Source organism: Chiloscyllium plagiosum, chromosome 9 (assembly GCF_004010195.1).
Source record: "Chiloscyllium plagiosum isolate BGI_BamShark_2017 chromosome 9, ASM401019v2, whole genome shotgun sequence".
Taxonomy (NCBI): Eukaryota; Metazoa; Chordata; class Chondrichthyes; order Orectolobiformes; family Hemiscylliidae; genus Chiloscyllium; species Chiloscyllium plagiosum.
Window position 1 is genome coordinate 60,582,795 of NC_057718.1, and position 131,322 is coordinate 60,714,116.

The 131,322-nt window shown below is 39.8% G+C and overlaps 1 long non-coding RNA gene across 2 annotated transcripts; it reads left to right on the top strand.

Annotated features, from left to right (window-relative positions):
* Positions 1 to 58,775: 58,775 nt before the first annotated feature.
* LOC122553232 lies at positions 58,776 to 118,098 on the top strand. Of its 2 annotated transcripts, XR_006312655.1 has the most exons (4): positions 58,776 to 58,988; positions 60,302 to 60,394; positions 110,974 to 111,031; positions 116,537 to 118,098. It is a non-coding gene; the product is annotated as an uncharacterized LOC122553232 (long non-coding RNA). The 2 variants fall into 2 exon arrangements; XR_006312656.1 differs by lacking the exon at positions 60,302 to 60,394.
* The last annotated feature ends 13,224 nt before the right edge of the window (positions 118,099 to 131,322 follow it).

Consider the following 131,322-nt stretch of genomic DNA (forward strand, 5'->3'; position numbering starts at 1 on the left):
GCAGTGGTGGACTCTCCCTCTTTATGGGCATTTAAACGGGCATTGAATAGGCATATGGAGAATAGTGGGCTAGTGTAGATTAGGTGGGCTTGGATTGGCGCAACATTGAGGGCCAAAGGGCCTGTACTGCGCTGTATTTTTCTATGTTCTATAACTTCCCTCGTCAGCCACGGCCACCGATGGCTCGTCCGAGGATCTTTCTTCCTTTTTGGGATGAACTGATCCTGCAACTTCTGCATTATACACATAAATATCCGCCATTGTTCCTCCACTGTCATCCCTGCTAAGGTATTGCACCATTGAACTTTGGCCAGCTCCTCCCTCATAGCTCCATAGTTCCCTTTATTCAACTGAAATATTGTCACTTCCGATTGTACCCTCTCCCTCTCAAATTGCAGATTGTAGCTTATTGTATTATGGTCACTACTTCCCAATGGCTCCTTCACTTCGAGGTCTCTGACCAATTCTGGTTCGTTACACAATACCAGATCCAGAATTGCCTTCTCCCTGGTCGGCTCCAGCACCAGCTGCTCTAAGAATCCATCTCTGAGGCACTCCACAAAGTCTCTTTCTTGTGGCCCAATACCATCCTGATTCTCCCAGTCTACCTGCATGTTAAAATCCCCCATAACAACTGTAGTGACATCTTTGCGACAGGCCAATTTCAGATCCTGATTTAACTTACATCCGACATCCAGACTACTGTTTGGGGGCCTACATGTTGCGCCCTTGGTCCTGACCACTGTTAGGAGGTCTATACACAACTCCAGTTATGTTTTTTTTGCCTTTGTGGTTCCTCAATTCCACCCACACAGACTCCACATCATCTGACGCTATGTCATTCAATACCATAGATTTAATTTTGTTCTTAACTAACAAGGCAACCCCACCCCCTCTGCCCACCTCTCTGTCTTTTCGATAAGTTGAAAAACCATGGAGGTTTAACTGCCAGTCCTGACCCCCCCTGTAACCAAGTCTCTGTGATGCCTACTACATCATAATCATTCACTATTATCTGTGCCATTAGTTCATCGGCTTTGTTACGAATGCTACAAGCATTCAGGTAAAGTGCCTTAATGCTAACATTCTTATCATTAGAGATATTGGAAGTCATAAGATGTCCTAAGTTATCCTCCTTTTTGTTGCATTCCTAAACTGCCTCCAGGTTAAATCCACCTGCGTACATGCAATCTTCCTGCTTATCTTTCCATTTAACTCCATACTCCCTGTCGCTTTCACTTTCCCTTCCCCCCAACTCAGAAGTTTAAAGTCCTACTGAACACCCTATTTATCCTCTTCGCTAGAACATTGGTACTAGATCGGTTCAGGTGGAGACCGTCCCAACGGTATAGATCCCCCCGGTTCCAAAACTGATGCCATTGCCCAATGTCACACCTGATCTTGGAACACATCCTGCCAATGAGTAACCCGTGACTGCACAAATATAGAAAGTGATCCCGAGGGTGGCATTCAGTCCAGGATCTGAAAACTGCTGAAGGAACATTGGTTTAGGATTGTCACCTTAGACAAGGTCAGTTTGCATAATGGGCAGGATGAATGTACTGGAATGAGAGGATCATGGCTTGATCTGTGACATTCTCTTTAGTGGACTTGAAAATCCTTTAAAATGCTGAAGAAACTAATTGATCCACTGCGTAATGCATGGAAATACCTGAAATAAAATGGCACCCACCTTAAGAAAAAAAAATGACTTTGTGCAGCCTGGGAAAAAACATATTCCAGACTATTTGACTTAAAATGCAGACTGTCTAGTTCAAAAATCAGATGAAGAGCAATTCTGTCAAACAACCTTACCAATCAGCAGTAAAAATATAACAGCACAAACATAGTAAACCCAGCACCTACTATCTCACCCCTACAGTAGGCACACTACAGAATCAGTGAAGCAACATATAAATTAGAGACAAATGTAGCTCCACTCTAAACCACTTAAGATAGATTGAAGACATTTTAAAGGATTGCTTGCAAATTAGCCTGCAGTGGAGTTTATAGGGGATTCATGGAAAATAATGCAATTTGTTGCATCTCAACTAAAATAAGGTTTGAATTGAAAGAAGCTACAAGGTCGATTTGTGTTAGGTAAAGCAAGCAGCAGCCAAACATTTCGAAGAAATTGCAGATTGCATCATGGTTTTAATACCCTTGACATTGTTATTTGTGAGAAACAGAAATTATTTTAAATCTTGTAGTCAATATTCTTTCATGAGGCAGGAAGAAAATGGTCACAAAATGCCAACCATTCTCTCCAATATTTGCAGATGAAGAAGTCTGAGGTAGCTTCCTTTTCAATCACATTTTCTCATGTTCATTGCATCACTTTGAGCTGATCACTCGTCACAATATCATTCTTTCTGAACAAGTTGCTTACCAAGCACAACAGATGCTGATAATCTATTTCAGTTGGTAAGAAGTAAAGCTATTAACTTATGCACTTATTAAGAACAGATATTGATATTCCAGGAAAGGGTTATTGTATTAAATGACTACTCATTTAATTATAACACCAAGCTGCTAATTTTGCTGTTTCTATGCACCTTCTCACTGAGAAATAGCTAAACTAATAAATATTGGATGTAATCACCTGGTCCAGTCATCTAAATCAGAATAACTCTTAACCTTTGAACCAGATGTTCACCTGTTTGAGTTCTACAATTATCTATCACATAAATAGAGTTTGCACCCGGAACAAAAATACGCTTTTGCTCATATTGTGAAGTTTGGTCTCCCCTGTTCCTATTTAAAGATTCAGTCTAAGGTCAAAGATTAGCCATTACTATATTCAGTAGCAGAACAGGGTCAAGGGATGCTGTAGCCCACTCTTGCTCTTATTTGTTATGTTCTTATGTTACATGTTAGAACAACAGCAGCTTGCATTCATATAGCGCCTTTCCTGGAGTAAGACATTACAGGCTATTTAAGGCAGGTGACCAAGGGCTTTGTCAAAGAGGTAGGTTTTAAGGAGTATCTTAATGGAGGAAAGAGGGGAGATAGAGAGGTTTAGACATGGAATTCTAGAGCTCAGGGTCTTCACAACTGCAAGCATACTTGTCAATTGTGGCACAACAAAATCAGACGTGTAAAATGCCAAACATACAAAAGGAGAGTTTTCTGAAAACTTGAAAATTTGAAAACAATCTGAAAGGAGAAACCAGTAAGACTTGTGAATGTCACAAACTGATTTAACTGATTTTGTGTACCATAAAATGGAGCTCATTTATTTATAATTATTACCGATTTTGCACTCTGGGATGGAGGAGAATTTTAAAATTGAAGAGTTGCTCAATTGGGAATTATTGTAGATAAGTGAACACGGGGTGAAGGATGGAGAGGACTTGCTACAAGTCAAGAGAGGAACAGTCATGTTTGGATAAGTTCACCTCTATTACCAGTCTTGGCTAAAATGAGGAAGAAAGGGATGGAAAGCCGTCTGAAACAATTGGATGATTACTCAGCAATTTATGAAAGAAAAAATGGTTTCACATTTTTGAAGCTGTGGTATCATCACAAAATTGAATATAAGCAAGCGTTTATCCAGTAAACTCTTAAAACTTGTTTATTCTTGTCAATTATCCTCTATCCCCCAACTCTCCATCCCCACCCAACCCAAAAGTACTTATTAAAACTCAAAAAGCATTCTCCCTCATTTGTATCTGGTGTTCTCGATAAATAGGAGGAAAGCAAGATTATCCAAGAATTCACCCACTGCCTAACTTGTCCTGAAGCTTTGGGAAACAATTGACTTTACCTATACTCCACCCCCATCATTAACATCAAACAGACACTGAGGTACCCCATCGCTGAGAAAAAAGTGTTAGTATTCCATTGGTAATACAAGCAGTTGGACTCCAAAGCTATTTTATATCAAGTAGAATTAATCATACACTATGAACTAAAAAAAATGAACACAGTATAAGCATAAAGTTTTGCTCCTTCTGCTTTTTTAATTGGCTGACTATTACCATCGTTCATCAGAGGACCATTGTCTGCACGTAAGAACAGCCCAGTTTTCCCTCGCAGTACACAAATTTGTTTGAGGCTATCCTTTCACAAAATTCGAATATTAATGGTCTTAAGTAATAAAATAATCTATTTTGTAAATGTGCAGCAGTGTTTGTTTAGAGTCCCTTCACAAAAAAGGGATAAACTATCACCAGGATGCTTGTCATTTGTTTTCAGATTCAAGGTCTAAATGGATTTGTCTGTAGCTGCCAATGTACAGTAGCTCACAATAAATGCAAATTCAGTTGATAAACATGGTAAGAAAAGGCTGCAATTTAATCTGAAGTATGGCATTCATCAAAAACCGCAAAAAACAATATGCACAATTTCAGCATATTTTTAATTCACGAATTGTAAGAAATGGGATATCACCCCCGCCCCCAAGTGTTAAAATTAAGCTGCATCCATGTCTGCTCTTTTTAGTTCTTAGATTTGCTACAAAAACAAATGATGGCGCCATCTTGTCTGCCCCATGAACATTGCAATAGAAATCTTAAGGATATGTTTGACCATTTTGGTTAATTCTTGGAGCAACAACTTTCCTACATGCAACATTTTAAGAAAGAACAAGCATACTGGTAAGCAGAATTTATAGAGCCACTGTGTATTTGTTTTCACTTTTCAAACAATGAGATAAAATGTTTGTAACAGTTAATTTTTTATATCTGTCATATCCCTACTTCAGAATACCTTAGACTCATGAAAGTTCAGGTATATATTAGCTATAAGAGAAAAAGGTTTTGTGAAGCATTATTTTTTAAATTAAAACATAGATCCAACTTCGTTATAAAATACAATCAAATGTAAACCATCTTCAGTCTTATAATTAGAGTGAATTATTAACTTAGATCTGTATTAGCACAACTATAAGCTTCTATTGATTAATAGCAATGGGTTCAAATTGAACTTCTTTTCATCTATATTAATAGAACATAGAGCAGTACAGCACAGAACAGGCCCTTCAGCCCATGATGTTGTGCCGACCATTGATCCTCATGTGAGGTAAACCTAATGTACAAACCTTCAAATATCTGTGACCATATGCATGTCCAGCAGTCTCTTAAATATCCCCAATGACCCTGCTTCCACAACTGCTGCTGGCAATGCATTCCAAGCTCTCACAACTCTCTGTGTAAAGAACCCGCCTCTGACATCCCCTCTATACTTTCCGCCAAACAGCTTAAAGCTATGACACCTTGTGTTAATAATTTCTGCCCTGGGCAAAAGTCTCTGGCTATCAACTCTATCTATGCCTCTCATTATCTTGTAGACCTCAATGAGGTCCCCTCTCTTCCTTCTTTTTTTCCAATGAAAAAAGTCCGAGCTCAGTCAACCTCTCTTCGTAAGATATGCCCTCCATTCCAGGCAGCATCCTGGTAAACCTCTTCTGAACCCTCTCCAACGCATCCACATCTTTCCTATAATAGGGCGACCAGAACTGGACACAGTATTCCAAGTGCGGTCTAACCAAAGGTTTATAGAGCTGCAATAAGATCTCACGGCTCTTAAACTCAATCCCACTGTTAATGAAAGCCAAAACACCAAATGATTTCTTAACAACCCTGTCCACTTGGGTGAAAATTTTACGGGATCTATGTACCTGCACACCAAGATCCCACTGTCCCTCCACACTGCCAAGAATCCTGTCTTTAACCCTGTACTCAACTTTCAAGTTCGACCTTCCAAAATGCATCACTTTGCATTTATCCAGGTTGAACTCCATCTGCCACCTCTCAGCCCATCTCTGCATTCTGTTAATGTCATGCTGCAGCCTACAACAGTCCTCTATACTGTCAACGACACCTCCAACCTTTGTGTCATCTGCAAACTTGCTAACCCATCCTTCAATCTCCTCATCCAAGTCATTAATAAAAATTACAAAGAGTAGAGGCCCAAGAAAGAGCCCTGTGGAACACCACTCACCACTGACTTCCAGGCAGAATACTTTCTTTCCACTACCACTCGCTGTTTTCTGTCGACCAGCCAATTCTGTATCCAGACAGCTAAATTTCCCTGTATTCCATTGCTCTTGATCTTCTGAACGAGCCTACCATGGGGAACCTTATCAAATGCCTTGCTGAAGTCCACATACACCATATCCACCGCGCGGCCCTCATCAACTTGTCTAGTAACATCCTCAAAGAACTCAATAAGATTTGTGAGAAATGACCTGCTCCTCACAAAGCTGTGTTGACTGCATTTAATCAAGCCATGCCCTTCCAGTATGGTCATAAATCCTATCCCTCAGAATCCTTTCTAACACCTTGCAGATGACAGGTGTGAGACTGACTATAATTGCCGGGGATATCCCTATTTCCTTTCTTGAAGAGAGGAATTACATTTGCCTCCCTCCAGTCCGCAGGTACGACTCCGGAGGATGCAAAGATCTTCGCAAGCGGCGAAGCAATTGCATTTCTCGCTTCCCAAAGCAGCTGAGGACAAATCTGGTCTGGCCCTGGCAACTTGTCAATCTTAATGTTTGTCAAAATTTTCAGCACATCAGCTTCCTCAATCTCTATCCGTTCCAGTATGTGTACCTGCTCCTCAATGGTTTCATTCCTACAAGGTCCTTTTCTTTAGTAAAGACAGAAGCAAAAAACTCATTTAGGGCTTCCCCTACCTCCTCAGACTATATAAAAGTTCCCTATGCTATCCCTGATCGGCCCTGTTCCTTCTTTGATCATTCTCTTATTCCTCACATATGTGTAAAATGCCTTTGGATTCTCTCTAATCCTTCTTGCAAAGCCTTTTTGGTGCCCCCTCCTGGCTCTCCTCAGACCACTATTGAGCTCCTTCCTCACCTGCCTGTAATCCTCTAGAGCTGAGCAAGACCCTTGCTTCCTCCACCTTACGTAAGCTTCCTTCTTCTTTTGATGAGAAGCTCCTCAGCTCTCGTCATCTAAGGTTCCTTTATCTTACTCTTTCTTGCCTGTCTCAGAGGAACATATTTATGCATCACTCGCAACAACTGTTCCTTAAACAGTCTCCACATGTCTATAGTGCCCTTTCCATGGAACAATTACTCCCAGTCCATGCTTCCCAACTCATGTCTGATAGCATCATAGTTTCCTTTTCCCCAATTAATTATCCTCCCATTGTGCCTGCTTCTCTCCTTCTCCATAGCTATGTAGAATGTCAGGCAGTTGTGGTCACCATCACCAAAATGCTCTTCCACTGCAAGATCTGACACCTGCCCCGGCTCATTGCCGAGCACCAAATCCAAAATGGACTCTCCCCTCGTCGGCCTGTCAACGTACTGAGCTAGGAAACCCTCCTGAATTAATGAAGACAATATTCTGATGAACTGGTAGCTAAATGAATTTGTTATGAATGTATCAATGCAATTGTGTACTAATTCCATTCAGTACAATTTCACCACAAAAAATAAAAGGAAGGTGACTAGATTGTTAATTTTCCCAGCATATAAATTGCTTATTCATTTTACAGCTTTCTGAGGTTCAAAGTCATGGCACACAGGTTGCTTCTCAATCCTGAGAAGAAGTGAATATAGATGCAGAAGTGTGAAGCATACACCAGATTTTACATTGTTGTGGATTGCCTCCTTCCTAGCTATTAACAGAGGTCTAAGTGGATCTGTACCCATGCAGAGCTTGCATGTGCTGATTCCAAAAGTATTAGCAATGCTTCAGTGTCACACATTGAGGTCAACATCAAGATGACTCCATCTTGCTCTTTTTGCCCCATTAGTTGCTTGATGGCCTGTATTGTACTGTCACTCCCTAATCACATTCTCCTTATTTCATCATAACATTAAATTGGTAATTTTACAGTCCAGTTGATTCGACTTAAGAGAATTCCTTACAAATTCATATTTCTATTGTTGAACAGAAATTGGAAAACTCACAAGTGTTTCTGTTTACCATTATTTTATTCAGTCTTGTGACCTGAATACAGCTAGCTGTAAATTTCTGTAATGGGGATTTGTTCTGCCTGAATTAGACCTTTTAGTATGTTTATATCCTAGATTACACACATTCATGCTCATGTTCAATAAATACCTTTTCATTTTTAATCAAAGTATGGCAAGTTTGCATTGTAAACAGCATTAGTTGCCAGGGTTTTGTAGGATGCAGTTTACAAATTGCTGCCTACAGATAAATGCCATGTGACCGTAAGATTGAGATACTCATAATGTCTTTAATATCACTTTATGATGGCAGAAGCAAGAGGGTGTGACCGTGAGGCATGAAGGTGCGGGGAATCCACCATATAATGGTGGAGGAGTTTCAGCCCTTTATTTTGAACAACAGATGTGAAGTACTTAGGACCTGGGTGGCTCAGATCAATGTTTGCAAATTGATGGGCAAACTGACCACAGCAGGATATCTTACAAGTAGGTAGTCAGGGAAAAAATAGTCAGGGAAATAGATACAAGTCCTTGCAGCCAATATTTGCAGTTACAAAGGTTGCCTGCCTGGTGCCAGTTGCTATGCCATGAAGGAACCCAATGATGTGAGTCACACTGGAAGTGAAATTCTGTTGAGAGGCTTTGAATAGCTAGGGTCAAAATTAATAGCACAGATCCTCAGAAGTCACAAGTCTCATTCCAGAAATAGATAGTAACCTTGGGGATAAATAGTGAGGAAATGAAGGAAGTTAATATCAATGGAGAAAATGTATTGGAGAAATTTAATTGACTAAAATGCAAGAGATCTATGAGAGTTGCACCCTGAAATTCTAAAGGAGGTAGTGACATCACACTGACTTTTTTAATTTTCCAAAACTCTACAGGTTCATGTCTATTAGAATGGATGCTGACAAATGTTGGGCCATTTAAGAAAGGAGAGAGATTTAAAACAGAGAAGGACAGAGCAATTAACCTAAAATCAATGGTTGGGAAAGTGCTGGAATCCATTATTAAGGAAATCCTAATGATCATTAGAAACAAGTATCATTAGAATATGTCAACATGTTTCTTTTAATCAAAAACGCATCCTGTTTGACAACATTTGTGGAGAGAAGGCAGAGTTTATGTTTTGGGTCCAGTGACTGTTCTACAGAACGGATTGTAACTGGGAAAAGATTGGTATATATATGCTGAAAATGGGGTAGGCGAAGGGGAAGGAGTAAACAATAAGGGATATGGAGACTAGAGAGAGAGAAAAACAGTTGGTCAGACAAAAGAATTGGTAAAGATCAGCCTCGGAGAATGAGTCGCTGCCAACAGGTCTTCTAGTAGTTGACAATTGGCTGTTTGTGGTGGCAACCCATATGAGGTCTGGTGTGTGGGGTTTGAAGTAAGGACTTGGGAGAAGGTGCTCAATATTGAATGCAGATGGCTCAGGATCCCCCATTTGGATGCCAGGCATTATCATCACATTGCTTCTACCTCAAACACCCCATTGTCAGCTACTATTGGTGCCCATTAGCAGTTATTTCTTGTCCTAAGCTGACTTTTACTCACTCCTTCATTGCTCAACTGTTTTTCTCTTTGTTTGGTCTCCATCTCCATTTATTGTTTACTCCTCCATCCTCCTTCCATTCAACATCAGCATATATACCAAACTTTTCCCAGCTATAACCAGTTCAAAAGAAGAGTCACTGGACCCAGAATGTTAACTTTGATTTCTTTCCACAGATGCTGCCAGACCTGCTGAGTTTTTTTTCCAGCAATTTCTCTTTCTGTTTCAGATTTCCAGTATCTCCACTTCTTTGGGTTTCTGTTTTATATTAATAGAGATTTTTTTATAAGTTAATTATTCTGTCATGTGACTGCAGCAGCGAATAACTGTCAGAGGCCAATTTCATAAAAGTGAGAATGAAAATTGAAAGTTGAGACTTTCATTCTGAGATGAATTGTAACAACTGTACTAACTGTTTTATCTTAAAGTACCTTGTGGCTCTCAAGCTCTAAGCTTTTAGCAAAGGTTTAGGAATATACTTGATCTAGTTCTGCATCTCTGAACACTGATTGGAACATATTTGTCTAAATTTGTAAGGCCTATGTTGAACTGCCAATTCTTTAAGTATCAGCAAATGCCTAACCCTTAGATTTTTGAACCTGAAGAGATGATTGTTACTTTGCAGCAGGGGCACTATGTTTGGATTGGAAGCCATCAATGTCAAGAACAACTTTTTTTATTTGTTCACAGGACAAGGACGTCACTGGCTAGGTTAGCATTTATTGTCCATCCCTAGTTGCCCAGAAGACAGTTAAAGGTCAATCACATTGCTATCACATATAAGCCAGACCAGGTAAGGATGGCAGTTTCATTCCCTAAAGGATATTAGTGATCCAGATGTGTTTTTCCAACAACTGGCAATGGATTTGTGGTCATCATTAGATTTTTAGTTCCAGATTTGTGTTAAATACAAATTCCACCAGCTGCTGTGGCAAGATTCAAACCTAGGCCACCAGAAAAATTACCTGCTTCTCTGTGTTAACAGTCCAGTGATAATATCACTAGGCTACTGCTTTTCCAGGTGTCCGCAATTTTTGTAGGATGACCTCTAACATGAAAAAGAGCAGTAGTTTCTTGGGATATTGTAAATCCTACATTTGTTTCAAAAGCTGTGTTTTGGTTAAATGAGAGGAGAGGAGATCATCGTCTTCAATGGAAGGAATGCATGCCATTTGCAGACTCAGCCAAGATTTCCTTTTGGAATAGATATGTGCGGACTTCTGAAACTTTCTATCTTAAACTATAAAGTTACTCCCTATCTGCATATTGAGTATGCTCAAAAGCACCTTCTAAGGATAAATACTTTCAGTCATTAATTGTATAAAGCTATGTCTGTATAATTCATTCCAGAAGTTTCTATGAAACCCATAAGGGCTTTCTCAGCTCTTTCTCAATTCAACTCTTTCACCTTTTGCCTGGACTTGAATATGATCCAGACTGAAGGCAGTATCGTTTGTTCTCACAGCTTCCAATGTTACTTTACACACGGAAAATAAAAATATTCACTTTCTGTTAGAAGGAATAAATGTCAAACAGATTTTCCAGAATTGTTGGATTTGGAACTTGCTACTTTTGAGAACGTAATCTTCTTAGTGGCAGTGAAAATTCAGCAGCCAATCACAATGGACAATTCAATAATTCAGTATTGATGTTTAAAACTTCAAGTAGCCATTTAGTGGGGGAGTTTTCAATTTTAGCTGAAAATAACTGAATCACGTAAGAAAATACCTTTTTAAATGTACAGTCAAAGTATTCAAAATATATTTTGAATGCCTAAACCTAAAGAAATTATATAATTTCAAGATAGTAGTAATATAGTTAGAAGTAATAGTGCTAAATTACACAGGTGCAAGTATTGACAGAAGAATGTTTAAAAGGATATTGCTACCTTTTATGCCTTGAGCTATGCAGAGATGAGTTAACAGGCTATGTTGTGTGAGTTGAGTAAGCATTACTGATAACCATTGATTGTGCTCTATTTTGTTTCCTCCTTGGGTAACAACATCATCAAACAGGCTGAACAGCACATCGACATCTGACAAAGCTGATGACATAATCTTCCGGAATGTGCTGGGTGCCGAATTTAATTCACAAGGCTTTCTGTGGCATACCCACCTTTGCGTGTCTCAAAAGCTGTAAACATATTGATTTTGTTCCACTAGTGGCGTCTCATGTCGGTTCCACAAAGAGTCTGAGACATTTAATAATATTGATAGTTCCAAAATAGTAGGAAGTAGATAGTCTTCTGGAATGATAGCTTTGTTGACCACCTTAAATTCAACAGGTAGTCTAAGTTTGCTGTTTTTATGTTGATTAGGTTCAATATCCACGGTCTTAGGTTGATTCACTCAATTACACTGAGTTGTTTCAGCTCGCATGACACTTTGGCATGGTTTGTAAATGGCAATGTTCGCAAATTGTGCAAGATTGGCAAATTAATGAATCACTGAGGGAGCATGACAGTAACACTTAATCTTCCCAGATTGGCTAAATAAGGAAGGATTCTGGCTCATATAATCTGGGCCATTGATCACACAAATGATTCACACCAATCAGCAATTTTTCCATCATAAGGTTTCTGATGCTGGGTACATAGAACGTGAATCTATCTATGGTGATATGTTTGTAATTTGATGGAATACAATTCATTTCCAAAATTGGAATCATTGAGTCGTCATAAATTTGAAGACACTCCATCTCAGAAGTGAAGAAAGGTTAAAAAAAATGGTAAAATGTGGATGTAAATGTGAAACAGAAACATTCGCTCCAGCATTGAGGAGCTGACTGTGGTTTCAACTAAGCATTCCTCAAAATCATTTTGTGCTTTACCTTCTCTGGTAATGTACACATTCCATTCCTTATTGTCAGCAGAGTTTCCTCCATATTTGAAACCAATAGAATCCTCTTCTTCTTTGACACAAATAGCTTTTCAAAGTGATTCCACTTTAAGCTGAGCCAGGAGGAACGAATTGAACTTATCTGAAGTTTGCCTCTCCTTGAAGATCAGCTGCTGACCTTCTTCTACTTACTAGGATATCCTCAGTGGCATCAATATTATATTGTGAGAGCTGATCATAATGTTGTACTACCTTGTCAATTGTGGAGGAATAAACAAAATGTGTTCAATGTGGCTACATAGTGTTGAGTTCATGGATGAGTCTCCTAGATCAATATATTACACAAAGATGGTGAGGAGGCGAGGTTGGGATTTTTTTTATCACTGTTGAGAAATTGAGGGTTGAAGAACTGTGTAACCCATCTTTTGAAACTGTGAACGCTTATCTTTTGGAAGTTTACTGGTCTTGAAAGATTGCTCCACTTGCAAGTGTCCTGTTCATGAGCAGCTTAGTGAGACAGTATGGAATGTTTGAATGAGAACAAGGGCATATTTTGAGCTCAATAGAGAAATCAAACCCTAAAAAAAAGCTGATTGAAGTAATTACAAATAAGGGCTTCACTTTTGACTGAAAGAAAATAAAATAGGAGATGAAGGTAAAACAAATGTCATCCTCACCACGATGAGGCCAGTGGCTTTTGATATAGTGTCCAATCAGTGTTACCTGAGGGACCCTGTACTATGGAATACACTAAAATAAATTAGATTATTATGGCTTGGCTAAGAATCACACTGAGATTTGCATTCCATCAAAGGAAATGGTTGCCAAGTGAGACAGTAGCAGAGTGCATTCTTGACCTAAAGCAATTCTCTTGCCACTGTGGGTGTTACATTGTTAAAAATGATTTAGGAACTGTACATTCATGTGTATGTCTGCAGAAGTATCCAGAGTACTATATCACTCACTACTGCATTACAGTTTGTGTGTTGAACTAACAAGGTATTAGTCCACAGCAAGTGGTGAGATGTCAGAAGCACTAGCATTTCAGTCTCAAAATATGGCTCTTTGGTACTTCTGAAAAGCACAAGATACAGTTGATGGCTGCAGTTGTCGGTGAGCAAAAGGCAAGCATTATAAATGAAATAAGTGCTGAATTAAATTGAGAAAAATAAAAGCAACTCAAGTTAATGCCAGATGGGAAGAAATTAACAGAGTGTATGATACAAAAATTAAAATAGATGCTGATAGAGTAATGAGCACACATGCCCAGTTCATGAAGCCAGTGATGTCATCGAGGTATTTAAGAATTTAAAATATAAGTTCAAATTGACACTTGGTAATTTTTGAAAAAGTACAAGTGAAAAGGAAAGGGTCAGCTCCATCCTTTTGTGGGCAGGAGAGAAATATTTGGGTATTTTTAATCGCTGGAAGTTGAGTGAGGATGATAGAAAAGAAACTAGACAAAATTCCAAAAACTTTCAGCACCTAGCTCCAGTCAAAGTCAAACACCGATCTGAAATTCTGAGCTTGAATCAGCAATCATATGAGCCCTGTTAATACAGTAAATTTGTTAGTGAGATTGTGAAATGCAAAAGGCACACATATCTTCAAAGAAATAGTGAAAACTCATTTGGGGCTTTGTACACCCTCAAATACAAAGAAAATTTTGCTTTTCTATCCATTCATGGGACAAGAGCATCAATGGCTAGTTACAAAGGATAAGCTTGCAATACTAAGGGCTATTGACACTGCCAAAGCACAAGAGGAGGCGATTGCCTAGTGGTATTATCGCTGGACTGTTAATCCAGAGACCCAGGTAATATTTTGGGGACGTGGGCCTACAGTGTAAAAAGTGGAATTTTAATCCAATAAAAATCTGAAACTAAAAGTCAAATAATGACCATTGCCAATTGTCAGAAAAATTGCCAATCTGGTTCACTAAAGTATTTTAGGGAAGGAAAATACCATTCTTAACTGGGCTGGCCTACATGTGACTCCAGGCCCACAGCAATGTAGTTGACTCATATCTGCTCTCTGGGCAATTGGGAATGGGCATTAAATGTTGGCTTAGCTTGTGACGCCCTCATCCAAAGAACAAACAAATCAAACCCACAAGTAGACAAGTGAAGACACTGGCTAAGCAAATGGCTAGCCTTCAGTTAAGACAAGGGTTGATGCAATTAAACAGCAACAATAAAATGCACACCAGACAGAGAGGAAGCTGTTCACAGAGTTTTGGACAATGACATGAATCCACAATCAGAAGAAAATGTCCTGGACATGAAAATTATAGAGATCATGGAATGCCCAGTCACTGGAAAAGAATGAGCAGAACAAAGAAAGAAAATGGCAAAGCACCAGTGTTATGGACCAGGCCAGACCCCCTCAAACATTTCAAGAAAGTAGCCCGGACCCTAACTTTGCTCGATGTTTTAAGCAGGTTTATCGTGGATATTCCAGAAGTGATGCAGCTGGTCAAACCACTTAGTTTTAAACAAAACATAATTTATTTGCAAGATTACCAAATGAAACACAAACAAAAGAGAACCAAATGTAGGATAACTTTAGATATCCGAAAACCCAACAGATTATCCCAACATAATGATGCGGTTCCAAATTCCTGCAACAATCCCCATAAATACCCCTTGACAAAAAAGGTAAAATCAGACACAGGGTCTTACAGTAGAGACAGAGATGGCAGAGAGATTCAGCACGGAACACTTCCTTCCATGTAGCTGTTTCTTCGACCAGCAGCTTCAAACTGAACTGCTTTCATTGACCAGCCAGACTGCTAAAAAAAACCAAACCAAACCCAACCAGAGAGAAGCTGAGCTGGGAGAAGTGGCCACTCCCCTTTCATTCTACAAGTTTTTTTTAAGCTTAAAATCTTCCTCAAGTAGATTAAGCCCAGACATTTTGGAATTGCTGCTTTTACAACTTCTCTGAGAAAAAAGCCAAGGACAGCGTCACCTTGTTAAAGGAGCAGCATCATCACACCAGAGAGAACAAGTATGAAAAGACACCAAAGCATCCATGCCCTGAAGATGATGATAGTTTTGAGAACACAATAGAGATTGGGCTGAATTTACCCAGAAACCAGCTAATTTTGGGGATTTTCATGAATGGGGCTTCCTTTGTGAACATTCACAAACCTGCCTTATTCACCATGCACCAAATCATTATTGTATCCCACTTGTCATATTCACCCCCTCACCACAGGCAGATATACTGGGCACTGCCAGGACTTCCTGCTTCCAGCATCATCAGTGAAGCCCAGCCATACACTTGGTCAAGTGTTGGCAGTCTGCACTGTCTTCATCAATTGCCCCAGGCATGTTAGCACATAGGGAAATTGACACCTCGCTTTGCTGAGCAGGACCTGGTGGGTGAGAGGTGTGTGTGCACGCTATCCATGAACATGCCTTGAGATGTTGGTGCCTGGAGTCCAAGACTGGGGGGGGGGGCTGGAATGTGATGGAGGAGAAAATGGTGAGCTGGAGTTGCTAATTAACTCCTCTGACTTTCATGTTGGGAATTGTCACTGTCTACTTTCTATCCAGCACTTAGTAAGATGGAAAATGAGCTGAGATTATGTAATAGCGACATAGTAACATGCGCTAATATATACAGATAAGCCTCTTGCTCCTCACTGGCTGGAATCTCACTTCAACATTGAACAACTGGTTGGAAAAAAGGGAGATTTTGCTCTGAATGTCAGGAATCTCCTTATTGCAATTCGACCAGTTTTCTTTCCAGTGCCCACATCAGTCAGCGACTGGGAGGTTTCTGTCCATAGGAAGTATACCACGGTGCAAAAAGTCTGAAAGTGACAGTCACCAGAGAAAAGAAATTCACAAAAGCATTTAAAAGTGTGAAAAAAAATCAACGACCATAAGTCAGCAGCTGAAGCTTGATACCAGTACATGGAGTAATATCGTCCTGCTCAGACTACACCAAAAAAACCTGAATGAAATATAGTTATCCACAGAAGGATGTTGTGAAATCAGGCAGTGTTTTACTGGTGGACTGTATTGATACTGAGAATGAACAACCACAAATGATCCAAATCAAAGGGACACATAAAGGAAAAGACATGATCGACATATTCTAAGTCACTGGAACCTAAGATTCCGAGGCGAAGAAGCAGCAACAACCTGGGTACATTCCCCCCCCACCTCTCCCCCACCAGTGAAAAGTATGCTCTAATCAGAATCAAGAAAGGCCTGGTCCAAATGTATCTAAAATGTTTTCAATAGATAATTTGATCATTTGAAGACTTTAGTATCACGTTGCTATTGCTCTAGAGAAGGAACCAATTAATCATCCCCAACACAGAGCTGAAAGGAAGGCTTAAAGCAGAGCTCCAAGGGATGGAGAAGAACAAGAAAGTGATTCACAGAGACACAGCGCCTACAGATTGATTAAATTTCTTTCAGTGAGAGAGAATGCAAGTGAACAGCAGTACATTTATCTGTATCCCAAAAATCATAATCAATCACTTAGAGAAATCACAACTCCATTCAGACATTGAAAAGTAATATGCCAGCATTGGTGAGTGCAAACACCTTCAGCAAGTCTGATACTTGAAATGGCTACTGAAATATGAAGCTTGATGAGGAATCTCCACTGTTGACAACAATCGACGTGCCCTTTGTAGATGAGAAGATCACGAATGAAGTCATGTGGAGAACCAAGAAAGCTGGGACCAATCTAACTGTAGAGAAATGGATTGTGAAGGTGACAGAATGCCACTTCTTTGGAACATTGTAAATATATTGAAAAAGGCAAGCTGAGTCCTGATAATGGCACAACTATCTTGGATATGGAAGTTTCAAGAGGTGAGAAAGGGTTGAGAAGCTTTCTTGGCTTGATCTAACACATGAGACATGCCTCATATCTCAGAACAAACAGCAGGCTTATGAGGACTGAAGAGACAAGATGTTGACTGCTAATCACCACAGTAGCATGAGAGAAGGAGCTTGACCGCTCATGGTCAGGGGACTATCCAAGTACAGTCCAGGAAGTGGGCAACAGTCAGTCCTGTCGGGAAACACAAGCAGTCAGGTCTTCGTGTACCACTACTCGAAGCTCCAAAAACAGTGGTCAGAGTCTGAGCAGTCATGTAAAGGGGCTGCTCATGGAAGTTGTCAGAGATCTGGGGCAAATGAAGTAAAGGAGGCCCATCTGTCGATCATTAAGAATGGTCCAAATCGGGCCTGTAGAGGGAAATGCAGAGGAATTTGGAGAGGTGATAACAAATCATGATGGTCAATGGGGTGTACACATGCGGGCAATGGACATCGGGGACAGGTTAGTGCATACTACAAAGGATGTTCATACAGGATGCAGTTATGTGCATGCTAAATAGCAACTAGGCTGAGAGAATGAGGTTATATGTGTGAAGGAATGTCTGTCATGTGGGCTATTTGCTATGGACAGCATGGCCTCATGGCTGGTGTGCCATAATATTGCTGGAGAGGGTCAATATTGTATTGTGACAGTTGTCCAATTGCACAATTAACTGAAGCCCTACAGTGTGGAAGCAGGTTATTTGGCCCAACATGCCCACACTGATCCTCCAAAGAGTATCCCACCCAGATCCATTCCTCTACCCTATTGCTTTACATTTCCCCAGACGAATGCAGCTAACCTACATATTCATGAACACTATGGGCAATTTAACGTGGCCAATTCACCTAACCTGCACATCTTTAGATTCTGGGAGGAAACCAGAGCACCCAGAGGAAACCCACGCAGACACGGGGAGAATGTACACATTCTACACAGACAGTCGCCCGAGGCTGGAATCGAACCTGGGACCCTGGCACTGTGAGGCAGTAGTGCTAACCACTGAGTCACTATGCCACTGGGAAACTGTTTTTTTTGGCAAATATCACTGGGTGACGAGTTGGTCTATAATAAGTATGTGGTAAGGTAGGGCTAGAATCATGGAATCGTGGAATCCCTACAGTGTGGAAGCAGACCATTTGGTCCATTTGATTCACACCTGTCCTCCAAAAAGCATTCCATCCAGACCCATTGCTGATCTTATCCCTGTAAGCCCACATTTCCCACGGATAATCCATCCAACCTGCAAATCCCTGAACACTGTGAGCAATTTAGCATGGCCAAACCACCTAACCTGCATATATTTGGACTGTGGGAGGAAGTTGGAGCACCAGAGGAAACCCACGCAGATGCAGGGAGAATGTGCAAACTCCACACAGACATCATCTGAGGGAATCCAGGTACGGCACTGCTAACCACTGAACCACCATGTCAGGCCTAATTGATGCCACAACGATTGAGTAGCTAGTTAAGGTGCCACTTTGGTTAAAAATATGGTGAGAAAACTCATTAGATCTCATGATGGACATCCCTTCAAAAACTCAGATTTAGCCAAAAATAGCCCAAAGTAAAAGGAATTGCTATACTGATGAGGCATCTTTTTTTTAAAAAAAGCGATGTAATATTGTTATATCATTCTACCTTTTAAACATTACTGATAAATGGGATGTGAGTGTACTGGGCTCAGACAGGATTTACTACCATTCCTAATTGCCTTTAAGAAGATGGTAGTTTTTGAACTGTCAATCCATGTGCTGTAGGACTGTTAGAGAAGGAGTTCCAGGATTTTGCTCCAGCTACAGCGAAGGAATTGGAGCTTGCTGTGGGTGGTGCTCACACACACATCTGACTTTCTTGCATTTTTTTACATGATAGAGGTTGTGGGTTTGCAGTGCGCTGTCAAAGGAACTTTGGTGAGTTGCTGTAGTGCATCTTGTTGGTGGTTGACAGCTGCTGCCACTGTGCGTCAGTGATAAAGGGAAGTGAATGTTTCTTCAGATGGTGAATGGGATGCCAGCCAAATGGGCTGCTTTGTACTGGATAGTGTCAAACGTCTTTAATGTTGTTGGAGCAAAGGGCAATGCATTTCTGACAGTTTGCCAGGATAGCTTAATGCCTTATGCACAGTTAAAACAATAAATAAATATGCGACTTGATTAGAAACAACAGGGCAATTAAGAAGGTGAATAGCAGTGATGGGAGTCCAGAAGATGAGTCAGTTCAGATTTGTGGAGATAAACAAATGATAAATAAGGATATTGAGGATAATAATTAGCCACCATCTACCAGTAAAAGTGAGATTCCTAATTTAGCCAATGGGAAGGTGTTCAATAAGATAGATCTTTCAAATGCATAATTGCAATGAGAATAAACTGACAAGGTCAAGGAATTGCTTGTTATTATTCATACAAACAAATGGTCGTATCAATATGAAATCTGGGTGCCTTCTGTTTGCAGTGGCCTCATGGATCAGGAGAAAGTGAGGTCTGCAGATGCTGGAGATCAGAGATGGAAATGTGTTGCTGGAAAAGCGCAGCAGGTCAGGCAGCATCTAGGGAACAGGAGAATCGACGTTTCGGGCATTAGCCCTTCTTCAGGAATTCCTGGCTAATGCCCGAAACGTCGATTCTCCTGTTCCCTAGATGCTGCCTGACCTGCTGCGCTTTTCCAGCAACACATTTCCACCTCATGGATCAGGTACTAATTGGAATGAAAAGAGCGTGCTGTTTCAGAGATGACATCCTTATTAGCAGTAAGGTAGAGGAAGGGCACATTGTAAGGTTGGACGACATCTTACATTGACTTCACGAATGTGGCACCAATGAAGAAAAGCACAAGGGTTTCTTAATAGTGTCGGATATAACATAGCTGGATCATCTAACAGATGGTGAATGTATCCGCCCAAATGAGGACAAGGTTGAGGAGATTTTGAAAGCTAGCAAACCAGAGAGATCTTTGAAAATTCATTGTGGTTGTTGTGCATTATTTCAAATTCAACCTCAGTATAGCTAGTAAATCCACTTCACTCTATCGATTGCACAAAGATGGAATAGATTGGGAGTGGTCTGCATTTGACGCTATTTTGGCTCACAATGAAACCAAGAAAAAAATTGTTTCAGTATGTGATACCTCCCCATAATAGTCAGGGTTGGTGTTAGAAAGGTGGTGTGGAGAAAATTCTAGTTTTTTTCTTGGTGTGGGTTAACAAAATCAGAATGAAGTCACCCATAAGATGTTAGTGGTCATAAATAATGTTACAAGTTCCTCAGTATCTGTGCATGAAGAAGTTCACTTTGTTAACTTACCACCAAGCCCTTATGACCATATTCAGGTCACAGAAAGGTATCAGGATGGCTTCAGAGATGGGCATTAATTTTGATGTAATCATTAATTTTGATGCCTCAGCAGTGCAATGGTAAATATTATAAGTAAGCTGATTTTACAAATGCAGAATTTTAAAAAATTTCCTAGGAAGACTGATTCATTCTTAGCCTTTGACTTACTTGTGAATTACTCTGCATGCCAGAGTCTGCCACAGACATTAGTGAAGAAACTGACATGGTGCTTAGTGAAGTATTCAATTATATCATGAATGACTGGCCTAAGCAGGTAATGAGGAGAAACTACAGGATTGTTTCACACATAGAAATGAACTGTGTGGTAGATTGGAGCTATCACTTTTAATATACTGGTATCAGTTGCAGTTCTGTGCTGTCCTTGTTTTTGCTGGGTTTTGTTTTAGTTAAATCAATAGATCCCAGAGCAGTAATGATGCAGGATAAGATGTATATTTTTGTACTTTCACTTGGACATTGCACAAAGATGAAAATGAAGTATCAGAGAATCACCCAACACTAAGCTCAAATTAAGATAAGAGAGCCCTTACAGAATCCATTGTGTTGGCCTTCTGGTCATTCCAATGTTAATAAAGTCCAGGAGGTCCTATTAACCGAATGCATATCCTCACCACTGGACTTTACTCTCTGCTCACCACCCAAGCAACACTTCACACTGAGGTGGTAAAAACAAACATTACTTCACAATGTCACTGTGACCTAAAGTAGTTATTTGCAAACACATCTCCACTTCCATCAGATATCCCCCTTGGCCCTGCAAAAGATTTGTAGGGTTTACATCCTCTCAATCCATCAGAATTTCAGGGTTATATAGCTGATGTCTCCAATGGCAACATGAAAGATCCAGTTGCATAAAAGTTGAGAACTGTAGTGATCTTGACAGTTTCAAACAGTCGTCCCTATGGTTGGAGGTCAAATTCTAGGAGACAGCAAAAGTCTGTCGCTGTCTCCCTATTGTAATGAGCCTTTGACCCTGTAAAGTAGGTGCGCCTCTGCCTGTAGATAGGGTTTGTTTGTAAAAGCTGGTAAGGGCAGTTCTCTTGTGATTTCCTCCGACCTGCCTCACATCCCTACTTTCATCTACTCTTTTCTTCGAATAAACAAAAAATCTGAATTCTCCTGGAAACACCAATCTCCCAAAGTACTATTGCTGCAACTAGAAATTTGACAGGCAAAATTCTGTGGCTCAAATTAGCACAGAAAGAATCACCCAACACTAAGCTCAAATAAAATGGCACTTTCAGAGCTTCTTTTCAAAACACGGTGGCATCCATTTTAAATGACAATTTCTGAAGGATCTCGGAACACAATATATGCCTGTGGGAAAGGAAAATTCTGTTTGGAGCTTTCAAAGATTTAAATAATAAAATGAAGCTTTTCCCTGTTTTTACAACAATTTGTTTTTAAAGATCAAAACTCCCAATCTACCCTCACTTTCCTTTGTGAATGTCCTTATAAATCAAGTGCACTTCATTTATTCTTTGGTGAAACATTATTTGCATTGATCTTGTAATAATTCCTGCTATTTTGAATCAGATCTGTTGCCAAAAAAAAGATAGTAACTCCCTAAATTCTGTCACCACTTGCACAATGATTGCACCCTTCAGCACTACCCCCACTGGGTAAGAAGAGATTAGTAAGGATAGAGCTAACAGGCAGACACATTCTGGGTGTCTTTTGATCCTAATTGACTGTCCACCAGAGCTCTGCCCAAAAATCAGCATAAAGGCCAGTGGAAAAATCACAGTAAGTGAAGTAGTTGATTTTCCTTTCTATTACAAGCAGAGTTTTGCTGCACAATAGAAGCTGTGTAACTGAAACAGCTCTGTGGGAGCTGATTTCTGCACTCTGTGGAACAAATGTCATAGTGATTTCCCCAGCTTATCAATATTTCTGTCAGCTGTGAGACCCAGTAGTTCTGTTGGTGTAATGTGGAGGCTGAGATGGAGACATATAAAGCATGCTGAGAATTTAACCTGAATCCTTAAATACTGGTGAATTTAACCTGAAGCTGAGCTACTGCAATGCCAAAAGAGCTGATTTTTAGAGTTGACAGTTGCATCTGTGAATTTCCTAACTTAATGACCTTCCTATCCAATGATTTCTGAGACATAGCTTATGCAGATACATGAAGTCATGGAAATGCTAGAAGACAAAAAGAAAATGCCCCAAAGCATATAAAGTTGTTCCAGAATTTCTTGAATAGGCAACATTTTATCGAAGTTCACTATCCTCTTAATCAGTTGCAGTAAATTTGATTATCCTTCCAAAGATCCTTCCAATATCTTTTTAGAAAAAAACCTTATATTTAATATAATGCCTTTCATGACCCAAAATGCTTAACAGCCAATGAAGTACTTTTGGAGCATAGTCTCTGTTGTGATATAGGAAACCTGGCAGACAATATGCACACAACAGATTCCTGAAGAAGGGCTTATGCCCGAAACGTCGATTCTCCTGTTCCCTGGATGCTGCCTGACCTGCTGCGCTTTTCCAGCAACACATTTTCAGCACACAACAGATTAACCAAGCAGAGTGTTAATGACCAGATCATCTGTTTTTGTGATGTTGGTTGAGGGATAATTATTAGATGGGACATCCAGCTAAGGGACAACATTTTAGTGCAGAGGGTGGCGTGTGTATGGAATGAATTGCCAGAGAAAGTATGGAGGCTGGTACGATAACAACATTTAAACAGCATCTGGATGTTTACATAAATAGGAAGGGTTTCGAGGGATATGGGCCAAATGCTGGCAAACGGGAATAGATTAATTTAGGATATCTGGTCAGCATGGACATGTTGGACTGACGATTCTGTTTCTGTGCTGTACAACTCTATGACTGTGACTCTATGACAACTCCCTCAGTGCTGCATCACAATGTCAGCCTGGACTTTTGTGCTCAAGCCCTATATTGGAATTTGAACCAGGACCTTGTGACTCAGAGTATTGCTAATGTTCGAGCCACAGTTTACTAACCTGTATTATATGATGAGCAGAAACAATGGGGAGCTTCCTCCTTAAATTAAGATTAGATTAGAAGTAGAATAAATTATTAATCGGTGTAACTGCGAAATAAAATAAAACATAGGCATTAATTGTCCCTGTTTGCAATGAAAGCCTAAAGTATTTTATTTCGCAAGAAAGCAGTTACCATTTCTGGTGCTGCCACTGTACACATCGTTTATAAATTTCTTTCAAGTGATGCCCTATACCAACTCCACATGCCATTATTTCCATGTTCAGGACTGTAATCTATGAAGTCACAATTAAGAATGCACATAAAATCTGACAACATAGAGGGTCAATAACATATCCACACGATGTGGACCACTTTAATAATTTTTGGATACTGTGGGTGAAAGTCCCATAATGTTTTGGAATGCGAGAGGTACGATGACGAATGCCAGTGGCCATCAAATATCTGCTGTTGCTTGCCATGCACCAGGCAATTCCTTGCATGAGGAGAATAGAGCGGGTGTGGCATTGGGAAAGGAGACTACTGTGTGAATGGGTCAGCAGCACACCAGGAAGGCATGTCTAGATTTGTGCAACAGTAAATGACATTTTGTATGTCTGAGCACAATTGCGTTCATTTGATGTTTGATGTGTTCTCCAGCATTGAAGAACTGTTATTGCAATGAGGTCATGCTTTATTACAGATATAAGACAACCCTTCCCTAACCATTTCATGATGGATGCTTCAGGCTTTCAGGCACCTTGTGCAGATGAACTCAAGTATTTACAGGCAGCTAACAATTACCCAAGCAATTTAATTAATCTCAGTACCTATTTACAATGACTACATCTTATGACATTAAAGAGTACATCACCATTATATGTCATATCGTCTGTCCTCATAACAGCATATCTACCAATATATTGTAGCCATACCCCAGAGATGATATATTGGGTATGGATCAAAAAAACCTGCACTGGGTAAAGGAAGTACTGGATTAAAGATTCTCCATACATGAGAAATACACAGGCATTTGACTTGTACACTCAAATCTCAAGTATTATCAGTGTCCTCTCCAGAGATGGTTAAAAATTGTCTTTATCTACCAAAAAGGAAAACTTTCCACACATAGCAAACAAATCTTGAGGATTTTGCTTTTTATTCAAATAATTTTCTTTCACTTTTTGAAAACCCACAATTTTCAAATTGCACAGAGTAATACCTGATTGTAAAGCTTCAGCAGTTCTTATGTCATGCTTTAACTAAATTACCAATGCTCTGAATTCAAAAGGTATACCTGCATTGCTATCTTGGCCTTTCCCTGAACCTTCCAGTTTAACTCACTACTCTTGTCTGATCTTGCTGTGCCTGAAGGGAACTTGAAACTTGGTTGGTAAAATTCCAGATGAGGCGCATGCAAAATTAGAAATCCAATTGAGGCAAGTCAACACATCAGGGAACGTTTTTAAAGTTATTTTTTACCAAGTGAACGTGAGAACATAAAAATCCAAGAACTGGAGGTGCATATCTTTGCATGCATCCAGCAGAGCATGTCAGTGCAATGGTATAGCACTGGTGGGATTCAGCTGATGCAAAGTATAAATCTTAAAAGATGGGAATGATATTAATACATTCTATAAGCACAAGGACAAGTCTGAAATCAAGGTAGCTAAATTATTTTGAAATAAATGTTATGACCAAAAAAAAATATGATACATATCTGCATGTATTTTAAAAGTTGGTCTAAATCGAAAAGAATGGTAATTTTAATGTTGGAAAGAAATGAACTAAAAATATGGGGAGGAAACACAAAGTGGTAACAAACAGGAGTGAGGAAAGGCCACTTGACCCCTAGAGCATACACCTTCACTCACACTCACCATAATCCTTTAGTATCAAAAAATCCATTGATTTTGAACATGAATCAGTATGAATAACATGGATGTAAAGATGACCATCAAAATGGGCACTTGCACATGCAGAATGGGTAGGGTAGTGTCAGTTATCGACAAGAGGTTCCGTAAACCAGAATGAATCTGTAGATATCTGACTGACATTACTAGGCTCTCTGTGTAATGATATTGCACTGGCTGTGCATGTACTGAGGGCCCTACTGAATGCACTGAATGGCCAAGCATCCAAAACTCCCTGGGATAGAGAACTGAAAAATCCACAACATTTTGATTGAAGAATGTTCTCCTTATCTCAGTCCTAAAAGGACTGCATTAGACACATACTCACCAGCCAAGGGAAGCATCATTCCCCCCACCTTCTCTATCAATTTCTTTAAGAACTATATTGGCTTCAATGACATTACTTTCTTCTAAATTCTAGGGAATTTAAATTAGACTATATTACCTCTGATTATAGGGCAATTCTCTCATCTCAGGACAACTCATTTTCATTGCAGTGTCTCTAAAACATCCTCCCATAGTTCAGGATAAGTAAGAACGCATCAGGTGTAATCTTACCAAGGCTCTATAGAAATTTGGTAAGGTTTCTTATTCTTTTGGAATATTGGTAATCAAATTATTTGTTAACTCAAATGTTGTACTTGTAAAACATCTTCTGTGATTAACAGGCAGTCAGACCTAGAGCCGTCTACAATAACAAATAAAAATATCAATATTCCCTAGGCTCTCAGCATTAAACGAACGTTCTTCTTTTCAATTTTCTTCCCAATAGATTTAACTTCAATTTCTTCATATTATATTCCATTGAACACATCTGTACATGCACAGAGGTCGTCATGTAGTAGTAAATGTTAGTGGATCAGTAATCAAAAGGCCCAGGCTAATGATCTGCAAAACACAAGTTCAAATTCCCCCACAGCAACTGATGTATTTTAAATCCAACTAACTGAATATGAAATTAAAACTAATCTCAGTAACTTTACGAAGACCACGAAGCTATTAGGTTATTGTAAAAATGATAGGATCGGAAGGAAATCTAACATCCTTATCCAGTCTGGCCTATAAGTGGTTTCAGAGACATAGTAATGGGGTTGGTTCTTAATACCACTCTCAAATGGTCAGCAAGCCATTCGGTTGTACCAAACTACACCAGGAAAAATTAAAAACAAAAGAAACTTGAAGAACTACCCAGCCTCAACCAAAGTTCAGGAAAGGACAATATCACACCTATGTCAGTTGACCTCTAGTAACATCTGAGGGCTTATGACAAAATTGGGAGTACTGTCCAACAATCTAATATTGGCATAATCATATTCACCAATCATACCTCACAACCAATAATCCAGAATTCCCCATCCCCGATACCAGAGGCCGATGTATAGTGGTATGTAGTCAGGTGAGAATTGCACTGGGAGTCTTCAACATTGGCTTAAGACCTCACAAACCTTCATGGTATCACATCAAACAAAGGCATGAAAACATGCTGGTTGCCATCTAGTGCCCTCCTTCAGCAGATAAGCCAGTACTCCTCCATGTTGAACAATACTTTCAAGAAATACTGAGTGTAGCAAGGGTGCAGAATGCACAACCATAACCCATGACCCAGGCAAATGGTCCAACATGTCCTCACTCCACCATCAAGCTGGGGGGATGAAACCTAGTTCAAAGAGGTGTAATTAAAAATCTGTCTAACTCAGCTTTAAATATCTTCAATGACCCTAGAAAGAATTCCAAAGACTAACAAATTTCTAAGTGAAAAAATTCCTTGTCACACCTTGTTTAAATGAGGGAAGTCTTAGTTTGAAACTGTGCCCAAGTTCAAGACAACCTATGAGGCTGTGATAGTCTCACATCTGTGAATTCTCTACGTCCTCCGCTTTAGGAGTGGGTGGGGAGATCAGTGTGGTGAGGAGGGGGAGGATTGGAAGAAGTAAGGTTTGTGAAATAAACATTTTTTTTTGACACTACCATAGCTTCAAAATGAAATGTAAGTTTCAGGCCAGTGCAACTCTGAACTCAGCAATCCAATACCTGAGCTATGGACAAAACCAGGGTCCTGTCTCAGAAAGTAAAGCAAACACAAATGCTGCATCACAGACTCTAACTTTATAGCTTCAAGCCAACTGAGTAATCAGTGTGTAGTGTGGAGTATGGAAGATCATACCAGGAATATGTACATGGAAATGATGTGCCAGCCTGATGATGCTATGGTATTTCTATGCTTAATTATAGGATCCTGCAACACAGAAGGTGGCCATTCAGCCCACCATGTTTGAATACCAACTTGTGAGGGAACATTCTAATTTAGTTCCACATTCTAGTTATTCTAGCAACTCTTCCAAAAATGCTGTAACGTAGTGCTCTTCAAACCACGAACTGCAGACTTAAAATTCTACACAGACACACGGACCCCACACCCAGGCATCTACACAAAAATATGCATTACTGGCAAATCCTTTCTAGCTTCATGCTACATTAGCACCATTGAGATCTAGAGAGCACTGAAAATTTGCATTTCCCATTTCCATTTCCTATTTTTATAAAAGCTTCTGCCTGAAAGTTATATTCTTGACCTTGTTTCCCACTTTCTAAATTAAAGGATTTTCACTTTACATTAAATATAAAATACCAATATACTAAGTAATCCACTAATAAGATTATTTTTTATTTTACTACAAACCTAACTACAGCTACATTGATGCATTTTACGCTGTTCCTTCTTTCGTCTTGCTGTTCAGTTACATAAGCATGGTGAGTTCTAAAGCTGCTTACTGTTTAACAATGACCAGATCCTATTGCACATTACCCTGTTACTCACATTATTCTATTACTCACAGTACTCTTGACTAAATCAGCATTAGATTGCACAGTTCCCATCCAAATGTTCGGTGTGCTGTACTTTATAATACCAGTTAGAAACCTGGTCTAATCTGCTCATTGTTGCAAATCAGCTCTGTCTAAATTGGAAGTAACTGAGGTTCAAGCACAGGTCTTTCGTATATCCAACTAATTATAGCATGCAAAAACAAGGAACTAAAAGCTTTGCATTTATATAGCACCTTTCATGACCTCAGCACATCCAAATCAATGAAATTATTGTTAATGAAATATTTTTGAAGTGTATTGTACTGGAAATGATCATTTTGTCTTTGATCCCTGTTTTCTGCCCATTAGTAATCCTCAATGCGTGCTACTATGTTATCCTCATTCCCTGAGCCCTAACCTTTTGTCATAACATTTTAAGACTAAAATTGGGCCCTTGAAGACAGAAACGGGGAATATATTACGGGGAACAAAGAAATGGCAGAAGAATTAAATTGGTACTTCAGATCTGTGTTCATTGGGGAAGACACAAGCAATCTCCCTGAGGTAACAGTGGTTGAAGGACCTGAACGGAAGGGAGTTTATATTTGCTAGGAATTGGAGTTGGAGAGACTGTTAGGTCTGAAGGTTGATAAGTCCTTGAGGCCTGATGGTCTACATCCCAGGTACTGAAGGAGGTGGCTCGAGAAATCGTGGATGCGTTGGTGATTATTTTCCAGAGTTCGATAGATTCGGGATCAATTCTTGCAGATTGGAGGGTGGTTAATGTTGTACCACTTTTTAAGAAAGGTGGGAGAGAGAAAGCAGGAAATTATACACCAGTTAGCCTGACCTCAGTGGTGGGAAAAGTGCTGGAGTCTATTATAAAGGCTGAAATTACGACACATCTGGATAGTAGTAACAGGATAGGTCAGAGTCAGCATGGATTTATGAAGGGGAACTCATGCTTGACTAATCTTCTGGAATTTTTTGAGGATGTAACTCTGAAGATGGACGAGGGAATTCCAGTAGATGTAGTGTACCTGGACTTTCAGAAAGCTTTTGATAAAGTCCCACATCGGAGGTTAGTGAACAAAATTAGGTCGCATGGTACTGGGGGCAAAGTATTAACTTGGATTGAAAGTTGGTTGGCTGACAGGAAACAAAGAGTAGTGATAAACGGCTCCATTTTGGAATGGCAGGCAGTGACCAGTGGGGTACTGCAGGGATCAGTGCTGGGACCGCAGCTTTTTACAATATATATTAATGATATAGAAGATGGGATTAGTAATAACATTAGAGGAGAAAGTGAGGACTGCAGATGCTGGAGATCAGAGCTGAAAATGTGTTGCTGGAAAAGCACAGCAGGTCAGGCAGCATCCAAGGAACAGGAGAATCGACGTTTCGGGCATAAGCCCTTCTTCAGGAATGAGGAAAGTGTGCCCAGCAGGCTAAGATAAAAGGTAGGGAGGAGGGACTTGGGGGAGGGGCGTCGGAAATGTGATAGGTGGAAAGAGGTCAAGGTGAGGGTGATAGGTCAGACTGGGGTGGGGGCGGAGAGGTCAGGAAGAAGATTGCAGGTTAGGAAGGTGGTGCTGAGTTCGAGGGATTTGTCTCAGTCAACTCATCGAGCCCTCCACAATCACCTGATGAATGAGCATTGCTCCAAAAGCTAGTGTGCTTCCAATTAAACCTGTTGGACTATAACCTGGTGTTGTGTGATTTTTAACTTCCTTAGATTGGTTTGATTGAAGTCACCAGTCACAATAAACAGGCCTTGGGATATTCCATCTCCAGGGTGTTAATTGTGTAGTACAGAACATCCAGAGCTTCCTCAACCTTTGCTTGTGGCGGTATGCACACAGCAGTTAGTATAGCAGCAGTAAATTCCCGTGGTAGATAGAAGGTGTGGCATTTGATGGTGAGAAATTCAAGTTTTGGGGTACAATGGTTGCCCAGGTTTGCAATGTTCATGCACCACAAGCTGTTGATTAAAAAGCAAATTCCTCCACCCTTTGTCTTACCTGAGGAAGCTGTACTGTACGGTGCATACAACGGATAGAAAAACCATCAGCCTGAAGTGCTTAATCGGAACAGATGGGTTGAGCCAGGTTTCTGTGAAGCAGAGTGCGCAGCACTCGCAGGACAAATATGTTAAACCTAAATAAGGAGACGTATTGGGCATGAAAGCTGAGTTAGCTCAAATGAACTGACATTCTAGGCTAGGGGGCAGATCAATGGGAATACAGTGACAGACATACAAAGGGATATTTCAGAATACTCAGAATAAGTATAAAGAAAATTTCTAGAGGGAGGACAGACTTAAAACGTGAAGCTGTTCACTTTGTCAGGAAGAATGAGAACGCAGACCAATACTTGAACTGAGTCCAGCTGCAGAATTCTGAGGGTGCAGAGGGATATAGGTGTTCTTGTGCATGAATTACAAAACATTACAATATGGAACCAGCACTTAATCAAGAAAGTTAATGAGATGTTATCCTTTATTAGAGGGGAATTGAGCATAAAAATGAGGATGTTATGCTTCAGCTATGCAGGGCACTGATGAGACCAATTCAGTTTTGGCCTCCCTATTTAATGGAGGATGTAAATATGTTGGTGACAATTTTTAAAATTCATTCATGGGATGTGGATATTTGTGTTGCTGACTAGGCCAGCATTCATTGTCCAGAGGGCATTTAATAGTCAACCACATTGCTATGGGTCTGGAGTTACATGTGGACCATACCAGGTAAGAATGGTTGCTTCCTTCCCAAAAAGATATTAGTAAACCAGATTTTGTTATTCTGACAATCAGCAATAGTTTCATAGTCATCGCTAGACTCATAATTCCAGGTTTTTATTGAATTCAAATTCCACTATTTGCCATGGGAGGATTTGAACCTGTGACTCCAGAGTATTACCTGGGTCTCTGAATGAAAACTTTAGCAATAATACAATTAGATCATCAGCATAGGATTCCTGAAAGCCTTTTGAAGATAGTTTGGACAAGCTAGGCTTATTTCCACCTGAGTTTAAAGGATTGTGATTGACTTGATTGAAGTTATAAGATCCTAAATGGTCATGACAATGTGGATAGGGAGAGGAGATTTCCTCTATGGGTCAATCCAGAACTAGGGGACACCGCTTAAAATGTCATTCTTTCAGGACAGAAATAAGAGGATTTTTTTTTGTCACTGAGAGGATTGTGCAACCTGGGAATCTCTGTTACAGATGGTGGTGGAGACAGTCTCACTGAATATTTTAAAGACAGAGCTGGATGGATTCTTGTTAGGTGGGGGAAATCAAAGAATATGTGGATAGATGCTAATGTTGAATTCAAAAGCACAAACAGATGTTTGTGGTACGGTGGCTCAGTGGTTAGGACTGCTGCCTCACAGTCCAGGATCCTGGGTTTGATTCCATCCTCAGGCAACTATGTGGAGTTTGCACATTCTCCCTGTGTCTGTGTGGGTTTCCTCCTGGTGCCCTGGCTTCCTCTTACAGTCCAAAGATGCGCAGGTTAGGTGAATTGGCCATGCTAAATTGCCCACAGTGTTCAGGGATGTGTAGGCTTGGTGCATTAGTTAGGGGGAATGAGTCATGTTGGGATACCCTTTGAGTGTTGGTGTAGACTTGTTCGGTCAAATGGCCTGTTTTCACACTGTAGGGATTTTATGATACGATCTGCCATGATGTTATTGAATGACAGAGCAGGTTTGAGGGGCTGTATGGTCTACTTTTGCTCCTATGTTATATGTTCATACCAGTATGAATAATTACAAATGCACAGGCTTTCATAAAGAACAGTATTGTATGGAACAATGTAAGCCATCCAGGGTAAATTACAAATATCAATCTTTTTTACTTCAAAAGCATGGTAAACTTAACGAGAAACTAATCCAGAAGCCTGCTGGGATTGCAGCACATAGGAAGTATTGATGATTGTTGAGAGGTAGTGGAGCAAGCCATAAAAGCATAATCTAGAAAATTGCACATGAACAAAAAAATACTTCAGGCCAATTATAATTATTCAAATCTACAGGTGATAACTCTAATGTATTCATTCAGTTCTCAAGCAATCTGTAGTCAAGGTACTTTACATTCAGGTTAGCCATAAATTTGTGCCATGCATCAAAAACACAGCTCACAATAACTGCTCATTCAGATTGTCCCTTTTTCAGAAAATTCCTGATAGCAGAAAGCACCAAGTTTAAACTGGCAATGGAGCACAGTGAAAAAAACTATGCCATAGAAGTTATAACAGATGCTACAGAGTAAGAATGCATACATGATGTTGGCATTCAATGTTTGAGGACACTGGATGCAAAGGTGTGATGCTTGAATTAATAGGGGGCTGGCTCCTACACTGGCATAAGTGCTGATGCATAACAACAAGTATTTTGCTCTCAAATCACTACCAGTACTTTTCCATCCAGAGCCTCCATGAAACTGATGAGAGAAGACACAATCTATGTTACTGAGACCGGGACTTGCTACTCTGGCACACAGGAAGGATTATCCAAGATTGTAACATGTCAAGGTAAGAGCTCTCAAGAAGACAGCTGCTCTCATTAGAACATCACTCATAAATAAAACACGAGAAAGATTATTTGCACTAGTGGAAAGAGCAAAAAGGGAAAACACAGCTGCATATCACATTAAATACCTTCAATGCTGTTGAAATGGAAATGCAGCATACTTCCTTTGACTTTCAGGAATTGCTTTCTTTCAACATTTCTGTTATCCATACAGAGGTCAGAAGTAACGATTCTTTAAATGGAAGGGAAGATAAAATCATTTAAACTTTTACTCCAGACACATTAAGAGAAAATCTTGAAAAAATGACCAAAGGAGTTTAGACAATATCATGGTAACATGTTACAAATATCATTGAGGACAGGTTTCACCATGGGAGTTTCTGTACTTTAACCCTGCATTATCATGCAAGATAGCTGCAACATGGAGGAGTTCAACATCTCCAATTCATATCACTAAAAATCCAATGAGAATGACATATTAACCTCTTAGTTCAGGATTCTTTTTGACTATCATTATCAAAAGACAGGTCCCATAACTGAAAATAGAACATACTGTAGGGTCCTTTCATTGCAGTTCATACTTGACTTTCTCTGATCTCAGTTTTTCAGCAAAATCCTGCTTCATCTTCGTTTCTTCCTTGCTCATGTCTTCCTCTGCTCCCAGCCCACTCTCTTTCTCTTTCTGTTCCCAAGCCACTTCATTTATCTACTGTTGGATTTCCTTTCCTTCCTGCATCACTCCCTCTGGTGTTTGTCTTCCCAATTTTCCATCCATGCAGCCTAAGTGGCTTTAGCCTTGGGAGGGAGCTGAGATTTGGATAGAAACCAAACAGTGAAAACATAAGAACATCACTGATGAGGAATGGCAAGTTCATAATCATTATTAACTTAAAAATGAGATAGTTCTATCGAACAGACACAGTGGCATTGGTAAACTGAGCACAATTATGATATGGTAATAAGAGCAACAGTTCAAATACTATGTTGATATTTCACCAATATTACACAAGATGGATAAATACTTTTGGCACATAGTAGCCTATTGCAGGATTTTAATCAAATGTGCAAAACAAAACAAGGTGTCATTGCAAAAGTAAGAAATTGCAAAGGGAAAACAGAAGTTGAAGGTAAAATGCCAAATTGAAGGAAGAAAATGTGTTCTTTTCTCTGTTACCTTTTATTCAATAGACAATAGGTGCAGGAGTAGGCCATTCAGCCCTTCGAGCCTGCGCCGCCATTCAATATAATCATGGCTGATCATTCCTAATCAGTATCCTGTTCCTGCCTTATCTCCATAACCCTTGATTCCACTATCTTTGAGAGCTCTATCCAACTCCATCTTAAATGCATCCAGAGAGTGGGCCTCCACTGCCCTCTGGGACAGAGCATTCCACACAGCCACCACTCTCTGGGTGAAGAAGTTTCTCCTGAGCTCTGTCCTAAATGGTCTACCCCTGATCATTTTTGAGAAGAGTTATTTTTCTTCTATTCCTTTTTAAATGTATTTCTTACTTTTGACAATATAATTTCATGTACTAAAAGAACACTGGTAGATTACCTTTTTTTGCTTTATTACACATCTTGGCCCATTTTGGTGAGCAGTTTTTCAGATGTTATCTGTACGTTCTTAAAGATCTTCTTCCTTGTATTTTAATTCATGAGTCCAGTTCATCAACCACTTATCCCACCTTTCTACCAGTCAAGGTGGCAATGAATGAAGCCATGACCATCTTCATATATGTTGCCTCCATATCCTGTGGTTCTTCTGAATGAAGCAGAATTCATCAGGAATATGTTGGTGTTCGTCAGCTTTGCTATTCTATGGATGAGGAGGAACTAACATAATCAAAGTGGTTAACAATGTTGGGCCTGAAGTCTTTGGGTTTCCTGTCTCATCTTCAATCATTCATACATATAGCATTAATATAAAGCTTACTGAGGCAGTGTCAGGGCTTTTTAAAATAAATCAAGAACATTTCAGGTCAAATTCGTTTTGGTGCCCCTAGGTTGCAAGATGTTGACTCTCAAAACTGGGTCTTATTCAGTCAATTTTACATTCATAAAATAGTACACCAGGTACAATTCCTATCACCAAGTGTCACTTTGGTGTCTGATTCATTGCTAGAACTTGAATGTGCATTTTCCCATTTTAATGCAAATCATGTTTTTCTTTCTGTTTTACCAAAATGGATTCCATAAGTCAGGGAGCAAAATTGTATTCATGTTTATTTTCCGATCAATTGCTAATTTTTGTTTTGTCAATTTTCTTTTTTCTGGACCCTCCTCCTGAAAGAACAGATCTGTTGTTATGATACAGGTCTGGAATAAACAAGAGCACTCAAACTGGCAGTCCAAACGGCAATCTGTCTTACATAAGCCTCAAAGGGAGTCAACTGGTTACTTGAACATAAAGAGTTCATGGCTGAATTGGATTCTGAGTCACCTGATATCCTTTCTGGCAGGGAGTCACTGAATGGGAAAAACGAAGAAGAACTCAGACTCAACACCACTTCATATTGATACCAGCTGAGTGTCAAGGTGAATCCTACACTCAACAAATAACATAAATCTATGTAGGTCACTGCAAACCAAGTTGTGCCTTCACTATAAAAGAGAACATTTAGCAGTTTCTGACATTTAACAAGTTGGGATTACTTTACTTTCTAATCTACATATTAGCCAGGACAATGTAACTGTCCCATGAATTTATTTCTATCCACATTTGCAGAGGAATATGAATTGTACATGGTCTATGACTTCCCTGCTAAAAGTAATCTTGACTAATCTATTTACTTGATTGTATTTTCTTATGTAGGAATAGATATTCAATTTATATTTTCCAATCAATCTGGCTTTCCATTTTAGATAGTGCATGGCATAAGAAAATTTGAAAAGTAGGCCAATCATGAATAAAAAGAGACACTAAATATAACATTAAGTTAAAAAATAAAGCTCAGCTCCAAAAGGGATCAGTAAACCTGAGGATTAGAAGCAAAGGATGACCAAAAGATTGATAACAAAATTGAAAAATGCAATGAGTAAACTATTGTTATGATCCATCGTTTGACTGCAACAGGCTTTTTAAAACAAACTTGATTGCCAATTCACTGAGTGTTTAGCTGAGTAAGTACAGTGCCTGTAAAAGACACACATAGACATGTTTTCTTGTATTCTTTTCAAAAAGTGAACAATATTTATTATACTTAGCACTCAAAGATTCACACGCACAAGCACACACATTTAGGATGGATGGAGACAGAAAGTGGAAGAGCCCAGTCAATAACAATTTTTCTCTGTGACTTAAATTTATTCTCAAATTTGGACCTGGAGAAAACAAAGGTCCCTAAAACACAAAAGATGGTAATTTGATTCATCATACCATCATCCTACACAAATTGATTAGTTACCCAAACATGGTCATGCTAAATTGATTCTGGGTCTGTTGTTTAAATTGAAAAGTTTAAACAAACTTTATCACTGTACTTAAGTATATACGATTAAAAGAAATCAAATCTTCAAATAAATGTCATTACATTATGGCAGTAGAGTTCCCTTCTCAACAGGATCTATTATCCATGGGCATCTGCTGGCTTAGTCTACACCCAGCTGAATGCTGAGGTGCTGTCTGGGTGTTTTGTGAATGGGTCAAGGAGATGGACTTTTCACATTCCTTTAAGATGATTGTCCATGATCATTTTTTTCCAGGCACAGGAATGTAAGAGCGGGGAGAAGCCATTTGATCCTTCAAACCTGCACCATCATTCAGTAAGATCATTGCTGATCTATCTCTGGTGTTAACCCTGTCTGGCCATCATAGCACCTATCAAAAATCTATTAAACACAGCTTTGAGTAAATTTAATAATCAGCTTCCACTGATTTCTGGAGAGGAGAATTCCACATACTAATGATTCCAGGGAAAAAAATTGAAAAAGTGATCTCTTACTCTAAAATTGCGTCTTCTAGAATATTGTAACTTCTGAAACTTATTCTAAAACATCTCTCATTCATGACACCCTCATAACCGGAAACATCAACCTAGTATCTACCTGTTAAGTCCCCTTATTAATTTATTTGTTTCAATAAGATCATCTCCCATTTAACTAAACTCAGATACGTAGAGGCCGAACCTATTTAACATTTCTCCATAAGTCTCTCATTCTTGGAATAAATCAAGTGAAAATCCTCTGAAGAGCTCTGAATTCAATTATATCCTTTTCTAAATGGGACATCAAAACTGTACATTGTATTCCACATGTGATGACACCAAGATCTTGTACATCTGCAATACAATTTTCATTATATATTCATTTCCCTTCTAATAAATGCCAAGTTTTAATTTGCCTTCTGAATTATTTGCTGTGCCTATATACTAACATTCTATGATTCATGTTCTAGAAAACTCAGATTCCTTACACCATAGAAGTTTGCAATTATTCTCTAAGTCAATGATATCCTTGTACTGTTTATCTATTCTCTCTGCTAAAGTCAACAAGTTCACATTTTTCTACATTATATTACATTTGCCAAAGCTTTGCCCACTCACTTACCCTTTCTGTGTTCCTTTGTACACACTTCACTACCCCTTGACAACATACTTTCCTATCTATCTTGCTGTCATTTCAAGCTTACAGATTTAGCTGCCATACATTTGGTCCTTTGTCTAAGTTATTGATCCAGATTGCAAATGATTTACCTATCGGAACTGACCCTTGCAGCTGTGCTCCAGTTACAACTTCCCAACCAAAAAAGACTCATTTTTCTACACTTTCTGCTTCCTGTTAACTGGCCAATACCTTACTGAAATATTTTATGTATTGTTAATATATTATTCTCCAACTCATGTAGAACTCTGAGCTCAAAAACTGCATGAATTTATGTAAAACTCTGTTATCTCACTTTTTAGATTAGAATCAATCTAAACATCAGGTCATAGGCAGAGAACACAGGGTGCTAACACCTTCAACATATTGTCTAGCTAACACCATTGTTAACAGCTAACCCGAGAATGCAACTTGAAAAAAAAGGGTTTTGTGATTTACACATGAAAGAAGTGAAACTATCACTGTATTCTAACAGATGAAAGGCTTAACAGACAATCAATTTTTCAATGTATAATTTCAGTTACATCACACTGTAAATTTTTGCTATAAATTCTGTGTTACGACCGAGCCCTCCACGATCACCTGATGAAGGAGCGTCGCTCCAAAGGCTAGTGTGCTTCCAATTAAACCTGTTGGACTATAACCTGGTGTTGTGTGATTTTTAACTTTGTACACCCCAGTCCAACACCGGTATCTCCAAATCAATCTAAGGAAGGTGTTGCCCAAGTAATACCAGAATATTACCTGCCCCACCAGGGGCCCGAACTTTTTAGACCACTGCTACACCACTGTGAAAGATGCTGTGTTTCTTCTCCTGGCTTACAGGCAAAAACTCAAGCAGGAGACCCCCTCGCAGATCCAGATCCAATGCTGGTCAGAGGATGCAGAGAATCAACTCCTGTACTGTCTAGAATCAGCTGATTGGACCATGTTCAAACATTCCGCATGTACGTTGGACGAGTATGCCATCACCATCACAGACTTTATCAGCAAGTGTGTGGAGGACTGCATACCGAGGAAGTCAATCCGGGTGTTCCCCAACAGGAAACCCTGGATGAATCAGGACATACAGAACCTGCTAAAAACCAGGCATGAGATCTTCAGATCTGGAGACCCAATCAAATGTAAGGAATCCAAGTATGACCTTCACAGAGCCATTAAGACAGCCAAGGGTCAATACTGATCCAAACTGGAGACCCAGACAGACACCCAGTGATTATGGCAAGGACTGAATGACATCGCAGGTTCTAAAAAGAGCCAGTACATGATAGCAGACGATGACACATCCCGCCAGATCATCTCAACGTCTTCTATATTCGTTTTGAGCAGAATTTCGGCAGAGAGGTAACACATATTCCATCAAGTCCTGACAAACTATTCCAACAGTCACTGTATAAGTTTTCCCTTGTGTAAATCCAAGGAAAACTATGGGACCAGACAGAGTACCAGTTCATTTACTCAGGGCATGCGCAGATCAACTGGCAGAGGTCTTCTCGGGCATCTTCACCCTCTCCCTGCAGCCGGCTAATATCCCTGCCTGTTTCAAGAGGGTCAACATCATCCCTGTGCTTAAGAAGGCTCATGCAGCATGTCTCAATGATTACCACTCAATGGCCCTAACTTTGGTGATCATGAAGTGCTTTGAAAGGCTGGTCATGGCATTAATCAACTCCAGCCTCCCCACTACTCTTGACCCACTCAAATATGCCTTTCAAACCAACATGTCAAATGACATACCACTTGCCCTTCACTCCTCCCTAGAACATTTCGGTACCAAGAACAGCTACATAGGAATCCTACTCATTGACTACAGTTCAATCTTCAAAACTATTATCCCCTCGAGACATAATCTTGGACTAAGCCCCACTCTCTGCAACTAGATCCTCAGTTTCCTGACCCACAAGCCACAATCAATGAAGATTGGGGACAATATTTCATTGTCACTAACACTCAACACTGGAGCCCCCCATGGGTGTGTATTCAGTCTCTACAGTACTCACTGTATACCCATGGCAGCATCATCAAATACCAGACTAATGCCATTTACAAGTTCGCTGATAACACCACCATAGTCAGTTGACTCTCAGATGGCAATAAAACTACAGACGAGAGGTGGAAGACCTGGAAAAGTAGTGCACTGAGAACAACCTAGCTCTCAATGCTGGCAAAACCAAGGAACTCATTATTGACTTTCGGTGGGATGTTACTCATGCCCCCCTACACATTAACAGCACAGAAGTGGAACGAATGGAGAGTGCCAAGCTCCTGGGAGTGGTCATCCACAACAAGCTTTCTTGGACTCTTCATGTGGACACACTGGTTACAAAGGCCCAACAACGTCTCTTCTTCCTCAGGTGAATACCTTTGCCAAATTTTATAGGTGTGCCATCGAGGGCATTCTGTCTGGATGTATCACTACCAGGTATCGCAACTGTACCATTAAAATCATTGTGGAGAGTGGTGAACTCAGCTGAGACAATCATAAAGGCGAACTTTTCATCTATAGAATCCGTTTACCAGGCCTGCTGTCAAGGAAAGGCTGCCAGCATTCTGAAAGATCCATCCCACCCTGGCAATGTTTTCCACAACCTCTACCATCAGGGAGAAGGTACAAAAGCCTGAACACATGCACCAACCAGTTTTGAAACAGTTTCTACCTTACTGTTGTTAGAATACTGAATGAACTCACAAATTCTTAACATTTGCCTGTACCTGTGTTTTTGGTTTTGCCGCTGTTTACCTATTACTGACTTATCTCTGTGATCTGCTTGTATTGCTCGCAAGACAAACCTTCTCACTGTGCCTTGGTACATGTGATAATAAATTCAATTCAATTCAATTGTCCTAAACACCTCATTTCCTTTTCAAACTGGATGTTAAATTCATTTATATCATGGTTACTACTGCTTAACATACCTTAATTCTGAGGTCATTAAGTAAATTCTGTCCCATTACATGCCTCGTCTAATTAGACTGCTCTGTCGTCAGTTCCAGAGCTTACTGCTCCAAGAAACTCTCTCAAATGTATTTTATGAACTCCCCATGCATGCTACTGCAGCCAATCTAATTTTTCAAGTTTCTATTTAGATTAAAGCCACCTGTGATTATTGCTATCTCTTTATCACAAGCAGCCAATATTTCTTCTCATGTACTTTGTCACACAAAATGTGGATCATTCCCACAAACAACCTCTTTCTCTGTCCCTCACCTTCACCCAACCCTATTCCTCATCTTGACCTCCTGAATCAAGATCACCTCTAACTACTGCACAAATGCCATCCTTACTTAATAGTTCAGCCCTCCACTTTTACCAACCTTATTATTTTTCTTAACTGTCATGTACCCCATATTATTCAGGATACATTCCCATCATAATGTAGCTATGACTCTGTAATGGTTCTGAAAATATACGTATTTTCTTCAATGTGGAATTTTGCCTTGTGATGAAAGGTGTTTGATTTATATATATAAATAATCAACAACAGTTTTTGAATAAGATTTTAAGCTACTGACATATGAATTTAGTTTATTTGTGCAAAAGGATTTAATAAGTTACTCAGGATTAATATATTTTAGAACCATAATTTTAAACTAGCTTGTGCTCAAGTTCAGATGACTGAAGGCCTCTTGGAGTGTTGATGGAAGTTTGCGTATAATATGGTGTTTCCAGCAAGACACAAAGAAATATTAAGCCATGAGCTTAGCAGAAGCTAGAACAAGTCCTTTTGCCAAAAGTTAGTTAAAAGCCTTTGAATTTATATCAAAAGAGACCTGACTGAAGTTAGTTGTAAGAATAGTTTCTCTTCAAAAAAAATAGCTTGCTTGAATTGTTAAAGAATTAGGTTACCTTTGTGTAAGGATTCAGTTTGTGAAAACTGGGCATATTTGTTTAGAAATCTGTGTGTTAATCAAAACTGAAAAAGTCTAAGATCTCAGTTGTGAGAGTCAAAGAAAACACTTCAAAGTTCAGAGAATCAAAATTGAAAATAAACAGTTATGTCAAGCTACAGTTCTATTTGGGAAGGAAAGTTTCACTGGATTTTAATTCACTGTAAGACAATTGTGCTTGGGAATAGTTAAGAGTTTGTTTTTTTGTCTGTTTTAAGTCTTTCAACTGTGTTATCTGTAGATAGTTTGGCTTGTTTCATTTTAGTAGTGTAATAAACTTTTGTTTTATTGTCAAAACCAAATCAGCACAGATTTTCATATTTTTACAGTGTTGATCCCAAATATACAAACTTGAAGAATTAAATTCTGAATGTTACTGTGCTACTTGTTGCTGACCTTCTTGTTGCTGCCTCGAGAATATTAGTTTTCAATTTTTATAATAGGGTAGCATTGGAAAATAGTATAAAAAGTACTACCCACTTGTCCCTGCCTCTTTGCAAGATCATGAGTAAATGTGTTTGTTTCATAGTGCTGTCACTCTACATCATCCAGAAATTGAATAACAGGTGGATGCTTTGGGTCAGAATGTAGTTTTTAAGTGAGTATAATGATATTTGACCAGCACTGTTTCAAACCAGCCACATCCCCACAATAGTCTCTGCAATATGGAATTGTATAAGCTTCTATCTTGCCTTCTTTCAGTTTTTGAATGTGTCATTTAAACAAAAATAAGTACCACAGCTTTATGCTTTAAGCAAGATAATGTTTCAGTGAAAAAGTACCATGTTAAATTAATCAAAAACAAAACAATGATTTATCATTTCAGAGTTCTTCTGGAATCTGAATTGTCCAGTGCTAATATCAAATGGAATCAGAACAGCTGAAATTAGATATCTTTTGCTTATAATTTTCCATTCCTCCCAAGTATGTGAATCATTATTCACCTCTCATGCTTTAGTTTTCAATTCTAGAATTGTACGCCGGTTATTAGTATGCACCATAGATTGGTCATAAGTTCTTAAATTTCCTTACTGCTGATGGTGTCACAGAGGACATATTTGGTGTTATGAACTGCCCCTCTTCTGGGCAGCAATGATGACTGTGGAAAGTAGATTACACAATTATGACACTGCAGAGGAACATCTCTCGACACTGGAACAATTCAGTCAAACAGCACAGAATGTGCAGTGAGCTGTAAGTACCTTAACTTTAGAAAATGCATGAAGCACCACGTTTGAGTGGACCCTGGATGTTTGTGTGCCAGCTCAATGCAGCTGCAGGCCTGAAAGTACAATTTGGTCATTTGTACAGGAAAATCTGGGAGGCCATGTTGTGGAGCCAGAACTGTGAGTGGTGGCATCAGACTTCATTATGTTGTTACTGTAGTCTGTTGTAGTGGTTCATTATCCACGACTGCAACTCTGTTGCATAGACAACCAGCAATTAGACCAAAAAGGGACATTGGGAGAGAGATTTTTGATTGAGTGTGTGTGTGGGAGAAGAGCTGGGAGAAAGAGATGGTGAATGAGTGTATCAGAAGAGGAAGGGTGTTGGGAAGATCGGTACCTGTGTGCAGATATGTGAAAGTAAGTGTAAGTAGGGTGAGAGGGGCTGACTGCAAAGGTTCCATGAGGAGGGGAGAGAGCTTTCACGAAGTCTTCTGTCACCAGGCAATTTGGTGACCTTGGCTGAGATCTAATTGATTTCAGGAAATTATAACATTTTGCAAAGTATCTTAAAGCACTGATTTCCATTTTTTAAAATGGTATCGATTTGTAATATGCAAACTTTTAAGAATTAAATTCTGAATGTTATCAACTACTTTTTGCTGACCTTTTTGTTGGTGCCTCAAGAATGTTGGTTTTCAATTTTTAAAAGAAGGTGATATTGGAAAATAGCACAGAAAGCACAGCCCACTTGTCCCTGCTGCTATTGCAAGATCATGAGTAACTGTGTTTGCTTCACAGCACTATCACTCTACTTCACACAGAAATTGAATAGCAGGCAGATGAGCTGGGTCAGAATGTACTTTTATGTGGGTTTAATGATATTTGACCAGCACTGCGTCACAGCAGTTACATCCCCACAATAGTCTCTGCATTATGAAATTGTATAAGCTCATCTCTTGGCTTCTTTCAGTTTTTGAATGTGTCAATTTAAAATCTAAACATGACAGCTTTATGCTTTATCAAGACAGAAGTTTTGTTTATTACTTGACTATTGTTACAATTATTTAAGTACAATATGATAAAAATAATCATTAAAGTGCGGTGATTAAGAATTCAAATAAGATCAAAAGTCATGCATGAAGATTGAAATGAGATCAGTCTCTGGTGTCATTGCACGTCTGCCTTGCTTAAAGGTTACTTTTGAAGTGAAACTAGTGAGAGGTTGAAGTCAGATTCAGTAGTTGTGATGTCTTCAGTGGCTAAATAGTTGCTCCCCCACAGGTATATTGAGCAGAACAGGTTCAGGAAACAAGTGAAGACTCCTCTGTTTTTCTCTTATAGGTTGTGGCTCTTGTTTAACAGGGAAGTCCTGAACACTCGTGTGCCCATTGTTGTGGTTCTGTTCGCCGAGCTGGGAATTTGTGTTGCAGACGTTTCGTCCCCTGTCTAGGTGACATCCTTAGTGTTTGGGAGCCTCCTGCGAAGCACTTCTGTGATGTTTCCTCTGGCATTTATAGTGGTTTGTCTCTGCCGCTTCCAGTTGTCAGTTCCAGCTGTCCGTTGCAGTGGTCGGTATATTGGGTCCAGGTCAATGTACTTATTGGTTGAATCTGTGGATGAGTGCCATGCCTCTAGGAATTCCCTGGCTGTTCTCTGTTTGGCTTGTCCTATAATAGTAATGTTGTCCCAGTCGAACTCATGTTGCTTGTCATATGCGTGTGTGGCTACTAAGGATAGCTGGTCGTGTCATTTCGTGGCTAGTTGGTGTTCATGGATAAGGATCGTTAGCTGTCTTCCTGTTTGTTCTATGTAGTGTTTTGTGCAGTCCTTGCATGGGATTTTGTACACTACGTTGGTTTTGCTCATGCTGGGTATCGGGTCCTTCGTTCTGGTGAGTTGTTGTCTGAGAGTGGCTGTTGGTTTGTGTGCTGTTATGAGTCCTAGTGGTCGCAGTAGTCTGGCTGTCAGTTCCGAACTGACAACCGGAGGCGGCAGAGACAAACCACTACAAATGCCGGAGGAAACATCACAGAAGCACTTCACAGGAGGCTCCCAAGCACTGAGGATGTCACCTAGACAGGGGACGAAACATCTGCAACACAAATTCCCAGCTCGGCGAACAGAACCACAACAACGAGCACCCAAGCTACAAATCTTCTCACAAACTCTTGTGCCCTTCTAGAGGAACAGGGACTGCTTCAATTTGTTTCGCTCGAGATCTCCACCAACATGATTGCTTGCAGCCAGATTTATATACAGATCAAGACTTAAAATTACTGCTCTCGCAAAACTGTTGAATTATGGGAGCATAGGAACAGGAGTATGCCATTCAGCCCCTGAAGGCTTTTCCACCATTCAATGAGATTGTGGCTGATCTGTGGACTAACTCTATATACCTGCCCATGGCCCATATCCCTTCATACCTTTGCTTAGCAAACATTTATCTATCTCAGATTTAAAGTTATACTGAGCCAACATCCACTGCCAATTGTGGAAGACAGTTCCAAATATTTAATACTTTGTGTGTAGAGTACAATGGCACAGTGGTTAGCACTCTGCCTCACAGCACCAGGGACCCAGGTTCAATTCCAGCCTTGGGTGACTGCCTGTCTGAGGAGGTTCCACGTTCTCCCTGTGTCTTTGTAGGCTTCCTCCCATAGACTAAAGATGTACAAGTTAGATGGATTAACCCTGATAATTAACCTGTAGTATCCAGGGATGTGCAAGCTAGATGGATTAGCCATGGGAAATGGGGGTTATGGTGATAGGGTGGGTCTGGGTGGGATGCTGTTCAACAGGTTGATGCAGATTGGATGGGCTGAATGGTCTCTTTCTGCAATATCGAGGTTCTATGAGCTGCACTGTAGCCTCTCTCCTGAATGATTTGGTCCTAATTCTCAGACAATGCCCCTGGTTCTAGAAACTCAAACTAGTGAAATAGTTTAATGTTATCTACTTTGTCTTTTCCTATTAATATTTTGAAGACTTTGACTTCTTAACCTTCTAAATTCCAGGGAAAACAGGCTTAATTTGTATAATCCCTCCTCATAATTTAATCCAAAATGTGCAGATATCATTCTTGCAAACCTACATTGTACTACCTCCAAAACCAATCTCGCCTTTCTGAGGTGTGGTGCCCAGATACTCCAAGTGGAGTCCAAGCAGGGTTTCGTATAACTGCAGCATAACTTCTATATCTTTGTACTCCAGCTTTTGAGATTTAAATAATGTGGAGGTGTTGGACTGGAGTGGACAAAGTCAGAGGTCATACAATACCAGCTTATAGTCCAACAGGTTTATCTGAAACGTGAGCTTCAGTCCACTTCACCTGATGAAAGAGAAGTGCTCCAAAGGCTTGTTATTTTAAATCAACATGTTGGACTATAACCTGGTATCATTTGATTTCGGACTTGGAGATATAAAGGCTAGCATTCCATTAGTTTTCTTAATTATTTTCTGCACCTGCTTGTGACATTTTGAACAGCTACGTACCTGAACCCCCAAGTCTCTTTGGACGTCCATTATATTTAACTGCATACTATCTTAAAAGTATCCTGATCTATCATTTATCAGACCCTAATCTGTCCTTTTTCAGTCCAAAATGGACAACCTCACAGTTGTTTACATTGAACTCCATCTGCCACTGTTTTGTCATTCACTTTGTTTATCAAAATCCCTTTGTAGTGTTATGCTATCATTGACATGGTCTACAATGCTATTTATTATGCTTCCATAAAATATATTGGGTTATCTGAAGTCTGGGCACTGACCCATCCATTGACTAGATTTTTGGACTAGCTAATTAATTTTTGAACTGTTTCAGCCATTAGTTTGGACAATTATCATTCTGTCAAGTGTTTCATGACCTATGAAGATCTATTCATACCTCTCAGGAAAACAAGTGTTCATATTTATCCTTGGAAGTGTTCATTGAATTAAAGAAGTTTTTGTGACTTTTTCTTGAGAAAATTGTAGTTTTGTAATTATTATTCAAGTGTGATTGCCTAGTGATATTCTCACAAGACTATTAGTCCAGAGACCCAGGTAATATACTGTGGACCTAATTAAATGAATTTGAATTCAACAAAAATCTGGATAAAGGTGTAATGATGACCAATAAATTGAGACAATTTTCAAATATTGGGAAAGTCCATCTGCTACACTGACGTTCTTCAAGGAAACAATTTCAGTCGTTACCTGGTCTGGCCTGCATGTGACTGCAGACTCACAGCTATGTGGTTGTCTCTTAACTGCGCTCTCAGCAATTGGGAATGGGTAATAAATGTTTGTCTAGCCAGTAATACGCTCATCCCATGAATGAATAAAATAAAATAATACCAGCTGAATCCAAAAGGATAGTTATGTGATATCTGTAGTCATTTTATAAGATTCTTTGCCCATTTTGAACACGGATCAACTTTCGTTACAAAGTACATATGGTAGCCATAGCTGATGAAAATTGTTATGATATATTCAATTAGCTGTTTAATATTAATGCACTCAATATATCAGAGCTTCCAGAAAGCAAAATGAAGTTGTGCATTCCTAACAGCATGCAGAAAACCCCCCAGAAAAGTAGCCCTCAGTGTTTGCATTATTTGTGCATTATCTACAACCAAATGGAACAGCAGTTGAAAGAAGCTGGACTTCCCATAAATGCTATTTGCAAAATGGATATGTTTTCCCTTTTGTCAGCATACAACTGTACACATATAAAGCAAATGGTATTGAAAATATGTAAATTTATTCGCAAACAATGAATGTATCTATACAAACAATTATATAAACTAACTGTTCTCGAAAAAGATATCGAATGAATGAGAAAAATGCAATGAGTCAGTCAAAGATGTGCCTTTTCTGCACGTTTCCAATTTTTAGCACAACACCTGAGTTACCAACAGACTGTTCTAAACAGGGCCAACGTTTTCTTTATTTTTGAAATGAGCCTTCACTAAATCTACATTATGTTGTTCCTGAGTGAATTGGAAACAAAAGCAAGCTAACATTGCCAATGCCATAGTGGAGGATAAGCAGGAGATCACAATTGCATTCCACCACTTACAATTATGCAAGATTTAATTGGCTCAGAAATATTGTATCATATCATGTAGAAATAAGAAGTATTCCTTATTTTATCAAAATTAAAATTGATTAGAAAAGATGATATAATTTTTTTTATTTCATCAAAATGAACCGAGTTGGCAAACTGATTTAATGATGTAACATGACATTCAGTGTTGATGACAGACAACAATATACAGACAGATGGATAGGGGCAGAATAGTATTACATCCTTATGAGCCTTGCGATAAGGAAAAAAGTAAAGCAGGATATATACAGAATGGCAATTCATTCTGGCAGCAATTAAAATATATTACTTTCTGGATAAATTAGGATAGAAAGAAGAAGTGTCTTCCTCTGTGCAAACCATTCACAACTGAATAATTTTTTAATCAGGATTATTAACATTGCTCACTGCCACATAATAGTCAGGTGCCAGCATGTAGAATGCTGGGTACAATGTGAACTGAAGAATCAGAACAATCTGTCATTATTATTTACCAACTATAATTTTAACTTTAATTTAGCGCTATCAGAAATGGTATATGCTTTTAAAAATAAAACAAGCAATGGAACAAATTTGATTGAATTAATGTCTTCTCAATGTGCTGTACTGATGTGCTAAACAGAAAGTTCTTGGTGGTTTCAATTAAATTTGCGTTAAGTTATGCAGAGACATACATAACCCACTATTGTCGTCCTACATTCAAGCTGAGTGTTACGATGATTATTATAAGACTGAGATCATGAAAGATAACTGACATTGTTTAGATTCAGATAATCATAGAATAGAATTTAACACAGAAGCAGGCCATTTTGCCTGTCTGTGATGACTGTTTACAGGAAGAATTCATAGTCCGATTCCTCCAATTTCTAAAAGAGCCCTGTAATTTTTATATCATTAGATAATCTTCCAACATCCTTCTAACAGTCTCACTTCAGTCTATTGCCATACACCTTTCAGATTCTAATCACTGACTTCATAAAAAATGTTTTTTCCACATGTCACCATTGCTTACATTTGGTCTCACTTACTGAGAAGCTACCAGTGTAAACTCGATGTTGATAATCATGTCATGCCTGTTAAAAAAAAGACACATTGTGAATGGACAGCACCATATAAGTATTCAACATTGCAGTTAGTCAATTGTTAACAACCCTTAACAATGCCATCACTGCTGCTGTTGCAGCCTCCTTTGGGAATAGGATTCTCTATTCCTACTCATGTACCAAAGTAAGGTACTGTATGTTAACTTCTATCTGTCAATGCTGATGTCCAGGGCCAACATAAAATATCTGTCATGTAGCCTGATGTAACTGGCATGCTTTCATTGTTTTTTGAAAACTGTGTGTTATGTATCGCTCGTTTGGTGCCATCCTCTCGTTTAAGGCAAAAAGTTCCACTGCAGCACTTGAACCCAAACGTTAAGGCTGAAGTTTCAGTGTAGTACTGAGGGAGTACTGCACTGTCAGTGGTGCCACATTTCAAATGAGTTCTTAAACCATCTGCCTTCTCTAGTGAACATAAGAGACCTCCACTATTCTGAAGAAAAGAAGATGAGTTATTCCCAGGCTAATGTTTATCCTTCAATCCACATCACAACACCTAGTTCTGTGGGTGTTGTCACTTTACTCTTTGTGGGAGCTACCTGTGCACAAATTTGCTGGCACATTTCCTCCATTGCAACTTTAAGTCCGCTTTGAATGTCTTTCCTTGCTATTTAGCACAGACTCAGAGCTAGGCACTTGTCATGGTTACCAATAGTGATCAGTTAAGGGAATAGACACTGTCTTCTATGACACAAAGCTGCATCAATGTCACACCTCCGGTATGTGCCATCAGTTTATATAGTAAATTCACTGTATGTGCTTCCAAATGGATATGTCCAGAAAGAGTCCTAGGTTGAGTCAAGGCGGCTATTATCAGTCAGGGGTCCCTCTGCAGTCAGTCAAGAGCAATCCTTGATCTCAGTCCAGGGTGTTGAGCAATCTGTGTCAGGTGCTCTGTATCACAACATCGCAGGTCTGGGACATAGATAGTCCTTCAGGTCCAGCATAGCCAGTCCATGCATTAGATGTAAGTTAATGAAGAAGCTTCACATAGATCAGCCAACAGTCCAGTCACTCCACAGTCAGGGCTGTCCTTCCAGCTTGGTCTGGCATGTCAGCCACAGTCGATTCAGTAAATCTACTCGTTGAAAGTCAAAGGGAGCTATCAGAGACACTGCTGGGATAGGGAAGTTGGGGAAATCAGTTGTGGGGAGGCAATATGTTGGGATACAGAGGAATAATAATTGGAATGGGGCTACTCAATATATAAGGGTGAGAAGTTACGTTGCTTAAGTTTCTGCAGGAATAAATAGGGGGGGATATCGTTGATAGTAACCACTGTCCTGGCTCCAGTGGGGACAGAGTCTCATGATGGTTAACATGACTAAGCTGTAAGACCAAAGTTTAGCGGAAGTGGTAGGAGATGAAGGAAATGAAAGGGTTGGGTGAGAATGTGCGGCAGTTCAGAACTGTTGAGGTTGACAGGACAACGAGGAAAAAAGGAACACGAAGGTTTGGGTTGTCATCTCGACAAGGTAAAAACAAGAGCTGCAGATGCTGGAAACCAGATTCTGGATTAGAGTGGTGCTCGAAAAGCACAGCGGTTCAGACAGCATCCAAGGAGCAGGAAAATCGACATTTCAGGCAAAAGCTCTTCATCTGGAATACAGGCAGTGTCTGAAGGGTGGAGAGATAAATGAGAGGAGGGTGGGAGTGAGGAGAAAGTAGCATAGAGTACAATAGGTGAGTGGGGGTGGGGATGAAGGTGATAGGCCAGGGAGGAGGGTGGGTGAAGGTAGCAAAGAGTACAATGGTTGGATGGGGGTGGAGATGAAGGTGATAGGTCAGAGAGGAGGGTGGAGTGGATAAGTGGAAAGGAAGATAGGTAAGTAGGACAAGTCATGGGGACAGTGCTGAGCTGGAAGTTTGGAACTGGGGTGAGGTGGGGGAAGGGGAAATGAGGAAACTGGTGAAGTCCACATTGATGCCCTGGGGTTGAAGTGTTCCGAGGCGGAAGATGAGGCGTTCTGCCTCCAGGCATCGGATGGCGAGGGAGTGGTGGTGAAGGAGACCCAGGACCTCCATGTCCTCGGCTGAGTGGGAGGGGGAGTTGAAATGCTGGGCCACAGGGTGGTGTGGTTGATTGGTGCGGGTGTCCCAGAGATTTTCCCTAAAACGCTCTGCTAGGAGGCGTCCAGTCTCCCCAATGTAGAGGAAACCGCTTCGGGAGCAATGAATACAATAAATGATATTGGTGGATGGGCAGGTAAAACTTTGATGGATGTGGAAGGCTCCTCTAGGTCATCTCGACAAAGGCTGAGCCTATGACTCACTTTTCAAAGCACCACTTATGTTGCCTTATTCCTCATCCAAATCACAAGTGCTCAATGGAAATAAGAAATTACTGCCCCAAATATGGAGTAAGGATTTCTTCTGAGCACGGAGGCACATCTTGTGAACTTAACGAGTGTCTTCAAGAAGCAAGTTCATTAATCAGGGCCTTATTCAGTCTAGGTTAAAGACATCTGCAACCATAGTACTATACATAAGAAACACTTACAAGTGAGCAACTTACGGGAAACAAGAAATCTGCACCATGCTATTAAGCTTTGTGAAGCAGATAAAATCACAGGCATCCTTAAAAGTTTCACCTGCAGGCTACAATTTAAATGCCATCCAAGGTTTCATAGGCTACATAAAGGCATAGAGCTGTTCTCCTCTCACTTTGAACTGTGAGTATTTCTCAAAGCGCTGCTGTAGGCTGTGCTGCTCACTGCCAGATGATACTCAGGTGTCACCATTTTTGGGTGATGTGGATGATCCTCCTGCACTTACAATCGCTGAGTGTATTTATATGGCATGATTTATGCCGCATAATCAGAATAATGTCTCTATGTCAAAAATCTAGATACAGACTTCCCCTGGTCCTAATTTTCAGAGTTCTCCATGTCCTATCGTATTGAGGAATAACATTATTTGTGTATGATGTGAATGCTGACTGCTCAAATTACTAAAGACCTGCTCTGTTCCTGATATTTCCCACACAGGTTCCTGGCATCCGCAAAAAGCAGGGGATTCATCATCGTGATTGTGGTACATTGACGGTGCAGAGAAACGGAGGAGGAATAAATGCAGCAGCAAGCCCAGGACCAGCATCAAGCTCCAGCAGCAGCCACACAGTTTCCATGTGAAGAAATCATAGGTAAAGATTCCCTCAGATTGCAGAGACGTGCAGGAGGCTCAATAAAACTTCTGCCTACTGCGCAAGGTGCAATGTCACCACAGACAGAAGATATCCCAGAGCACCATCTCATGTCATCTGCTGGAATGGGACATGTGACCTGAAAGTGAGGGTGACCATCTTACCCCAGTGACCATTGAAGTGATAGTTGTGTTAAATTCTTTGGTTACTGGCTGCTTCTAAGGAATCCCTGAGGGTATTTGTGGGATATTTCAATCCACAAATCTCTCAAGATTATTACCGATGAATTGTACTTCCCCGTGTTGAGGTCAGTGCTACAGTCTGAGCACTAGGCTTTACCAACACAGCTGGTTTCAGCCAGGTACAGGGCACTATAGATTGGACACGCGTTGCTTTGAAAGCACCATATCATACCAAAGCAGACTTTATCAACAGAAAATAGTTCCATTCCATCAAAATACAAATCATCTGTAACCATTTTCGAAAAATGCATCAGGTTGCCTAGAAGCTGCTGTGACATCTTTATCCTTTACAACTCCAGGTCCCTGCTTTATTTGAAGGCCAGAGCATTTATAATGATAGTAACTGAGAGACAATGGCTATCTTCTGCAATCATGGCTGATGACTTTGCTACATAACCCCTGACTAAGGGCATGTGGCCATATTGCAGCCCATTCTTCAGCCAGGGCCATGGTGGAGCAGATGACAGGCCTCCTAAAGATGACATTCCAATGTTTGAATTGGCCTGGCCTTGTCATCCAGCCCAGACAGAATGTGCAACCGAATCCTTGCACGCAGAGCTTAGCAAAGCTGGAGCAGGCAAACAGGGGATTTGATGGAAATTGAAGAGCTAGGGAGGCAGCATCCATCTTCCAAGGAGGAAGCTGAGGACATTAAACTGGAGGAACATCACCTTCACCATGATAGAGCACAGCATCAGGCAGGACTTTACTGACAGCTGCTTTCAATAGATTTGGATTAGATGAAGCGATCACTCATTGACTGTACATTTGTTGCTGTTCAAAAGATAACCAGCCTTTGTACATTCATAAAATCAGATGCAGCTTGTTTTTATTTTCTTTGCTTTTCCTATTCTTCAATAAAAGACAACATTTTCAAATGTTTTAGGGTTTTTCAATTTGGGATGCTCCCATACTAAAGAAAGAAAAGATGTTATGCCAAACTGGGCCTTAGGGAAGGAGTAACACTCTCTTAGGCAGGGTTCTAGCATGGCATATCACTAATGACAGTTAACCTGCAGAACTTGGTTTTGTAGTTGCAGCCATGATGACAGTTAATCAGATAGTGATGATGCAAAATAACAATACAATTAGAACAAGATCATCTATTTGTAGTGATGCATCATCTGTGCCATCTATGTCCCTTTCAAAGCTGTTATTTTTGTTTTCCTCTCTCAAGAAAATAAAGAGTCACCCAAGTCCTCCTCTTCCATTAGAACGAAACAACTTAGGATGGTTTAACCTCCGGCAAGGAGTGAGATGGGAAAGGGCAGCCTGCATGGTAACCTCAACTGGTGCAGGAGTTGAACCTGTTCTGCTGGCTTGCTCTGCATTACAAACCAGCCATCCAGTCAACTGAGTTGAACAACATCGTCTGAGTGCAATGGATGTGAATGTTCCCATCTCACCTTTTTCAATCTGTCTGCAGCTTTGGACATTGTCGATTGGCCATCCTTCTCCAATGCCTTTCCGCTTGTTATCTAACTGGGTGAGATTGTACTCATTTAGTTCCATTTTCATCTATGCAGGTGTAGCCAAAGAATCACCTTCAATGGCATCGCCTTCTGTTTCCATGCTGTTATCTCAGATGTTTTCCTACAGTTTAATGTTTGTTCCCTTCTATTTATCATCCACGTGCTGCCATTTTGTGATACCACTAATATCCATAGCATTGGCATCCTCATGGACAGTGATGAGCCACCCCTTTGCCCCACCACAACTCCTTCACGGTCTCTATCTTCTCAGATTGCTTATCAGGTGAGCATAGATTTCCTCCAACTAAATGTTGGAAGAACTCCACCTGATGTATTAGCCCTCTGCCACCAACTCCATTCCTTTGTGACTGACACTATTCTTTTCCCTGTCTTGTCTAAGATGAAACCAGATTATTTGTAACTTTACTACCATGTATTGGGTGACAAGTTGAGCTCCTGACCACAGAAATGCATTCCAACACTAAGACTGTGTGTTTCCACCTCTGTATGATCACCCAATGCAGCTTATGTCTCAGCTCATGCCTTGGTATATCTACAAATTGATATTCCAACACAATCCTGGCTGGTCTCCCACATTTTATCCACTATAAATCTGAGGCTAATGTCTGTGCTATAAAATTCACTCATCACCCCTGTTGGCTGGCATAAATTTTCTCCTATTCAGCAACACCAAGCTTTTAAAATCCTCTTCCTTGTGTTCAAATCTCTCCCTGGCTTCAACTCTCTCAATCTCCTCCAACTCTTCCATCTACCGAGGTGTCTGTGCTCCTCCAGTTCTGACTTTCTGAAGTCCCTGATTTGAATTGCTCCATCATTCACATCGTCACCTGCCAAAGCTCAAAACTCTGGAATTTCTGCAACAGAGACAGAAATTGCTGGAGAAACTCAAGTCTTCCTGAGTCAGCAGATCTGGCAGCATCTGTGAGGAAAAAAAGCAGAGTTAACATTTTGAGTCCAATGACTTTTCATCAGAATTGGCTTTGTTTTATTATTCTGGAATTCCTGTCCTTGCTCTACCTCCCTTTGCTCCTTAATGTGCGCCTTAAAATCTATCTATATGCCCAAGTTTATTGTCATCTCTCTGCATTATCTCTTTATGTGGCTTGTTATCAAATGTTGATTGATAATAATCCAGTAAAGTGCTGTGGGGTGTTTTACTATGTTAAAGGTTCTATTGTTGTGTAAAATAAATTACCCTGCCCCGACCTGTCAACATTGCTTGTGGAATAGAAATGGTTAGGGATGAGCATTAAATTGAGATACACTTGGAAAAACTTGAATTTGGGTCAGCAGAATTCTGAGGTCATTGTCATTTTAAATAAAATGAAGATTCAATTGTACTCATGCTAAATTCATGTAACTAGATTACTTTGGTTTTTAAACCAACAAAATTACATGCCCTTATATCTGTGCACCACCAACATTTTAAAGGAAGGTCAGTTCTATTAAATGTCTGCATTTAATCTGAAAGAGGTGTATGTTTAATGGTGCTTGGAATTTCCCATTCAATTTCTGACAGTCAATGATAAGGACATGTGAAGGCTGATTAATAGTTATACATTCACCACTCTGTTGGTGATGGATTAATGAATATGGATTTGAGTTGCTTTATCTATATGAGACATGCTATGAAAATGCCTCCCTTGGAAGAAAGATGCATGTTTACCATGTTCAAGTAACCAAAGATTTGGCTAAATATTTAGTATGAAAACCCAATGTTCCTAGCCATGATCATGAGTGTAAGTGAGTCAATTCAATCTTTTCATACATGCCCAGGGAATAAGAAACACTTGGGATTCGCACTTGGGAACAAAGTGATTGAGAAGAAAGCGAAGGATATTTCTTCACTCACAGGTGTGAGATTCTCGAACTGAAGCCAAACTTCAAACCTGAATTTACTAAAGGCTTCTTTGTCAAAAGCCCTGCAGCTCAGAAACTTTTCTCTCAGGTTGAAAAAACAGAAACAAGTTGCTTAAAGATGCAATGAAACATGAAAATTCAAGTTCAAGAAAAGAAATAAAAAAGTGGTTCACACAGAACAAGCTACTGCAACAATTAACTTGAAGAATGACAAAGGAAAGAATGTTGGTTGTCATCATGCTCTGCATAGAAACAGAATTAAGTCAGTGCAAAAAACTATCAGCATTTAAATGGAAGATACAGGGCAAGGTCACAGACTTCCTTTAGAACCATCTGTATTACTATGCTTGAAAATATTAACAATGTACTTACAGAGACTTTATATCTTGTCAGTAACATTCCATAAATAAAGCTGAATGACAGCTAGTCATAAAGCTGCCTTTTCTCAAATGAAGTAATCTGGTGGCAAATACTTCTTAACCAAATGAGTGTCGACTGGACCAAGCCATAACACCTATATTTGCATATTTCATAATGTAAACACTTTATTTTCATAGGCTGTATCTTATTTTTTATATAAGTAGCACTCTGTAAGAACCATTTGCAAAATAATTTGCTCATATATCAAACATTTCAATAGTAAGTGGCGAATTGTTGCATTTGCATTGATAGGTCAACAACAGAAAAGCCTGTTTTTTTTAAAAGCTAAAATGTTATTCAGCATTTAATTCCCAAGGTCTTCCAAGGATGTGATAATAACAATATTTTTAGATCTTACTTTACTTTCCTCTTCTGACCTATGGCCTCCACAAGCTGTAGACAGTGGTAAGGTGCAATGGACCATAAAGTTGTCCCACAACATCATCCAATGATATATTATAATTAATCCAACAGAAAACTGTCTGCCTAAAAAAAGAGCAACAGAAGTTAAGGCTGAAATTAGATGTCTACTAGAAGGTTGGCTTAAAATATGCAAAATAAGTATACAGAGCTACTGTAAACGAATGTAAGGTTTCAACTTAGAATAAAACCATTATAATACAAATAGTTTAAGTACTAAGATGTGCAATCCAATCCATGTTTCAACAAAATGAATAAAAGGGGATTAATATTGTGCATTAATAAAAATGACCTCATTTGCCTTTCATCACCATTTTATGTTGCTTGCTTCATCAAGCATCTATGTTGCATTGATGCAAATATGGCCCCATCTGGTGCCTTAGAAGCGTAAACTGCACTGTAGATTCAGAGCGCTCAGTGGCTTGGAATTCCTTAACCTGTTTTCATTCGCACAATTTCAGGGACATTGAGGCACTATAGTTTTGCTCAAAAATCTCATGAGTTTTCACTTATCACAGCTAACCACTCATATTGACAAAGTTCAGATTGATTGCCATAGACTGAATTGTGGAAAATCTGACCACTACTCAATTTAAGGTGCATGTGATAATTAGGAGTCTATAGTACAACTCTTCCAGATAATTGCTGCACATAGTTTATAATGCAGCCTGTAAAAATCCACAGAAGGTTTAGGGTAGTTTTATTTGCTCACTGTGAAGATTTTTTCCTTTCAATTGTTTCCTCAATATATTGGCACTGAAGTTGGCGGTGCTTGCTGCCACAGAATGTGTTTAAGCAGATGTTGTCCCATTAATTAGCTCTGGACCTGGTTTTATGAGAGAATTCCCAACTCTCATTCCAAAAGGGATAGGTCCCAGAGTGTGTGCTCTAAATCCACATTCCATAGCCAGCTCTATAGCAGCAACAGTGGAATTGCTGCAGGTCTGTGTAGAAGGTATAGTTCTTTATTTCTAATTTTATGTTATATTTCACAATCTTAAAGTCAAAGTAATAGGAAAGGTCAGTGATGTCAGGGTGGAAGCACTTTGTTACATGAGTGGGGCATCCACAGGTAAAACAGTTGATTATCAGATTAAATACAGTGACAGTAGTCAATGACAATTTTATAGCTGTACAATCATCTGTTTTCTTGAAATCCTGCCTAGATTATCTTAATTCATGGCATGACTTTTGTTTATTAATGTATAACCAAGGATTAATTTTAGGTATTGCTATATAGTTGAGTTGTTGATCTTTCCTTGCAACAGCAGTCTTTCTAAGATAACACATATTGTTGTGCAAATGTGCTAAAATTGTCCGTTCAGGTTTGTAAATATCAAAACTGGGGGGAGTTCCACCACAAATAAAACAGAACCTGTAAACAGACAATCTTTGGGCTTCAGTGAGTTATTCTCATGGATTTTGAATCTCCTCCTTCCCAACTTATCAGCCCTGCCCCACATAAACTTAATTAATTCATTGGCTTTGAAATTTACCATGTGCAGTATTAGAGCTGAAAAATGTTGCGCTGGAAAAGCGCAGCAGGTCAGGCAGCATCCAAGGAGCAGGAGAATCGACGTTTCGGGCATAAGCTCTTCTTCCTGAAGGATTCCTGAAGAAGGGCTTATGCCCGAAATGTCGATTCTCCTGCTCCTTGGATGCTGCCTGACCTGCTGCGCTTTTCCAGCACCACATTTTTCAGCTCTGATCTCCAGCATCTGCAGTCCTCACTTTCTCCATGTGCAGTATTATTCAATTAATACAGGCAGCTTCTCTCGCTGCTTAAATAACATGAGAAGGTTTAACACACTTGTATGTAAAGCATTTGTGCACAAACATGACATTGCACAATTACACACAATGTAATGCCAAAGCCAGTGTTCACTGCTATTCCCATTGCAGTCACTGTTCACAAATTGACAGCAAATAGTGTCATTGTTCTAGCTGCACAGTAAGCGTGGTAGGTGTGGATGTAGCAAGTGATTTGGACTGGCAGTGTGGAGTGAATGACTTAATATTTTACACTTTTTTCCTTACTGATTTTTTGATCCAGGTTAAAAGAAACAATCAACTGCAGTCTTTGTAGAAGGAAAAACACCCAACAGGGACTTAAGGGGCAAACAGTGGCTTGGTGGTTAGCACTGCTCTCTCATGTACCAGGAACCCAGGTTCAATTCTACCCTTCGGTGACTGTCTGTGTGGACAGATTCTCCCTGCATTTGTATGGGTTTCCTCTGGGTGCTCTGCTTTCCTCCCATAGTCAAAAGATGTGCAGGGTGATGGATTTGCCAACCAAATGGCCCATAATGTGCAGGCTAGGTGGATTAGCTATGGGAAATGCAGTGTTACAAGGATAGGGTAGGGAGATGGATCTGGGTGAGATGGTCTTCAGAGAGTTGGTGTGGACTTGATGGGCCAAATGTCCTGCTTCCACACTGCAGGGATTCTACTCTATGAAAATGTTGAGAATTTTTGTAACATTAGGGTTAATAGCAGCCAGAAGAAAACTGCAAGTTGGCTACTGGCAGGTAGAGAGAATCTTCTATTTTCAAAATAACTTTATTAAACAGTCTGTTTTTGTAACAACAGTCTGTTGTTTCAAAACAATTCAAGCTTGAGAAAATCAATTCAGTGATAGATGATATTTGTACATCCAGGTTTTTGAAATGACATTGTAATATGTTGATGTGCACAAGCCTATTTTTATCTAACAGGACAAATATACTTGGGTTTTCTCCATCAAACCAACACAGTATTTCCATGTCAGAGGGGCATTATATCCTCGCAGTTTGTACCAGCCAGTGCATAAGGAATGATGCTATTAATTCTCTTGGGCAATCTTCAGGTCTGATTATTGGTGAAATAAATTTGCATGCTGAATATGAGGTAGGTGAATCACGGACTATACAAATTATATTTCCTGACAGTGGTTAGCCGATGGTACGGCACAGCTTGTTTTTTTTTCTCTTTGTTGAAAGCTGGAGTATTTCAATTCATTACATGAGATTGGTTAGAATTCCAGTCTCTTTTTACTTGATATTGAGTCTGTTATCTCTGCATGGACTAGCATTTTCCCCTGAGTACCCACCTAATCACTACTTAAAAAATCGAAATGTATAGTTAGTGTCATGATTTAGATACCAGAGAAGCTTTATTTATCAGTACCGTGAGATAATTTCAATTTGAAACTTTATCACTCTCTGCATTTAACTGATTTGAAGGCTTTTTGCATATTGTGAGTGGGACAACTCCATATAGCCATTACATTGTGCCCAGTGATTTTTAAGCAATTCAAGACAGGATTCATACTTCATGTGAAAATAGGTTACCATGGATATAACTAATGAAAGCAGGTTTAAGGAACAGATAGTGAAAGTATGAGTAAATATATTTCAGATATGCTCTATCAAAATCCTGCATTGTCAAGAAGACTTGGCCCTTTGTGTATAATGCTTAAATATGAGATGTGGAGCTGCTGTATTGCACATGAATATTAAATTTTATATTCAAGCAATAGACGTGATCTTTTTTTGTACCAAAGTATTAACGTTAAAGAACTTCATTCAAATCACTCATGCTTTCAATACCTGGAGTAAAATAGCTGTGAAAATTAATTTTAGACATTCCATATTAACAAAATAATGAGATGTTACTGTAGAGAGGCACAGCCGGCAATGGAAGGACAATCCTATCAAAGCCTGTCATTTGCTGTCAACACTGACAATTAATTCTTTTCATACATTTTCATGCACTTTTCCAAAAGCAAATTATTTGATTTAATAATCAACAAAGGAAAATATAACAAACTGGTGCATTAGTCCTTTAATCATTTGAAAGCAAAGAGGACATGTCCATTTTGGTCTACTCAAAGTTTATTGAATTATAGTTTATGTATTTTAAATAGCTCAAATATAAGTATTTCCATATTAAAAATTATATTCTAACTAGTAATACCAGGACTGTTAAATTGCGGAGTGAGTATTATCATTGGCCTTATATATTATAAAACTGATGAAGTGGTAAGACATTTTATTATTTGTGTGTGTGAATGTGAACATGTTGACAGGAATGATTTTTCAAAACCATGTAAGATAATTCATCCTGAAACATGTTTATTGAATTTCCTGGATCTGATGGCATGATATAGTTGTGATAAAACATATATTATACAAAATGAAATTAAACATTTAACCTTTTAGAATCTTATTAATGCTGACGTCAAGAAAGGTTGGTAATGGATATTTCAGAGGGAAAGAACATGTGCCCACGTGTGCTAAAGTCAGCCTGAACTGGTTAGTGAGCACATTGCTATATACATTCATCTAGTCAACTAATGCAGACTTGCTCATCACATCACTTAAAAACAATGAGACGCAGCAATATAACAGTGCTTTTCATAGTATTATGGTAACTTAAAAGCCAGTAAATGTTTAATAATGAATTGAACTGGGAGCATCACAAGAAATACTGTCGGTTTGCACTGCTACTACCAAACATGCATGAGAACTAGCATCTCATATATTTATAACGTTGGGTATGATTTTACAAAATATAATCACTGTGCTATCTTTAGATTAGAGTACATCAGGAAATGTCCTCAATGTATCATTTATTGCAGAATATTGAAAATTCTATCAGAAAGATGCCTATACAATAAAATGCAGGTACAAGAAAAACCTTAACGAAAAACCTTCTGGAGGTGTACAAAATTATTTTTATTTTATTAATTTTTATTTTTAAATATCTAAGTCAGTGCTGAATAGATAGTCCCATATTCCCGTGACTATGTGATAACAAACAATTTGTTTTGAAAATTGTAAATTATACATTAGTTGAGGTTATTGAAATTTGTTTGTCTTTCATAGTGGTTAAAATGTTGCACTAATCAGTATTAATCAAGTAATATTCTGCACACTATCTCACTGAACTTATAATACGTAGAATATCTTTTAGGTAAATAAACACACACCAGTTCGAGGAGATGTAAAGTAATCATAGTAACATAGTAAAATTTTCCAGTATTTTATATTCAAAGACTAAATATTCATCTTGTAGCAGCTCCACTGACCACACTCACTTTATTCATTATTCCATTTGTGATATTATGTAAAATGTCCACACTTATTAATCATACAATGGAGCAACAAACAAAATGGTATTTGATAGACAGCCTGAAGAAAACTTGCTATGTGTCAGAACTCAGTCACATATAACTGAAGGATCTAGCTCATGTGTGATTTGACCTTATAGGCTGCAAGCATGGATTGTGCATTGACCTATCATAACAATGCAAGAATTTCAAATGACCCATGCAACTGACAGAATGTTTCACCTTTCAAATGTAATGTAATATTTTCTGATAAGAAGCTTACATTAGGTTTCTTTAGCTGGAAAACACGTGACTAGTATTTTATAGAAATGCTAAGTTGAACAGTGAAGCATCCTTGACTGTGATGGAACAAAGCATGCTTTTAGGGTAGATTTAACGGTGGTATTTCATTGGACTCCATTTTCTTGCAATGGTTTAATGGATGCATGTTCATTAGGGTAGTATTGTGTATCACTTCTACTCTGACATCAATATGTTTAACCCATATTCAATAAAGTGACACTGTGCATTGATGTGACCTGATTTCAGTGTTCAGTGTAAGAGAGTGATTAGGCCCTGTACCAAAATCAGTGCTTATGAGTTTATTCACTGGAGCAATACTGACCACTAAATCGGATTACATTATTAATCATACTTGCGGTGTGCTGCACAGGTGATCTTCCTGGTATAAAATGACATCTTCATCACCACACCTGGAGAGAAAATACAGAAAAACAGAACATTAATACTTGGAAATGACCGTGTCATTGGAAGGAAACTCCAAATTAAGGTGTATAAGACAATTTGTGTCATTTGTGAAGTTTTAATGTTGTGTCCTCATGGATTTTTGACCATCATTTTGGTAAGGAGGTTGGTGCAGCTACAGGGAGTATTAGTCAGAGGCACGCAGAACAGGAAAAACTTGATGTCAGTAAATTGTGAATTGATGTGAGTGCTGCTACTTCTAATGTAAGTACTCCAACAAATGCCCTATCTACAAGCCTCATGTAACTTCCATTTGCAACCAATGCTACTTAAAGGAATTATCAAATGTGCTTAGATTAGTTGCTGATTGATTTTTACTGGTTGCTGTAGACTGTGTAGAAGTGTTTAGTCATTTGCATGCTGAAGTCTTTGCAACATCAAGGAGTGTATTGACTAATAATTTTTGAGCTGTTTGATAGAAAGCATCAGGGATAAAGACAGAAGGTCCGAAACCAACAGACATACCCTTACATTGACATACCCCAACATTCTGGACAGGTAAAACTTTGTATTAGAGAGAGTGAGCTGAATAAGTCATTTCGTGGAGTATGAAATCAGAAGTTCAGGGCTACAGTTGCCCACTCCAAATGTTGGCCGCGTGTTTATCTATAGGACTTCCGGGTTCCCTAAGAATAGATACCTCTCCTCCTCTGCACCTTCTTTCTGAGGTTTTCACTGTCACAATTGGAAAATCTTGGAACTCACTTCTTGCTGTATTGCACGGACATTTAGTTTTCTTGTAGCACGCACTTTATTCTGCAATGTGTATCAGTATTTGAACCAGCCAGAACATAGCTCCACTTTAATAGGTGTATTCCAGCTTTAAATAGTGCATGTTCACTGGTCCCTCATGGTATTTCACATATGCAACCACATAGCAGCGTTCAGGAGCCATTTAAATTGGCTGTGTGTATACTGTTTGCAATGGATGGTGGGCTAAACCTACACTCTGATCCAGTGTTCATTTCCTCACCATACCTGATTTTGCAGCCACTGTGTGCAGGTCCTATCCTTAGATTTGTGTATGTGATCATAAATTGAATGAAATAATGCAAAATATAGGTTCTGGTTGACGTCGACCATTGCACAGAATTCAGAATTAACCTTATGCATACAGAATCATTCATAATGAGGTGAGCTAACACTGAAATATTACTATTTATGGATTGCCTACAGTCATGGACATTAACACAAAATGGAGATGTCCCAGCAGGTACAGGAGTATTGCATTCTGGTCTTGTTATGAACATTGGTCATTTTCTTAACAGCTGCCTGTCACTCGGCTCTTGGCAGAGACAGGTGCTTAATTGTGAAATTTCTCTATTTAAATGAAATATAATTCCCTATCAACAGTTACAATGTGAAACATCATATTTAATGGGAAAGGAAGGGACATTTAGTACAGGGATTAATGTGTCATCTTTAGATATATTACATGGATTGCCTACTGGCATGTGACAGATTCTGAAAATCAGTGTGGATCACATCTATATACCTAAGGAGCTTAGGAGCAAACTGCAGCTCAAATATATGTTCATGTGCAAACATTGCTTGAACTCTTCTGAGGGATTAGCTAATGTACGAAACAATTCTTTCCGGTTCTGGAACGCCATTGTGATATTGTACATCATGACATCAAAACAAAGTTGTTATGCAGTTGAGATGCTTGTCACTCACTGATTTTCCCATAAAATATTACCAAATGTTTTAATTGCTGTTGCTGACACAATGGCAAGCATTACATCCTATCTCCATTCCAACACTCCACATGTCATTCCACAGGGAACTCATCAGATATCCACCTGAAGGCCAGCACCCCTTACATCTTGAAGACCATCTTCAAGAGTCTATAGTGCTCCTTAGAGAAGCACTGGCATCTGCCCTACCCATGACTGGTCACTGGACAGACATGGCTGACAAGGGCAAATTAGCACAGAGTCTCCGACAGGAACCTGAAGGGACTGGTTATTGGGACAATGCATAGTAAGGCTATCGCATCCCAGAGGACAGACAGAGGAAACACTGCCACTGTACAATGTCAGCATGGCTGGAAATCACTACCAGGGTCAGTGCCCAGTCGAGGGTTCAGAGGACCTGGCAGCAGTACCAAACAAAAAAGTCTGTGTCCTTCCAGTGATGGGGTATACAATGAATGCCAATTATATCATGTGAGATCAGGATTGGCAAAGCTTGTACATGGCATTGACTCATTCTGAAACCAAAGACCTCCCATTGCACACTGTTCAGCTGGCTATATGCATGGGAGTATCAAGCACAGGCAGTTCCCCAGTAACGACAGTGCAAGGAACGTACAACACACAGTGAGGGTCAATGCTGCATGATGGTCAGGAAGTACACAGCCTGCACGCTGGTGTTGTGACCATGTCACATGTGCAATACCTACATTCAGCCCCTGTGAACATCCAGTGACCTGTTGTTGATGCAATCCCCAAAACTCATACCTCACTCCCCAATATCATCCTTTCTTCCATAGGTTCCCAAACCCTACCAGCTTCATATCCCACAGCCGAAGAAAAGCATTTAAACTTGCCTCACCACTGGCATGGCACTTCCAGAGTCAAAGGACTGACCATGACCCACTCCATAAAGCGTAAAAGTACAGACCTCTTCTGCAAAGCTTCGCTGGCCAGATGCCTGACTGTGGCCAAGCCCAGGACCGGCAAGGGAGACTGTCCTTGACTAGCCACTCTAGGAGCCCCTCGAACTGACTGGAATTGGGAGTGGATGCTGCCATCACATGGTACAGTTCCCAGCCTGACATTGCGCAGTGACATACACAAAGATGTAGGCAGCCTCACCTGAGAACTGTTGCATAACACAGCCACCTACTTGATGGTGCAACTGTAAGAATTACCACTGCCAGGCCTAGATGCCTCTCCCTTAGAGAAAAGCTGATGCAGCTATGCATGCCTGCTTGCTGGCATGGTCCGCTAAACAAGTGTGAATGTGCAGAGCACAATGTCGGGGCATTTCCTAGATGTCAGGATGTAGTGACAGCTCCTTGAATGGCAGCTGCTAATGTCTGTGGTTCAAGGGTGTATGTGGCTGGTTCTCTTGGATGGTGCCCTGCTCTGTATTTTGCCATGAGCAACGTGGAGATCTCTTGGAGTAAGCAGTGAGCTATACCCCGCAGGTACCCACTCCGTTTTTACCCGATAGGTAGTTTGTAAAGTGCTGCCTGTGGTAGGTCATCTGTTAACAAGCCCGTTAACAAACTGGTTAATAAGCTAGTTAACAAACCTGTCAACAAGCAATGATGAGCAACAATTGGGAATCTCACATTCCCTCGAAGAATCTTACCACTTGAACAGAGCGGGGAAGCTACAGCAAGATTATCTTGAGATCATGACTACCATCTTGCCCAATTCTACCACTCATCTCGCCAAGCACACCTCTCTCAGTTGTTTATTCAAGATTCAGCCTGAAGTCCAGGTTTTGTGCCTTTATTACTGCTTCATTACATATACATTACTTACAGATCGAACACATTATACTGTCTCCATTTCATTGTGCAGGGAAAGATTGAAAATGAAGAACTTTATGCGAGAGCATCACGTGTTACTGCCTGTGTGGTCTGGAATCTCTGCAATAATGCAACAGAAAGGTCTTAGGCAGAACAACCTCATGATAAAAATCAAAATTCAAAAGTTCATTTTACCACTATTGTAACATCACCCCACCACAATAGAACAAACCTGAACAATATTTCTTTCTTTTTGTTCATGCTGAGCATTCCATTACAAGGTCAATGCGCAATTACAGTACAAAAACTGGAACGATAACACACAGGCAGCCTACATTCACTCTTTGTCCTGATCTGGCCTCAAAATCTGCTTTGGAGTAAGGAGCTGCATTTGTTCCCTGTGTTATGCTATCTTCTCAAGTATTAACCCTTCACTTACCCACTTCTGTAATCCCAATACCAAAATCAGTCATGGTTACAAACTTGACCTCAAGATGGGTGATAAACAGAGGATTGCCTCCTGTCTGGGCTTTCATCCTGAACCTCATTCCCATGCAGCATTACATCATCATGATTAGACCAGTTTGATTTTGAGATGTGTTTCTGTTCCCTGGGTTCCCTTCTGGGTAACTACGTTTTAGCTCATGGTGTGCTCCAACCATAGTGTCTATTGTGGGCATCTTACCTTCTACGTTCCCATTTGTCTTGGGCTTGGATCTTCCCCCAACCTATCCTATTTTACGTGGAACACTCCCACCACTGGCTGGATGTTCATCTTCTGCTATTGTTCCCAGTGACTCTTCCATTAAGTGATGATTCACCTTCAGTATCTCCGGGCCTGTCTGAGAACTCCTCAGGTCCCTCTCTAAGTTAACCATGAAGATATCTATCAATCTGATCTCAGGTTCTAGCCTGTCATCTATTCTCACTTTCTTTGGCCCTTGCCTTTTATTTTTATTTGCTCAATTTCTCTGGCTTTGGTTCTGTCTCTTTTTGATCATGCTGGCCTGTCCTCAACTTTATTTAACTGAAGTGTCCATTCCTGAGTTATACCAAACCATGCAAGCTTTACTGCTCCTAGTAATGCTTCTGAATTTCTCTCAGCTGAAAGGATGTCTCCTCTCATGGGAGAGTCTATGATCAAAGAGCATAGTCTCAGAATAAAGGGGTGAAAATTTAAGACTGAAATGAGGAGGAATTTCTTCTCGATTCGTAGATTCATTCGGCACAGAAAAGACTTTTAGGCTTATCAAATCTGTATCAATATAGCTACCACTAAAAGTGTGCTAATCCCAATTTCCTGCACTTGTCCCATATCATTGAATGTCAAGATATTTAGAGTACTCATCTAAATATTTTTTAAAGGTTGTAAGATTTCCAGCTTCTACTACCTTCCCAGACAATACATCCCAGATTTCTACTACGCACTGAGAGAAAACATTTTTTTTCCCAAATCCCCTCTGAATCTCCTGTCCCTTTTCCCAAAACTATGTCCCCTCGTGATTGACTCCTCAACTAAGGGGAACAGCAGTTCTCTATTCACACTGTCCATATGCCTCATAATCTTATTCACTTTAACCATGTCCTCCATCAGCCTTCTCTGCACTAAAGGAAACAAGCCAAGCCTGTCTAGTCTCTACTCATAGCTCAATTTCACCATCCCAGGCAACATGTGGTGAACTTCCTCTGAGCTCTCTGGAATGCTATTACACCCTTCCTGTAGTAAGGTAACCAGTACTACACACAGTACTCCAGTTGTGACCTAACCAGTGTTCTGTATAACTTCAAGATTTTCTCCTTGCTCTTATAATCTATGCTATGACTGATGAAAGCAAGTGTCCCAAATGCCTTCTTAAATATTCTATTCACATGCTCTGCTGATTTCAGAGATTTGTAAATAATTACCCAAAGGTCCATCTACTGCCCTAAGCTACCCTGTGTCCTGTCATTCATTAAATACTCCCTCACCTTGTTTCTTCTTCCAAACTACATCACTTTATCCTTTGATCTCTCCTTGTGTCTCTTTAGTCTGTGACTTTCCTAAGTCTGTGTGACTGTGTGATCACTTATAGTTGTCAGCCAGAACTACTATTTGCACTGTGCTAGACTTTTCTTCTGTATGTATCTGGATTGGAAAGAATTTGAACTCTTTGAGGAGAATTGCCTCACAACGTTTCTTGTAGTGGTGACAGATTTAAGTACCTGCAGTCGCTGGTCAAAAGTGAGCTGTTCAAGCTTTCAGGTTCAAACTATGTCTGGTCAGCCTATTTCTTAAGGATACAGAACATCTGGCACTAATTGATGCCCACTTAAAATTGCCTATTTTATTCCCGATTTACTCCCATTCCTGATGAAGGGCTTATGCCTGAAATGACAACTCTCCTGACCTGGATTGCTTTTCCAGATCACACTTTTCAACTCTGACTCCTTCGTTGTCATTGACATGCTCCTTAGGCTTGACAAAGTCAGCTCTGTGAGTTTTCCATGTCAACCTATTCTGCAAACAGCAGTGTCCATTGCAGACTAACCACTTTCACTAATGTGCTTATCTTTCAAAGTAGCTAAATAATGCATCTACCTCTTACACATCAAATTTATGGATTAAATGGACAAATCTAAATATTTTGGCCATTAAATCAGTTCGGTGTGATTTCCTCCCTGTTCTCCCTTCTCAACTAAAATTCTCCCTTTCGCTTCCTGTCTCTCTCCCTCTATTCCCTGCTCCTGAAATTCCAGTTCTAATCCTAGCTGTTCCATTTCTAAGTTATCTGTGTCACTATCCTCTGTTTCCACCTCTCGTAGCTTCATCACCATGTTGCATTCTGAGTGATTCCTAGCTTTATCTCTGAACTCCACCTCTAACTGCCAAGCTATGCTTTTTAATTCCGCAAAGGGCAAAGCCTTTAACTTTTCCACTTTCTTTGTCCTGTATGAAAGTACTAACATCAACTGTGTACATTCAGCATATTTAATGTTACAGACTCAGTTTCTTGCTTACAAAAAAAGCCTTCAAAGAAACAATTTATTTCCTCCATTACAATTCTATTGTTTGTCTATGACAGTACATTGGCTGAGCCTGAACATTTGCCATGACCAGGTGAGGAGCAGTAATTCATCTCCCCACTTTTTAATTCCTTTTTGGTTGGTTGCAACAACATTTTTTTTTTAATATGCAGCTATGTCACTCAAGTGACAGAAGGAAAAAAAATGTTATTACCTAATTACACAAGAAAAAAATAATAATGATACAGCATCAAACACACACCGCAAACATTGGCAACAATGTTTGGTACTGACAGAGAGAGTAAAAATAATGCAGTTTAAAAGTTCTTAGGGCCCTTGAGGGATAAGACTTCTAAACAAAGACCAATTGCTTTAATTGTAGACTGGTCTTCTCAGCAGTGGTGACATTTATAGATGTTTTTGGAAGCACTGGCTTTCGGAGCGCTGCTCTTTCATCAGGTGGTTGTGGAGTATAAGATTGTAAGACAGAATTTATAGCAAAGGTTTACAGTATGATGTAACTGAAATAATATATTGAAAAATACCTTGATTGTTTGTTAAGTCTCTCATCTGCTTGAATCTATGTAAGATTCTGTTTATTCATTTTTTTAGATTAGAATCAGTTTAAACATTATGGCACAGACAGCAGCACAGAGGGGTGCTAATTCCCAATGCATTGTCTGGGCTAACACCAATTGTTAAAGTTCATTTGAGAATGTAACTTTTAAAAAAATGTTTAGTGAGTTACATATGAAAGAAGTGAAACTAACATGGTCATTCTAACAGATGAGAGACTTAACAAACAATCAAGGTATTTTTCAATGTATAATTTCAGTTACATCATACTGTAAACTTTTGCTATAAATTCTGTGTCTTACAATCTTATACTTCACAACCACCTGATGAAAGAGCAGCACTCCGAAAGCTAGTATTTCCAATTAAACCTGTGGACTATAACCTGGTGTTGTGTGATTTTTAAACTATGTACACTCCAGTCCAACACCGGCATCTCCATATCTTGCATTCTCAGTGAATGCTTGCTGCTCCAATTTACTTTATCATCAGGCATTGTTTTCAAGGATGATGAGAAATTATAGAGAGAGATGTCTTTTAATCCAGTTGTTACCAATTCATATTCTTTTCTTCCCCCTGGCTCAGCTGTTCAAAAACAACAGTGAAAATATAGTTCTGTGCATATTCCTAAGTCTGGCTCCATTGCCTTTCCAAATTGACTAACTAGCAGACAAAGTTTTGATCTCTGAATGTATGAAGTATATCTAAACAAAGGTGTGAAAAAACATAGATGTGAAATTGTTGACATTGACTCAGTTGCCTTGTTTTGATAACTTAAATAAAAAACATGTAACTTACATGCAGACTATCTTGTCATTTCATATGGTCCTGATGAATCTTGACTCTCTCTGTGGTCAGCTGACAATGACAGCAATTTTAGGTCCATGTTTCTTCTTTTTTAATATCCATTTTCATCTGTAAAACATCTCAGATATCAGAATTAAATGATGGATGATAAAATTTGATAGTCCAGAAAACCAATGTCGTAACAATTTTCAGTACCAAGTTTTAGTTACATAGTGTTTCATGGGGTTATCTTGGAATATATGATCACACAGCAGTAGTGTAATGATATTGCTGGCCACTGCTTAAAATACGTGCAATTAGTCAGGGTATTTTCTGATATGCTTCATCAATTAGCCTGCAATTAGAAATATCCATGTAGAAATACTTGTGGCTTTTTTTTGACATCCCTTCACAATTTCTCATAAAATCATTATGAAGCAAACAAAATCTATAAATTTGTGAGTCTGTTTCTTTAAAAAAATGACCTTAAAAGTTCAGAAAATTGTGATTCCAGTTTTAAGACCTGATACATAATCATTACATTCATTTGAATATAAAGTAACATGGTTTAGATTAGTAATTTCTACAGACATTTATACAACAGCAATCTTTGATTTTCAATGGAGTTGGTTGCCAATGTCCCTATCCACCAAGTAGCTCCTGTTATATTATCAATCAACTTCTTCAGATATGTTATAAGATGTCTCTAGAGCAGGTGGGGCTTGAACTCAGGCAGTCTGACCCAGAGGTAGGGAGACTATACTACACAAGAGCCACAAAGTGGTTTCAGAATACCTGAATATCAAACATCATCAGGTGATGTGTCGAGTGAACTGATCAACCCATTCAAACTGTTTCTAGACTAATGAGCCAAGACACATTTCCATATAATTCGAAGCTATTCTGACAAATCAAGAATGCCATGTTAGATTAAATTAGTTTATGGGCCATAAGTGTAAAAATGATTTTGTACACTTGCATGTAAAATAACTTGCTAGTCAAATACGTATGTAAATATTGTTATTACTGGAAGCCAAGTGTTTATCTCTTCTAATCAGTTTGCATCAGCACAAAACAATCGGCATGGGCTGTTGCTTTGTTTAGGTTAGTGGAAATTTTAATAATTAATTCTCATTGCAAACATTTATATTTATGCAGCATGTTACCATGAAAACAAAATCCGGTTAAGTTTTACAGAGGCATGATGAGGCAAAAATGAACAATGATATTTGGAGAGGAGGAGGACGGTCAAGGAACCGCAGTTCAAAGACAGTGTTAGAGGAAGGTAGGGTGCTGGAGCAATGGGAAGGTAAGGAATTTCCTGATAAGGGCTGAGACAATGGCTGTCAAAAGTGTGCACAATACACAGAAGTCAGCCAGAGGCAGAAGAATTATAGAGATAGAAAGACATACAGAAATAGGGAGAGCCGAGTATTTGATGAGATTTAAATTGAAGTTGAGAATTTTAAATGTGTGAAAAATTGCTCTCCTGATTACTATTTACTGTCATTCTTCAATCTCAATTGATGGATTGATATTTCTCCAAGTTGAATACAACCTGATTTAGACAATAATGTTAGTGATGGAACAGAACATACCCTTAATGGGGGACTTCAGTCTCCATCAACAATAGTAATACCTGGTGGCCGGACTTGGGAATGGAACCTGCTTGATCGACGCCTCACGCATCCTCAGATGAAAACCATCCCCAGTGTATTTCCCATGTATTGGAGAGATGGGATTTGTGCGCTTATAAAGCAACGGATATGGCAGCATTTCAGGTTGGCTGTATGGAAGATGATAACCAGAATGGGACAGAGATGTGCAGAGTGCTCAAACATAGAAAAAACAGCAGTAAATGGTGTCAAAGGAGGGGAAAATGGTTAAAAGATAAAATGAATGACTCTTTACTTGAATGTACGTGGTTTTTGGAATAATATTATCAAATTAATGGCTCAAATAGTAATTAATGGGCATTTTCTTATTCCTATTTCAGAGACATAGTTACAAGAATGTCAAAGCTGAGAACTAAATATTTCTGGGTATGTAACTTTTCTAAAGAACAAGCAAGAAAGAAATGGTGATGGTACTTTGATAGTGTGGGGTAGAATAAGTATGATAGCAAAAAATAATATTGGATTGGAATTTGTAGTATCTAGATGGGTAGAGGTAAGAAATAACAAGGGAAAGAGACAATGTCAGTAGTCTAAAGGCCCCCCCCCCTCACAGTTTCTATAAATGATGTGGAGGTGCCGATGTTGGACTGGGGTAGACTAAGTTAACAATCACAAAACACCAGATTATAATCCAACAGATTTATTTGGAAGTACTAGCTTTCAGAGCGCTGCTCCTTCCAGGTAGCTGTGGAGCAGGATCATAAGACACAGTATTTATAGCAAAAGATTACAGTGTCATGCAACTGAAACAATATATTGAACAACTCTAGATTGCTGTTAAGTCTTTCATCTTTTAAAATGGGTTGCAGGTTTCAGTTCATTAATATGTAAATCCCAGAACTTCTTTTGAGACACATTCTTGAGTTAACTTAAGGTTTTAGACAGAAAGGTGACAACTCAGACAATGCATTAAAGTTGTGAGGTTAGAGTTTGTTTGTTTCCTTACACTGCAACAGGGAATAAACCAGGAATTAATGAAAACATGTAAAAAGGGTAGTACTTTAATCATGAGTGACTTTACTCTTCATGTAGATCACAAAAATCTGATTGACAGATGTACAATGAGGAAATATTCACAGAATATATATGGAACATTCTCCTCAAACGATATTTTGTGGATCTAAGCAGGGGTAAGTCGAATCTCCTGTTCCCTGGATGCTGCCTGACCTGCTGTGCTGTTCCAGCAATAAAGTTTCAACTTTGATCTCCAGCATCTGCAGACCTTTCTCCTTTAAGGCTATTTTACATCTGGTACTGTGTAATGAGTTAAGTTTAATAAAAAAAGATATCGGAGTAAAATATCCCCATGCAAACAGTGATCATAACATAATAGAATTTAGCATTCAGTTTGAGAAAGAGAAACTTGGGCCAGGAACAGCAGCTAAACGAAATAAGGGCAATTGGAAAGGAATGCAGGCAGAGGTTGCTGGAATGGACTGGGAATAGAGCTTAGCAGTGAAGACAGTTGAGGATCAATGCAAACATTTCAGAAAATAGCTCATGACCCATAACAAAGTTATTTCACCTCAGTTGAGAATGTAGTTAGACCAATGAAGTGGCTAAAAGACGTTAGACCTTCGGGTATAGATTGCTATGACAAGCAAAACCATGACTGTGTATACCAATTTGTCAGAAGAATGATCTGAAGTTTATGAAACTGTTGAAAAGACAATCCTCAATATTTCTGAGCTTTGTCCCTGAAGCTTATCAATTAAAATTTAGAACATCAAGAAAGGAGCCTAACCAGACATTTGTAGAACTCATAAGGCAAAACACAATTTTGGAGGATTAGTGGTTTCAATAAGATAATATAAGAGAAAATGTATTGTGAAAGGATTCTGAAATAAATCTATAAAAATAATTTATTTGTGTGTCCAGCATCAAAGTTCAGAGAAGCAGAGGTTCTGGCAGATAACTGTGATATCCCTTAAAGACTGTCACAAGTGATAAAATCATTACATTACAAAAGGAAGTTGAATGAGACACTAGCTTTAGAGATCAGACAGATGGATATGAAGTAGTAAAGGAGAAATGGCTAGAACAAAAGAAAATGCTGCCACTTTAATAGGACTGGACATACCAAAACCCATTAGACTTTTAATGGGAGACAAATTAAAGTTCTGGTACTACCAATGAAATATCAGCTTTTGTAACACAAGGCTGACTTTATCAATGCAAAGATATGCATTTGTTTGGAATGGAAAAAAACAGCGTTCCAATGAGTGACTCAAACAATCCTTGAAGGGTTATGTAGCTGCCTGGTTTACTTCAATGGCATGATTGTTTCCAAAAAAGGTTAGAAAGCACATTTGTGCCACTTGACTGGATTAGTTGATCAACTTCAAAAAATAAACAATTTGATTGTAAATCTGGCCAAAAGTGAATTTGCCAATGCTGAAGTGAATTATTTGGGCCACACAATGGATAATTGCCACATAATACATAATAAAGTGAAAGGAAGGGCTCTTTTGGATTTTCCCATCCAGAGCACAAAATGCAAAACTTTGCAACATTGTTTACATGAGTAGGTTTATCAGAATTTATTCTGAACTTCTGTACTGTGTTGGCTCCTTTAACAAATTTGCTCAAGAACGGCAGGATATTTGAATAGATGCAAGAATGTATTTAACAACTTGAATGTGCACTTTCAATTTTAGAAGTGCCACGTCATGAGAAGCCATTTAAACTAGCTGTTGCTACCAGTGACATCAATGTAGCTCTGTTTTACCACAAAATTAAGAGATGGAGATTAAATAGTTTGTAAGTTATTTTTCGAAGGAACTGACTAGATATGATTACAAATAAGGTCATTGATGTGAAGAAGGAGGTATTTGGTCTTGTGTTGATTTTCCATCATTTTGAAATATACATCTCCCACCTTGTGAAAGAAATTGTTATTATTCAGGTCACAATAATTTAATAGTTTTGGAATAATTTCCAGGCAAAAAACTTACAATTTTTTTTCAGTGGAATTTGAACATCTGATTACAATTGAAAACTATTCATATGCCTGGAAAACAAAATATTATAGTGAATAGTTTATCAAGAGCACATCTGAAAGACACTAGGTTATATGATGCATATTGACTAATGCAAAGTCTGGTTGCCATATACGTCATTATATGTTTAATATATATTTTAATACTGTTAATATGACTTAGCAATAGCACTGTAAAGGACTTTTATAGGGAAATGGAAATGCCTCCTGAAGATACAATTTCATTCATCTTTGGGAGAAGGTGTAACAAAAGATATTGCTGTTTAATGGATTCATTATGGTGACCTACATCAAGATACAGTGAAAAGTGCTGTTTTGCTTGCAATACGGGCAGATCATACCATACAAAATGCATCAAGAAATCAGAACAGGGTGTAAAGTACAGTGTTACAACCATACAGAAGGTGCAGAGAGAGAGAGAGAGATATCAAAATTAACATTTGAGAGGACCGTTCAAAAGTCTAATAGCAGTAGGGAAGAAGCTGTTCTTGAATCTATTTGGACATGCATTCATAAATTTATATCTTCTGTCTGATGTAAGAGGGTGGAAGAATATGACCAGGATGGGAGGTATCTTTGATCATGTTGATTGCTTTCCCGAGGCAGTGGAAAGTACAGCTGGAGTCAATGGATGGAAGACTGGATTGTGTGATGGACTAGGCTGTGTTCTCGACTCTCTGTCGTTTCTTGATGCCTTGGGAAGAGTAGTTACCATACCATGCTGTGAGGCATCCAGATAGGATGCTTTCCATAAAAATTGGGAAGAGTCATTGTGGACATGTTGAATTCCATTAGCCTCTTGAGCGAGTAGAAATGTTGTTGTGGTTTGTTGATTGTCATGTTAACGTGGGAGGTCCAGGATTATCATCACTTCCTGGAACTTGATGGTCTTCACCATTTCCACTTCAACACTATTGATTGGGAGGGGGGGGGTGTGGAGGTGTGTCATGGAGAGGTACAGCATGGAAACAGACCCTTTGGTCCGACTTATCCATGCCGACCAGATATCCCAACCCAATCTAGACCCACATGCCAGCACCCAGCCCATATCCCTCCAAGCCCTTCCTATTCATATACCCATCTAAATGCCTCTTAAATGTTGCAATTGTACCAGCCTCCACCACTTCCTCTGGTAGCTCATTCCATACACATACTACCCTCTGTGTGAAAAAGTTGCCCCTTAGGTCTCTTTTATATCTTTCCCCTCTCACCCTAAAGCTATGCCCTCTAGTTCTGGACTCCCTGACCCCAGGGAAAAGACTTTGCCTACTTACCCTATCCATGCCCCTCATAATTTTGTAAACCTCTATAAGGTCACCCCTCAGCTTCCGACGCTCCAGGGAAAACAAACTCAGCCTGTTCAGCCTCTCCCTAAATCTCAAATTCTCCATCCTTGTAAATCTTTTCTGGATCCCTTTAAGTTTCACAACATCTTTCCTATAGGAAGGAGACCAGAATTGCACACAATATTCCAACAGTGGCCTAACCAATGTCCTGTACAGCACAACAAGACCTCCCAACTCCTGTACTCAATACTCTGACCAATAAAGGAAAGCATACCAACCACCTTCTTCGCTATCGTATCTACCTGCGACTCCACTTTCAAGAAGCTATGAACCTGCACTCCAAGGTCTCTTTGTTCAGCAACACTCCCTAGGACCTTACCATTAAGTGTGTAAGTCCTGCTAAGATTTGCTTTCCCAAAATGTAGCACCTTGCATTTATCTGAATTAAACTCCACCTGCCACTTCTCAGTCCATTGGCCCATCTGGTCAAAGTCCCATTGTAATCCCAGGTAACCTTCTTCTCTGTCCACCACACTTCCAATTTTGGTGTCATCTGCAAACTTACTAACTGTACCTCTTCTGCTCGCATCCAAATCATTTATATAAATGACAAAAAGTAGAGAACCCAGCACCGATCCTTGTGGCTCTCCACTGGTCATAGGCCTCCAGTCTGAAAAACAACCCTCCACCACCACGTGTGATCTCAACTCCACTTCCTGAAGTCAATGACCAGCTTCTTTGTTCGCTAACATTAATGGAGAGATTGTTACCTTTACACCATGCTGTTAAGCATATGGTTTATATATATTTTAGCATCTTTTTTTTGAAGTTTGAATTTTAGAAGAATTGCATATGGGTGTAGTCCTTCTTTGATGAAGGGGTTTAAACATTAACCAGATCTTTCTGGAACCATGATTTGAAACTTACATAGTCCTCCTGGAGTTTTCATAGACTTTTATTTATACTAGGAGTGCTTCCAACTGGAGAGAAAACGCATCAAGCTAATTGCTTAGCAGAATTGGGGATGAGCTTTTCATTTGAATTTAGTTCAAAAGCTTTTGGATAGTTCAAAGGAGACTTGACTGAAGTCAGAAGCAAATATAGGAAAAGGAGAATGTTTCAACCAGCAAAGAAAACACATTACTTTCTTGAAAAGTGTAATTTGGGAAACCTACAGACCATGAGGGTTTGGTTGGAACTCGACAGTGTATGAAAAGATTGAGAAGGTCTAAGCTGCCACTTTTGTGAGTAGCTAAGGGAATAGGTTATGAAAGCCCAGAGAAGGTCTAAGCTGCCACTTTTGTGAGTAGCTAAGGGAATAGGTCTTACAGCTGACAGGATTGGAAATGAGAAGAGGCAGTTAAGTCAGACCTACACATTCGATAGAGAAGGAATTTGTTTGGAATTTTGAAGGGATGGTATTGGGGAATAAAACGAGGTAAAAACAATAACTGCAGATGCTGGAAGCCAGACTCTGGATCAGTGGTGCTGGAAGAGCACAGCAGTTCAGGCAGCATCCGAGGAGCTTCGAAATCGACGTTTTGGGCAAAAGCCCTTCATCAGGAATAAAACTTTATTCCTGATGAAGGGCTTTTGCCCGAAACGTCGATTTCGAAGCTCCTCGGATGCTGCCTGAACTGCTGTGCTCTTCCAGCACCACTGATCCAGGTATTGGGGAATAGATGAGTTTTTGTTCTGAAATCTTTCAAACTGTATTGTACATAAATAGGTTGGTTTATTTTGTTTTGTTTCTATTTCTTTTATGTAATGAACTTGTGTCTTAACGTTAAAATGATATTTGCAGCCTCATGCTTATGTTCCAGTAAAAGACCACCACATTAAGTTACAAGGACCAAAATATGCTCTATCAGGCTGGGATCTGACTTGTCCAGTAGCGATGTTAGTTGGAATCATAGCAATACTCTCTACAGAATACACAGAGCCAAGTCATCAAGGCCTCTTCTGCAGCCTCTCCCAAACTCTCAAGAAATTTGAAGAAGAAATTGACATTGGAATTCAGACAGTAATTTGTAAGGACAATAGTCAAGGGATTAAATTTTTATTCTGAGTCAGTAACACAGAGTAAACCCAATGTGGGTGAAAGTGCCCTGAATGGTCAGATTTGTATTCTGGGGAGTGGTTGCTAAATGGAGTCAATCCCTGCCAGAAAGAATTTTGTTTATTAAAAAGGCATTTTAAAAAAAGCATCCCTTGTGGGCGGCACGGTGGCACAGTGGTTAGCACTGCTGCCTCACAGCGCCGGAGACCCGGGTTCAATTCCCACCTCAGGTGACTGACTGTGTGGAGTTTGCACGTTCGCCCCGTGTCTCCGGTTGCTCCGGTTTCCTCCCACAGTCCAAAGATGTGCAGGTCAGGTGAATTGGCCATGCTAAATTGCCCATAGTGTTAGGTTAGGGGTATGGGTGGGTTGCGCTTCAGCGGGTCGGTGTGGACTTGTTGGGCCGAAGGGCCTGTTTCTGTAATGTAATCTAATCTAATCTAATCTTGTACCCCCACAAACATCACCTCCATTCACTTTTCATGACCCCTCCATACTCTTCATATCAATGCAGTGCCAACTAATGCAGACAGATGAAGCCTCATATATCCCAAGGCCCTTTGCAGCCCCTATGCTTATTAAGTGCCAAAACCTTTGCCAACTCATGCCCCCACTGACCATACTTTGAATTTATACTGTCCATATGCCATGATCACAGGTCATACACCCAAAACACTACGGATATTTTTAACTTTAAATTGCAAAATGTGTTTATTAAAAGAGGACTGGTACAGTCAAAAATGTTATTTAACAGGTTGCCTGGGGAGAGAGAGGCATACACATAGAATGTCACGCCGAGGCAATGGGAACTTTAGACAATAGCCCTTCAAAGAAGGAAGCGTTAAATCAATCAGTTTGGATTGTGATCTCTTGTAAGAACAAAGCATAAGTTAATTTGAGGCTGGAAGAAGGGTATCCATAAGGGAAGTGATCTGTGGTTAAATTAACCTTGTTGTGGTCAACTGACAGGGGTGGGAGAAAAAAGAACCTGCACCAGTAAAATCCTACCTCATCAGAGAGTTTAACATTTTGGAATATCCAATCTGGAACTATAACAAATTGGGAACCTCACCCAGGAAATCAGAAACAAAAACAGGAAATGCTGGGAAAACTCAGCAGGTCTGGCAGCATCTATGGAGAGAAAACAGAATTAGTGTTTCAGGTCCAATCGCCCTTCCACAGTCTTAGTAATCAAGTTGCAACGTACAAGAGAGACTGACTGAGGGACTGTGTTCCATTCCTATTGTATTTCCTAAACCTTTTCAGCTTTTTGGTTCTTACACTGCTCAAAAGAAGAAGCTGGTTAGTTGAGTATCTGGGAAGTTATTAAGATTTTTCTTTTCTTAATGTTCAAATTAGTGAGGCAACATGGTGGCTCAATGATTAGCACTGCTGCCCCATAGCACTAGGGATCCAGGTTCATTTCCAAGCTTGGGCGACTGTCTGTGTGGAGTTTGCATATACTCCCTGTGAGTTTCCTCCGGGCCATCTGGCTTCTTCTCACAGGCCAAAGGTGTACAGGTTTAGTGGATTGGACTGCTGAGTTGCCCATTGTGTCCAGGGATATGTAGGCTATTAGGATTGGCCATGGGGAATGCAGGGATAGGGTAAGGATCATGTGCATGGATGGGATACTCTTCAGTGGTTTAGTGTAGATTTGATTGGCTGAATAAATTGTTTCAACTCTGTAGGGGTTTTATAATAATACAGCAGCTTAGTAAGTTTAATAATTATGGTAAGGCAAATATGACATTTTTAAAAAGATAGAAAATTTGACTACAATAATGAAGTAGTTTATGAGAACACATTAAGGCTGGCAGGACAGATGATATTTCAAAGTTTCAGTATGTGGGAGTTCCTAACTATTAGTTTTATGCAAACATGTTCGTTGTAAATGTTGGAGTTCAAATAGTTATGTCTCAGAGTCCACGAGCTGCAGGCCGAACCACAGACAGTATGATGCATCAGGGAGGGCAAAGTTATCCTGATTCTTTGTACCAATTGGCAATCATACCTCTTGGAACTGGATTGCTCAAGTTTGGTCAGTGTTCAGGGACATGAGAATATGACTGTATATGAGACAACTGAGAAAATCCAGAGAACATGGTAGTCTTTACAATTATCCAACATGTTTGAAGTTATTTTGCCTTGTCTGGATGAGAGTGAGAGCTGCAGTGGGGTTGAGCAAACTGACATGACACCATGGTACAGGAAGCCATTCAAGACTAAGTACTAAGAGGGAATGCAGTGCTAGTAGCGGACAGTATAGGATGGATTGACACTTTTCTCTGCAGCAAAGAGCATGAGTCCACATAGTTTGTTGTTCGCCCAGTTTGAGGGGTCAAGGCCTTTGCCCAAAATGTCGATTTTCCTGCTCCTTGGATGCTGCCTGACCTGCTGTGCTTTTCCAGCACCATTCTAAGGTAGACTCTGATCTCCAGCATCTCAAGTCCTCACTTTTGCCCGGTCAGGACATCTGCTCAAGGCTAGAGAAGAACTTGCAGTGTGGGTGGGAGATTCCAGTGATTGTTGGCTGTGTGGATACTAACAACAAAGACATGACAAGGAAGGAGGTTCTACTTATTAGGTTGAGGATCAAGATACCAAATTAAGAAACAAAACCTCAATGATCATAGTCTCTACAGCTTTATGCATGCCATGTGCAAATTGCTGTTGGATAAAATGAATTAGCGAGCTGAAGGCATGGCTTAAAAATAACATGGCTGAGTCCTGATAGACTTTACCATAGGGTCTTTTAAAAATTGGCTAGTGAGTTAGTTAAAGCATTCACTTTAATTATCCAAAACTCCCTTGAATTGGAGGTAGTCTCAATGGATTGGAATGCGACAAGTATAACTCCTTTCTCCAAGAACAGAGAGAGGGAAAAAAGCAGAGAACTACAGCTTAACATCTGTTATAGGAGGAAAATGTTAAAAACTATTATTGCAGATAACTGAAACAGAGCACTTGGATAAGTACAAGATAATCGTGTAATGTGTTTTTGAAAAGGCAATCATGTTTTAGAGTTCTTATCTCTTAGAGTTCTTTAAAGAGGTAATTCCTGCTATAGTTAAAGGGGAACTAGTGAATGTGCTGGACTTAGATTTCTAGAAGGCATTTGAAAAGGTGCCACATCATAGGTTATTATGGAAAATAAAACTCATAGTGCAGCAAATAGCAGAATGTTGCCAGGAATGGAGGGTTTGAGATATAAAAATAGTCTGGGTAGGCGGGGACCTTTTTCCACAGGAGCATAGGAGGTTGAGGGGTGACCTTAGAGAAGTTTATAGAATTATGAGGGGTACAAATAACATGAATAGCAAAGGTGTTTTCCCGAGGGTGGGGGAGTTCAAAACTAGGGAGCATGTTTTTAAGATAAGAGGAGAAAGGTTTAAAAAGCATCTGAAGGTCAACTTTTTTACACAGAGAGTGGCTCATGTGTAGAATGACCTGCCAGATGAGTGATGGATGCAGGTACAATCATAACGTTTAAAAGATATGATAAGTACATGAATAGGAAAGCTTTGGTGGGATATGGGCCTAACACAGACAAGTGGGACTAGTTTAGTTTGGGAACATGTTCAACAGGGACTAGTTGGACTGAACAGTCTGTTTCTATGATGGACGACTCTATGATTCTATATTAAATACAGAGGGACCTTGACAAAGTAGATGTGAAGAAGATGTTCCCTTTTGAGGGAGAATCTACGATTAGGGATCACTGTTTAAAAATCAAGTGTTTCTCATTTAAAATTGAGATAAGGCAGTTTTTTTCTCTCTCTCTCAGATGGCCATGAGTCTTTGGAAGTATCTTCTTGAGAAGATGGTGGAAGCAGAGTCCTTGAATAGCTTTAAGACAGAAAGGATAGATTTTCAAGTATTAGTTCTTTGTATAAACAAACATTTCCTTCAATTACTTAGTCATTACAAAAACCAATACTAATTTACAGTATTCAGTCCTTTAACAAAAATTGCATTCATAGCCCCACATCAGAAGCAGATCATTCCTTTATAACTTTTGTGAGTTGTTAACTAATTCATAAACTTAAAAACCAACCTGCTGTGATAATGATACAGTGTGGTAGCAGCCAACTAGCACATAGGTCAACAAACATCTATTGAAAATGCAAGAGCTTTCTTTTTTCAACTATAGACAGGCTAATTATTTTCAAAACTTAACCATTCCTTCTGGGCTATTGGATTTCATTCCAATAATTACAGTGAATTGAGACCTTTCCCTCATATGTCCAAGTCCACCATTTCATTTTCAGGAATATAAGTTGTCTTCACTGCTTCTGTTTGAAGGCTGTTGGAATGTTGCACTATGCTTCTGCCTTGAGAACTGTAGATGTATGAACACATTCAGCTTTTTGTCTTTCCCCAACATCAGTGAAAATGGTGGATCCTGAGTTCAGACATCATTTAGACCAAGGTGCAGAATGCTTCAATTTTCCAAAATTAGCGTGAAAGTTAGATTATTCAAGGAGAGCATAATGATAGCGATTTTGGAAAGATGTTAACTGAGGCAAGAAAAGCACAAGGCATGAATTGAAGTTTACTCTTTAATTGATGTCATGTGTTTAAAGATGCAGAAATTATCTCTGTTGCTATTAGCAAACACTTAATGCATTCATATAACAATCCTATGTGTGTCAGATTATTGCAGATTTAAATCATTTAAGTTAAATGGACTAATATTTCTGCTGAATTAATAAACAGTGGAACATCATGCAAACTTGTTCTGTTTCTTGAATTGTTTCTTCTAACAAGGTATTGGTGACTGACTAAAAATCAAGTTGCCAATGTGCCTCAAGACCTTGAGAATGTTCCAACATACTCATATGTTGCAGATATAAGTGGGAAGTTTAGATAACTACTTGTCGATTTCACCTTGCCTGGGATGCAACACGATACCCTATGATAGTGGTAAGAGGTTATGATAATCGTGCAGATTTGATCTGAAATATATTCATCCTGTTTTTAAATACAGATTTATTTAGAGCTCTTCAGAGCGTTCGGAAGGAAGAGCCAGGGGTTATGGTCTGTAGTGAGGCCAGTGACAGAGGAAGAAAGAGATGGGGTCCAGCAAGCTGACTTTAGAGACTGAAGTTGGAAATTGTTGAGCAAGATTTCAAGGTTAGTAATCTCCAGATTACTCCCGGTGACTCACAGTCATGAGTACAATAGAACATAAGAACATAAGGGCTGGGAGCAGGAGTAGGCCCTCCGGCCCTTCGAGCCTGCTCCACCACTCAATAAAATCATGGCTGATCTTTTTGTGGACTCAGCTCCACTTACTCGCATTTTCACCATATCTCTTAATTCCTTTATTTTTCAAAAAAGTATCTACCTTAGCTTTAAAAGCGATTACTGAAATAGTGTCAATTACTTCCCTGGGCAAGGAGTTCCATAGATTAACAACCCTCTGGGTGAAGAAGTTCCTTCTCAGTTCAGTTCTAAACCTACTTCCTCTAATCTTGAGGCCATGCCCTCTTGTCCTTGTCTCACCCACCAGTGGAAACATCCTACCTATTTCAATTTTATCGATTCCCTTCATAATTTGATATGTTTCAATAAAATCCCCCCCTCATTCTTCTGAATTCCAATGAATATAATCCCAGTCTACTCAGTCTTTCCTCATAAGCCAACTCTGGAATCAATCTAGTGAACCTCCTCTACACCTCCTCCAGTGCCAATGCATCTTTTCTCAAGTAAGGAAACCAAAACTGCATGCAGTATTCCAGGTGTGGCCTCACTAGCATCTTGTACAACTGTAACATTACCTCTCTGCTTTTAAACTCAACCCTTTAGCAACGAAGGACAAAATTCCATTTGCCTTCCAAGTTACTTGTTGTACCTGCAGACCAACCTTCTGTGATTCATGCACAAGGACACCCAGGTCCCTCTGCAAATCAGCATGCTGCAACATTTTCCCATTCAAGAAATAATCTCCTTTGCTGTTACTCCTACCAAAATGCATGACTTCACATTTACTAACACTGTATTCATTAACCAGACCTTTACCCACTCACTCAATGTTCCGCTGCAAAGTTTCACAGTCCTCTGCAGACTTTGCTCTGCCACTCATCTTAGTGTCATCAGAAAATTTTGACACTGTACACGTGGCCCCAACTCCAAATCATCTAAATAAATTGTGAATTATTACAGTCCTAACACTGATCCCTGAGGCACACCATTAGTCACTGATTGCCAGCCAGAGTAGCACTCATTTGTCCCCGGTCTCCTCTTCCTGTCAGTCAACCAATCCTCTATCCATGCTAATGCTCTACCCCTAACACCATGCAGCCTTATCTTATGCAGCAACCTCATGTGCGGCACATTGTCAAAGGCCTTTTGGAAATCTAGGTACACTACATCCACTGGGTCCCCGTTGTCCACCTTGTTTGAAATGTCTTCATAGAATTCCAAAAGATTTGTGAAGCATGACCTGCCCTTCATGAACCCATGCTGTGTTTGTACAATGGGACAATTTCTTTCAGATTGCCCTATTTCTTCCTTGATAATAAACTCAAGCATTTTCCCCACTACAGAGATTAAGTGCACTGGTCTATAATTCCCCATCTTTTGTCTACTTCCCTTTTTAAACAGTGGTGCCACATTTACTGTTTTCCAATCTGCTGGGACTGCCCCAGAGTCCAGCAAATTTTGAAAAATTATCACCCACCTGCTATTTCTCCAGCTATCTCTTTTAGTCCCCAGGGATTCATTCCAATTTGAGCCAAGAGTCTTATCTATCCTTAGCTCCATTATCTTACCCAACACTAACTCTTCTATAATAATAATTGTTTCCAGTTCCTCATCTACCTTCGTCTCTTTGTCACTTACTGGCATGTTATTAGTATCCTCCACTGTGAAGACTGATGCAGAGTACCTGCTCAATGCTTCAGCCATTTCATCATAACTAAATGCCCCTTCTCATCCTCTAAAGGACCAACATTTACTTTAGCCACTCTTTTTCATTTTATATATTTGTAGAAACTTTTGCTATTTGTCTTTATATTCTGTGCTACATTTTTTCTCGTACTCTATCTTACTTTTCTTTATAGCTTTTTTTTGTGGCTTTCTATTGACATTTAAACTTTTCCCATTGTTATAGGTTCCTGCTGTTTTTGGCCACTTTGAATGGTTCTCTTTCACTTTGGTAGCCTGCCTTATTTCCTTACACACCCATGGCAGATTACCCCATTTCCTACAGTCCTTCCTTCTCACTGGAATATATTTTTGCTGAACTCTTTGAAACATTTCTTTGAAGGTACTCCACTGCTTGTCATAAAGTCTCTCTTTCCAGTCTACATTAGCCAGGTCCTCCCTCATTCTATCATAATCCTCCTTATTCAAGCACAGGACCCTGGTATTGGATTTTATCTTCGCACTATCCAGCTGGATTTTAAATTCAACCATATTATGATCACTCCTTCCAAGAGGATCCCTGACTATGATGTCATTAATTATTCCTGTCTCATTACACAAGATCAGATCTCAGATAGCTTGCTCCCTCATCGGTTCCATTACATACTGTTAGAAAGCTATCATGGATACACTCAACGGTCTCCTCCTCAAGGCTACCCTGACCGAACTGATTCGACCAATCTACATGCAGATTAAAATCCCCCATGATAATAGCCATACCATTTTTGCAGGCATTAGTTATTTCTTTGGTTATTGCCCACTTCAATGTAATGTGATTATTTGGTGGCCTATAGACTATACCTATCAGTGAATCTTTATTCTTTGAATTCCTAATTTCCACCCAAATCGATTCGACCTCATGCTCCATGGAACCGATGTCAGCTCTCAGCACTGCTCTGAAGTCGTCCTTGAATATCAGAGCTACACCACCTCCCTTACCTTGCTGTCTGTCCTTCCAAATAGTCTGGTACACCTGGATACTTAATTCTCAGTCATGACCATTCTGCAACCATGTATCCATGATGGTTACCAAATCATATTCATTCACAATGATTTATGCCGTTAACTCATCAACTTTGTTACGAATGCTACAAGTATTCAGGTAAAGTGCCTTTCTTTTAATTTTCTTACCATCATGATTCACAACACCTCTAACATCTCCTGAGTTATCCTTCATTTTTGGTTCTTTCATAGTCTGCCCTGAACTTAAACCATCCTGCATACATACTAACCTGCTGCTTACCTTTTCATTTATCACCATAGTTTCTGTTGCTTTCCCTTTCCCTTCCCTCTCCCCCTGACTCACAAGTTTAAAGTCCTGGTGACCACCTTATTTATCCTTTTCGCTAGAACACTGGTTCCAAATTGGTTCAGGTGGAGACAATCTTATCAGTATAGATCTCCCGTTCCAAAACTGATGCCAATGCCCCATGAAATGGAACCCCTCTTTCCAACATCATTCCCTAGCTACATGTTTACTTTCTTAATTTTCTTGTCCCTAAGTCAATTTGCACATGGCTCAGGCAGTAATCCAAAGATTATGACTCTTAAGGATCCTTGAGTAGGACAAAGCAACTGAATGTGTAGCTGGAGAGATGGTGGAGGAGGGTGGACTTTAGATTCCTGAGGCACTGGGAGTGTTACTGAGAGGTAGGATGTATACAAGATGGATGGCTTCCATCTGGACAGGAATGGAACCAACATCCTTGCAAAGTGGCTTGCTAGCTGATGCTCTTGGTGTTGATATAACCTGAATTAGATTAGGATTCTGACAAACAATTCAGAGCGGAGAGAAGCTGCAATGGAACTCGAAGAAGGTGAGTCCAAAACTAGAGGAAACATAGACTAGATAAGAAAGAAGTGAGTTTAGCAAAGGTAAATGGAATACAATTGTAAAGAGTCTAACAAATAAGACAGAGAAGCTGAGTATGCATGTTATGCATGTGGGATTATGAGAGCTATGACAGATGTTTGGCTGAAAGATGCGCAAGGTTGGCAGCTCAACATTCCTGATCATAAGATATTCAGGTAAGATCAAGGCGGGGGGTTAAAGCAAGGTGGGTGGTCACAATATTGATCATGGAATCGATCATAGCAGCAAAATACTTAAAAGACATCCAGAATAACTTTTTAATCCAGTATATACAATTCCCAATAAGGGAGGAACGGTTCTGGACCTAATATTTGCATATGAGCCAAAAAAGATAGAAGGCAAATCATTAGTAGAGGAATTTGAAGTATTCTTGCGAGTAATGCATTTGCTATGGTATACGTGGACTTTAGCAAGGCTTTTGGTCAAGTTGCAGATTAACCAGATCAGCAAGAGCCCATGGGAATCAAGGAAAAGTGGCACATTGGATCCAAAGGTGGTTGAGAGGCAGGAAGCAGAAGGTGGTTTTTCAGGAATGTTTCTGTGACTGGAAGTCTGTTTCCAGTGGGTTTCTGCAGGGCTCAGTGCTGGGGCTCTTGCTGTTCATGTTGTACAGTAGTAATTTGGACTTGAATACAGGGCGTATAATCGAAATATTTGTGAATGACATGAAAATTGTGGGTTGGTAAGGAATTAGGATAGCTGTAAATTGAAGGAGGATATCAACAGACCTATTAGGAGTGGCAAATGGAATCCATCTGGGAAAAGTGTGAGGTAATACACTTAAGGAGCAGTAACAAGACAAAGGAATATACGATGAATTGTGTTCCCCTGGAAAGTACAAAACATCAAAGGGACCTTGCTGTGGATATCTACTGATCCTGGAAGATAGCAGGGCAGGTATGTAAGGCTGTTAAGAAGGCAAATGGGATATCTACCTGTAATAGCTGAGATGTAGAACATAAAAGCAGGGAGGGTGTATTGAATGGGCTGAAGTGCTACCACTGCTAATGATATTCAACAGCTATATGACCTTGAACTAATCCTGTGAACATTCCTGTCCGTGCCAAAGATGGCATAATCAATGTTGCTTTCTGTACTTGCTCAGCTGGCTTTCAGTGTAACTGGCTGCTTGTTACACTGTATAAGAGAGAGAGTTTCGTTCTGAGGTTTTGGACTTCACCTCAGCTCGGGATCGTGAGCGGTGTCAGGAACAAGCCGAAGCCTCCAGAGCAACCTTCGATTGACAGGTCTCTAACAGACAGGCTAATCGCTTTCTTTTCCTTCCTTATTGTCTTTATTTATTGCTTAATAAATGTTCATATTTAAGCAAATTGCTATTGCTGAGTCATCTCTTAACTACATTAAACAGATCTGAAAAGAACTGTTTGGACATACTCTGTGATCCAAGACAGAGATTGTGTTGGAATTTTATAAAATGCTTGTTAAGTCACAGCTGGAGTACTGTAAGCCGTGCTGGGTATCACATTACAGAGAGGATGCAATTGCACTCTAGAGGGTGAAGAGGAGATTTCACAAGATGTTGAGTGGGCTGGAGGGTCTGAGCTATAAGTAAAGTTTGGATAGGCTGGGGTTGTTTTCCTTGGAGCAATGAAGGTTAGTCATAGCCCTGACAGAGCTGTATAAAATTATAAAAGGCAAAGATTTTAATGCATTAGCAGAGAGGACCATAACCAGGACACATAGATTTCAGATAAGTGATAGAAAACTAAGAGGAGAATTATGGGAGATTTTTTTCACACAGAGGGTGTAAAGAGTCTAGAATTCATTGCCTGAAAGTGTGTTTGAGGCAGAAATATTTAAGCAGAGTTTAGATATTCACTTGCATTACCATCGCCTCCAGGGTTAGGGACAAAGAGCTAGAAAATGTTACAGTATTGTCATATTTTTCTGTCCAGCGTTGATATGATGGGTTAATTAACCACCTTCTGCACTGCAAATGCCAGTGAGTCTATGACCTTGGCCTAGAAGGTTTAAAGTCTGCTCAGGATTATAGTCAAAGTAAATCACCTTTGTTAAAGCTTAGCACCTTCTTGACAATGCACATCCCCAAAGCTGTTCATCACCATCACCCACACCCTCAGAATGTTAATCTCCCTCTGATAATATTCACTTTCCTCTCCTGATGGTGTCCAACCTCCCTTTGAACACTGGTCACCCACTTAGCTCCCTCCCCACCCACAATATTCATCTCCCTCCCATCAATATTCATCCTCCCCAGGCAATGTTCATCATCTCCCTCTTGGCAGGATCAACATTTGGGGTGTTGTTTGGAGGGAGGGAAAATGAGCACTGCTTGGGTTGTGAATGGTGAGAATTGTCAGCCCAGAAGGTAAAACCTGTGTAGAATAAAAATAATTGGAATGAGTATACTGGTCATGTTGCAGCTTCATGTTGAGTTATGCAAGATCAATCTGAGTCATTCACCCAGTTTACTGTTTTTACCCTCTGGGAGTGGCCTTGGCAGGAGATAATGAGCAATGTTCAGGGTGAGGAAGTGTGAATTGTTCAGGGTTAAAGGAGGGTGAGTACAGACTAGAGTGGTGCTGAAAAAGCACCGCAGGTCAGGCAGCATCCGAGGAGCAGAAAAATTGACTTTTCGGGCAAAAGCCGTACATCAGGAATGAGGCCATTATGAAGGGCTTTTGCCCAAAACATCGATTTTCCTGCTCCTCGGATGCTGCCTGACTTGCTATGCTCTTCCAGCACCACCCTAATCTAGACTCTGATCTTCAGCATCTGCAGTCCTCGCTTTCGCCTAGGAGGGTGATTACAGTCAGGGATAAGTGTGGGTGATTACAGTCAGGGATAAGTGTGGGTGATTACAGTCAGGGCATAAGGGAGCAAAGGTCAATGAGTACTGTTGGAGATGTGAGGGAATATGCAATGTCAGGGATGAGCAAATTGGGGGGTTGAGCAGTGTCAAGAGTGAACAAATGAACATTACTGAGGGTAGGCATTGTGGGCAGTGTGGGGGACCGTGCATTGTCGAGGAAGAGGGAATAGAGGAAGTGAGTCTTGTCTAGGATTACAAATCTATTTAAAAACTCTGCAGTTCAATTACCAAAGACAGAAATTAAATGAATGTGTCTTCAGTCGATAAAGAAAAAGAGAATGTAGCTCCATTATTGCCACATTTCAGCACTTGGCTACTTGGACTACGCTCATCTCTTGATTCTAACAGGAAATTACTGGAAGTGTGAGCTGATAATAGCACAGTGAGGACAACACAGTACCTTATCTCCTTAACTGAAGAAATTTAAGAATTATGAATGAAACAGAGAATTCACAGAGAAGGTTTACTTGGAGACAACAAATTTGAGTTGAATCAGATGCATAACAACACAAAAAGTAAGGGCAAGAAACATTGAATAGGAGAGAACCACAAAAGTTTTGGAAAATAGATAAAAACTTGCAACATTCTTAGTTGTTTAATAGTTTTAACTTGTAAGAATTGACTGCATGCAGGCATGAAACCCAACAGCTTAAATAGTTCCCTTTCTAGGCTGGTGTAAGTTGGCATGGCAGGTACAATTATCCAATTATCGCTTTGTGAGAAAGGTATTTACATGGTGAATATGAATCCTAACTTACTGCAGACAGTTAAATGGAGAATATTCACATGTAGATCCAATAAGTTCTTATAAGTAACAGGGAGGTTGAAGGCAAGCTGCTGTTCGATCAGATTAAATACCCTACAATATGGAAACAGGCCCTTCGGCCCATCAAGTCCACACTGACCTTCTGAAGACCAACCTCTAATGCACCTGGTCTGCACATTGTCACATTGCAGGAGGAAACCAGACCATCCAAAGGAAATCCAAAGAGACACAAGGAGAACTTGCAAACACCTCACAGACAATCACCCAAGGCAGGAATTGAACTTGGGTCCCTAGCAATGCGAGTCACCATGCCACCCAAAAAGGATGAAACAAAAGCATAGTAGCATTGACTCGCAGGTCATGGAAATCAGCAGTTTTTGTCTTCACCTGGAATTAATCAGTTGGGCCATTAATTATTTTGTGAGTCAGGAACTTTTGGTTATTTGCCCCAAAAAAATTAGTCCTAAATTTTACATCAACAGTATTCGGAGATTATTACGACTAAACCAAGCTCTTAAAGTCAAATGCTAAAGATCTACTTTTGAGGTAAATTGAACTTGGTTCAGAAGATTCGATCAGTTAAAAATGTTCACTACAGCTTCCTTCCTGGTACACATGACACACGCACTGTTAATAGAAGCTTGTCAGCATTGCTGATGTTCTCTGATGCTTTGTATATTCAGAGCCTTTGAATGAAGGTGAGCTATCACAAGTGAAAAGCTATTTTCTCTGGGAGCATTAACATTTGAAAAGCATAAGCATTCTTTTCAATCTATAAATCATCCAGCATAAATCACTTCCTGATTACATTACAACTACCTTGTCATCAGAATGCAGTATCTTGTCTTCATGATCATAGCTACAGAATTTGCAGCAATAACTGCTCTTCCCATATTTACACCAGCATTGCCAGATCTATCCTTAGTCCCTCCTTTCCCTTATTTATTTACTGTCTCTCAGCAGCATTATCCACGAGCATGGAGCAACCTTCCATGTGGCAAACTATTGACACCCAGCTCTAATTCTCTGCCATTTTTCAGGATTAATCAAATGCATCTGTACTGTCAGACCATCCCTCACATATTCATTCTTGCACAAGTCACAATATTCTTCAGCAAAGCTTTTGAAAAGACTAAACCTGTTTCTTTTGATCCCCAACAAGAATTCTCTCCCCTACCAACAAATCAATTTGCCTTTCATGTCACAGTTTCAACTTAAATCAGACTGTTCATAGCTCAGTGCATTTTTCTGGCTATAAGCTAAACTTCTGATCCTATATGCTCTGTATGAAAAAGACTACCCACTTCTAACTTTGTAAGGTCACTTGCTTCTGCTTCACCATTGCAATCCTCATCAATATTTCTGTCACTTAAAGATCCTATTACCCCAATGCTCTCCTGTCCAGCCCAGTTACAGGACAAAGATCCTGATGCATGCTTTACATGATTGGGAACTATCCATTCCAGAGTAAGGGATCTTTAGAAAGGACAAAGAAGTTGATGTAGACAGGTGCTTTGCCATTTAAACACAGTAGGAAGATTTCTAATAAAGATGATGAGATAGTAGATGGATAGAGTTAGGGCACAGCAGACATTGGAAGATACTGGTTGTTCTTCACAACTCCTGACAGTAATGGTGATGTTTATATGTACAGAAAACAGAGAAGAATGTTAATGCAAAGCTATGTTCATCATGAGAGAATTTCACTTTCACATAGATTGGGAAACATGTAACCAGTACAACAGTAAAGGGAATGACTTTTTAGATGCTATTGAGATCCACGTTGTAGCACTATTCAGACTTTTAGGTCATCGGTTAGCAGAGCTTGCTGGTTGGTCCTTAATCCAACCATCCCCATTCAGGTTTGATCCAATGTCTAGATCCAGGCCTTTGGGCGTCATACTCTCAAGTTAATAGATTCTGCAGAAAGATGCAATTGGAATAGGAGAGGGATGTTTCAATGATAATAACATTACAACTCAGCAATTACTACAATAAGTGAATGTTAAGTCTTTATTTTGTTTTCTATTTGTGAAACAGGTCCTCACCAAAAAAAACAACACAACGTTTAAGCAGTTCAGAAGAGGACATGGCTTTGAACAGGTCCAAAAATCACACACAGCAATAGGTTCATTAACTCCATAGATGGAATGTTCTTTTGAGAGAACCATTTAACCCTTAACATTCCTCACATTATACTTGGAAGTAATGCAGGCAATCTCAGCTCTGGGGAATTCACATCTCCATCTGTATCTTACAGTGTACACCAGGTACTCATGTACTGTGCTACTGTCTCTGAATTCTTCTCTCCTGCTGGAGGAGAATAGGCAAAATAAATACAGACGTGTCCATTTGTGGATCGAAAGGGCGGTGACTACATAAGGCTCCTCATCCACTTCAAACAACAGACCACAGAGCTGGCAGGAGATGAAGGGGGATATGTGCTTACTGATGGGGATATGTAGGGATATGTGAGGGCATATATGGGGATATAGGGAGATTGGATATCAACAGCCAGCTAGTGTGAAAACCTTCAGTTATTCCCAGTTGCATATGCAGCAGCAATCTTGGATGGTTCATGGTTTCTGATAGGACTAAATCTTCTCATTTTACTTTTCAGCCTCCAGATCCCATTCCCCAAACCCAGACAAAGAGGTTTATTGTTGAGAGTGTGGTGCTGAAAAAGCACAGCAGGTCAGGCAGCATCTGAGGAGCAGGAGAATTGACATTTCGGGCAAAAGCCCTTCAGCGATCGTTCCTGATTAAGTGCTTTTGCCTGAAACATCAATTCTCCTGCTCCTTGGATGCTGCCTGACCTGCTGTGCTTTTCCATAATCACATTCTCGACTCTAATCTCCAGCATCTGCAGGCCTCACTTTGGCCAAAGAAGCTTATTGTCCCAGGCATCGTCAGCTTTTTCATCATGCCCCCATCTTCCAAAGGGGTGAGGGAGATACCATTAGGCACTGACTGTGAGGGAATGGAACATTGGCACCAGGGACTCATGTCAGGACCCTTCTGAAGTGCCCTGCAACACCAAGGTCCAATCACGATGCAGTGGCAGTAAATGAAAACAACATTGAAGTCCTTCTTGGCTATTGTCCTACTAAACAACCCTCAGTACTATATTACTTTAGTCCATTTTAATCTGTTAATATATCTGACTGTTCATGTTTTCCTTGTAGAATGCTTTGAGGGGCAATAATGACCCTGGATACTTGTGTGAGCAGCAGTGTAAAGAGCATTGAATCTCTCATTCATTGCTATCCTCTGAGAGAAACATAACTTCCGAAAAGTGGGAAGTTAAAGATACATGCTTCATGTTATGACAGTCAGTTAGCATTTTTCTACCACTCCATGAGTGTTGATACCCCTTTCAAATACAGGCTTGAAGCATGGTCTTCATTTAAGTTTGCAGATTGCCATTCTGATCCCCTGGCCAGGAAGCTGAACAAGAGATTGTTGGTGCAAAGGGAGCCAATTCAATTACAATCATTGACAATCACAGTATCTTAATGTTTGACATTTACAAAGCAAGCCTTTCCTTGAGGGAAGAAACAGCTCTGTACCACAATTAGTTAATGCCTCTGATTGTCCACATATGTTAATGCAAAGAAATTTGCCTCAAATCAAGCTGCTGTCAGGCTATCACGAGCCTGTCTGCTTCATTTCAGTATTGCATTGGTTTCCTCAGCATTTCCGTTGATCTCCCCTCTTCCTTATCTGAGGAGGCATACGGCTGGTCCAGCTTCCTCATCTTCTAAGTTCTCAATCTTGCCAATTGAATTAAGTTGTGTGGGATGCAGCAAACAATCACTACCCTGTCCACCAAGTGCTAAAGAGCTTTCCCCTGAGCATTTCAGATACCAGAAGCATATCTTCAGAAGATAAATTGTCTGTTCAGTGATTAACATTGGTGGGTGTATCGCAGTCTGAGGGTTGTACACAGGGCTCATTAAGCATGATTCTGGAGTATTCCTTGTCACTCATAAGTCAATCTTGGAGATGATGCAGAATTGTAAACATGCAGGAGTCTGGCAGTTAGGAACCTCAGGAGGCTCAGGAAATTTGACACATCCACAAGGATTCTGATCAATTTTTATAGGTGCACCACAGAAAGCATCCTTTCTGAATGGATAACAGTGTGGTTTGACAACTGCTCTTTCCAAGACCACTAGAAACTACAGAGAGTCATGAAGATAGCCCAGTCCATCACACAAACCAGCCATTAACTCTATCAATACTTCCTGCCACCTCAGGAAAGTGACCGATATAATCAAAGACCCCTCTCACCCTGGTTATACTGTCTTCCATCCTGTTTTGTTGGAGGTTTGTCTACGCATATGAATAGATTCAAGAACAGCTTCATTGTTGTCAGATTCTTGAACGGACCTCTCAGTTAATGCAGATCTTTCTTTCTGCATCTTTGCTGTGGTTGTAACACTGTATTCTATACTCTGTTCTGCTACCCTGATGCACTTTATTACAGTCTGTCTGTATAACACACAAAACAACACTTCTCACTGTATGTCAATACATGTGACCACAGTAAGTCAATCAATAAATCAATTAGTTGTGCAAAATGTAAATATCATCACAGTAACCTAGATAGTAGAGTGCACACCGATAGAAATTATTGCTTGTGGTCATAAATGAGCTGGACCTTGAGGAGTGAAATCCCTCTCCGTTCATGCGTAATGATGCTGTAGAGTTTGAGTGCACCATATGTGTCACTGCTGGCCCCTTGTACCTGAGGGAAACCAGTGATGGCTGCTAATCCCACAGCTCAGGGAAGTTCACTGTCTTGGCCTATGCTGAATTGGACAAATTGCCCTCCCAAATGTGCATTCATGAGTTCACTAATGTCCTTCATACAAAAGCATTACAGTGCTGCTGTGATCTTCAGTGCTGCAAACAGTTGTGCTGCCTCCCAAGCTGTATATTTACAAAATAAATGACAGAAAGAGCTGGAGAAACTCAGCAGGTTTGGCAGCATCTGTAGAGAGAGAGAAAAACAGAGTTAATATTTCAAGTTTGATATGGCTATTCTTCAGAACTGATCTTATGAACTGTGTGCTTGCTAATGTAATGTTTGTACATAAACTAGCTCCTAGTTTCTGTGGTGCAAGAAATAATACATGTCGTCATGTTTGGATTTTGGAACACATATGGTTCCCATTTTTGAATAACAAAGTTGTGTCAGTGAATGTAATTCAAGCAAGTTATGTTGTTAATGAATACTCATGCCATGCTGATAAATGTTAAAGAGCTGCCTGGACCATGAGGATTGGTAAAGTCAACCAGTCTGAAAGTTTCTGAGAATTTAAAAGCAAAATTATAATCTGCTGTTGGACAAGTGAAGTTTTACCTTACTGCCTCATAACATTCCCCTGCCTGCCTGTCAGAACTTTCTCGGAGACCCTGGAAAAGTTTGCTGCATGTGTAAAGATGCCCTTCAAACAGTTTATACTATGTTTGGAAGGATAGCAACTGTATGATTGGCTGCTAGGTAACAAAACTGCTTGAGGGTATGACAGTTTGGCCAGAAGCTATCATACTTCCACAGTAAAAAGAAACCTCAAACCTGAAAAAAGCCAATTAGTTTACCTGTATCAGTTGCAGTGAGCTGTGATTCTTAATCAACAAGTCAGACACTTCATAAGTGTGAACTAGTTATTCTGTGCCTCATGAAAACAAACAAAAGTAACTGAAGAAAGAAGAATGAGGAGCAGCAATTCAAAAAGATCATGAAGCCTGGTTTCTCTGCAGTGTCCCAAGAAGAAAGTTCGGGGATCCTGTTTGGGGCTCCTCTTTCCTAAGAGTGCCTGCTGGGATCACCCTGTTTCCCTGGCATGAAGTAGAGGTGTCTCATCTTCTTCTTGCCTTACCACTAATTCTAAGAGAGTGCTGAACCTGAGTCTCCATGACGATTGCCAACCTCTTCATAGACACAGCCAGATGCATTCAGTTCAGAGCCTCTCATTGTGGACTGTCTCATTCGTCTTACTGACTGCCTGATATTCCTGTGAGTATCTATGCATTTTGGCAAAATCATTAAATGGTGAGACCATGTAAACAACTTCTGCCAGGGACTAACCTGTGATTTTGGCCATTCTCTGAATGCTGGAGACCTGGGGACTTTCTTTCTCGACAAGCACAGAGACATGTTGGTGTTTTTCCAGCACTACATTTTTCAACTCTGGTCTCCACCATCTGCAGTCCTCACTTTCTCCAAGCACAGAGACATGTTGGTGAAGCGCTCACCAGATTGTGAGCTACACAAAGAGCATCCACTGAGGTGGAAGTTTTGAACTGATGAGAGGTGCAGGTGAATACTAATGGCTTCTACTTCAGAGATGAATCAGAGGGTCTTCAGCTACTTTGGGATGGAGGTTCGCTGGGTGCTGCTAAGTCAGTTCTGAAAAACACTCGTACTGATCTCAACCTGTACTCTGCTTTTCTCTCTCTCCACAGATACTGCCAGGCACATTGAGTTTCTCCAGCATTCTCTGTGTTTTGTTTTTAATCAAAGGTAGTCTGATTTCTTTAGTTGGAGGTCTTGGGGAGATTTTGTCTCTTGACCCCAGTGGTCATAGAAGTGTCAGAGTGAATACTGAGATGATGGATGAACATAGTAGTCCATTTCTATTCTGTTCGTTGGAGAGTAGGAGGTTGATGGCTGACCTTATAGAGGTTTATAAAATACAGGAGGTTAAGATAGGGTAAATGGTAGGTGTCTTTTCCCTAGTTGGGTGATTTCAAGACTAAGCACAACATTATTGAGGTGAGAGGAGAAATATTTAAAAACAAACATGAGGCACAAATCTTTTACATAGACGGTGCCTCGCATGGAGAAAGAACTTCCTGAAGATGTGCTGGATGTGGGCATAGTTACAACGTTTAAAAGACATTTGGTAAATACATGAATGGGAAAGATTTTGAGGGATATGGGCCAGGGGCAGGCAGATGGAGCTAGTTTAGTTTGGGATTATGTTAGGCATGGCCTGATTGGACTGAATGGTCTGTTTCCATGCTGTATAACTCTATGACTCTAGGTCAGTGAATCCTGTGGACGGAGACCACCTTCCCAGTCTTTCTTTCCATCCATACCATTCATGTAGTTTTGTCTCTGCGTGTATGTGTGTGGTGAGAGAGTTTCATCATGTGGAAGTTTTAACTCTTAGTAAAATGTCAATGGTTAATAATTGCTCATTTGTAGCAAGAATCTATTTATTTGTAATAAATAACAGTCATTGTTACATAGAGAAACCTGATCTCGGTCTTCTGTCAACTTGGCTCTGAAAGACAAGGGAAATTTGGGAATTGTGAGGTCTATTCTGAAATCTTTTACTTTTTGATGATGCCAAAAATAATGAGACATAGTTTCCAGTGTGTTACGAAGAAGGCACAATAAATTCCAAGTGATCAATGAGCTCACATATACACTGCATGCTGGAACTATGCGCAGCACTGACTCTGCTTGGTCAAAATATGGCCTACCCTGAAATGTTTTGAGATCGGAGCTATAATCTGCTGATTAAATGGTCAGTAATTAGGGGTCACAATTTCAAGATAGTCAGCGAGAGAGCTAAGAGTGAGATGAGGAGAAACCACAATACTGAGAGAGTTATTAGGATTTGGAATGCACTGCCTGGGAGAGGGATGGGGACAGATTCCATGGGAGGTTTCAAAAGAGAGTTGGATATATATATATGAAAGTGATTAATTTAGGGGGGCTATGGAGATAGGGCTGAAGAATGTGATTAGGTAGGTAACTCTTTCAAGAGCCAGTACTGACACGATGACTCAAATGGCCTCTTTCTCCACTGTTAAAATAATATGATTGATTACTTACGATGAATGAATGAATGAATCATAATTATCTTGACATGGTAAAAATAAGCAAAGCACTTTGGTTTTTGATTATGACAGTGAGAACTATATCATGCGATTGCTATAGGTGCACATGATTTCAATCTCTACCACTGATGGAGATATTTCTGTAGGTCAGTCGGCTTTCAGATGTACTCAGTGCTGACACCAGCCTGAGGTTCTCAAATGTAATATAAAGTAGCACATGTTGGATCTGTACAATTAATATCAATTGCTGTTTATGAGAAAGTGCTAAATTGTAATTATAGTCAGGAGGTCATGAAGAGAATGGAAAAGATTTGGATAAATCCCAGGGACTGAAAAGCTGAACATTCGCTAGTGTCTAAGTGTTTAAATCAATCCATGAATGTAAGCAGCACCTGCTCATATAATTATCAATTCATCAATTAAAATATTTATACTTTTTGGTCAGACAGACAGAAGATATTTCCTTGCATATCTTTTATTGTGTTAATGACAATTATCATTTAGAATAGTGTTCTTAAATAGATTTCCACCAATGGTGTCTGGCAGACTGATTAATATATTCTATCGGGAAATTTTTAAGTTATATTGAAGATGCATTAGTGAATCACGAGTAAGATTTGAATAACAATTTTTGCTCACATTGTCTACATGCTAAAAATATAGCATTTGAACCTCATGCAAAGACACTTGGTCTGGAAATAACTTACATACGTTATCCCTTAAAGATGAACATTTTGGCAAGATAACATTGTGACTCTGTTATGAATGGTTTCTCTGCAGTTGACGAGAGTTCAAGATGTGCAAAATATTTTCACCTTTTGGGTGTTAATTGTTGTGGAAGGAATGACAAAAGAGCAACTGGAGAATTAAAGATTTTATTTTGCCCATTCTTGTAAGTGCTGAGACGAGTAATCCAGAGTGTCAGACTGGCTATATACTGTGAAATACCTTTAACCGCAGGGTCACAAATTTTTAGTGAAGATCAAGATAACTACTGAAATACAGTCACTAACAGGACAATTACTGTTGTAAAATATTATCATTTTCCCTCAATCCTGGGGCACAAAAGCCAGGAAGAATGAAAATGGTCAGACATTGTTGGGGCTCACCATTTAGCAATTAACTGGAAATTTTAAAGTTTTACAGAGAATCCGTAGCTTCAATAGAAACACAGGCCAGATCAAATAATATTTCTCACCTCCTGCTTTATTTCTTAAGAATACAGTGCACAGTTCTGGTCTCCATTCTACAAAACTGCCAAATAAATACTGATGGAAGTGCAAATAAGATTTTTAAGGATAGCACCAGAGCTAAGAGATTACAATGATCAGGAAAGATTTGAAAGGTTAGAGCATTTTATCTATAGATGAGAGAAGACTTGGAGGTGACCTAATTTGCTCTTTAAAATAGTGACTGAGCTGGTCAAGTTAGGTGAAGAGGGAATGCTGTCCCCAGGAAATAGCAAGCTGTGATCTGTGTTTAAGTTTTGGAATGAAGGATAGTAGATTGTGGAATTCTCCAAGGGTCAGAAACTGGGATCACTTTTTGGTTTGATTCATTTGAATGAGTTGACAATTTGAATATGGAATAAAATTTCAAACTTTTCTGATGATAACAAATTGGTTGAATGGCAAATAGCAAAAATAATACAAATTGACTGCAAAAGGACATCAATTGGCTTTCAGAACAAGCAGCCAAGGGGCAAATTGGATTTAATGAAGATGGATGTGAGGTGTTGCATTTAGGCAGGAGTGAGTGAAGAAAACTGCTGGTTCAGAAGAGAATGCAGGACAAAGGGATTCGTGGTTCATGTGAATAGATTTTCACAGGCAGCGGAATGATTTGAGAGAATAATTAGTCTGATAAATAGAAGCATTCGGACAAAAGCAGAGCAGTTATATTGTATCTTCGCAATTCTCTAGCTAGGCCAAGGCTATTATTCTAGGAGAAAATGAGGACTACAGATGCTGGAGATCAGAGTCGAGAGTGTGGTGCTTAAAAAGCACAGAAGGTCAAGCAGCATCTGAGGAGCAGGAAAATCGATGTTTTGGGCATAAGCCCTTCAACAAGAGTTCCTGATGAAGGCTTTTGCCCGAAATATTGATTCTCCTGCTCTCCGGATGCTGCCTGACCTGATGAGCTTTTCCAGCACCATACTCTTGACTAAGATTATTATTCTACCTCCCATGTATCTAGGAATCAGTGGATAATTATGGAAATCCTTCTATTATCTCCATCCCACTTCCTTTAGAGACCTGGGATGCAATAATCAGGACCAAGTCACTTTACCACTTCAGAAAGGAGGGTCTTTGAGAGGGTGATGAGGAGATTTGACTGGTTTCTGAGGTGATGGATTTTGGCTACCATGTTAGTTTGGAGAAGCTATGATTCCTCAGAGCCAAGAAGATTGTGATGGAGATCTGATAGAGATGCATCAGGTTATGACAAGCTTAAGTAATGTCTTTCTATTGCCTGATGCTACAAGGCAGCACAGATCGAAGGTTTTGGGCAAGAGGTAGATGGAAGATGTGAGGAAGATTAGTTTTTCTGCAATGAGTTGTAATGATCTGGAACTTACTGGCTCTGAGCATGGTAGAAGTAGAATTGATCAATGATTCAAAGATAAATTGCATAGACATGAGGAAAGTTAACACATAAGATTAGGAGCATTTAGCAGAGGGATAGGATTGATTGGATTGCTTTACAGAGATTTAACATGGTCTCAAAAGCTGCATTCCTTTTATGTGTATTGTATTAACTCCATGGTTTAAGTTATACTTTGCTCAAAGGAAGTTGAACATGTTTGTTAGAGGTTCATCACCTGAACTACAGAACATCACTGCAGGGGTTTGTCAGGTACTGAGCTAAACACATTTAGTTGCTTCATCAATGATCTTTTCTCCAACATAAGATGACAGATAGGGATGCTGACTGATGATTGCACAGAAAGACCTGGATAACATTCAGTATAGGGCTCATTGTGGCAAATATCATTAATGATGGACAACTGTAAAACAATAACCACAACAAGATGAAATATAGCCATCTCTCCTTGATGTTCAATGGCATTGCCATTGCCAGATCCTTCACAATCATACAAGACATGGAGTTGTGGAGTACTGGCTTAATACCTTTAGACTCAGAACAGCTACTGAACATGAGCCCCCAAAAGGAACAATGTCATCGTGATGTCAGATCACGTGAAACTGGGTCCTCCATCAGTAGGTCCATAATGATGTCCTACCTTGCCAGCTTCTATATAATTCAATATTCAATAATTCTCACTCATTAATGCTCACTCACATTAATGTCGAAATGACCTTACCATCTATGTTTTCACACAGTGAATAGTTAGGATCGGGAATGCACTGACTGAAATTGTGTTGGAGGCGGATCTGATTGTGGTTTTCAAAAAACATTTGGATAAGTATCTGAAGAGGATAACCAGGCCTTATGGAGAATACAATTACTTTATCCCATAAACTATAACTTTTCTATGTTTCTATGATATACACATCTTGTCATAGATGCACCATTAGCTTTGAGAATACAACTAAAATCTAACAGCCAGACTTAGCTTTTTACTCATCTTTGATTTTTTTTTACCACTTCTAGGTGTTTTGTTCTCAGCACTAAGTCTTAAGAAGGATATAATATGTTGGAGGGGGTGCAATAAAGCTTCACTAGATTATTATCTGAACCCTAGGTTGCCTGAACTAGGCTTGTATTGCTTCAAGTATACAAGATGAGGCACTGATCTAATTGATACCTTTCTTTAAGATGATTAAAGGTAAAGGAGTTAAAGAGAAGCAATTCCAGAACATGGAGGAATAAGTTTAAAGGTAGAACTAGGCAGTTCAGCAATATTATCAGGAAGCACTTCTTCCACGAAAAAAAACTGTTGAGTTAAGGTCAATTTATCTGTTCAGAATATAGATTGATGTATTTTTGTTACGGATGGGTATTAAAGGATATACAACCAAGGCAACAGAGGGATTTAAGATACTGATCAGCCAGGATCTAACATAATGGCAGTACAGACATGAGGGTTTGAATGGCCGACACCTGCTTCTATGATCCTCTCTTTGTTCCCAATTCACAAAATAAATAGCTTATTGTTTTTGGTAATGAAAAACAGACAAAGGAATTTCATAGTGCTGCATTTAACTGTTCATACTAATGCTGCACAGCAGGTTTTCACCCCATAAATGTTTAAAATAGAAGATAGAATTGTGAAGCAATATCTACTTAATTGGCTGCTTATAAGATTTGCTATTATAAATATTGCAGACTGGCCTTCCAAATAAACATTATTGTGTCCCACTTCAGTTATTAAGATTTTGATTCACATTTTAAGGCAGTCTCATTCCTGTGAGATTCATATCTCTGCCAAACCTTGATGCCACAGCACATAAATTCAACTGATGACATCAGATATAATTATAACACTTTCTTTTAAACTAATGAAGATCTTACGCAATGGCCACCTTGGGGCTGATGTGCTGTGGCAGAAAGAAGGCCATCTCAACAGTCAGATGATGGACTAAAGCATTCTTCACATTAAGTAAGGGGACTATATACAACACTCAGATGAAGAAAAAAGATTCAGAAACATGCTCACAAACTCTGATTGTTAACTATTGTGAAATTGTTTGCAAAGAATAAAGCTTCAATACAATTACAGCTGTTTCAATTGAAGAAAGTGAGGACTATAGATGCTGGAGCTCAGAGTCAAGAGTGTAGTGCTGGAAAAACACAGCAGGTCAGACCCTGATGAAGGGCTGGCTTATGCCTGAAACGCCGATTCTCCCGCTCCTTGGATGCTGCCTGACCTGCTGTGCTTTTCCAACACTACACTCTCAACAGTTGTTCCAATATTCTATTTTATATTTACCACAGAAAAATCAATTGTTAATTGACTTCAATTGTTAACTGATTCTAGTCAAGTCAAACAGCATGGCTCATTCCAAATAAAGGTTACAAAACATAATCTGACAACTTGAAATTTATGAAGGACAAGAAATGGCAGTAAGGAAAGTAGAGCTTTAGGGTGCTGAGGTTTGAAAATCATGACAACAGGATAAGTGTCTCATCAGCACGGGTAGAGACAGTAAAGAGCAGAAGGACCAATGTTGTGGAAATGATTTAGTGACAAATAGAATATGGAGATTAAAGAGAACAGAACTCCAAGATTTTGGAGTCTGATTCAGCCTGAAAGAGGTGTCTGTGGAGTCACTTAATTTCTAATGGCAAATTACATGTGAACAAGTTAACATATTTTGGGATCTGGGTTGGAAATGAGGGAAACTGCAATGCTGTATACCGGAAAGTCAAACAAAAAGTGCTGTGAATTTAAGATTTGACCATGAGGAATTCACAATCATATCAGTATAATCACACCTGAACTATGAAATGACTTTTTAAGTTTGGAATTAACGCTTTGAAATAATTCCAATAATTTTCTGAATGACATTTAAAATTTAATGCTAGTGAGGGGGCTATCTGTTTCCTTGGCTCATTACTAATATTTGAGGTTTCATTGACAATAAGACACAATGAAGCTGGCCAACACCTGGTGAATGAGCATAAAATCAACAATACAACTCAGTGCTTTCAAAATTTAACCCTACCCAAAAGCAACTGCTTCTCAGGTACCTTTCCACAGAATTGTTCCATCTTACTGCAATTGTTCCACTTCAGGGTAGAGGATTTGAAGTCCAAAATGTTTCTTGCTAACAATTGCATCTGCTTAGCTCCTTTACCAGGGCACTTCTCAGGAGTGTTGCCAGGCAAAATTTAATGCTGATCCACATAAGTAGATACGAAGTCAGGTGACCTTAGAGCTTATTGATAATTGTTTATAGGGAATCTAGATCTTTCAGTAATAGCATCTGGATCTTTCAGGATTCAGTCTGAATCTCTGAAGAGTGGAGTCTGAATCTTTGAAGAGTGGAGTGTAGGCCTTTGAAGGATTGAGTTGGGATTTTTGAGGAGAGAAGTATAGATCAAAGGAACATCCTGATTCCACAGATGTTTTGAATGATCTGGAGATTGAATTTTCAGATAAGAACTCCAATGATGTTGCAGCGGCTGCCAATCATGTGTATGGGCCTGATATTTGTCAAGGGGTGTGGCACTGGTGGGTGTAGCAAGTGGTGGTTGGCAGAGAGAGCAGATCAGTCAGAGTAGTGAGTTGGCAGTGTCACCTGTTGTGCTTGGAGGACGCACTGCAACTCCTCATGGTCCACAAGCAATATTGGAACTGAGCAGTTTTATCTGCCATGTTAGATTTTATTCTCGCTCGCTGCTGGGTTCAAAGATGAAGGTCTACATTTAAAAACAGATTGGTGACTGTCTGCCCATTTAGAAGTCCACACCATCCCTGTATGCAATATTTAAAAAAAGGCCTACCTGCCTTTGGAAGGGGAACTACCTCATGTGACAAGCATGGAAGCTTTAGCTGTGTAAGGTAAGGAGGTCCTCCAGCCCATCAGAGGCAATCCCCAATCCCCTTTAAACTTCTCTAGCCCTTTCTTGACTCCAGCCCTCCTCACTCCTGCCTCTCCCCATTCATTGGGCTACTTTGGCAGAGCCCAATGCTTCCTGACCCTAAACTTAGCTGGGCTCCTCAGCTATCTGCAGTACTGTGAAGAGAGAGTTAGAAGACTCACCTTAAAATAAGTAAAGTTGCTGCCAGTATTAAACTGCTTCAAGATGGTCATAAGGTTCATGGTGGGCTCCCTGTCAACTGCTTAGGTAGGGTGCAGGGACCATGGTTCCTGTAAACTCTAGGCCCATGGATTCAACCCTTCTGGCCTTCTTTAAGTTGCTGAGATGCCAAGGCCCGGAAAACCCAACCTAATGTGGTCAAGAACGGAATGCACATTAAAATGAAAACCCTATGACACTTAAAAGACCAGCCTACTTCCTGCAGTCCAGCTTGTTATCTGTCCTTGGAGCTGCCTTATTTAAATCTAAAGCTGACAAGTCGGGTCAAGTGGATTTGGTTCATGTTTCAATTTTGCACTTTAATGTCTAACATTAGCTCAGTGCAGCCAACTTTGTAAGTTACCACTCAGCATATTTATTTAAGAAAAAAGAATTGTTGCACATTTATTACTAAACCAATCACTAGCTAACATGCAATTAAAGTAAAGAGGGCTCTCTAAGAGGCTATAAGATCATTGTTGCACACAAGGCTATCTTGTACTCCACAATCTCCGCAGTTAATTTCTCCTTGCCCACTCCCTCCTGCAATAGAAGCACATTAAACTCTTAAATATACTCAACACCTAAAATCAAGTCATAGACATTTAAAACATGTTAAATTATAAATCTAAATTAAACCTAAATCCACATGATTATAAGCAAAATAGTCTTCTTTGGCACAACTCATATTTGATAGTTGAATCATTAGTCATAATAGATCTCCTTAATTTTCATTGTTACTGTTTTACAAGCAAAAGAAAATTTTTTTGCAACATGGTCTACTTATTTTGGATTATAAGAAGAATGATTGGAAACTTGTATTGCTAATGTAAACTGATTAGAGATGATAAGACTTGATTTGTACTGATTTGCCCTTTTCACTCAATGATTTAACAGGCAATGGGATGGAAAGAACAGAATCTAATTTGATTTTAACTGACCATGAATTGAAGTTAATCATTGAGAGGATTTTAGGCATTCTTTGATTGTGGCATCACAGGATGTTCCAGTCTCTAGGATCGTCTCTGTATTTAATATTTCAAACATACCACTGTGGGAACGTAACAGGCAGTTTATTGAGATGAAGAATTTCTTTTCTGTTCTCGAATTTTGAATCTTGTGGAAATCCACATGCAGTACTGAAAAATCCTCAGTCTAATCATTACACTGAAATTTCAAAGAACTAAAGATCAAGTAACACTTTACATTAATGCATTTTGCTTTTTAATTGATTTATTTTTCATATATCTTCATGTTTCAGTTGTACACTATTTAAAAGCTCACAGCTTCAGTATTTTGAAGTGTTTTTTGTTTTATATTTGTCAGAATGCTGCATGCTTTCTGTTCAGAGCTAGAGTATGTAAATATGTAGCTTGGATCTTAAACTCTGAAATTAAAAGATATGTCATCTCTCTTTGAAATTCATGAACCATTTGAACTCCACGGCAGTATTTCTGCATCAGGTTGACGATGGTAATCAGGTTTATATTTATATTATTGTTGTTAATGCAAATAAAATTGTGAAATAAAACATGGCTTGTCATTTAAATTTATCTCTCTACTTTCAGTGTCTTGCCCCACTGGCAGCGATAGTTAAATGCATGCAGAACGTACAGATGCAACAAGTGAAGGGGAGTGGTTAATTCAGATTCCATGGCTGGACTGACCATGCATTTATTGACTCTCTCTGTTAAACCATGAGATTCCAGAAACTGAAAAGGACATTCATTCCCAGGGCTATCAACAAGGAGGGAGATAACATCTTTGCAATTTTTTATGGATAACAGTATATATACAAGAACCTGGAAAGGCACACTACAGCACCCCTTTTCTTTGGTTTTTATTATCCTGATTATACATTTCGTTCATTTTTTTCCAAAAAAATTGTCTTTCATGTCTTGAGCACAGTTTGAGTTGTATTCAGTACCAGTATGCTCCAGTACAGCAGACAGATTTATGTGCCTCCCATTCTTGACTTACAACAGTCTTGTAGATTAACCCTTGGGACCTAAGGAGATCAGCCAGCAAAACCATTTGTTAATATGCAAAATATGCTTTATGAATTCATCCTAGCTATGGCTTTCTATCCCCTTTCCAAATCTCTCTATTTGTAGTCAGTGTTCGAAGTAGACTTTTCCTGAGAAAAAAATAGATCCTGCAAATTAGCCAGTGCTAAGTAATCAGCCCATCCTTCACACTGTGTGAAGCTTAACATTAATTGCACCTGTTTGCTTTATGTTACAAAGGAAAACTATTACATTCTATTTATCACTGTGTGGTCCCTTTCTTCATTGAGTTCTTCAATTTATTTATTAATTCTTTACCGCACAACAAATCTGCAAAGGATTAAAGGTTTTTTAAAATAAATTAAATAAACAAAGAAAAAATCGCAAGGCTGTATTCTGTGGTACTCAAGCTCATGGAGTAATTCTATGAAGGGAAAGTGCAGAGTAGCAGCACACTGACCTGAAGAATCTCAGTGCTGCACTCACACTGGCAAAGTGTCACGTTTTCAAGCACTCCATCACAAAAACAGCCTTCCTTTCTCTGAGTCGAAACCACTGACGACGTGGAGCACGCGGATCAGAGGGTCATTAAAAACCATCAAAGGAGGCAGCTTCATGATGGTAATAAGGTGGTTGCAGGGAAATAAAGTGGGCATTGATCGCAGTATTGAGTGTGACATTTTAACCGAACTAGGAGCCAGGACAGCTCCAGCCTTGCTCTATTCATCTGCCTGCCTATTTTAGTAAATTACCTTTTTCTCAACCACTGGTCTCAGAGGTCAGACCATATTAGCTATCTTGTTAATACTGAGAGGATCAATACTTAATCAACAAGTAATGGGATTTTGCAGTCATCCCATATGATCTTTCAATAAAGCCCCAAATCTATCTGCACTGTTTCTGCAGCTGACTAAAAAATGTACAATGCTATAGAGCAGGGATTTGATGCTCTGATGCTCTTAGACTCATCTGCATCTGATTAAGACACTGTGCTGCTGCTGCCCTTCACCCCTTTGTTCCTTTATCCTCATGTAATGGAGCATTGCATAGAAATTCAACATCTTTGCTTTACACTACAACTAAATGAATTAATATTAACTCAGTGAAATCTGATTCAGAATGTTCAAGGCCCATTCGTAAAGTAAAATGCAACTGCAACAATGCTGGATCTAAAAATCACACATCTAAAAAAAGTAGTAATATATCTTTTTGAAGGATATTTTTTAGGATCATGTGAATCATAATTTATTTGTATTTTTGTTCAATGGGGCTGTCAAGGAATGATTGAATTGTAGGCTTGACTTTGGCTCCCCCTGGGGCTAAAGGGTGGAGAGCGTGGGCTGTTCAAATGGAGCAAAGAGCATCCCACCATGCTCCAACCTGTTTGAGTACAACTTTAAATTGCAGGCAACAGGGACACCAACCTACTTATCCTGGGGTAGGGGAGAATTGGGCAGATTGGTCTCCGCTGCTGTCTTTGAGACCCAAAGCACCATTTCAACCTGAGAACTGAGGAGGGAGCACATGATTATGAACCAAGAGGAGCAGGACTGTTGTTTGGGTTGGCATAAGGAAACTATGAGGTTGTCTTGCCCTGCCTATTTTCCAACTAATACTACCTCCAGAAGCACTGACCTGGGGAACCATACAGGTGTTTATCCATGGCCTAATGCTATTACACAGAGCTAATTCACTGAATGCAATATGGTTGTTGAAAAGACACTGACCTTCCATTCAAGAGATTGTGGAATACTCATACCAGGACAGGCTCTGCCCCTAGAAGGTCCAATTTTGAATTGCATAAGTGTCCAGGGGCCTGGGATGGCATGCATATACTGGTAGACTGATGGTTCTCAGGGAATGAATGCTATCATCCCAAGAGACGATGACAGAGTGGTGTACCATGTTGCCACTTTCACAGGATCAGCACCTCAAGATCCCTGAAGATACATTAGAATAGATTGTTGAACCTGCAGATCCTGTCGAAGAAGACAACAAGCTGAGCTTCCTCTGCAGCATTCAAACAGTGTGGAGTTGCTGCTTATTCATGCTGTAATGGAAGCTTTTCTGTTTCACTGGATATCAAGACTGTTAGTCCGAGAGTTGTCATAAATTTGTTCTAAATAATTTTATCAAAGTTCACAGTGTTCAATTTACCTGTCAGATAGACTCAGTATAACGGAAAGCACGGGCCTTGTTTCTACACTTTACAAGAACTGCCATTTATTATAAATAAGTAGATTTAACCAGAGTTAAATAATTATGAGCTGTCAACATTTAACTCTACCATTTGAAAAACTAACCCCTTCCTAAAACCTTCCTACACTCACATAAAGACAAATAAACTGGTGTTATGGATGGAGGGAACAAAATCCTGGAGAAACAGTTTAGTGGAGCCAGTTCTCAGGATTCAACAAAGGGTTTCTTTTCATTTCCCCAAGTTCTTTACTTTCCTAAGCTTTTCCATCAGGTGCTTTCACTTCTATCTTCTTTACAGGAAGCAGTGAGCAACTCACAAATAATAAAATGAATTAGGGATTAAAAGCAATAGGATGTAGTAACTGGTGGGAGAAAATGACCGGCTTTCTTTAACTTTGGATATTTTACTGGAGAAGGTGAGAGACCCAACAATTCCAAAGATCCAAGAGCTTCTCACACCTACAAACTGCTCAGCTACCCAGGAACTAAACAGAGATTTGTCATCAGGTTGATGATCTTTGACACCAATTGGTCACAATTCCACAAACCAATCAGCAATATCTTACTAGCTGAATACATAGCTCAATGTAGGCTGCTCCTCTTGCACCCTTCCCCATTACTTATGAAGATACAGTGCAAACACAACTTAAAATGAGTTCCAGTATTTTGCTTTGACAACTACAGCAATTCCTTCCCCAATGTTTGGTGTGAATCAGACCTTTTCTCAATTCAGTCTACAATCAAATTAAAAGTAAAATAAAAAGATACAGCCTTTGCAGAGTGGAGACTTCAGCCATTAGATGCTACATTACGGGTGGATCTGCAAATGATTGAATTGACTTGGCCACCAATTCCATGCTGGGAAGGATGGGTTTCATACTCTGCACAGAAATCTCTGTGTCAAGTTTGCGCTAAACTCTGACATCCTTCTTGACATTGAGCAGCGAATTAATCAGCCTTTTTATGTCCCGTCAAAGTGCTTGCTTAATTCCTCTGCAGGGCAATTCATGTATATCTTTACCCTCATAGAACTTAAGGGAGAGGGAGACGGTGACGGGGGTTTGGGGGAGTGTGATGATGATGGGCAGAAAGGGATTGTGATGGGGAGAGGGTAGCAATGATGGGGAAGAGGGTGATAGTGATGGAGAGAGGGGCATGGTGATGGGGCGAGGAGGGTGGTGATGGAGAAGTAGGTAACAGTGATGGGATAGAGGGAGCTGGTGATGGGAAAGAGGGAGATGGCAGAGAAGGGGCCAGTGATACGGAGGGTGTGACAATGATGGGGGAGAGGGGTTTGTTGGTGGGGAGAAGCAGTTGGTGATGAGGAGAGAGAATTGGTGATGGGGACAGAGGATGACAATGAAGCATGAAGGGAAGAGTGGATGATGCTGAGTGCAAGAAGAAGACAGTTATCATGCCCATGTGGTATCGGTGATGTCAGCAAACAGGACTCAGCTCCTAATTCATTTTTAAAATTTACTTTTAAAAAATCTTAACATTAGTTTTTGTGAGCCTAGCTCCATTAACAAATTGTTGATGTAAGTGGTCAAAATTCAAACATTTCAGAATATTTCTAACTGCCACAAGAAAACCAATACAAGGGCTAAATACTGCAGGTGCTGGAAATCTGAATTAAAACTGAGATCATCGGAAATATTCCACAGATCTGACAGAAACCTCTTCTCATAGTTCGAATTCAAGGTCATCAGCTTGAAACGTTCACACTGTTTAAGTCAAATCAAATCAAATCAAATCAGATGTTGTCAGACCTGCTGATTATTTCCCATATTTTCAGTGTTTATTTTACGAGTTTGGATCTGACTTAGATGCTCTCTAAGATATAATGCTAATTCCCCCGTAAATAGTGTGGCTTTTCACATTCACAGAATATATAATTATATGACAATGTAACACTGAGTCCATTCCAAACTGATCTCGATGTTTTGTTCCTCACAGGTTCTCTGGTCTGTTCAGTTCAAGTGGAAGAACTAAAAGATTTCTAGCATGAGCTGAGGTGTGATATGGAAAATCTTCCTTTACATTTGATCAGTGAAGAATTGGATTTACGATTTTGAGATCAAGTAAACATATTTTTAAAAAACTGTATTATTCTTTTTGGCTGGATCACTCCATGTTTTTCTTGATTCTGAATTTTTGTGGACTTAAGATAAGTGAATTTTCGCTCACTAGTCCAGGCATACTTCCCAGACCGATCTGGTGACAGATTTTCACTAACTCCTTTGGAATGTTTTGTTTCTTTTGCACTCCCAGATTGTAGAAAGGGTGTTCTCCCAGTTGTTTTCCCCAGAATGTTTTTTAACATGGTTCCATACACAAAACCATTAGCCCTCGAGAGTGAGTCCACTGAAGATAGCCTTCTTATTCTTAAATAAATGGAGACAATTTTGGTTTAATGGGGAGCAATTTCCACTTTTATCACATGGACAATAACCCAGCACAGCAAATCCGTCATAAATTGAAAGAGGTGCTTGGGGTCTTGAGTGGGTTGCAAGTAGAAAATAGAATGGTGTTGCATCTTTGTGTTGCACACTACATTGAAAAGGGTTGAAGTGTTGAGGGGACCAAGATGGGATGTGGCTGAAGGAGGGGCACCTTTAGAAAGCTGATAAAGGGAAGGCAGTGGAGGAGGGAGGGAGGACGTGTTTGGTGATGAGAGCTCATGTTAGGATGGCCAAGATGGTGCAGAGAGTATGTAGACTAGTGGAAGATGTGGACAAGAGGTAACCAGTTTTGATTTTGGGAGATGTGGAAGGGCTAATGTGTAATAGCTGCAATGACATGATATCTATCAATCACTGCAGACGGAAATCCCCAGTTACAGGAGAAGGGAGGCATATTGAAGCACAGGTGTGAACTTTGAAACAGATGTGTTGGAAACAGGGAAACAGAGAATGGAAACAGACTGGGAGCAATTGTAATGAAGGCAACTGCGGGTTTGAAGTAGCCCATCTGTTGTAGAACCCTTCCCCACTTTCATTCCATTGCAAACCAAAATACAGGCAGTTCTCTCAGCCAGATTACCACCTGTAAAATGAAGAAGAGAATTTACTCCATGTATTCCTTTGCAGGAAGTCATTTGACTTTTGTTGTATGAATTTGAAGTAGTCTGTGAGCAAAATCAGCCATGCAGATTTATACACAGCATAGTAGTCTAACTCAGTAAAATCTAAATTCCTATTTGCATCAGCACATGATGCTAGAAGGAGTACTACAACAACATTAGGAAGGGTGAACTGATTCCCATCTTTGCAATTCCCCTGGTTGGGCACAACAAAGATTTTAAAAGAAATTCTTTTAGAATGAAGCTATATCACATTTTAATTAAAATGGTGTAAAATGTAAGAAAGGGAGAGTGGCTAGTACACAAAGGAAGATTAAGAACAGGAATTTTGAAAAGGTTCCTGGAGTCCTTGAGTTGTTATGGTTGAACCTGAAACCATGGTTGTTTAAATGATGTCGCAAATCCACAGCCGTAGGGAAATTTATAGAGTCCTTGAGTTCTCTGTAAATAGATGTTTCTCTGATTATTTTTGTCACCAGTGCTAGTTTTTGAGTTGATGGTGAGGAAGTAAAGAAAAATAGAGTCTTCTAGTCCCCAATTTTACTGGTCCATTTTCTTTCTCTCTGCTATTCTGACAGACAGCTACTAAAATGTAGTTCATTTGTGCATTCTCAAGTCTGGCTCAACTGTCTTTCCAAGCTGGATACTGGCAGGGAACCTTTTCATGTCTAATATATGCAACTTCTCATACAAGTGTAAATTAGAACAGGGTCATTCTCAATGCCTGACTCAGTTAATTGGTTTAACTTACTGTAGATAAAATGTTAATTTCAGTTCAGATAATTTCATTTATTCCATAATGGTATCCTGACCTTGCAGCAACCTGTGGTCAGATGATTGTTGCAATCATATTGGGTCTATGATTCTTCCTTTTTAAAACAATTCCAATCCATGGAGGTTTTAAAATCAAATGAAAGAGGTTGAAAATTGATAGTCCATAATTTACCATGATCAGGACTGGACCTTGCCTGAATCCACTTTAAAATATTGAAAATCAGTGAGGTGCAGTGAAAAAATGATTGAACTTCTTTGATTTGATGAATGAGAGGAAAGATGAAATTTCAGAATAGTTATTCTCCTCAAGCCAAAGAGAACGGTGATGGGTAATACAACAAAAGGTTTTATCTTAAGCTTTTTTTTGGTTAAACAGTAGTTGAATTGCACTTTTAGAGTTATTTTATGGTAAGTTTTCTTGTCATATCTTACCAAATGCATTGTATCAATTACTTACCATGCCGCCAAGTCATCCATATTGTTTAATTTTAGTCCCATTTTACCATGCACCATTCCCAGAACAACTCACCACTACCAAGTTATCCTGGAATTGAACACAGCTCCTGGGGTAGCAACATCTTTAAAAGTCTGTTGTGCAGTTGGACAAGCATGTCCGGCTAGAGCTGTGCTGCACAGCTCCTGATATTTGTCTCAGACATGGCAAACAAGAGAAATTTGATACTTTGCATATTGGTAAGACCCTGGAGATCCTGCTGGATGCACAGGCACCAGCAGAGCAGGCTATGATATCGTAGAAATCCAGTGTGGTTTGAGGTTGCCACCAAGTTTATTGCAGACTCAGCCTTTCTCAATGAATGCCCCTCACTATAGGAAGAAAAAGGTTTTTCACTAGTCCATTGAAAGCTAGGGGCCATGCTTAGGGACAGAGCGGCCATGTTCCGCAAAGCAATAGTTGAATCTGCATTTTTAGAATTTATTCACAGGATGATCATTTATTCCCCACTCCAAATTGCTCAGAGGGCAGTTAACAGTCAACCATATTGCTGTGGGTCTGCAGTCATATGTAGGCCAGATCAGGGAAGTTAACCGGATGGGTTTTTCTGACAATCAACAATGGATTCATGGTCATGATTAGACTCTTAATTCCAGATTTTTAAAAATTGAATACAAATTCCACAATGGGGAGGAAACCATAGTAAGCAGTAAACAGAGTATATTATATTTAAAGAATTGAATGTAAATTGCTGCTTCACTTGGAAACAGTGTTTGGGTCAATGGAGTTGAGGGGAGAGAAGGTAAAAGGGCAGATGTTATATAGAACATGGAACAGTACAGCAAAGAAACAGGCCCTTTGGCCCACCATGTCTGTGCCAATCATGATGCAATTCTAAACTAATCACATTTGTCTGTATATGGTTCATATCCCTTTATTCCTTGCCTGTTCATGTGTCTGTCTAAATGCCTGTTACACATTGTGGTTCTGTAGAAGTGTAATACAGATGGGACAGGAGTGTAGTAGGTGATTGGTGTCCCAAAATGTGACACAATTTTCTTTCACTTTCTCAAATGCAAATAATCTCTTTTGTTCAGTCAGAATACATTTTCTGAGGTAAAATCTCTAAAAAAAATTTGCTGCTAACTATGAACAATTGGGCAATAAGGAAGGCTCACCTAATCCTTACAGTGAACAACCTATCACATTTTCTTTTAACTGTTTGATCTGAAAGAAATCTTGCTTTTTGTAAGCAGTTCCACAGTGATTTATTTTCTATACCAGTTTTATCCAGCTTTCCTTTGAATGAATTGAAGAACTAATTTCTTGTGAACAGAAGTGCCTTGATGAAAATCCTACAAAGTAATGTTGTTATCTGAAATGAAAACCTTAATTTTGAAGAAAAAGAAGATTGCTGTTTTGAGCATTCAATGCAAAATTCCAAGCATCAATGCGAGTGTTTCAAAGATTGGTTCTGGTGCTAATCAATAGATTTGATAACTTAGGTTATTTCTCAGGGGGAGGAACTGCCTGTTTATTTTGTTCAGTCACATAATTTTCTTTCTGCCAATTGATTACTGGAAAACAAAATATTCCAGGTGGAGAGGCTAGGGTTGGGGGTGACAGGGTGGTGCTGGATGCCATGGGAGGTGTTGGGGTCTGTAACCATATTACCCAAATAAAGCAATTCATTTCAATTTTACCAGGTTTCCATTGCAACAAATGGTGAAGAAGAGTTCACAAGACAGCTTCCTCCTGCAGTGAACAAAATATAATGTAGGTTCCCTCATAGCTTAGCTGATTAAATGGATGGGGAGGTGAGCTGAGTGCACCATGAAGGGCCAGGGGTTCACTTCTTGATGTGTGTATTTTTTAAAAACTGATTTCCATCAAGGACTGCTCCAATTGGCCTTATTACCCTTTCCAAACCAACAAGAACTGTCGCTGATTACAAATGGCAAGTGTGCCTGGGTAAAGACTGGATGAGAGCAAAATCTGTGTGGGCTTGTGGTGCAACTGCAGTGCGTCTGACTACAGATTGGAAGGTTGCGTGTTCAAATCATGTTAGGCTCACTGAAGCTCAATTTCCTGCATTTGGGGTGGCATGGTGGCTCAGTGGTTAGCACTGCTGCCTCACAGCACCAAGGTCCCAGGTTCGATCCCAGCCTCAGACGACTATGTGGAGTTTGCACATTCTCCCGTGTCTGCGTGGGTTTCCTCTGGGTGCTTGCTTTTCCTCCCACAGTCCAAAGATGTGCAGGTCAGGTGAATTGGCCATGCTAAGTTGCCCATAGCGCTGGGTGCGTTAGTCAGAGGGAAATGGGTCTGGGTGGGTTACTCTTCGGAGGGTCGGTATGGACTGGTTGGGCCGAAAGGCCTGTTTCCACACTGTAGGGAATCTAACCTAATCAAAAAATATCTGATTCAGCCATCACGCTATCTATAATTGAATAGCTTACAAACATGCTGTCTATGTTCATAGATATGTCATAGCTGTTTGGATAATATAGTGGAGGGTGATTAGTGCTGTCGAGAACAATCTTTCACAGAGTGTCAACAGAGTAGGAATTCTAACTGTATAATGGAACTTTTCCTGGTTCTACAAATCTGCCACTTGCCATGAGATTATCCCAAGTCCTGACAATGGGGCATTTTCAAGAGTGGGGCAGCAAAACAGACAGCAGCATTGCGGGCTGTTACTCAGCAAAGCTTTGGTAATTTCAAGAAGGTTAGGGCTGGGCAACAAAATACTAGTGATACTACCTTCCCACCAAGACAAACTCAAAAATTCCATTGAAGAGAATCAAAGGCTGTTTTACGAAAGGTTTAGATAATTGTCACCATCAGTCTTCGTTACACGTTTTATAGTGAGTCTAGTGGACTCGATCACCACCTGATTACTTCCTAAAGGGGCCCACTTATGCTTGTGTGGGGCAAATGTTTTTAATAATCATTCACAGGATGAGGGCATTATTAACTGGGCCAGCACTGATTGTCCAGGTCAGAGTGCAGTTAAGAATCAACCACATTGCTTTGGGCCTGGAGTCACATGTAGCCAGACCAGGTAAGGATGGCACTTTCCTTTCCTTATTTTTTGAACAGCACACCTACATTCGGTAGTGGGATCTTTTATTCTTTTCTTCAACATCATACTTTTTCAATTGTTAGTTTCCCTTTTTAAGATTTATTTCTGTTCTTTTCCATTTCAGACTGTAAGACTCTACACATCCCAGTTGGATGATAGAATTATAGCCAGATCTTCATCAACCTGTGTTATAGCCTGCCACTTGAAGATGAATGGAAGCAACCGAGAGAGCTTGCATCTTTGGATTTTCCTCTCTGTGCATGTGGTAATGCCTTACTCCACTGCTCCACTCTGTCTGAAACTAAATGTGCAAAAGCATTATTCTTTTGTTAGACTTTTGCTCCCTCCATATAACAGTTATTGATTTAAATGCTAGAATTGTTCATCACTTGAAAACGCCTGGTCTCAGAATTTTATCATCCAAGCCACTAGATGGTAGCTAACTCAGACAAAAAAAAACACTTAGCCTGTGTTTGTCTCACTTAAATTACCAGTTAATCAGAAAGCAGCACTAATAGTTCTTCCAGAGAAGTCTGCAACCAAAATCATTTTTTCTTTTCTAGATTAAAAATGAATCCCTTGCTACTTTAAAAGATGAAGGTGAACAATGGTAGGACGTGAAAGCAAATCTCTCAATCATAATTTTAAAACAACAGGAGTTAAGGATAAAAACACTTAAAAAAGGGATTGCTCAGCATTTGCTGTCTTGATTGTATTTTGTTGTTTTACCTGCCACTCTTTGTAGTTCAGCAGTGCAACACATGTGGCACTGCACAAATATACAAACAACTCCAAATAATGGCAATCCTGTGGTTTCAAATTCCTTACAAAATGTAATTTTTTGTCAATTGTGTAATATTTGTGAACAAAATAAATGTAATTAATTCACAAAAAAATGAGATGCATAATAAAGCATTTTTACATTATGAAATGAAACACTCGGAAACTTGTCATAGTCTGGTCAAAACAGCTGCAACGCAAGTAGTAAATAATATGGGTTCTCTCCAACAGTTTGTGGGATTAATAGGTTGCTACTGAACAGGTATAAAACTTATCATCTTTGGTTTATTTATCTTCAGTAAAAGAAGGCCCATCAATCTAAAAATGCCTTCAAATAGTAGCAACTACACCGCAGGCAATACATTTAACATGACCTTGGTCACTGCCAGCTGGCCAAGCTCTTTAGAAGGGCATGTTCCTTGCACTGTCCTCTTTATCTTCACATTCCAATGATAGAGACACACATCTGGTTGCTGAGACCCAAGAGGGGAAACTGCGAATGGGCAGAAAGTATTTTTATCTGTAACCAGAGATGGTCACTTTATTAAGCAAGTCAGTCAGAAAAGTCAAGGACTCTGTCAGTTGTGTCTAACAGTATGACATGTCTGGACTAAGCAGACACATTCATTCTGACCCAGCTAGAAATTCTTCCCCACTATTAGACAGGCAGAACTGTAAATTGGCAAGTGATGTACTGACCTGTGTTAAGGACATGTTGATACTAGCCTGTTATGACAGCTTTTAGCTCCAAAGAAAATAGCTTTGTCTTCTGTTGTATACTATTTCATCAGTGTTGATCTATCTATGATTATGTATGTGTTACTTGAGTTTGCGACACATATGTGCAGGGCTGAGGAACCTGTTCATGCATTGCTTCTTTTCCATTAAACAGGATTTTCTGGTTCCTTGCCATTCTTGCGTGCCTGAAATTCCAGTGTACACATAGATGTCAGCACCATGCCTGCTGTATATAGTATGGGAATGGATATCTGATTCTGAGCTCTGAGAAACACAGTGCACTGTGTCTTATGCTTGCTGCATTATAGCATATTAAAAGTGGTACAGAAAGCTGTTCACACCTCAGTTTCGCAGTTTGTCTCAGAGACAGCCAGATTCAAATAAAATCATCACTTTGTGAATAATATTACTCTACTTGATTACCTTATGGGAAACATTTTGTGCTATTGAGTAAGTTGATGACCCCAGTCATTTCAAAGCTGCACAGCCACAGTGAAACTATACACCACTCTTGCATGCCAATTTACCCACCAGAGTGGCAAGTGAAAATAAATGTTCAAAGGTTGTCATTTATATAGCTACAGACTTGACCTCTAGCTGCCTTTAAATGCCTCACATACTTAAAGGTACATTACTAGGCCACACACTAATTCGTACTGAAGGCTAAAGTGCTCCATGAATGTCACAAGAGACCATACGCCCTGAAGGATCCTTTAGTGTGGTGTATGCGGACAATTAGACATTATTCCATTTAAACTTTATATTGGTGGCAGTTGATAAGTCTGTTCCAGACTGAAGGAGAGGAATTAGCATATTGTTTTGATGTGGCTCTGTTAAATGCTTCCATATGCCAGCGAGGCCTGGAACATGTACTGTATAGATTGTTTCACGGCTGGGTGCCCCCATTCAAAATAATACTATAAAAATAATGGCTGACTTACTAGGGAAATTCCAGACCATCCTCTATTTTGCCCCATTTAGTAAAACTGTAATTAATTGGAATGGTCGAAGATGCAGAGTAATAGAAGACTGTTTTACCCTTGATCATTTTTATCGATGCACATTTTCAAACAGCATCTGGAGAGTTCCACTGAAAGCTTTTAATTGAAATGTATCTGAAGGATTAATAAAGAGCACATATGTTGCCAAGGCAAAAAACAGGTCTGTCCAGCTTGGATTTGAGCACTCTCTAATTTTCGTTGAAGCCTGTGGTAAACACTGGGTGAAAGGTAACAATTCATATCTGTCAGGCTGGCTCTGTGTGGTTCAGTGTATAATCACTGATTATTCTGTGAGATCGAACTGTGCATAAAATGGCTGCTATGTGATGCAGCTTTTAGCAACAGTGAGTTAGTATCTACAGGTCACTTATTGTATCTGGAGTGTTGTGAGATGTTTTTGAGAGACAGGGTAAAATGTGATTAAAAGCATCCGCTTCATGGTTAATCGCACTCTGACCTCTGAGTTCAAGCTATACTTCAGATTCGGACACAATGCGGTCCATTACATCTCATTCATTGGACAAGATATTCACCCAGGTGTTTGTTTTTGCCTGTTTTGATGGTTCATGTGGATGCTAAATATTATTTAAAGAAGAACACATTGAGGCAGTGGTGGCATCGTGGTATTGTCACTGGACTATGAATCTAGAGCTCCAGACGAATACTGTGAAGGCATTTGTCTCAATAATTTGAATTCAATAAAATCAGGAATTTGAGACGGCTAGTCTGCAATGACCATTTTGCGAATTTTCCCAGACTGTTAATGATGTGGGCAATGGCAAGTCAGTTGGGAAAATATGGTGGTATTGGAAAAATTACAGTCTCAACACCGAGGAAATAAAGTCTGATTTTCCACCAAGATTTTAGCGGCAAGTTTAAAATCTCGCTTGCAAGGGGACAACATGCATGCTTTAAAATCCCATCATTATGTCAGATATCCTCATTTTAATATGATCTGACAGTCTGAGGAGGTACCTGGCAGCCACAGGTACTAGAGTCTTCACTGAGCGTCCATCTTGGCCAGCATTTCCCAATGCTTCAGGATGGGTGCTCTCTGTCCATGGGGTTTGGTGTAGGACAAACACCAGCATCACCAACATCATCATGGATTATCTCAGACTCATTTATAATACACTTCAGCACTTCAATATTGCACTTTGGAACTCACCAGAACCTTTCATTTTGATATACTACCAGCCATCTTTGCACACAAAAACAAGCACCAATCTCATGGAATCATAAGTCATAGAGTCACACATCACGGAAACAGGCAGTCCTATCCAAATTAGTTCATGCCAAACATAACCCAAAATAAACTAGTCCCACCTGCCTGCTCTTGGCCCATATCCCACAAATCTTTCCTATTCATGTACGCATCCAAAATCTTTTAAATGTTGTAACTGTGCCCATATTCATACTTCCTCAGGAAGTTCATTCCACACATGAACTTTATACTTTGTGGAAAAAATTTTTCTCTCACGTCATTTTTAAATCTTCCTCCTCTCACCTTAAAATTATGCCCTCTAGTCTTAAAATCCCACATCTCAGGGAAAATATACCTCCCATTAACCCTATCTATATTCCTTATATTAATATAAACCACTATATGGTCACCTCTCAAACTTCCACACTCCAGTGAAAACAGGTCCCAGTCTATCCAGCCTTTCTTTATGACTCAAACCCTCCCGAGCCAGCAACAAGCTGGTAAACCTCTTCTGAACACACTCCAGCTTAATAATATGCTTCCTATAACAACACGATCAGAACCGAAAGCAGTTCTCCAGAATAGGACTCACCAATGGCCTGTACAATCTGAACATGAATTTTCAATTCTTATACTCAAAGGACTGAGACCATGCATCAGGACAGGCTGTGTCTCAGGGCTCCTAGCTTCCTCTCTCAGCGCTCACTCACTTTGTGCTGTCTTCGTGGCCCAGAGCATCTCTACTCTGCCTTGTCTTGACATTTAGCGCAGTCAGATAAGCAGGCAGCATATCATGTTTGGCAGCAATGGACAATCAAGGTGGACTATGATCAGTTGGTAAAGCTAGTAAGTGGCCTGAGCAGACAGTAGAAAACACAGGGCAGAAAGGGTTAGAAGATTGAAGAGAACCATTGAGGGACTGTGCTGCATGTAATATTGAGAGTGGCAGACTCTGAGTCTTGGTGGGAGGTGGATGTAATAACAGACTTAGGGTGAGTGTGAGGTTGTAGAGAAGGGAGGTGCTGCTAATTTGTGCAGAGCAAACGAGGTCATCAATATTCCTGTGGTACTGCTGTGTATTCCTTTAGACCATGGAAGCCATGCTAATACAGGAGGATAACTCCAGACCAAGACAGCACCTTTTGACATTGTGTGCAGCTGAGGTTTAAATATGCGAGATGCAACAAGAACCAAAAATGGTCAGCTGACAAGCTTTCCAGTGCTTCTGAGCACAATGCAACATGAGAGTCTTCTGTCAGTGTGGTGCATATTTAATGAGGTGACCAGCATAAATTTGCATATAAATGTTAGTAGGACTCACGGAGGGATATCCTCCATGAAACTCACCAGAATTTACACTTAGAGTCATAGAGTCATAGTGATGTATAGCATGGTCCAACTCGTCCATGCCGAACAGATATCCCAAACCAATCTAGTCGCACTGTCAGCACCCAGCCCATATCCCTCCAAACCCTTCCTATTCATATACCCATTCAGATGTCTTTTAAATGTAGTAATTGTACCAGCCTCCACCACTTCCTCTGGCAGTTCATTCCATACACGTACCACCCTCTCCGTGAAAAAGTTGCTCCTTAGGTCTCCTTTATATCTTACCCCACTCACCCTAAACCTATGCCCTCTAGTTCTGAACTCCTCTCTCCCTTGTCTATTTATCCTATCCATGCCCCTCATGATTTTATAAGTCTCTATAAGGTCACCCCTCAGCCTCCGACACTCCAGGGAAAACAGCCCTAGCCTATTCAATGGCTCCTTATAGCTCAAATCCTCCAACCCTGGCAACATCCTTGTAAACCTTTTCTGAACCCTTTCAAGTTTCACAACATTCTTCTGGTAGGAAGGAGACGAGAATTGCATGCAATATTCCAACAGTGGTCTGACCAATGTCCTGTACAGCCGCAACATGTCCTCCCAACTCCTGTACTCAATACTCTGGCCAGTAAATGAAAGCATACCAAACGCCGCCTTCACTATCCTATCTACCTGCAACTCTACTTTCAAAGAGCAATGAACCTGCACTCCAAGGTCTCTTTGTTCAGCAACATTCCCTAGGACCTTACCATTAAGGGTATAAGTCCTGCTAAGATTTGCTTTCCTAAAATGCAGCACCTCGCATTTATCTAAATTAAACTCCATCTCCACTTCTCAGCCCATTGGCCATTTGAACAAGATCCCATTATAATCTGAGGTAACCCTCTTCGCTGTCCACTACACCTCCAATTTTGGTGTCATCTGCAAACTTACTAACTATGCTTCTTAAGCTCACATCCAAATCATTTATATAAATTTTGAAAAGTAATGGACCCAGTACTGATCCTTGTGAAACTCCACTGGTCACAGGCCTCCAATCTGAAAAACAACCCTCCATCACCACTTTCTGTCTTCTATCTTTGAGCCAGTTCTGTATCCAATGGCTAGTTCTCCCTGTATTCCATAAGATTTAACCTTGCTAACCAAATTTCCATGGGGAACCTTGTTGAACGCGTTACTGAAGTCCATATAGATCACATCTACCACTCTGCCTCATCAATCCTCTTTGCTACTTCTTCAAAAAACTCAATCAAGTTTGTGAGACATGATTTCCCATGCACAAAGCCATGTTGACTATCCCTAATCAGACCTTGCCTTTCCAAATACATGTAAATCCTGTCCCTCAGGATTCCCTCCAACAACCTGCCCACCACCAATGTCAGGCTCACTGGTCTATATTTCCTTGGCTTGTCCTTACCACCTTTCTTATATAGTGGCATCACGTTAGCCAACCTCCAGTCTTCCGGCAACTCACTTGTGACTATCAATGATACAAATATCTCAGCAAGAGGCCCAGCAATCACTTCCCTAGCTTCCCACAGAGTTTTAGGGTACACCTGATCAGTTCCTGGGGATTTATCTACTTTTATGCATTTCAAGACATCCAGCACTTCCTCCTCTGTAATATGGATTAGCTGATCACTAATGGAAAATTTAGCCCAATGTAAAGGCACCATAGGTCTACTAGAGCATAAGTCTTCTCTTTCATTAGACAGAGATGATTTATGGTGATTTAACGTCAGGATCACCGCACCTCAGATGAGGGGACAGCTCTTCATGGTAACCTCAGCTGGTGCACGATTTGAATCCACGCCGTTGGCATCATTCTGAATTGCAGAATAGTTGTTCAGCTAACTGAACTAACCAGTTCCCAAGACCCATGTAACCATTATCAGTTTTCATATAAATTAATCAGGTTCACAATTCTCCTTTTAGGAAGAAAGTCTGTCATTTTTACCCATGACTCCAGATGCGCAGAAATGTGGTTGATTCTGGAATAGCCTCGAGAGCCAATGAGCTTAAGAGCAATTAGACTATAAGATCAGAAAATGTAGGAGCACAGATAGGCTATTCGACCCATCGAGTCTGCTGTACCATTCAATGAAATCATGGTTGCTTTGATATTCTTCATCTTCACTTTCCTGCCTTTTTCCTATAACCTTTGATTCCCTTATTGAATAAAAATCTGTCTATCTCAGCTTTGAATAGACTTAATGACCCAGTCTCAACAGACATCTGTGGTAAAGAATTCCAAAAATTAACTACTCTCTGAGTAATTGTACATTTAATTAGGTTGCATCTCACTCTTCTACATTCCATTCTCAACCTCACCTCATAAGATAGTGTCTCTCTTTTAGAATCATCCAGTGAACTTCTCTGGACTGCCCCCAATGCTAGTATATCTATCCTTAAACAAAGGGAAAACTGTTTCCTAAACTGTTCACAGGTTCCAACTGTAGTCTAACTAGTGACTTAGTAATAGGGCTGGGTAACAAATAGCAGCTTTGCTAGTGACACTAACATACCATGTAATAATGAAAGAAAGAGAAGTTCTCCAGGTATTCTGCTTAAAAAACCAACTACACCAAGAACGGATAGACAGGTCATTTACAACATTGTGAATTGAGGAACTGTGTGGTAATCACAGCAGTGTTTACCGACATAGGAAGCAACTGCACAATGCATTAATTTTATATAAACATCGTGGAATGTTTCTGAGATGTTGTGCAAAGGAAAGCTTTTACTTCCTATAGATACATGTCTCACCAATGTACTAATGTATTAATATGCATGTATGGAAATTGTGCGTTTATTTAAGCAGAGGATCCATTACCTGATCGTGGGCAAGCTGCTGAGGAGCATAAGTACAATATTTGTTTGTATAAAATGCCTACTTATCCTTTGCAGAAATGGTGTACACCTCTCCTCGCTCACATGTAATGTCAGTATCAAGGGTACAAATACAAGAAACATAAAAGTACAAAGAAGTAGTGAATAGTTCTGCTGTTGTGTTAATGAGGAAACCACAATTGTCTAACAATTTGATGCAAACTCTCCTTTATATTTTCAAGGATGCAAATGGTAGTTTCTCAGAAAATTACTCTTAAATGTCATCTTTATATCTGACTATAGTAAGGATATGTCTGAAATATTACAAGTAATATGTGTAATAGCAGCCACAAAATGCACACAGACACTTACAGCCAAGGTGGAGGTTACATGACAACAACAAGACAGCCAGGACAGTAATGTACAATCACATTCCTCCAAATATCCCCCTTTCATTCATAATAAAGAAAAATAAATGTACTCTTCTTTCCACTCCTTGCCAATCCCATCAGTTCTAAGCTTCTATATATTCTCAAACAACTCTGTCATTTAAGTCTTTATCTCCCAAAATTAGTCTGAAGTGCTGACCCTTGAGCTTAGTCATGCTAACCATCATGCTGCACTGTCCTCCCATCAGAGCAAAGATGGCTTTGACCATTGATGACTCTCCATCCTACAGTAACCAATGCATCATTTTGACCCAACCACAATAGAGGAGAGATGATGTATTTTCAAAATGGGGTGGTGGTGTCTTGAAGGGGAACTTACAGATGGTGGTGTTCCCATGTGTCGCCTACTCTTGTCTTTCTAGATAGAACTGGTCTTAGTTTTCAAAGGTGCTGTCTAAGGATCTCCCCTGCTTATGTATTAAGTTTCTCTCCTTCACAATTATTGGTCCCTCTGCATCCCAGCATGCAACTTTGCAACCTCCTTATCTGAGCAGTGGCCCTCCCAGTGGCCCTCCATTGACATGCCTGCTAGGACTCACTGTGGCTCAACCTCCTGATCCATGTGGACTGACAGCCCAAACTAATCTATTATTGGGTCTGTTTATAGCTCCCTGGCTGAAAAACCATGAATTCCAGACTTATTAAACTGGAACTGCACGGCTTACCGAGAACGGTCTGACACTCCCTGGACTGTAGCAAACAGACTTCTTCATCATGACAACCCCTAGCGGTGAACCAACTGTGTGTCTAAGCCCTTGGAATAAAATTGGAAAATGCCCTTAATTGCTGTGCCAGGACCACTGACAGAAGACTTTGCCCCTTGCTCAATGATTACCCATTTGGTCTTTGAGATGTTGCCATTTGTTTGAAGCACATTCATGTTGTCAACTGATTCTTGTGGAAGGTGTGACATAGATATGACACAGTTTCATCCAGAAACTTGTCTATAATCCCTAATTTAACACTGCCTACAAGTATGAAAAGCTGCCTAGCTTTGTCTGTATTAAAAGGCAAGGCAAGACAGAAGTACTATGAGTCTTTAAGCTCTGGCTGAGGGAATAAAGCACACAATGGCAAGGCAAGGTAGAGATGCTGTGTGCATCCAAATCGGGGGGTATTATGCACCAGCACCGGCCATCCATCCTGTCCTGAAGTTTGAAGCCTATTTGCCAAGGTGAAGGCCCAATGGAGCAAACAGTGAGCTGGAGCACCCCCCCACCCCCACTCCAGTATCTGTTCTGATGTTTGTATCAGGGAAGCATTGCCCTCTGGTTTGTCTTTAGTGCATGGGATAATTGGAATGTATACATAAAGGAGGTGTTTTATGTATAAACAGCATGCAAATGAATGCCAGTTGGACAAGCACTACTCACTAGCAAGATCTTCACTTGCTGTTCAAATATTGGTTTCAGCGTCAGACTATTTTATCTTAGTATCGAGAATTACATTCCTGCCAATCTCACCATATTTTCCCAATTTACTCGGCATTGCCCACTTCACCCAGGGCATGAGAAGATTCTGCCTTAGATTTTTCTTGCACCTTGCACTTTCTTCGGTTCAGTCAAACATTTTGAGCAGACGATCTGCAAGCAATCTCTGTTATCACATGCAGATTTGACCTGTACCACAGAGGAGTTAAAACCAGTCCAGCCTTTTTAACATTGCTGTGAAAACATGATGGACTCCCTATGCCTTATTATATCTCAGTGCTTACTTTTATGGTAGTTACTTCAAAACACTTTCAAATTACTATCACATTTTTCATAATACAGATGGTTTCAAATTTTAACAGCAGGGAGGGAAGACAGGGAAAAAGAGATCGCCATTCACCAGAAAAGGGCTGATTGGAAGTAACTGGCTTGCAAAATGGCCACATTGTTTTCTGAATAGTGTGTAGCTAGGAAATTGCCATAAATAATAGGTGCATTGTGTAGAGCCTGAAAGAGGAGTGCCATTTGCAGGTGATTGTTTTTACTGATATTGCTTTGGGCAAAAAAATTGGCTCAGGATACCTGCTGTGAGACAAGTGAGACAAAAATGAACTCTTTTATTTAAATACTATATATATAATATGCTATTATTTCTTGAAGTGCATTGGTCATGGAAAACATGTTTTAGCATTGTACCCTTGAAAAGTAAATATATCTGTTCAGTAAATGGAAAAATTAAACTTTGAAAAGAAAATCTATATCTCTGTATACAATGTTTTCATATGCTGTGGTATTGGGTTTGAGATTATTTCAACATTTTTTCATCATACAGTTGCTGCATAGGCATTTATTAATCTCTCAGAAAGACTGTTGTTTAAATACTAAAAAATTTATTTTCTTAAACCCTTTGCTTCAGGTGGTCAATATATATTGAACATTTTGGAACAGAACCTGGTTTGTAACAAAATAACACAGCCTTTAAACGGATTATGGACCAGCTACGATTATGTGGTTTAGGGAAAATATATTGCTTGGTTATAAATGCATAAGGGACTTCTTTTCATATTCATTGTCAGCATCAGACATTCCCAGAACAGGCTCAGGAAGGCCAGCCACACAACAAAATTCCTTTTACTCCAACTCGTCAATGGGCAAATCTCAAATGAGTATCCCCCTGTGGGTTAAGCATAAACTTGTCCAGCTGCCCTCATTGCCAACCTGACTAAGATAATGATTTTTCATGCCAATTTGTACTCAATTACAGGATTTTCTGTGTGGACTTGTGCCAAGCTAAACTGGGCTGAGGTTGCCCAAACGTATTTGAGTTAGAACTTGATGAGCTGTCAGGAGGAAGAAGCATCATTCTGTTGGACTGCATTGGATCCAAGCCAGGTTTGAGAAAGGTGCAGTGAGAGTAAGTCAATCCACTAAAAAGATTGATTTAAGGAATGCTAAGATTAACTGGTACTCAAACTCTCCAGATTCTTCAGTTTCAGAAACTCCTCACTTGGGCTTGTACCAGCTAATCCGGGCTGCAGCTGTATCTCATAAATCATAGCCTGAGTCACACTGAGCATATTGGGAATGTTGCAGGAAAGAAACTGGATGCTGCAGGTATTGAAGTGAAAGCACTTGGATCTTGTGGGAGGATCAGAGAGGGGTGACAGTGGGGGTGGTGAAAAGTATGAAGAAACTCTAGGAATATGATTTAATGATGTAAAGGAGACAGAAATGGCTCCTATCCAATTTTTTTGTCCAAAAAATGTCTGGTCTTGTATGCACATGTTAATATGCAGGAAATAGCAAGGAAATTCACATACAGTGCCTTTTGTAAGTCAAATACAAGTTAGTAACTTGAATTTGACCAATTAGTTCCAGCAATGCGAATGAAGTGTTTGATGTGATCACTAACTATGGGGCAATGGAATGTAAGAAACAGGCTATTCTGTGGTTAGCAGGTGATCATTGTGAATCAAAAATGAATTAAGGAATTCAGAAATAAAACTAAAATGGCCCAAATCTAGTCACTTAGATGACTTAATACTAATTTCCACTCCTGTTCTAATTACACAAGGAATAACCAATAGAAATAGCCGCTGTACATATAAAGGGGTGAATAGCAAGTAATTTTTCCTCATAAAACTACTGATTGATTAAAGTTTGTAAATTAGTTCCAGCAAATTGTGTTCATCTGTCCCATGTATTTTTTTTCCATTTGATCAATCAATGTTTTGATTCCATTATGTGAGTGACCCTCTGTTGAACTCTTGAATAGTCTCTTGGAAATAACCATAATCACCATTGCTGACTGACAGATTACTCAGGGTTGTTTGGGATGGATTTGGGGAAGTTACCGAGCCTGGTTACCAACCAAGTACATCTTCCTAAATATGATTTATATTTTGTGAATGGTTCTTGTCCCACTTGCGCATTTTGCTCTACAAGCAGCCCAAAGGGTGTACCAGCTCAGCCTATTTCATGCATTGCATAATGTTTCTGCTGAAGCAAGTAGTTCTTGGCTTCCACCAGATCTAATAAATTGCAAATCATTTCATTTTTTATTTACAATTTTCAGTTTCAAAGCGGAAAACCAAATGTGTGGAGCATCCAATGAAAATCATATGGCAGATTTTGTTGTATTGAATTATGATTCCAGTCCTGGAAACTCTCAACTCCTAGGCATCCTGCCAAAGCTTTCAATCTGGCCCCAGCTTGCAATTCAATATTCAGTGTAAGGCATAAGGACCATGGAGCCAATAATGAGTACATTTCTCACCTAAATTGGCATGACTGCTTTCAGCAGAGAAAATGGGGAGCAGTTACATGGCCTAGCACATTGTGGCAAGGATGATAAGAGGCATGGGCTGTGGGTTTCGATAAAACATGAAAACGGGTGCAAAGATCGCAATGCGTGATTAACCCGTGCCCTTTGATTCCAAGCAAATTTCAGACAGCGTGTTCAATGGAATGGTTGAAGTGTTCAGCCAGTCATAAAAGTATGGTGTTGAGTAACTGCATCAAAAACAATGGTGCAAAATCCTGGGACCAGCATGACTGCACTCAAAACATTAACTCTGTTGGGTTTTTTTCTCTCTACAGCTGTTGCCAGACCTGCTGAGCTTCTTCAGCATTTTCCATTTTTGGTTATTTATGAGTTCCAGCAAGCCTGCACTGCATAAATGCAGTTTGCATATCTTACAATAAGGATGCATTGTGGATGCCATTGCGTTTCTGAAGCTGCCCTGGAAGCCTTGGTTGATACTCTGGTAGTCTAGGCTGATAAGGCTTGGAGGTGAAGCAATGTCATCTGTCCACAGAAACCAGACAAACTCTCACTGAAACCATTAAAGATGACAGCACATTCCAACTGAACCTTACTTCTCATATCCTACTTTCCCTTCATCCCATTATCTATTCTGGTTTAGAAACTGCATGCACCTCTTCCTTCAGCCCTCAAGCCCTTAACGCCAAATGCACAATCTTTCGAGGAGATGGAAGCTGCATTTGCGGAGACACATGGACAGTGCAAGGACTGAAATTCTTGGCCCTGGTTCACAGCTAGGTCCCTGGGACATGACACTGACCAAGCATAGTGGCGCCACCCCTTATCTGAGCACAAGGAGATGCCCCTGTATCTCCCAGTCCCAGGCCCTGCACATGAGGACTGCAGCTGGGGAACTGGGAAAGGATAAGACAGGTAGCTACTCACCAATGGATGAGATTTCTAATGGATTGTGCTGTGGAGGACTCAGATAACCATGGTAATGAAGCAACATAATGAAAACTCCTGAGGGATTTACACAATGTAACAGTCAAATCCTTGTCAGAAAGTTTACATTCAATGTCAATACATGTGAAGGAGTTCAATGGTATTTTGGCAGAATGCTTTGCCGAAAGCTTAGTGTCCATTCCTCTAGAGTAGCTGAAAAAAAACTTGCATTGTCATCTCTGCTCAAGCGTTCATTGGTTAATGTCTCAGCTTGCAATACAGCAGACCCAGAAGACACCCAGTGTCTGGGGGCTACAACTTTAAATACTCTCAGTGATCTAGCCTCCATGACTTTCTGGAGTCGAGGATTCCAGAAATTCACTATGGTCTGGGAGAAAAACAATTCTACTGCTTCTCTGTTTTAAATGAGTCTCTCATCATTCTGTAATTATGTCAGGTGAAAATCCTTCAAGAGCGACAAAAGCTGAGATAATAGAACCTTGGAAAAAGAAAGATTTACAAGAATAGTGCCAAGGTTGGAGGATTTGAGCGAAAGGGAGAGGCTGAATAGGCTGGGGCTGTTTTCCATGGAGCGTCCGAGGCTGAGGGGTGACCTTATAGAGGTTTATAAAATCATGAGGGGATTGGATAGGATATATAGACAAGGTCTTTTCCCTGCGATTGGGGAGTGCAGAACTAGAGGGCATCGGGTTAGGCAGAGAGGGGAAAATACATAAAGGGACCAAAAAGGCAAATTTTTCATGCAAGGGCTGGTGCGCGTCTGGAAGGAGCTGCCAGAGGGTGCTCCGTGTGTGGAAAGAGCGACCGGTGTGTATGGAAGGAGCTGCCAGAGGGTGGTGCATGTATGGAAGGAGATGCCAGAGGGTGGTGCATGTGTGGGAGGAGCTGCTAGAGGGAGGCGTGTGCATAGAAGGAGCTGTCAGAGGATTGAGTGTTTATGGAAGGAGCTGTCAGAGGGTTGTGTGTGTATGGAAGGAGCTGTCAGAGGGTTGTGTGTGTATGGAAGGAGCTACGAGAGGGTGTTGCGTGTGTGGATGGAGCTGCCAGAGGGTGGTGAGTGTATGGAGTGAGTTGCCAGAGGATGGTGAGTGTATGGAGTATGCTGCCAGATGTGGTATGTGTATGGAGTGAGCTGCCAGATGGTGATGTGTGTGTGGAGTGAGCTGCCAGAGGGTGGTATCAGTATGGAGTGAGCTGCCAGATGGTGGTGTATGCATAGAGTGGGCTGTCAGAGGGTGGAGAGTGTATGGAGTGAGCTGCCAGAGGGTGGTGTATGGATTGAACTGCCAGACAGTGGTGTGTGTACGGAGTGAGCTGCCAGAGGGTGGTGTGTGTATGGAGTGAGCTGCCAGAGGGTGGTGTGTGTATGGAGTGAGCTGTCAGAGGGTGGTGTTTGTATGGAGTGAGCTGCCAGAGGGAG